This window comes from Argopecten irradians, chromosome 4 (assembly GCF_041381155.1).
Source record: "Argopecten irradians isolate NY chromosome 4, Ai_NY, whole genome shotgun sequence".
Classification (NCBI taxonomy): Eukaryota; Metazoa; Mollusca; class Bivalvia; order Pectinida; family Pectinidae; genus Argopecten; species Argopecten irradians.
In genome coordinates, this window is record NC_091137.1 from 21,311,466 (window position 1) to 21,455,644 (window position 144,179).

A 144,179-nucleotide genomic window follows, 5' to 3' on the forward strand; every position below is an offset into this window, starting at 1 on the left:
CTGATAAAAGCCATGCAACACAACAGAAATAGGCGTCTTGTGTCATCAACAACATCTGGCGTGAATCAGACGTAAATATGTCACATAATCTCAAATTGTTTGTGAAGGGATGCAGTATTTCAATAAACTGGATATGCCTGCATTAACTAAGGCTTAGACTTCTTGTCCACTTGATAACCAATTAGAGCGATATGTTGGTTGCGGGGATTGCTGAAATATTCCAGTTAAGAATCATGCCATTTGACCAAAAACCTGCTGTAGGTTGATTGAGCTCCTTTACAGTCTTCAAGATGACCTGTTCTACTTTGATGACTACGTTTTATAACAGAAGGTAGGTCATATTTATTGCTCTATAACTCTCGGAAACAGTGTCTAAATTCCTTTATGCTTAGACCGCAACGTAGTGTAGACTGATGATGTGGGTAACCAACGATAATTGAGGATGTATTTTAAAAATTGTCGGTTACCCACGTTTGCGAGGGTGGCCTACAGTGACTTCCTTTAAACATTATAAAAAGCAACGCCTAATTTCACTTATTCTATTCTATTGATGAACATCAAATGACCTAGTAACTATATGTCTCATCTGTTTTCACACCGGTCTGGAGTCTTCAGTTTGTTATGACATAGTCCAGGGTTTGGTTATAACGAAAGTGATAATCGAAGATGAAAAGAACCAGACCTAGGTCGCTCTTCAGTCTTGCATTGCTACGTGGTGGGTTGTACTGTGTGGTGTCTTGGCAGTTCACTTCTTTGAGGAAGTACTAAGATAAGATAGATAAGATAAGTTTATTTCCGGTTCAGGACTTATATGTAAAGTCCTCTATACCAGACTCAGACAAAATATAAAGTTTACAGCTAATATGCTTTATCCGGTTTTAATAATAAATTAATGATGTACAAAGGCTTTGTATTTGTATAAGAGTTCTTGTTCTTTCCAATGTTTATCTAACGCATTTTTGAAGGAGTTTATATTTGGCGCCATCACTACATTCTCTGGTAGATCGTTCCATATCTTAGTAGCTCTTAGTGAAAAAAAGTTTCTCCTAATCTCATAGTTAGATCTTGTATGGAATAGCTTCCTCCTATGCCCCCTGCTGCTCTCGCGGTCCGTTGCATCTTTCCATAAAGATAAAATGTTCGGAGTCATATACTCCATCTAAAATTTTGAAGAGTTCTACCATGTCTCCTCGTATTTTTCTATATGCCAATGTTGGTAATTTCAGTTTCTACAGTCTTTGACTGTATGCTAGATGTGACATTCATGCTAGACATTTTGTCGCTCTTCTTTGGACACTTTCTATCATTTCTATATATATGCTTCTGTAGGTAAGGCGCCCATACGGGGCAAGCATAGTCCAAATGAGACCGAACTGAGCATTTACATATCGGAATAAATGATTTGATGTCTAAAAACTGAAAAGTTCTTCCCAAAAGTCCAAACATGGAATTGGCTATTTTACTTTCTCTGATATATGGCTGTCGAAGCTTAACGTGGAATCTACAACTACTCCTATATCTTTTTCTTGGTCTATATGTTGCAGTGTTTTTCCATTGAGCTGGTATAGTATAATTTCCTCACATTGGTTTCTTGTTCTCTGTTTGTGTATCCTAATGTGTTTACATTTATCTGGGTGCATTTTTAGAAGCCACATTTCACTCCATTTCGACATTGTATCTAAATCACTTAACTAGAAAATAGACAAGAGATTTTACTACGATAATTGTTAGTTTGACTCTCCTGAAACATACATGATACACTTACCAAACCCAATATATCTCACACTGTCGACCATTGACAAGAGTAACGTTATTTAATGATTTTATATACTTGTACATGTACTTTTCTTTATTATATGGCACATGTACGCTTATCTTTATTCATTTAATATAATGTAAAGAATACCAAATAACTAATGAAACACTGGTGACTCATCACATATATTGATATTCCGTTTATTTACGTAATTGTTTGTTTATGTAATCCTCCTATCTCCGTATAAAAAAATATCGATAAGAAGATGCAGAAGCTGCCCTGGTAGGGCGTTAAAATTGTACTTGATGTCACTATTGAATGATCGTAAAAGGCGACTAAATTAATGATATTATCTTTTCTCCACTTCCAATCGACCTTTCTTCTTCCTAACGTCTCCCTTGACACCGCCTCACTTTAGGCCTTCTGTTGAGCTCTCCCCCTTTGAGGTAGGATGTGGATTCTGTTACTTGACCGAGACACACAAAAATCTATAAAATTGGTAGTTTCTAATCCTGCTTAGTGCTCAGCATTAAGGTAGTTGGACTATTGATTCGCCCGTTGTCAGTATAATGTGACTGGATGGGTGTGTTGATTGGTGTCTTCGGCGACATGCCTCAGTGATATAGCACTCTAGAAAGGTTCCACTGTGCAAGAAGACATAGCATGAATATACCACAAAAATACTCAATACGCACTTCATACACACTAAACGCCACATAAATGGGAGGCCGTCCTTACATGAACTGACCGTAACTAGGATTTAGATATATGGCGGCGGAAGAGTACAGGTGAGGCTAGCCGCATAGATATATTTTTGATTTCAGAGAACCTGGGCAACATTGTCTCCTGTGACATTCGTCCTGCTCAAATTAAGTATACTGACCATTTAGCGGTATCTCTTAAAATACAACATAATGCAAACGCCCAGGGCATGGGGATATGGAAATTAAATAACAGTTTATTACAGGAAGCTGGTTATAAAACAATGGTAAGAAAAGTGATAAAAGATTTAAAAGAAGAGCAGACCGTGCTAAAAATATGGGGGAGGCTCAGTTTTGGGATTACTGTAAAGTAAATATCAAACATAAGACAATAGATTACTGTAGGAATAGAAGTAAAAGTGATTCAGTAAAGATACGGCACATGGAGAAACAGTTAGCTGATCTAGAAATACAAAACGATCAGAGTCCAAATGAAATTGCTGAAAGAAAGAATATCGGAATTAGGGAGAAACTTAGAATCTCTTTATGAGGAAAAAGCCAGAGGAGCACAGGTAAGATCAAGGGTAGCATGGGTGGAAAATGGGGAGAAAAATACGAAATATTTTTTAGGGATGGAAAGACAAAGGCAAACGAAAAATAAAATAACAAGTATCAGGCAGGATGATGATATTGTAAGTGACCCCGAGAAAATATTAAAAGAAATCGAATTGTTTTATTCAAATCTCTATAGCAGTTCATGTATTGATAAAAGGGAGATAACTACGTACATTGATAGCTGTGATGTTAATATACGTTATCGGAACACGAAAAGTTATCATGTGAAGGTGAGTTGAAAATAGAGGAATGTACAGCCGCAGTGAAGAACTTTTGAAGTTGAACAAAAGTTCTGGTAGTGATGGTCTTACTGGTGAATTGTCTTTCCTTTTCTGTCAGCTGCCGGTGAAACCGACGGGGACTGTTATTAGTTATCTGTGACGTGTAGTGTGAGGACCTAATGAAAACACTGTTCTAGTTATCAAGCTATTATGTATAAAATTGATTTTATGAAATACTCATGTAAACTGAACAACGTTAATGGTTATGAGTAGTGTTTTATTTACATTTTTATTTACTGACATATAGTTAACAATAAGTATCCAAAAATAACAGACCACAATGACCATTTGTAATGTGATTATAGACCTATATGTAAAATTGAACAAATATTTTTTACTAATGTGTAATACATTTACAGATTATTTTATCTATTTTAATATACCATTGATAAAGCCTACATATATAAAGATACACTTACATTTAATGATTTAAGATGTGAGAATGGAAAATAATGTTGGCATATCTGTACAGGTTAATTAAAAATAAGTAGGCATTCGTGCGTTCTGATCATGAACTGTTATTGTTTTCTTCCGTCTTGAATGAAAACTTATTTGAGTGGTCTGTGAAACCATGATTCTCTTAAACACTTATCTATGATATAAGAATAGAGCTATGAGAATGAAGAATATGCAGATCTCTCAAAACGTTGGCACACACTATCGTTTTAGCGAATCATTCTTTATAACTTTTATTCATTTAAAACGTTTCAGGCATCTGTGTTTAGCTATATGCTTAATTGCAATGGATATCCATCCATTTGAATACTTTAAAAACGTTATCATATTTAACATAAGAAACGGAAGAAAATATTCTACATGAACTTCATTTAACTATTACGAAAATCCTTTGATTGCCATCTGAAGATGTTTGGTAAAGGTAATTACTTTTAATTTTTATATGTTGTATCTACCGGTTGTAGGAAATATGTCATTCTTTTAAATGTAAAATTTAATGCACATCAAGCATATATATTGATTATTATAGAGATTATTGATATATAGCTTTACAAATTTTAGCTGTTGTACTTAGAGACTATTGTTTTATACGTATTTATTATCCTTTAATTGACACTCATGTGATGTTATATATTAGGCCATGGGCTAGGAGGGTCCCACATGCACCCCCCCCCCCCCCCCCCCCCCAGGACCAGATATACAAATATTGGTTGGAGACCATGGTGTTTTATTGTATAGGACCAGATATACAGATATTGGTTGGAGGCCATGGTGTTATATTGTATAGGACCAGACATACAGTTATGGGTTGGAGACCATGGTATTTTATTGAAGGTACCACGAAATAATAAATCACTTTGTTACAAGCAGCCTGAAAGTTCTTTTCTTAAGTGATGCGTGGTAAATATTACATATTTATAGCACAATGTCATATCATTTGCTTCAAATATTCAATTTTGTAGGCAAACGAAGTACGTTATGCAATATATTGTGGTTTGCATCATGAGTGCACAACATTTTGTGTTACATATTGATGATATCTATTAGAAAATCAAATTAATGTTTTCGATATCATATCTATAGCACCGAATACTTAATTTTGTCTAAAGTTTTATGTGTAATAAAATCATGATATACACCAATTAATATCACTATTTTTAAATTTAAGCTTTCTTGATCTTATGGATTAAATTTGTTTAAAATTATGATGTGATACTTACAAAGATCAAATAAATAGTCAAAAACCGATTAACACACTACAACATGTATTTATTGTGTTTTGTAATCTTTTACATGTATTTTGTATTTTTAATAAAACCAATGATAGTATGATAGCATCACCCAGTACCAATGGCTTTTATCTCATTTAATATTTAAAATTTTATCAATTTTATAAACAGATCTTGTAATCAATAAACAAGATTGGTAAGTTTAATTCATTTTATTTCACATTCCTCTGTCCATCATCGGAGCAAATATATTAGAATATTATTGTATATGTTCACACTTTTGTCAAAAGTATTCCTTTAAAAGATGTTTTTATATTAATAATGTTGTTGAGAAGTTGTTTGATATATTATATCGAATTATCAATAGTAGTTTGATGTGATTATTATACTTAATACTAAAATAGTTTATTAGAATATATAATTAAACATGAGTAATTATAAAACTTAATTATGATAGTGTTTTTTTCACACTAGACAATGTTGCAAAATATATCATAGTATGTTTATTGTTTTTTACATTAAATAGTTCAAATGTGTGTTCAACTTGACTTGTAGTAATCTGTAGTTTTACTTTCTTGTGTACACTGTATATTCATATGATACAGTCATTTGATTACTCTGTCTTAATTACGAAAACCAGATATATATTTACATAAATCAGAATTGACCTTGATAATATTCTTATTTTGCTATTTCATAGTGAACATGTTTAAGGGTTATACGATTTTGTTATCATATAAACTGTTTGTATTGTCATATGAAAAGTCATTACTTGACCATTATGTGATACTTTCAGAACAGAAAAACCAATAGCTTTGTCTTGAATGTTCTACCAACAATTCATAAGCTTCTCATCCCACCACACTATTCAATCCCATTAGTATGGATTCAGCTCCAGCTCGTCTCAATGTGTTTATTGGTACTGTAGTAGTATATCCTTATAGCAATCAAACTTTGTGTTGTTCAATTGTCTTTCTAGTCTTTCCTTTTCTGTCAGCTGCCGGTGAAACCGACGGGGACTGTTATTAGTTATCTGTGACGTGTAGTGTGAGGACCTAATGAAAACACTGTTCTAGTTATCAAGCTATTATGTATAAAATTGATTTTATGAAATACTCATGTAAACTGAACAACGTTAATGGTTATGAGTAGTGTTTTATTTACATTTTTATTTACTGACATATAGTTAACAATAAGTATCCAAAAATAACAGACCACAATGACCATTTGGAATGTGATTATAGGCCTATATGTAAAATTGAACAAAAATTTTTTAATAATGTGTAATACATTTACAGAATATTTTGTCTATTTTAATATACCATTGATAAAGCCTACATATATAAAGATACACTTACATTTAATGATTTAAGATGTGAGAATGGAAAATAATGTTGGCATATCTGTACAAGTTAATTAAAAATAAGTAGGCATTCGTGCGTTTGACTGATCATGAACTGTTATTGTTTTCTTCCGTCTTGAATGAAAACTTATTTGAGTGATCTGTGAAACAATGATTCTCTTAAACACTTATCTATGATATAAGAATAGAGCTATGAGAATGAAGAATATGCAGATCTCTCAAAACGTTGGCACACACTATCGTTTTAGCGAATCATTCCTTATAACTTTTATTCATTTAAAACGTTTCAAGCATCTGTGTTTAGCTATATGCTTAATTGCAATGGATATCCATCCATTTGATTTGAATACTTTAAAACGTTATCATATTTAACATAAGAAACGGAAGAAAATATTCTACATGAACTTCAATTAACTATTTCCAAAATCCTTTGATTGTCATCTGAAGATGTTTGGTAAAGGTAATTACTTTTAATTTTTATATGTTGTATCTACCGGTTGTAGGAAATATGTCATTCTTTTAAATGTAAAATTTAATGCACATCAAGCTTATATATTGATTATTATAGAGATTATTGATATATAGCTTTACAAATTTTAGCTGTTGTACTTAGAGACTATTGTTTTATACGTATTTATTATCCTTTAATTGACACTCATGTGATGTTATATATTAGGCCATGGGCTAGGAGGGTCCCACATGCACCCCCCCCCCCCCCAAACCTCCGAACCAATATTTTTCTGAACCCTTATGACCCACTGATCACAAATCCAAATGTTAACATTGCATAAGTTGGGATGAACTTCCGGTTATGACGTCATCAAGATGGCCGCCATCTCGAATTTCACTAAAAATTGAAAAATAGTCATAACATTAACATTTTTCAACAGAAGTAGACAAATGAGGTATCAAAATGACCACAATAGAACAACAAGTACATATCAGGACCACAAAATCCAATATATGTAGTGATTTCTACGCAGGAAATGAAAAAAATCGGATTTAAAGCTCAAAAATGGTGATTTTTCAGCAAATTTTTCATAATTTGTTTGACGCAGCAAAAATGTTTCCCAACAGCAATCTATTATTTCTAATAAGTTTTTGACCACTTGTCAATTGTTAACATGTTAACATTGGTTTTGGTTGTTTTTGTTGCTTAAAATGATTGACAAGTGGTTAAAAAACTTATTAGAAATAATAGATTGCTGTTGGGAAACATTTTTGCTGCGTCAAACAAAATATGAAAAATTTGCTGAAAAATCACCATTTTTGAGCTTTAAATCCGATTTTTTCATTTCCTGCGTAGAAATCACTACATATATTGGATTTTTTGGTCCTGATATGTATTTGGTGTTCTATTGTGGTCATTTTGGTACCTCATTTGTCTACTTCGGTTGAAAAATGTTAATGTAATGACTATTTTTCAATTTTTAGTGAAATTCGAGATGGCGGCCATCTTGATGACGTCATAACCGGAAGTTCATCCCAACTTATGCAATGTTAACATTTGGATTTGTGATCAGTGGGTCATAAGGGTTCAGAAAAATATTGGTTCGGAGGTTTGGGGGGGGGGTGCATGTGGGACCCTCATGTGATGTTATATATGGTGTAGAATCAAATTTTTGATACTCAGATAAATATTTATATATGTTACCCCTTTAAAAGACCTGCCACACGTGTAAATACAATAGTTATTACTGTTATATATTGTTTGTGTTCAACCATTGTTTACGGGAGTGTTTCTCATAACTGCAAATATTAGATACATTTATATCTCGTTACACACAACTGCGCAAATGTTTAAACTTGATATCTTTGGGGCAGAAATACCAACTAAATACGATTAGAACTCATTTCAAACAAAAGTTGTCAGTCATATTCATAACAAAGGTATACTGATAAAAGCCATGCAACACAACAGAAATAGGCGTCTTGTGTCATCATCAACATCTGACGTGAATCAGACGTAAATATGTCACATAATCTCAAATTGTTTGTGAAGGGATGCAGTATTTCAATAAACTGGATATGCCTGCATTAACTAAGGCTTAGACTTCTTGTCCACTTGATAACCAATTAGAGCGATATGTTGGTTGCGGGGATTGCTGAAATATTCCAGTTAAGAATCATGCCATTTGACCAAAAACCTGCTGTAGGTTGATTGAGCTCCTTTACAGTCTTCAAGATGACCTGTTCTACTTTGATGACTACGTTTTATAACAGAAGGTAGGTCATATTTATTGCTCTATAACTCTCGGAAACAGTGTCTAAATTCCTTTACGCTTAGACCACAACGTAGTGTAGACTGATGATGTGGGTAACCAACGATAATTGAGGATGTATTATTTTAAAAATTGTCGGTTACCCACGTTTGCGAGGGTGGCCTACAGTGACTTCCTTTAAACATTATAAAAAGCAACGCCTAATTTCACTTATTCTATTATATTGATGAACATCAAATGACCTAGTAACTATATGTCTCATCTGTTTTCACACCGGTCTGGAGTCTTCAGTTTGTTATGACATAGTCCAGGGTTTGGTTATAACGAAAGTGATAATCGAAGATGAAAAGAACCAGACCTAGGTCGCTCTTCAGTCTTGCATTGCTACGTGGTGGGTTGTACTGTGTGGTGTCTTGGCAGTTCACTTCTTTGAGGAAGTACTAAGATAAGATAGATAAGATAAGTTTATTTCCGGTTCAGGACTTATATGTAAAGTCCTCTATACCAGACTCAGACAAAATATAAAGTTTACAGCTAATATGTTTTATCCGATATTAATAATAAATTAATGATGTACAAAGGCTTTGTATTTGTATAAGAGTTCTTGTTCTTTCCAATGTTTATCTAACGCATTTTTGAAGGAGTTTATATTTGGCGCCATCACTACATTCTCTGGTAGATCGTTCCATATCTTAGTAGCTCTTAGTGAAAAAAAGTTTCTCCTAATCTCATAGTTAGATCTTGTATGGAATAGCTTCCTCCTATGCCCCCTGCTGCTCTCGTGGTCCGTTGCATCTTTCCATAAAGATAAAATGTTCGGAGTCATATACTCCATCTAAAATTTTGAAGAGTTCTACCATGTCTCCTCGTATTTTTCTATATGCCAATGTTGGTAATTTCAGTTTCTACAGTCTTTGACTGTATGCTAGATGTGACATTCCTGCTAGACATTTTGTCGCTCTTCTTTGGACGCTTTCTATCATTTCTATATGCTTCTGTAGGTAAGGCGCCCATACGGGGCAAGCATAGTCCAAATGAGACCGAACTAAGCATTTACATATCGGAATAAATGATTTGATGTCTAAAAACTGAAAAGTTCTTCCCAAAAGTCCAAACATGGAATTGGCTATTTTACTTTCTCTGATATATGGCTGTTGAAGCTTAACGTGGAATCTACAACTACTCCTATATCTTTTTCTTGGTCTATATGTTGCAGTGTTTTTCCATTGAGCTGGTATAGTATAATTTCCTCACATTGGTTTCTTGTTCTCTGTTTGTGTATCCGTATGTGTTTACATTTATCTGGGTGCATTTTTAGAAGCCACATTTCACTCCATTTCGACATTGTATCTAAATCACTTAAATAGAAAATAGACAAGAGATTTTACTACGATAATTGTTAGTTTGACTCTCCTGAAACATACATGATACACTTACCAAACCCAATATATCTCACACTGTCGACCATTAACAAGAGTAACGTTATTTAATGATTTTATATACTTGTACATGTACTTTTCTTTATTATATGGCACATGTACGCTTATCTTTATTCATTTAATATAATGTAAAGAATACCAAATAACTAATGAAACACTGGTGACTCATCACATATATTGATATCACGTTTATTTACGTAATTGTTTGTTTATGTAATCCTCCTATCTCCGTTTAAAAAAATATCGATAAGAAGATGCAGAAGCTGCCCTGGTAGGGCGTTAAAATTGTACTTGATGTCACTATTTGAATGATCGTAAAAGGCGACTAAATTAATGATATTATCTTTTCTCCACTTTCAATCGACCTTTTCTTCTTCCTAACGTCTCCCTTGACACCGCCTCACTTTAGGCCTTCTGTTGAGCTCTCCCCCTTTGAGGTAGGATGTGGATTCTGTTACTTGACCGAGACACACAAAAATCTATAAAATTGGTAGTTTCTAATCCTGCTTAGTGCTCAGCATTAAGGTAGTTGGACTATTGATTCGCCCGTTGTCAGTATAATGTGACTGGATGGGTGTGTTGATTGGTGTCTTCGGCGACATGCCTCAGTGATATAGCACTCTAGAAAGGTTCCACTGTGCAAGAAGACATAGCATGAATATACCACAAAAATACTCAACACGCACTTCATACACACTAAACGCCACATAAATGGGAGGCCGTCCTTACATGAACTGACCGTAACTAGGATTTAGATATATGGCGGCGGAAGAGTACAGGTGAGGCTAGCCGCATAGATATATTTTTGATTTCAGAGAACCTGGGCAACATTGTCTCCTGTGACATTCGTCCTGCTCAAATTAAGTATACTGACCATTTAGCGGTATCTCTTAAAATACAACATAATGCAAACGCCCAGGGCATGGCGATATGGAAATTAAATAACAGTTTATTACAGGAAGCTGGTTATAAAACAATGGTAAGAAAAGTGATAAAAGATTTAAAAGAAGAGCAGACCGTGCTAAAAATGGGGGAGGCTCAGTTTTGGGATTACTGTAAAGTAAATATCAAACATAAGACAATAGATTACTGTAGGAATAGAAGTAAAAGTGATTCAGTAAAGATACGGCACATGGAGAAACAGTTAGCTGATCTAGAAATACAAAACGATCAGAGTCCAAATGAAATGCTGAAAGAAAGAATATCGGAATTAGGGAGAAACTTAGAATCTCTTTATGAAGAAAAAGCCAGAGGAGCACAGGTAAGATCAAGGGTAGCAATGGGTGGAAAATGGGGAGAAAAATACGAAATATTTTTTAGGGATGGAAAGACAAAGGCAAACGAAAAATAAAATAACAAGTATCAGGCAGGATGATGATATTGTAAGTGACCCCGAGAAAATATTAAAAGAAATCGAATTGTTTTATTCAAATCTCTATAGCAGTTCATGTATTGATAAAAGGGAGATAACTACGTACATTGATAGCTGTGATGTTAATTATACGTTATCGGAACACGAAAAGTTATCATGTGAAGGTGAGTTGAAAATAGAGGAATGTACAGCCGCAGTGAAGAACTTTTGAAGTTGAACAAAAGTCCTGGTAGTGATGGTCTTACTGGTGAATTTTATAAAACTTTTTGGAATGACATCGCAAATATCGTTTTGGAGTCTCTAAATGACGGATTCAGGAAAGCAGAGTTAAGTAATACGCAGAAACTTGGAGTTGTACCTCTCATTTATAAGAAGAATGATCCAAAATTGCTACAAAATTGGAGACCAATTACTCTGTTAAATCTAGATCATAAAATAGTGACTTATGTATTGGCAACAAGACTTAAACCACTGATGCAACGCCTGGTAAGTACAGATCAAAACGGATATATTAAAAACAAATTTATTGGTTATAACATAAGACAAATTCAGGACATTATAGATTATTCCGAGAAGTTTAATATTGATTCGTGTTTGCTCTTTTTAGATTTCACTAATGCGTTTGATACGATAGAGTGGGATTTTATGTTTGGATGTTTAGATAAGTTTGGTTTGGGCCAATCTTTTATTAAATGGGTTTAGGTGTTATATACCAATATCAAAGGCTGCGTTAAAAATAATAACTGGTTAACCAGAAGTTACTTGGTGTCAATAGGTATCCGGCAAGGTTGCCCCCTCTCATGTTTGACCTTCGTCCTAGCAACGGAAATACTGGCTCAGAAAATGAAAACTGATGCAAACATTAGTGGTATCAAAATACGAAGTAGGAAAATAATAATCTCTCAACTAGCCGACGACACTACGTTATTTCTGAAGTATAGAGACATCAATAGAGCATTAGATATTGTTGAACAATTTGGGAAAGTATCAGGTTTAAAGTTAAACAAATCTAAAACTGAGGGGTTATACTTGGGTTGTAACAAAAATAAAAATAATACCTTTATGGGTATAAACTGGGTTAAGCAAATCAAGTTTTGGGTATATACTTTGGTACAAACTTAAAGGTATGTTCAAATCTCAGTGGCGTAGGAAGATGAAACGTCATGGGGGGGGGGGCAAAGGTCCTCAATATTTTGTAACCCCCCTTACGAGAGGAGATTAATTCAACTCCCAACCATATAATATATGCTTTATGTACATTTTTCATATATCACTAAATTTAATCCTTGTACACATTTATAGACAGTGGGGGTCGCTAAAAGGAAATTAACGCTGAATACGCAAATTGGCCAAATTAGCGTGTGAGCGTCGAAGGCGCAAGATTTTGGTGTTTTATTAGGGGTCTGAGGGTGACCCCCGGGATGAGTTTTATGTATTTTGATGATTTTGCGATCGCCCGAAAGCGCGAGAAATTTGGTGTTTGGGCAGGAGGACCCTTTTTTTTCTTTCAAATAAGCATTTTTAGAAAATTTCAGTCGGCGAAAATGGGGGGGGGGGGCAAAAAGACATGTTTGCCCCCCCCCCCCCCCCCCCCGTCCTGGGGAACGGGGGGGGGGGGGCAACTGTACAACTTTTATTAGAAAAAAAGAAATCTTTTCGTACTGTAGAGGTATGTGGGAAGGTATTTTTCAACTAGAAAATACTGGTTCGATTTATCATGGATTATTTGAATTTATCAATAATAACATAATAGAGAATGATGAAAAATATACAAGTGGAAACTATTTAATAATATCCTTCCAAATGGAATTTTGCTTAAAAGATGGAATATTATTGAGGATGATACATGTTTGACATGTAAAATTAAGGATGATTATAAACACTATTTTATTGAATGTCGATGTGTAGATGCTTTGTGGAATTTAATCCATATATTTTTTAGAAAACTATCTCTACAATGTACAATTGTATGTTCAAGGTTTTAAGATTGCTGAATCAGAATTTAATGCGAATATATTTCCCGCTATTCTACGTTACATTAACTAAATAACAACAAACTATATGTTTTAGCTGCCTCGGCAGATATACTGTCCCGCTATTCTACGAAACGCGGGAAATTTAAAATATCTTTTGTCCTTAATTGGCTATACAATATATAAACATCATATTTCTAACGGAAGAGTTGACAATTGTTCTATTGTTTCCTTATTCAAACTATATCTCATTAGAAAGTTACTGTTACAACGATAGAGATATGAAATTATTAAAGAATATGTCAATGTACTTAAATGAAGAACAAAATAATTAAAAAGATGATTAAAAGAATAAATGAATAAAACATTGTGCAATGATGATAAACTTTGGGGCTCGGAGCGCTTCGCGCTTAAAATGTAATTATAACAGCTTAATATATAGAATTTAAATGTAAAAGATGGTGGTCGAGATAAGATCGTAGTTGTTCATAAGAGATAGTTGTAAAGGAGAGAAGGTGGTTGAGGTGAAACGGTAGATGAGACGAGATAGTGGTAAACGTGAGATATCGGTTAAGACGAGATGAGGGTAGATGTGAGAGGCTGTTGAGAAGAGATGGTGGCAGAAGTGAGATGGCGTTAGAAGTGAGATAGCGGTAGAGACAAGATGATGGTAGAAGTGATATGGCAGTAGAAGTGAGATAGAGGTTGAGACGAGATGGTGGGGTGATATATGGCGGCTGAGACGGCATGACTAAAATGAAATGGTGAGATGATGGTATGTATAAGAATTGTATTGAAAATGAATGTGTAAAATCCAAGAGTCAAAACGAAAAATATAATACTTGTTTTATATACGCCTGAGACTATATGAATGAGATTAGATACAGGTGTAATGAGCCAATATCTGAGCACAAAAAAAAACAAAACAAAAAAAGGATTTGGATATAAGAAACCAAACCAAACCAATGATGCAGAAGCCCTGACTATAACATTAGGCCATAGGCTAGGAGGGTCCCACATGCACCCCCCCCCAAACCTCCGAACCAATATTTTTCTGAACCCTTATGACCCACTGATCACAAATCAAAATGTTAACATTGCATAAGTTGGGATGAACTTCCGGTTATGACGTCATCAAGATGGCCGCCATCTCGAATTTCACTAAAACTTGAAAAATAATCATAATATTAACATTTTTCAACCGAAGTAGACAAATGAGGTATCAAAATGACCACAATAGAACAACAAATACATATCAGAACCAAAAAATCCAATATACATATGTAGTGATTTCTACGCAGGAAATGAAAAAATCGGATTTAAAGCTCAAAAATGGTGATTTTTCAGCAAATTTTTCATATTTTGTTTGACGCAGCAAAAATGTTTCCCAACAGCAATCTATTATTTCTAATAAGTTTTTTGACCACTTATAAATCAGTTTAAACAACAACAACAACAAAAACCAATGTTAACATTGTATAGGTTCCGGTTATGACGTCATCAAGATGGCCACCTTCTCGAATTTTACTAAAAAATGAAGAATAGTCATAACACTGATATTTTTCAACTAAAGTAGACAAATGAGGTATCAAAATGACCACAATAGAACGACAAATACATATCAGGACCAAATAATCCAATATGTGTAGTGATTTGTACGGAAGAAATGAAAAAATAAGCTTTTAAGCTCAAAAATGGTGATTTTTTAGCAAATTTTTCATACGCAGCAAAAATGTTTCCCAACAACAAATTATTACTCGTAATCAGTTATTTAAACTCCTATCAATCAGTAAAAACAAAAACAACAACAAAAATATATAGAAATGCAAAAAAAAAAAAAAAATTATTGTTATACCCTCAATTTTGTAGATTAGCAGCGTCTCAAAAATAACACAACACCTACTGATAGCGTAACAAATGTGACCTAAGCTAAGCCTGTGTTTCCGTTAATATCATTAAGGTTTCCAAAGCGTTTGTGTCTTTGAAAATGAGCACATTCATTGTTTATTTCCTATGCAAAGCATAAGCAAAATGTAAGATGGTTACTACAATGTCACTAATATGTCTTTCACTGGTTCTCAATGATAACCATTATCATTGTGCGTGCTTTCTCACCTCACTGCACTATCCACTGAAGAGACTCGGCAGAATCAGAGTACTCGAGATATCAGTATCCAATTCGTCGAAAGCCAGAGCGTCGTCTTCGATATCGATGAGCACATGTGACACTGCATTACCAGTGTTGTTCTAGCCTGTCATCTTTTATGACCCATCCATGGCCAGAGTTCATATCAGGAACAACAGGTTCAGGGATGTGGGATCTCTTTCAGATTCTAACATATCGTACGTATATGCTGTTTCAGACTTCTCCGGCATAATGGAAATTACACCAGATGCACATTCTTCCAATGGTGGAATTGGTTCTCCATAGCACATAACTCCATAATTCGTATGAAGTACTATTCATCAATCTTGTGGACCCTCGTGCAACCATAAATGGCACAGGTGATATCATCGAGGTCATTAATGAGGGCATAAATGTTAAATGTTTTTCATTGGTCTGGCTTTTCCCATTCCCTTGAAGGAGCTGGTTGTGTCACATCTGGTGTATGCGCAAAGAGACCATTGAAGACTCTCCAGTAAAAAGTTCTCTAAAGTGCTTTCCAGACTTGGCAAAGAGTGAAACTTCACTGCAGCCCTCATTTATGACCTCAAAGAATCCACCTGTGCCACCTATGGTCACTGAGGTTCACAAGAATGAGGAATTGTGCTTCATACGAATTAAGGAGAACCAAACCAACCCTCCGCAGAATGTTGATCTGGTGTCTTTTCCATCATGCCGGGGAAGTCTGGAACATCATATACGATATGTAAATCTAGGTGAAACTAGGTTGGAAACAGGAAGAGCTCCCACATCCCTGAAGCCGATGTTTCTGATGTTAACTCTGACCATGGACAGTTGACAAGTTAGAACCACGATGTTAACCCGGTAATGTAATGTCACATCAGGTCACCGAGGTCGAAGACGGCACTCTGGCGAGAAAGCATGCACAACGAAAATGATTAGCATTAAGAACTAGTGAAAGCAATATGTGACACTGTAGTAACCATTTTATATTTCCTTGCGTTATACACAGGAAATAAACAATGGATGCGCTCATTCTAAAAGACACAACATGTTTCGAAAAGTGTCATGGTATTTACGGAACTTTAATTTGATACCCTATAGCTATTAGTTAAAGCGTTTTGCTGTAATAATTCAGTTTGAGAGGCTACTACTAGTCTACAAAATTTCGAACATGAAAATGGATTATTTTGAAGTCCCACTTAGATATTCAGCCAACTTTAAATTCCAATTTGTTAAGATATAAATCGTCAATAGCCAATGTTATATTCAGAAAATTCCAAGACACCAGGAAACTGTAGTGTTAGCGGTTTGGAAAAAAATAACAATCATACGCCGCATCCAGTGATGCTTTGTAAACCAAATGATGGTATAACAATTATCTTTTGCATTTCTATATATTTTTGTTGTTGTTGTTTTAACCTATTGATAAGAGGTCAAATAACTGATTGTGAATAATAATTTGTTGTTGGGAAACAATTTTGCTGCGTCAAGCCAAATATGAAAAAATGCTGAAAAATTAACATTTTTGAGCTTAAAATATTATTTTTTCATTTCCTGCGTTCAAATCACTACATGTATTGGATTATTTGGTCCTGATATGTATTTGTTGTTCTATTGTGGTCATTTTGATACCTCATTTGTCTACTTCAGTTGAAAAATGTCAATGTTATGACTATTTTTCATTTTTCAGTAAAATTCGAGATGGTGGCCATCTTGATGACGTCATAACCGGAACTTATACGATGTTAACATTGGTTTTTGTTGTTGTTGTTGTTTAAACTGATTGATAAGTGGTCAAAAAACTTATTAGAAATAATAGATTGCTGTTGGGAAATATTTTTGCTGCGTCAAACAAAATATGAAAAAATTGCTGAAAAATCACCATTTTTGAGCTTTAAATCCGATTTTTTCATTTCCTGCGTAGAAATCACTACATATATTGGATTTTTTGGTTCTGATATGTATTTGTTGTTCTATTGTGGATTTTGATACCTCATTTGTCTACTTCGGTTGAAAAATGTTAATATTATGATTATTTTTCAAGTTTTAGTGAAATTCGAGATGGAGGCCATCTTGATGATGTCATAACCGGAGGTTCATCCCAACTTATGCAATGTTAACATTTTGATTTGTGATCAGTGGGTCATAAGGGTTCAGAAAAATATTGGTTCGGAGGTTTGGGGGGGTGCATGTGTGACCCTCCTAGCCCATGGCCTACATGGACTTGTTGGCAAACATCGATTTATGGTGGCCCAGTCAATACACCCGTTACGGCCTGCATAGCTGGGTATCTAGGCAGAAGTAGTAACTTACTGTACTATACGATAACGTGCAGCCATCATTGCCGAAGGTAAGTACCCAAGTCGAATATGATTGTCAACTCGTTTTACACAGCAAACATTATTTTTATGCTATGACGTAGTCCTCCAAAACAGACCTATTTCGGTTGTGAATCCTTCTAGTTTGATTATAATTTATTTATAGAGAGCAGTCAGGGTATCTAATCAGCAGACGCTATGGCGACATACATCAACTGTATTGACACAACTGATCTCCACCTCTACCATAAAAAAACGTTCGATAAGATATTAAATATAGATGACTGACCATCATAATACAACAATATAACTTAAATACGCAACCAAAGTATCATATTGAATATATATGACATTTCGATTTCGGAAAAATAATATTAATGCACACATTTTTTTTTTTTTTTTTTTTTTTGTAATGTCATTTAAAAGCTAGATTCTGTCTAGGTAAAATGTGGAAGTTATAACGATAATGTAGACGGAAAATATGTATTAAGAAAAATATTTATCATTTAAAAGGAGATTGTTTTACCGATTATCTATAACCACTGTATCGCATATTGATAAGTTAAACACAAAGTACTGATTAGTTTTCTCCTGATTGTCAGATTGAATTATTTTTGCAAGAGAAATGCCAATACTTCAACGTGTATTTTAATTGGTCTGTCTGATTAAGTATTGGTAATTATTGATTTGACATCCATAACTTTTCAGCATTTTTAGCCATTACCGTTGTAAAATTTCGATCTTTTTTGAACGTCTCGATTTAAGACGGATTTAAGTGGTATTCCGTCATATAACATATAAATCTTTGCATAGACTCTTTCGGGTAGGTATATATTGTGACGTTATTAATTTGTAAACTGATGACGTCACAATCAATACTTATAAGCAAGGGCAATGTTATGGAAATACTAGTCCGCTAAACCTGCCTATATTATTAGGTTTTTTTTTTTTTTTTTTTTTTTGGCCTAATATATAGTCAGCTCGCGGTACCTCTTAAAAATGTGAAATCGTAGGCCAGATTTGGCCTACGCTACGTCAGCGGCATATTTCTAATATATCGTCCATGCAATGCCGGGAAAACGTACACATACCTTTATATTGGGATCTTATGTACTCCTTTGCCCCCATGTTACATCCCATTTATGAAATTAAACAACTGTGTACAATGAAATACTTCCGAGACCCTTCTATTTCACACATTTGTAATGGCCGCCGTATACACATTTAGTAGAGCAAACGGCAGCCAATCAACTTCGCTTCCGGTTTTATTTTTAAAAAATCACGTGTAGTTGAAAGATAAACAAAATGCTAGCCAGTTAGAGTTTTTAAAGTAAAATCATGGTCGACATACACGACATGTTGTCAAATATACAAATTGAACACGACTATTGCTGGTACCGCATAACTTTCGCGATATTCACGTTGCATATACATGTAGCATATACACGGTAGAATTTTGTTTATCTTTCAACTACACGTGGATATTTAAAAATAAAACCGGAAGCGAAGTTGATTGGCTGCCGTTTGCTCTACTAAATGTGTATACGGCGGCCATTACAAATGTGTGAAATAGAAGGGTCTCGGAAGTATTTCATTGTACACAGTTGTTTAATTTCATAAATGGGATGTAACATGGGGGCAAAGGAGTACATAAGATCCCAATATAAAGGTATGTGTACGTTTTCCCGGCATTGCATGGACGATATATTAGAAATATGCCGCTGACGTAGCGTAGGCCAAATCTGGCCTACGATTTCACATTTTTAAGAGGTACCGCGAGCTGACAATATATTAGGCAAAAAACAAAAAAAAAATTTAAAAAGCCTAATAATATAGGCAGGTTTAGCGGACTATGGAAATACTGAATATGTAAAGTGATACTGCTACTAGTCCTACATATTTTTCATTTTGATGGGGTACACATTGAGCTACAGATTAAATCCATACATACAGGAAATTAGGATGAATTTCAATTTTTTTCATTTCATGTTGCATATGCAAATAATTTTAAGTAAGAACAAAATGATATGTAACATGAGTAATAGTATGTCCTTTATTGTACTATATCGTATATTTTGTCTATAAAATGTTTGTAAACACCGATGTGGCAGTTATGTCAAAGGTGAATAAAAAATCAGTATTGTCAATTGTTTCATGCCTTAATGAGCACAGCTGTCCAATATAAAACATTTCAACCACGCACAACTCACTGTTGTATACACTGTATCAATGTATGGAAATGATCAGTTTCACTATGAACGTGGAAAATGCAGTCAGATATCCTCGCTGTCGTTATGCCTGTCCACTGAAATCTAGGTTAAACACGTTTGAGTGGATATTGTGTACCCCATACCCGGACCCGAACTGGAAACCCCATATACACAGTGCCTGTATACTAAAAGCTACAATATTAATGTGGTAACGGTAAAGTAAAACATTAGAGTCTCGACTTAAGTTAGATTCTTCAATTAATGATACTTGTATTTCAAATAAAGGTACTTCTAAGAACCTTAACCATGAAACATAATTTATACAGAGTATGGGTACAGAATTTCAGTGCAGTATCGGGTAAGGGCGAGTACACTAAAAAGGTACCCATCATCAATTACAATATGGCGGATTATACGAACAAGAGTCGAGTGCTAGATAAAAAAAAGTGTGATTCCTCGCTTAGTTGTTGGATTGGATTAATGAAAGCGTTATCGGAGATAGCCTATTTGTATTTGCAATTGGAAAATATCAACAGAAAGTGAAATGAATGTATACAAAATTTGTTACAAGGGAATATGAGTGCCTTTGACCTAGATTTCAGTGGACAGGCATAACGACAGCGAGGATATCTGACTGCATTTTCCACGTTCATAGTAAAATAAAGGTATGTTAATATATTATTTCGTGTCTGAAGTTGTGTTTTTCCGTATCGAAAATTTATTTAAGAATATATTAGTATTAAAATATATACATATTTATCCATGTTTGACGGAATACCGGCGACTTTTGTAGAGGCAGGTGTACCTCTTCCAAGCGAGCCGTTGGTTCCCTTGTCCTTTTATATAGTATATAGGCCTAGTACACATGTATACACAACAGACTTTCTCACAACCTACGTTACAAGTCCCTGTGGTTGTAACGTATAACGTTCGTCACCCATTACATTGTGTACTTGACTCATTTATTATAGGGTGTAAATACCTCTTGTTAAAACCAAGCTAGGACCAGTATTTACTCAAGTTTAGGGGAGCAAATGAGGAAACCACGAGGTACACTGCACCGGTAGCACTTACTACTTTAAACATTAAGTGTAAGCTGTTTAGATATTATGATATTCTCTTTGGCTCATTTGCTGGGGATGTTTTCTACCTATGTATTCAATATTCAATCGAATCCATTGCATGTTTACTGTACTACACACTCACTTATAAATGAAAGCGGACCATAATAGCCAGTGCTATTTTGTGGATAGATATCCAAGGGCACGTCATTAGCCATGGCATCTACACTCACTTATATATTTTCATATTCTGATTTTGTTATTGTTGTAGAGTCTAGTTGTTAGTTTTATCAAATGATAGTGTAAAGAAATGAAAATTTTCCAATGTATGGAAGAATTATGTATGTAATTTAAACCAATGAGTTTGAAAAGGGTAAACGATGACATGATATAGCTCATTGCCTCCAAAGATGAAGATTGCTAAATCATAAATAGTAAACATTATTTCATATCCGATAATTATGTTACATGTTCAAAATTATATAACTTCTAATAAATATAAGCAATTAATTCATATTTTGAAATATGAATACGTGCAATCTAAAAATTTGTGGTATGGAATTAAAAATGAATATTTGATTCTGCGAGACTGCATTGAATTCATAATGACGTCACCACCTTAAGCCATTTTCACGTTAGGGGGACGTAATTTAAACGTAATTTAGTCTGAGTATTGATATATACATTCCCTTACCACTTCTATTATATAAACTAAACCATATTATAGCGTCACTAATGTTGACATGGTAACGTCAACTCATCACCGTCAAAATGGCTGTTCCATCTTGTGGAGTATACCGTCATTGATAAACAGTTTCCCTGGCCTAACTTAGAAATCTACAAGATAATCTACAAATCTTTGGCATCTTATATAGACCATAGAATCCATAGGAAGATAGTTAAATGCTTAAATGATCCCAAATTTCCCAGTTCTCAGTAAGTAATTTTTTCTCTGAGTATTAACAGAAAAACAGAACGCAATTACCAACGCATGAACACTTAAACTAATTCATAAATTTGATATTAAAAAATACGAATAAGTCTTCGATAAGTCTGCACTAAAGTGGCACTCAAACGTCAAAAATAGCGTTGACCACAAAACATGCCTTTTATGAAATCATTGTTAGGGTTTCCTAGATGTTTTTGTTGGGCTGTTTTTCTAGTATAAAAGTATAAAAAATGTAGGTGTATTGCAGTCGAAATCTTAAATTTAATACAGTATTCAACTTTGAAATTTAAACCTAATTTATTGGAACCCTTTACTAACCATTTGTAACACAGATGAGTATGGAACATAATTGCATACAGTGTGTTTTGAGGTATACTAGTCCGATGTTACTAGGGTCGTTTACGGACAGGGTCATTTACTGGACTTGAAGATATTGACAATGGCTGGGCAGTGGTTTAGTATATCAATGTTTCAAGCAGATTTTTTTAAAATTATGTAAGCTTTTGTTTTATGAGCTTATTTCACGCAACACCTACATTGAAATAGGATGTTAGAATTGTGCCTGCTGCCCCTTTGCATGATCGTAAAATGATTTGGTGGTTACCTAGATGAAAATGCTTCAATTTTTAAACATTTCATAGTTTTAGGGTGACGTTTTGAGCTTTTTTATGAATATTATGATGAAATTGGGAGGATGATGGCATCTTAGGGTCACATGAGCTGGGATGAATTAGGTCATATTCAATGAAAGGTATCTTCTGTCAACTATGTATCTTCTGGGTTTTATATATATAATGCAAGTGTTCAAGCTATTTAAGTTTGTTTTATGAGAGAATCTTAAGCAACATCTATGTTGCAAGCATGTTGTTAGAATTGTGCCTGCTACTTCATTGCATGATCGTAAAAGGCGACTAAATATGGAACCTTTTTATGGTGGCTTTAGCAAACAATATCATGTATTTAACATCTAATGTTCACCTTAAGATAGTTTTATCTTATTATTATTAAATTGTTTGTAGTGAAAGTTATGTTTTCCTGAGAAAGAAACTTTCTCTGTTATATTTGAGACAGAAATCCAACAAACTTAAATAGCTTAAACATTTGCCTTCAACATGGAAAATCCAGAAGCTACCTAGTTGCCAGACAAAACAATTCATTGAATTTGGCCTGATTTCTGCATGTAATCCAGCAAACGTGACCCTATGATGTAATCACACGAAGTAGATCGTGACAAAATACCAATCAAGTACTCAACATTACTCTAAAGCTTTGAAATGGTTGAAATATTTAAAACAGTTTCATCTCAATAACCACGAAATTAAGATTCTAAATATTTAGTCGCCTTTTACGATCATGCAGTGGGGCAGCAGGCACAATTCTAACATCCTACCACAGTCAATGCGTTGATTGAAATAAACTCATGAAACAAGTCTAAATTATTTAAAATCCTTCTTTAAACATGGGAAAACAGCATATGCTAAGTTGACAGTTGTTACCATTCATTGAATATGACCTACTTTATTCCCGTGACCTAGCCAATGTGACCCAAGGATGTAATCATCTTAAGAGGCCATGTCAGAATCCACATGCAGTACAAATTATTAAATTCAAGCTATCAAATCTTTGCAAAATCCTAGTTCTCAGCAAAAATATTTACGTTTTTAATGCTTAATAGAATAAATACTTAACTAGGTCAATGTGACCTACTTTTTGAATTCTCCATCAGTTTTCTTAATTGAACTTCACAAATCAAATATTTACATAACATAACTGCAAAAAACTTTTATCTTTATTCTAATATTTAATTAATTAGGACTTAAACAATGAAAATATGAATTTTCACCCTTTGCCCTCTGAAATCACCATGAACCCAGAAAATAACGGACATTCTGAATAGTATACAATATACTATATATTATATATATGGTACAAAGTTTCTTTTAATTATACTGTATAATATAAAACATGCCCCAATGATTGTAAATAAAATGTCATCTATGATGTAATATCCACACTTCTTCTCTCTTCATCTATCTATATCTTTCTTCCCTCTTATCTGTTACACTTTAAGAAGATTTATTTATATAATATTTGTCTTATGATGTATATATTACATGTGTTGTAAATTATACTGGAGAGAACGTTTGTAAGTAAGAATTAACTTGTGCCCAATCCTGTTGCTGGATCACATGATACTGGATACTTAGATAAATATATATGTATACTTCTTCTTCTTTTTAAAGATCCCGTAATAGCTTAGATATCAAACCACTATTTTTATTACATTGAAGTTCCTGTGGTGGCTGGGGAGCACAATGAAAACGTAAGTATACATTTAATCAGCGCATCTCCCAACGCCTCATTGGAGGTCATTCTTATTGTTTGGGGAGGCCATATTATTTCATTGATAATTACATTTTAATGTTTTTCCACATAATTCGTATTTAAATCGTGTTTACTACTTATGGATCACTAAAATATCTGCCCTCATTGGAAATATGTATCCAACATGTTGTTATCAGGAGAAACGTGTGTCAAAATTAAGGGTTTTATATGTGAATGAATTGATCGTGTTAGGTAAGACGGTAACTCACATTGTTTACACGGTCATATATTGAATTTAAACCAACAAAGTTTAGTTGTGCAACGTTTGATAAGCACACAGCCCACATACATTTTTAATGATTTATATCTTATATTTTTTTCAGCTTAACGAGAGGTAATATCAAACGGACCTTGGGTCTCTTGGTGTGTCTAGTGTTGATTTACACGTTGAGGACAGTATGGACTGGTCATAGCAAATATAGAAGATTAAAGTCACAAACCAGCGGATTCAATAGTCCTTTACTGGGTAGCCTAACATCCAACACTTCTAAGACCAAAATCACCTCACAAAACCAAGGGAGATCAGTGCATGTTCACTATTACGGAAGACCAGAATCAGTATCATTACAAGCTTTTGCAAGATGCGACCATAAGTGTCACATGACTGATGGAAATACTATAGACGAAAATGCTGATGCTGTTATCATGCATGGTCCGTATATGACAAAGGACTGGAAGGTCCCTCCTAAACCGCCTGGACAAATCTGGGTGTATCAGGCCATGGAACCCCCGATCGGTGTAGAGGGGTCACTTCAGAAATGGCGAGGCATGTTCAATTGGACGATGACACATCGAAGAGATTCGGATATCTACTCTCCTTATGGATCATTCATGAAAATACCGAAAGGCCACGATGTAAAAATATCACCAACAAATTGGGAGTCAAAAGATAGACAAGCTGCCTGGTTTGTGTCTCACTGTGCTACCCCGGGGAAAAGGGAGTTGTATGAAAAGGAATTACGTAAATATGTGGATGTACACATTTATGGAGGTTGCGGTTCATATAGATGTCCTCGATCGAAAGAAAACTCATGTCTAAAAGAGCTCGCGGACCATTATAAATATTACCTAGCGTTTGAAAATTCATTTTGTGATGACTACGTAACTGAAAAGCCATTTAAAATGTTTTGGAATGAACTTCACACGATACCAGTTCTACGCGGATTGTCAGACAAATACAAGCTATTCTTCCCTCCGGGTTCTTACCTTAACACATACGACTTTCCAACTATACAGAAACTAGGCGAAGAAATGATTTCAATCTCAAAGAACAGAACAAGATTTGCATCATTTTTTAACTGGAGAAAATATTATATGACTGAAGAGATTGATTTATACTACTGTGACTTGTGTAAGAGACTTCATTACCCTGACAAAAACAGACGTGTATACCATAATCTCGAGGAATGGGTCATAGGTCACCCAGATAAAAGGGCGTGTCAAACCCCAGGGGATATATTATAGCATTAAAGGATATCATGCTATCATATCATATATTATTATATAACTGTGCTTTAAACCGTCTCTAGAGGACACTACTCTAAAGTTGGAATCGGAAGTTGATGTGAATGTAATTTAGTAAACTGCTTCCTACTACAAGATGAAAAAGGAATAGGTATAATGTTGCTAAGGTGGACAACTGCCTTTCAAATACTGGATTTATTACATTGTAAACGTTTTGATTTCAATATTTTTGCATATGATTTTTTAAAATCACAACCTCGTTACATAACAGATACTCTGAATTCCTAATAACTAACGATTTTAGAAAAAAAGATATTTGAAAAAACAAATCATTATCTAATGTATAAAGCGGAAATCATAAATTGACTGAAATAGTACACAAATATCCAAAAAATGTTACATTCTAATCCTCTCCTCGAATTCCTAAAAGGTTAAATTTGAACTTAATGATTAAAATCAGAAAACTAGGAATCAACGCTGCATCTTTAACAAACTGAACGTCAGTCACTATAGTGACGTGAAGCTATTTTCTTGCCAGGTGTATAAACAGATAATCGATTCAGCAAGTAGAGTGCTTGACGTTTCCATAAAGGTTGTTATCTTTATTGGCCACCAAGCGTAAACTGCGATAGTGAATGCGTCAATAAGTCATCAACTAGGAACGAATTGACGAAATGTTGATCTTTATTACATGTATAAGCCTGCTGCTGAGTTAAAATATCGAAGATAATGTCAGCTGAGAGAGTTAGATGACAAAACGACTTCGATTGCAATTTCATGTTTTAATAGGATCGAAGAATAGTTTGTTTGTTTGTTTCAGTTTTACGGCCCATCGGCAACTAAGGTCATTCAGGGCCAAAATACAAGACATGCGAAGTATGGTAGTCAGATAATTAGTATTTTCTCTGTTGTTCAATTAGAAATAAGATAACGTTCATTTTATTAAAGTCAAAAGTTTCCATAAAAAATCGGGACCAAGATTTTTTTTTTGTTACTCATGTAACTACTACTTATGTAGTATGATTGTGTATTGAAGTTCCAAACCATATTCTCATTTTGAAACAATGATTTTTTACCTTTGATTTTCATTTGTATTTACACATTTGAGACACCAGTATACACGGGTCGCCATCATCATCTTCCGCTGTAGAACATTTAGAATAACTTCTACTATATATATATTTTGAATTACTATGTACAGAACTTCATTTACTGTATAAATAGAAAGTGAATGAGTGAATGAGAAATAAGAGGAAGGAAAAATACGATTTGTATGTACGAGTTGTCTCCCATATATAATTCTCTTTGTAGAAGGAATTATCTCCCATCATTTGTTATTCGCGAATCGAATCTCTTTTATTTACAGTGACATCAAAACTATGTCTTTAAATTAACATTTTAACAAAAATTAAAGCATTTTCATTTTAGTAACCACAAAATTGATATCCCAAATTTAGTCGCCTTTTACGATCATGCAGCGGGGCAGCAGGCACATTTATAATATCCTACTTTCAGTGAAGATGTTGCATGAAATAAGCTCATAAAACAAGCTGATATAATTTTAAAACCTTGTTAATTTAAAAATCATCTTAAGCAGGTCATGTCAAGATCCAAATGCAGTACTAAACATTAAATTCAAGATATAAAATCGTTGAAAAATTTTAGTTTTCAGCAAAAATATTAAAGTTTTTAATGCTAAAATGAAACAAATACTTAACTAGGTCACTGTGACCTACTTTTTATTTTTTCCGTCAGTTTTCTGGGCTGAATTTCACGAACCCAATATTTACATGCAAAAACTCTATTATAATATTTAGGACTTGAAAATGAGCCATGAAAATGTGAATTTTCATCCTTTGACCCCTAAAATTACCATGAGCATAGAAAAAAAATCGGATATTCTGAATAGCATACAATATGCAGTTGACCTTAATGTATCTTCATGCAAAATATTTTACTTATCACCGAGTGGTCGTAAAAGAGCCTAAAGTGATACCCCTCATTTTGAAAAAAATGGATCATTACGACTTTTCAAAAACAAATGGGGAACTTTTGAACAATTATCATTACACAACAACATAGACACATAATTTACTCACATTGGAAGGTGCATCATACACTACACTTTAATTTCACTTCGGTAAATAACATGAATGACTTCCTGTGAAGAGACATTACTTGGCCGCCTTTCACTATATATGTCTGCGAAATGAAGTATGAGTTTTGTGCTGAAAAAGACATGGCAACAACCAAACGTATGACAAACAAAAATTTGCATGCACCCACACATGCTCCCCAACATTGAAATTGGTCCAGTATAATGTAGAACAAACCCCTCGGTATAGTGACATGGTTACCATTTTGACAAACGAAAACTACGGTGGCTGATTTACACCATTTCGTCTTTTCGACTCGGGGCGAAAAGACGAGATTTAAGAAACTTTCAATTTCGTCTTTAAAAGACGAAAATTAACCAACCTTAAATTTCGTCTTTTCGGGGCGAAACATAATACATGCTGAGTATCTTACAATACAATGTTAATTTTTCCATCAGTCTCCTCGCGTCAAAATATCATGTTCAGTATATACTGTACATATATCTTCATGATTTCAGAAACTATACTATATCTGTAATATAATCACTGCAACGTTCACGTAGAATCACTCGATGGCCTATCTTGTCTATCCCCAACGACTCGAAATCGTCATCCTTTAAGTTAATGACTACCTTTGGTGTGATCTAAAGTTAAGAATGCAATTATAATGTAAATTGGTTGGACCTTAAGTAATATCAACAGGATTTTCCAGATGACACGATGAAACAATCGAGCCAAATTTCAGGGATTTTTTTTCCAATATACTAGGAACTGGTAGCCAGTCTAGGAGGGAAGCTAATTCAATGCAGGCATTCAACACACCTAAATCTCTCATTACATGCCCCTACCGAGGGAAAACCCAAATCACATAATACTTTAAATTATTAAGTATGAGTATACAATTTTAATTATCGGATATTGAGTTACTTCGCTGAAAGCCTGTTTTCCTTCAAACGTCAACATTAGCCACAGATTGTGTCACCTACCAATGATTCTACCAAGAAAAGTGTCGTAAAATATCGATTTGGTTTCAAAGGTCATTTAATCAGTACACGTGTACATCGTCAAATTCGGATACATATCGGCTTGGAATGTTAATTGTCTCAAAAGCTAGCCAATACGGCTAATATGGACCACGCGTAGGAATGACAAAACAGTTACTTTAGTAAAGCAGTTGTCAAACGAGTAAAATGACAAAACATGTTGGCAAGAGCTTTTTACCAAAGCAGTTGCCATGACAATCACCACAACTACAGTTTAGTAAAGCAGTTGTCATGTCAGCTGATATGGGCCATCGTAGACGGCTGATTGGGACAAAATACCAATATTGGGTGAACACTTGAAACTCGTGCCTTTAGGTGTGGTGTTAGCCTGGATATAAGAGTTGTAGTTGCTGAGATGGTGTTGCAAGGTTACAACTCTTAAAGCCTGTTTCTTAGCTTTATTGTAAATCTGACCCGCATCCATAGCCAATGTGACCAGATGGTGGTAGTATAATAGGGGTACAAAGTAAGGACAACAATAGGACAAACAACAGACAACCGAATGGAAAAACTGGATCACAAAATGTGGGAACTAGTTTGTGATGCAGATATTACTTAGAAATAATTAGGGTCTAAGAAGTTATATCAACAGGATTTTCCAGATGACACGGGATCCAATCAAACGTAATGCGGGACACAGTAGACAAATATTTAGCTATACAGCACAATGGAGCGCAATTGTCCAATGTTATATATACTCTGTTTTTCTTCTATTCGATCCGGTTCGATATATAGGATATCAACTCGGTGTTTCCTTTCTTAGAACAATCGAGTTTATATTCCTTCTGTAACATAATTACCCAAACATTGTCCTATGGCCTTCTTGTAATGAACAAAATTCTTTTCACACTACATATTGTAATTAAATGATTTTCAATTTAAAGATGCTCCACCGCCGACAAATAGTATTTTTTTCAATATCAAAAACAGGAGCAGACGATTTAGTATTTTTCTTCAGTTACAAAAAATGCTTACATTACACCATTACCACCATTGAAAAGTTTGAGCTTCTAATTTTACATCAAGTTGAAAATATAAAAAAATAATTAATTGCATCCCGAAAAAAATCCGTGGCACTATATTCTATATGGAATGAAGTACTGATTGTGCACGCATCAAAGGCGAAATGAATTGTTTTATATTATTTTTTGTGTTAATTAGGCATATATATACACGATTAAACACCAGTTATTGTTCAAATGATGAATATCATTTATGCTCTGGCGGCGGTGGCGCATCTTTAAGGTACAAGTGACTTAGTGCAAAATGTAATCAAAAGGTAGATTTAGACCTAGGCAAATTTAAATCATATTTGCTGGTAAAATGAAAGTGAGGCGGTGCCAAGGGAGAGGTTAAAAAGAATAAAAAGTTAGAAGAAGAGAAAAGAAAATATCCTAAATTTAGTCGCCTTCAACAATCATGCAATAGAGAAAGAATGTACAATTTTAACGCCTTTCCTGCAGGACCGATCCTTCAAGAGAAGATGGAACAATCAAAGATCGATGAGATTATACATTTACCACACAAATATAAAAAGACGAAGGTAAAGTTAGGTAGCCCTCTTTCAACGGCGCTACACAAATCGACTTTCAAACCACTAAGCATCTTTGAAAATGAGAATACGAAATTAATTGCTGAAAAAAAATCTTAGAAGTCAAAACGTTCAACTGAAAACGTAAGATTTTGTAGTTAAGCCAACTGAAGTCTAATGTTTATGTGTATATGTCGTAACACATCAAAATTTTGGTAAAATCTGTGTATTTTTCGTACTCCATCAAAATTTCATCCTCGATATTCCAGGGTTTCCGATCACTTACGATATCTACACCCCTGGACTATGTCATAGTAAAACTGGATGCAACAGAATAGAATAGGTAATTTAATTAGTCTTTTGATGTACATCAAAAGAGCCGTATAACGGTACACTGTGGTTGACTGTGTGGCTTTGATGCGTCGCTCTCTCTGTAGTCTTCAACACAGGGACCTGGCACGAAAATTTTTAACAATAGTATACATATATATATTATAGATACTATAATATATATATGTATACTATTGATTTAAAATTTTCGTGCCAGGTCCCTGTGGTCTTCAAAGGAAATCTTTGCAGGCCTGTGATTGGTCAAATGTTTTCCGCTGAGCTGCCTTCAATTTCATTATGAGATAGTGCAGGGGTGTAGAGATCGTAAGTGATCGGAACCCCAGGAGTATCGAGGATGTCAAAATTTAGGTAAAATCTTCATTGTAACTGCGGTACTCCATAAAAATCTAGGTAAAATCTTTACCTGCCGTTCTCCATCATAATCTTGGTAAAGGTTTTGTATCGCTCGTACTCCATCAAAATCTTGGTAAAGGTTTTGTATCGCTCGTACTCGATCAAAATCTTGGTAAAGGTTTTGTAACGCTCGTACTCCATCATAATCTTGGTAAAGGTTTTGTATCGCGTACTCCATCATCTTGGTAAGTTTGTACGCTCGTACTCCATCAAAATCTTGAAAGGTTTTCTACTCACATACAACCAGGTGCAATTCTAACGCCCTACCTGCAGGACGATTGTCTTTTACTGTAGAAATTATTTATTGTTTCATATGTGTCATACCAAATTTAGGTAAAATCTATGTACCTATCGTACTCCATCAAAAGTTAGGTTAAAATATGTATTTTTCGTACTCCATCAAAACCTTCGTAAAAATCTATGTACCTGTCATACTCCATCAAAATCTTGGTAAAATCTATGTATCTGTCATACTCCAACAAAATCTTGGTAAAATCTATGTATCTGTCATACTCCATCAAAACCTAGGTGAAAATTATGTATCTGTCATACTCCATCAAAACCTAGGTGAAAATTATGTATCTGTCATACTCCATCAAAACCTAGGTGAAAATTATGTATCTGTCATACTCCATCAAAACCTAGGTGAAAATTATGTATCTGTCATACTTCATCAAAATCTAGGTGAAAATTATGTACAATATGTATCTGTCATACTCCATCAAAATCTAGGTGAAAATTATGTACAATATGTATCTGTCATACTCCATCAAAATCTAGGTGAAAATTATCTGTCATACAAAATTATGTATCTGTCATACTCCATCAAAATCTTGGTAAAATTATGTATCTGTCATACTCCATCAAAAATCTTAAAATTTGTATCTGTCATACTCCATCAAAACTGGTAAAATTATGTATCTGTCATACTCCATCAAAACCTAGGTGAAAATTATGTATCTGTCATACTCCATCAAAACCTAGGTGAAAATTATGTATCTGTCATACTCCATCAAAACCTAGGTGAAAATTATGTATCTGTCATACTCCATCAAAACCTAGGTGAAAATTATGTATCTGTCATACTCCATCAAAACCTAGGTGAAAATTATGTATCTGTCATACTCCATCAAAACCTAGGTGAAAATTATGTATCTGTCATACTCCATCAAAACCTAGGGTGAAAATAGTAAAATTATGTATCTGTCATACTCCATCAAAACTAGGTGAAAATTATGTATCTGTCATACTCCATCAAAACCTAGGTGAAAATATGTATTTGTCATACTCCATCAAAATCTAGGTGAAAATTATGTATCTGTCATACTCCATCAAAACCTAAGTGAAAATTATGTATCTGTCATACTCCATCAAAACCTAAGTGAAAATTATGTATCTGTCATACTCCATCAAAACCTAGGTGAAAATTATGTATCTGTCATACTCCATCAAAATCTAGGTGAAAATTATGTATCTGTCATACTCCATCAAAACCTAGGTGAAAATTATGTATCTGTCATACTCCATCAAAACCTAGGTGAAAATTATGTATCTGTCATACTCCATCAAAACCTAGGTGAAAATTATGTATCTGTCATACTCCATCAAAACCTAGGTGAAAATTATGTATCTGTCATACTCCATCAAAACCTAGGTGAAAATTATGTATCTGTCATACTCCATCAAAACCTAGGTGAAAATTATGTATCTGTCATACTCCATCAAAATCTAGGTGAAAATTATGTATCTGTCATACTCCATCAAAATCTTGGTAAAATCTATGTATCTGTCATACTCCATCAAAACCTAAGTGAAAATTATGATTATGAAATTATGTATCTTACTCCATCAAACCTAGGTGAAAATTATGTATCTGTCATACTCCATCAAAACTAGGTAAAATTATGTATCTGTCATACTCCATCAAAACCTAGGTGAAAATTATGTATCAACAGTGAAAATTATGACTGTCATACTCCATCAAAACCTAGGTGAAAATTATGTATCTGTCATACTCCATCAAAACTAGTGAAAATTATGTATGTCTACTCCATCAAACTAGGTGAAAATTATGTATCGTCATACTCCATCAAAACCTAGGTGAAAATTATGTATCTGTCATACTCCATCAAAACCTAAGTGAAAATTATGTATCTGTCATACTCCATCAAAACCTAGGTGAAAATTATGTATTTGTCATACTCCATCAAAATCTATGTACATTTATATGTCGTACTCCAGGGATTCGTCAAAGTCTTAGAAAAATCTTTGTATCTGCCGTACACTCCATCAAAAGTTAGGTAAAATCTATGTATTTTTTATACTTCATCAAAGTACAGGTACAATCTATGTATCTGTCATAGTCCATCAAAATCTATGTATCTGTCATAGTCCATCAAATCTGGGTGAAAATCTATGTATCTGTCATACTCCATCAAAATCTGGGTGAAAATTATGTATCTGTCATACTCCATCAAAATCTTGGTAAAATCTATGTATCTGTCATAGTCCATCAAAATCTATGTATCTATCATACTCCATCAAAACCTATGTGAAAATTATGTATCTGTCATACTCCATCAAAATCTATGTATCTGTCATAGGTAAAATGTATGTATCTCTCATACTCCATCGAAATCTTGGTAAAATCTATGTACATTTATATGTCGTACTCCAGGGATCCGTCAAAATCTTAGAAAAAGTTAGGTAAATCTATGTATCTGTCATAGTCCATCAAAATCTGTGTATCTGTCATAGTCCATCAAAATCTATGTATCTGTCACAGTCCATCAAAATCTATGTATCTGTCATAGTCCATCAAAATCTATGTAAACTCTATGTACATTGTATCTGTGTACGTAGCACTCCATCAAAATCTAGGTAAAATGTGTATCTGTCACACTCCATCAAATGTCAATTGTTATACAATGTATAATTCTCTCGAATAATAACAAAAATCTGAAACTTCAAGTATCAACATTTAATAAAGTTAAAATCTTATAAATTACAAAGAACATTTGAAGAATAATTATCATAATGACTAACATATTGTCGTTATTGAATATGAAGATTCCCGCGAAGATTCCTTCGTCATTTTGTTCATAACAATCCTGAATGTTACTGGAGTATTCTGATTATCCTGAAACATTCCAGTTGGTCCAGTGTATTGGTAAAAGCTTCGCGATGACAATGTCCTTTAGAATCGTTTCTGGTTTTTGTTTATTATAAGAGACAGAGTGTAGATGAGTATTTAGTTTACTAACCATTGTACTATTGTACAGTACATGACATATGGCAGAGCTGTATAATAGTAGGAGCTAAATTTGACTCAATGACTAATTTCAAGGATAAAGAAATAAATACTATCAAAAAATGGTATAGCAAAGATAATTTCTTATAATTAATATTACCGATGAATAATAAATAACACGACTAATTGTATGGCAAAGCTAATCCCTGAAATGTACGTCATCCTGTTTGTTGTTTTCCTGTTAAAGTCCGAATCTGCTACATTTGATGTGATTTTACATTAAATATTTAAATCAGTATCAACTGCTTTGCAGCCCTTTACTCTCCAGGTATTTGGGGTATCCTTTACAAGCTGCCTGCATCATTGTAAGGAAAGCTGGAACTCCAGTCTGTAGCAGAGAAAAGGAAGAAAGAGTCACCAATGACAATTTGGAATTACATCATTGGATCTAAACAGCAATATAATATTAGTCATAAGGTCAGCATGTCTGTGTCCAGACGTATGGTCCATTATGTTAGAAGCCCAGATCTTTTGTATCTGTCACATGACAGAGAACATTAGTTTTTGTGACAGTTTTTAAATATCCACTTAAAAACAATAAAAACAAGCAAACATAAATTGATGGTCTAAGATAGGGTTACATCACCAAACAGCAATATTTCCTGTGGAAAATAAATTAACAGTGAAGATTCATTTCACTGTTTTGCTGTCTGGCGCTCTGAAAGTCAACTAATCACTGTAATTAGGACTAAAGAGAGTAACATAAGACAACCTGCGCTGGAAATTAACATCTGATTTATTCTAATTAAATTATTCAGAAGGTGATGATAAGTGTGGTATTGACAGTAAGCTAATAACTTTTGCAATTCAACAAAATTTTTGATCTCGTTTTACATTCACATTTCAAGACATTTCGGAAAAAAAAGAAACAAAAATGATTCAGATACAATTTTTTCCACACACTTATTGGACCATTGCTAAATCAAGACCTATAATCAGACTTAATCATAACTAAATCAGGACAACAGACTTATTGCAATATTATTAAATCAAGACCAAAGCCTTATTTGACCATTATTAAATCAAGACAACAGACTTATTGGTCCATTATAAGATGAAGACCACAGACTTATTTGACCATTATTGAATCGTTATTTAATCTAGACCATAGCCTTATTGGACCATTATTGAATTATTTGCGAGTTTTACGACCCATGGACAACTAAGGTCATTTAGGACCAAGTTAGGTCCAGACTTATTGGACCATTATCAAATCTGAGTCACAGACTTATTGGACCATTATCAAATCTGGATCACAGATTAATTGGACCATTACTAAATCAGGACCATAGACTTATTGGACCATTATCAAATCTGGATCACAGATTTATTGGACCATTACTAAATCAGGACCATAGATTTATTGGACCATTACTAAATCAGGACCATAGACTTATTGGACCATTATCAAATCTGGATCACAGATTTATTGGACCATTACTAAATCAGGACCATAGATTTATTGGACCATTACTAAATCAGGACCATAGATTTATTGGACCATTACTAAATCTGGACCATAGATTTATTGGACCATTATTAAATCTGGATCATGAACTTATTGGACCATTATTATTTTACCATTTTAATATAAGGACCATATGATTTATTGGACCATTACTAAATCAGGATCATAGATTTATTGGACCATTACTAAATCAAGACCATAGACCATTATTTATTGGACCATTACTAAATCAGGACCATAGATTTATTGGACCATTACTAAATCAGGACCATAGATTTATTGGACCATTACTAAATCAGGACCATAGATTTATTGGACCATTACTAAATCAAGACCATAGATTTATTGGACCATTACTAAATCAGGACCATAGATTTATTGGACCATTACTAAATCAGGACCATAGATTTATTGGACTATTACTAAATCAGGACCATAGATATATTGGACCATTACTAAATATTGACAACAGGCTTATTGGATCGATTATTAAATGAGAACCACTAACTTATTCAGCCATTCATATTTCAAGACCACAGACTTAATGGTTCCTCATGGTTATCTGGACTCTGACTTATCAATCATGCCAGGCATTATGACCGATATTGAACCACTATAACAATGTGTGATTAGTCTGTTACTATTTCAGAGTCAGAACAGATTACATCATTTTAGGGCCTTCACGTGGTCATACTTGGAGAGGGTGTTTTAGTTTTAACCTACTGTTCAATACAAACTGTCAAAATCACCAAGACAATAAATATCACAAAAATAAAACCAAATAGGGTCAATGTTTTCATCATCACATTGAAGGTTAACTTTTGATTTTCACATACACTACTGTAACCTATATATATAAGGTGATTGCTAGTAAGCTTTAAATGAAGCCATATAGAATTATATACATGTATCAATATTGCAAGGAAAATTTACAATTCATATCTTGTCCTATCTTAACTGACATCATGTATAAAAATGAATCTCCTGCATAAGTGTACAAAATCTACAAGCATCTTGTATAAAATTGTCTGAAATTAAAGTGTATCAATTGTACCGCCATCTTACCTTAGCTCCCCAGTTGATCAGCCAAGTTGGAATCATTCCTTTAGGATTATCATAATACTTCATAAATGCTGGAAAGACCACAGATGTATAGGAATTAGTAAGAATTTTAAATAAATTGATAATATTTTCAATTTTAAATTTGTAATGAAATGAAATATAATATTAAAGTAAATATCAATCAAAAAGTTTGTAATTTTTAGTAAAACAAAGTGATAAAAAATTATGTTCCATGACACAGAGATGAAAATGGAAAATCTTAAAAAAGACTGAAATTTACTTTATTTTGTGAAAACTATATGGAATTACATGTACAAGGTAGGCTGTTTTCTGAAAGTCTAAAAGGCTGAAATTAGCCAATCGGCTGAAGATTTTCATCCTTGAGTCAGTTATTTTTGTTGGGCTGTTACAAAACCAAATATCCAAATTAAATTCATTAATTGGCAGCTCCAAGTTTTATTATGGCTAAAATTATGTTTTGTATCTATAATTAGGAGAGCTCACCTTTAGATCCCCCTTGACCATCTGTTGAGAGTACACAGCTCTGAAGATAATCATCAACTCGAATCACGCCACGCTTCTCCGGAACACTCAGACACTCGACACTCTTAGCCATAACAGCCCATACCTTGTTACCATCTATTGTCTGCATTTCCTTAAGTTCACGTAAATATATATACTGGCTCTTTGTTAAGGTTATACACTACCATAAAAACAGGTGTAATTTGCAAACATTTCTGTGCTAAAATTAAATTTGAAGTTGAGGGTGCACAAATTACATTGATATTGAAGACTTCAAAATGTTATGGAAAAAAGTCCATTCCCAAGGTCTATCGATCTTTGAATGTTGAAGTACCACTCTGTATATATATGGTAGGCATTTTATATGGTAAAAGGTATTAATTATGGTACAGACAATGCCTCACCTATTACCTAATCTAGGGTTAATTTGGGGGATATGTTATCACCACAATGCTTTGTTTCTATTTGTCCTGAAAATTCATAAGTGACTGACTGAGAACATGGCTTCTACTGACAGCAAGAGATGTGTGTGCAGATATATATATATATATGTTTCATATCAACATTGATTATATCAAGGATTTATAAGTGAAGACGGTGACAAATCCTTCTCACTTATAAATCTTTGATTATATATACCATCGTGTACCTCTTGTGGTATAGTTAGTGTTTACAGCTATGGTCAACCTTTATAAGGCTTCTGAAAAACAAGTTTCTTGATACACTTTATGTTAAATGAAGTGAATTTTAAAATACCAATAGAAAAATTATGCAATATTTAAGATTTACTAGATATAGTCTACAATAAATATATGATACTCAAATTTATAAGGATACATCTCTATTTGACATAGGAAATGGAAAATTCACATTCCAATAAATCAGCTTTCGTCCAGCATCTTCTTTTTCAAACAATTCTGAAAAAAGTAATAAGAATTAGCAATTTAGGCATTTCATAACTATTTTTTAATCAATCTCAATTAAAACTAGACTTATGGAGACTAACTAAAACTACTAAGCAACTGTATTTTTCTTCTATGTTGTTGGTTTTTTTTACAGCAAAATTGCCCTTTTAACAACAAAAACTTTGTAAGTTACGCATATATATATGAAAGACTGAATAATCACTGTCACTAATATGACTGAAGGCAAGGCCTTATAGGGCGCAGCCAGGTGTTTTAATATGAATCATGCACAGCACAGGACAAGCTAAGCTCTACTTGTTTATTCATTTTCTATTTCATATAGAAGACATAATTTAGAAATAAAAGGACACACTTTAAACTATAGAAGTATATAATGTAATGTAAACTCAAAGATATGAACTCAAAGATTTGGATTTATCTGTGTCCGCAGAGTGCCGCGTATGCGATTCCTATGATTTCGCGCCATTTGTTGACGTAATGTGACGTCATGATTCCTTGTGCTCATCTTCGCCTTGGTGGATATTTTGACTGCATTCTATAGCTTTTAATTTTCAAAGTGTTATCATTATTATTTAAAAAAATAATAAAAAATGTTTAATTATCCCTGTTATGCATTTGCATTTGTTAATAAATTGTGTATATATTTACTGGGGAGAGCAGTACTGTAGCAACGCACAACCTCCCCATATATATGTATGAAAAAATGGCTTCCGCAAACTGAAGCTTTACTCTGTCTAAATATCTAATTAATTATTCCTTGTAGACTTTCGAAAACACATATATATCCCATCGATGCCTATACTCTAAATCTATGTAAATTTGAGTTGACGAGATAGACTTACCACAGACAAATGTATCCAACTGGACATGGACACCTTTATTTTAAATCCATATATACTTAACACAGACATACTTGTAGGTAATATCCCATCGATGTCTATACTCTAAATCTATATTTATATACTTACCACAGACATAGGTATCCCATCGATGTCTATACTCTAAATCTATATTTATATACTTACCACAGACATAGGTATCCCATTGACGTCTATACTCTAAATCTATACTTATATACTTACCACAGACATAGGTATCCCATTGACGTCTATACTCTAAATCCATATATACTTGAGCACAAAGTTCTGGAGATACCCCAGCTAGGGTCCCATACACTTTGTATTTGTAGAGTCCTGATGTCTGCAAGCACAGAAAATGTAGTGTAATCATTATACCTATAGGATACAATATTGTAATAGGAGAGAAAAGTAATATTTTCATCCTTGTCATTGTTTGGACTCAAACTCTCAGTCCTTTGATCACAAGCTAATCTAAGGCCCAATAACTTTCCTGTGCAAAACAATATGGTTTTTTAAAAATATTAATAACATCGGAAATAATATATTGATGGCCTAAAATGAGGTTACAACACGAAACATATGCAAGATTCCCTGCGTAATGTTTGATTACAATGGTGAGTCATTTCACTGCTTTGCCATCTGGAGCAGTGATAGTCAACTACCGTACTGCAGTGATTTTTTTGGGGTGCATTTTGGGCCAAAATTTGGTCCAAAATTTGGCCCCTTCCCCTACAGAAATTTAGCTGTATTTTCCCAATTGTATGTAAATATTTTCCCAAATAAAGAAAGACCTCTGCTTAATATATGCATATATATATACGTGTATATGCAGCTCAAGGAAGGAAAATGTAGTATTTTCCTAAATTAAAAGGTACAGGCCCCTGAAATGAGCATATACAAAAAATCACTGCACTGAACATGTATTTAGGATGACGGCGGGAAACATAAGACGAAATGCATTATGAAAATTACCATTTTATTTATTTTGATCAAATTGTTGAGAAGGTGATGATACGTGTACTATTAACGGTAAATTAATAACTTTTGTGACTCAACAAAATTGAATTATCAATCTTTTTAACATTCCCATTTTAGAAATTCAAAGCGGTTTCGGAAAGGTAGTACGCCTTTAAAGTTAAAGTGTACACGGAACGGAAAATTATATTTTAATATGTAATTCTGTTTGATCTCCTGACAAGAATGTTGAAAACCGCATCAAAATCGGCCGTTTCAGTACCGAGATACCGCCATTCGAAGTGCCCGATTTTTACCTGTATATCGACTGCTAATCAGAGAATCGGCCGCTCACGCTGATTTGGGGAATAACCGGATGTGACGTCACGAGGACAACGGCAGTGAGCTGTTTGGTAGTGAGGTTATAGCGCAAAGGTGGACATATGTATTCCTGAAAAGGGGTTAGGTGAATTTTACAAATATATATAGTTGTGATGACGATTTGGTTATATATTTAGAAATATGGCAACTGAAATAAGGCTAAAATACATATGTATCAGCAGTCTGAATGCGTCACCTTATGTACCTTGTGTAAACTTTTATATATGCACGGCTCAGTACCTTTTTACTAGAGATCTATTCTCTGTTTTAACAAATTACTAAATTATCAAACTTTGGGAATATTAAATTTTCACTATGTAATCTAAAAAGAGACAAATTCGGAAAATGATGGTCATATAATTATCCATTTGAATATGTTTCTGTATAAATAAAAATTCACTAGGCCTATGGATTTCAAGCACCAGCATAACGGAAAGAAAATGTATTAAATCAAATGTATTTCATAATTCAATACATGTAGATATCATAGACATAAATTATGAGAGTTTGAATTGATAATACATAATTCACTTATACATGTATACGTAGCTGTAACGTGTTTCTCTTCCTTTTTAAGCTATGTTAACGTGTGTTATAATTATTTATACAATCTTCAACAGTACATTATTGGTCATATCGTTTATCATTATTGGTATCATATAATGATCGATATTGACCAAATTTACAAAGAATTGGATATCCGAATCTAGTAACTATCAGAAATATAAAAATTAATTACAATTGCATCTTTCTTTCTCGACATGCCATTTGTAAATAATTTGGCTGTTTCTGATATAAAAATACATATACATACATGTAACCAGAAACATATGTACATGTAAAAAATTAATGTATACATGCATGTTTCTGAAGTATATACATGTAGTGCTTGATACACTGGTTTTATGTATACCTATGCATGTATGAACTATGAACTGTATATTTTACTGAAATCGGGGATTTACAAGTGTATACAAATATGACATTATACAACAATCACATGATGGGTCATCGCTAACTTACCTGTGGACTGATATTTGGACATGTGACGTGTGCTTATCATAAACAACAAAGCGTGACAGATCACTAAACACCTTTCTTACGTAATCTGGTTAGCCCCCTAATTAGCCAGGGTTACCCACGCGTTTTAGTTACTGCAGTATACAGATATTTCGAAATTCTTTATTTCCGTAAGTATACAACTTATTGGAATATTAACATAAAATATACATATATACAATCAACAAGGGTAAACATTAAATTATCATAGACAAATTGAAATGCACATATGTGATTAAGTGATTCTGCTGTTGTTTGCCTCAATTATGTACTTGCCTAATAAATTAAGATCTTTTATGTTATGTATTTAGCAATTCAATAACTTTGTAAACAGATGGCTTTACCCAAAAATAGTTTTTAATGTATTTTCTCCGAATATCTGAAAATTTTGGACAAATAAATAAAAAATGATATTCATCTTCTATTTCGAAGAGTTCACAGTTTCTACATAATCTATTATTCCTTTCAACATTTCTATATCTACCTGTCTCGATTGCAAGATTATGAGCTGAAAGACGGAGTTTGGATACAGAAATTCTACGTTGTTTTGAAAGAGACTTCGTTAAATGAAATTGTAATGTTACGTCATCTACTAGATATCTAAAGAGATCACATTTACTGGAAGTGCTTATTATTGCCAACAACAGTTGTTTTGTCTAATGATCAATTCGTTGTTTAATTAACGGAAGTAAAATGATATCAGCAGGAGACTGCCTTAACCATATATAACCTAACCCAAGTTCAGATAGTTTCTGTTTAATAAACACTAAACAAGAGGCCCAGAGGGCCTGTATCGCTCACCTGGTTTGTAATGCCAAGTAATGTTCTGCATACAGGTTCATTGTTTCTTTTCTGAATGAATTTTAATATTAACCTCTAAATCCCATATTGGGCCCAACCCCTCCTGCCCCCAGGGGGTCAGAGCCAAAATTTATACAAGTTCTGTTCCCCTTCCCCCAAGGATGTTTATGGCCAAATTTGGTCATAATCCAAGTAAAACTCTAGGACAAGTAGTGATTTATAGGATTTATCTCTATTTCCCCTATTGGGCCCCACCCGTCCTGCCCCCAGGTGACCAGAGCCAAAATTTATACAAGTTCTGTTCCCCTTCCAAAAGGATGTTTGTGGCCAAATTTGGTTACATTCCATGCAGAACTCTATGACTAGTAGCGATTTAAAGGATTTACCTCTATTTCCTCTATAGGGCCCCACCTCTCCTGCCCCCCGGGTGTCAGAGCCAAAATTTATACAAGTTCTGTTCCCCTTCCCCCAAGGATGTTTGTGGCCAAATTTGGTTACAATCCATGCAGAACTCTATGACTAGTAGCGATTTAAAGGATTCACTTCTATTTCCCCTATTGGGCCCCGCCCCTCCTGCCCCGGGGGATCAGAGCCAAAATTTATACAAGTTCTGTTCCCCTTCCCCCAAGGATGTTTGTAGCCAAATTTGGTTACAATCCATGTAGAACTCTAGGACAAGTAGCGATTTAAAGGATTTACCTCTATTTCCCCTATTGGGCCCCGCCCCTCCTGCCCCCCGGGGACCAGAGTTAAAATTTATACAAGTTCTGTTCCCCCTCGCCCAAGGATGTTTGTGGCCAAATTTGGTTACAATTCATGTAGAACTCTATGACTAGTAGCGATTTAAAGGATTTACCTCTATTTCCCCTATTGGGCCCCACCCCTCCTGCCCCCGTGGGGTCAGAGCCAAAATTTATACAAGTTTTATTCCCCTTCCCCAAAGGATGTTTGTGGCCAAATTTGGTTACATTCCATTCAGAACTCTATGACTAGTAGCGATTTAAAGGATTTACCTCTATTACCCCTATTGGGCCCCGCCCCTCCTGCCCCCGGGGACCAGAGCCAAAATTTATACAAGTTCTGTTCCCCTTCCCCCAAGGATGTTTGTGGCCAAATTTGGTTACATTCCATTCAGAACTCTATGACTAGTAGCGATTTAAAGGATTTACCTCTATTTCCCCTATTGGGCCCAGCGCCTCCTGCCCCCGTGGGGTCAGAGCCAAAATTTATACAAGTTCTGTTCCCCCTCCCCCAAGGATGTTTGTGGCCAAATTTGGTTACAAATCATGAAGAACTCTATGACTAGTAGCGATTTAAAGGATTTACCTCTATTTCCCCTATTGGGCCCCGCCCCTCCTGCCCCCGGGGGGTCAGAGCCAAAATTTATAAAAGTTCTGTTCCCCTTCCCAAAAGGATGTTTGTGGCCAAATATGGTTACATTCCATTCAGAACTCTATGACTAGTAGCTATTTAAAGGATTTACCTCTATTACCCCTATTGGGCCCCGCCCCTCCTGCCCCTTGGGGATCAGAGCCAAAATTTATACAAGTTCTGTTCCCCTTCCCCCAAGGATGTTTGTGGCCAAATTTGGTTACAATTCATGTAGAACTCTATGACTAGTAGCGATTTAAAGGATTTACCTCTATTTCCCCTATTGGGCCCCACCCCTCCTGCCCCCGTGGGGTCAGAGCCAAAATTTATACAAGTTTTGTTCCCCTTCCCCCAAGGATGTTTGTGGCTAATTTTGGTTACAATCCATGCAGAACTCTAGGACAAGTAGCGATTTAAAGGATTTACCTCTATTTCCCCTATTGGGCCCCGCCCCTCCTGCCCCCGAGGGGTCAGAGCCAAATTTTATACAAGTTCTTTTCCCCCTCCCCCAAGGATGTTTGTGGTCAAATTTGGTTACAATCCATGCAGAACTCTAGGACAAGTAGCGATTTATAGGATTTACCTCTATTTCCCCTATTGGGCCCCGCCCCTCCTGCCCCCGGGGGATCAGAGCCAAAATTTATACAAGTTCTGTTCCCCTTCCCCCAAGGATGTTTGTGGCCAAATTTGGTTACATTCCATTCAGAACTCTATGACTAGTAGCGATTTAAAGGATTTACCTCTATTTCCTCTATTGGGCCCAGCGCCTCCTGCCCCCGTGGGGTCAGAGCCAAAATTTATACAAGTTCTGTTCCTACTCCCCCAAGGATGTTTGTGGCCAAATTTGGTTACAAATCATGAAGAACTCTATGACTAGTAGCGATTTAAAGGATTTACCTCTATTTCCCCTATTGGGCCCCGCCCCTCCTGCCCCCGGGGGGTCAGAGCCAAAATTTATAAAAGTTCTGTTCCCCTTCCCAAAAGGATGTTTGTGGCCAAATATGGTTACATTCCATTCAGAACTCTATGACTAGTAGCGATTTAAAGGATTTACCTCTATTTCCCGTATTGGGCCCCGCCCCTCCTGCCCCCGGGGGATCAGAGCCAAAATTTATACAAGTTCTGTTCCCCTTCCCCCAAGGATGTTTGTGGCCAAATTTGGTTACAATTCATGTAGAACTCTATGACTAGTAGCGATTTAAAGGATTTACCTCTATTACCCCTATTGGGCCCCACCCCTCCTGCCCCCGTGGGGTCAGAGCCAAAATTTATACAAGTTTTGTTCCCCTTCCCCCAAGGATGTTTGTGGCTAATTTTGGTTACAATCCATGCAGAACTCTAGGACAAGTAGCGATTTAAAGGATTTACCTCTATTTCCCCTATTGGGCCCCGCCCCTCCTGCCCCCGAGGGGTCAGAGCCAAATTTTATACAAGTTCTGTTCCCCCTCCCCCAAGGATGTTTGTGGTCAAATTTGGTTACAATCCATGCAGAACTCTAGGACAAGTAGCGATTTATAGGATTTACCTCTATTTCCCCTATTGGGCCCCGCCCCTCCTGCCCCCGGGGGGTCAGAGCCAAAATTTATACAAGTTCTGTTCCCCTTCCCCCAAGGATGTTTGTGGCCGAATTTGGTTACAATCCATGCAGAACTCTATGACTAGTAGCGATTGAAAGGAAATGTTGACGGACAGACGGACGCCGACGGACGCCGACGGACGACGGACGCCGCGCCATGACATAAGCTCACCGGCCCTTCGGGCCAGGTGAGCTAAAAATTATGTTTTGGATGTACTTTTTCAGTTTCCTTAAAAAAGAACTGATATATTTCCTTCAAAATACAGTTATTACTATTCAATAGTTTAAACCAATACTTGAAGGCTTTGAAGATTTGTTGATTTACCAAGGGAAAACGACCACGTTCATAATAAACCATTGCATTACAAGTTGATTTTTTTACACATAAAATATTTTTACAAAATTCTATATGAACCTTTTCAACTTCATCAGCTTTAAATCCCGCCCATGTTTCACAAGCATAATGAAGGATGCTAACAATATATGTATCAAATAAATGTAATAAAGTTTTAATATTGAAATTTTCTTGATTGCACTTTGCCCGCAGGGCAAAAACGGCCTTGCGAGCTTGACTAGCTACGTGTTTAATAGTGGTTTTGAACTTGTTATTAAATCGTAGTCAAACGCCTAAATAACAAAATTCATCAACAACTGAAATACCGTTTCCTTCATATGTCCATGATTCCGATTCCTTGATATTCCCACCATTTCGAAAAACTACAATTTTGGTCTTTTCAGTGTTAACAGTTAGCTTCCATCTTTTAGTGTAATCACATAAACAATTAAGCAAACTTTGTAAACCTTCGACAGATTCAGAGAAAAGAACCAAATCATCGGCATATAAAAGTAAAAATAGACTGAGATCACCGAATTCGTATGTACTTGCACCATTTTCAATAAAACTATTTTCAAAATCATTTATAAACATGGACAAGGACATAGTCATTCAGATCCCCCACCAATGGAGATATCAAAGCTGCAGGAAGTTGAGCTAAAGAATGATGGAGTATAATTCAAGTAGAGCGGGGCTGCAATTGTTAAATCAGGTATACAGCCTTGACATTTATATTAGACTATATACACAAAGATGGGTGGAGTTTTGCAAAGTAACATTTACCATTTACCATGATATTTTCAGCAATGTTTCCATGGTAACGGAAAAAGTGCAAAAAATGAAAACCTAAAAATAGCAAAAGGTACTACTAGACCATAAAAAGAATGTGTCTATGAAGTTTCGTGGAAATATCTCTGCTGGTTTTAGAGTTATGCTCCGGAAATGAACCTGCTACAAAAATATGATATTTTCAGCAATGTTTCTATGGTTACAGAAAAAAGCACAAAAAGTGAAAACCTAAAAATAGCAAAAGGCACTACTAGACCATAAGAACAATGTGTCTATGAAATTTCAAGGAAATATCTCTGCTGGTTTTAGAGTTGTGCTCCGGAAACAATTCATACACAAAAATCTGCCATTTTCAGCAATGTTTCCATGGTTACAGAAAAAAGTACAAAAAGTGGAAACCTTAAAATAGCATAAGGCACTACTAGACCATAAGACTAATGTACCTATGGAGTTCCGTGCATATATCTCAACCGGTTTTCCAGTTATGCTGCGGCAACGAACCTGGTACAAAAATATGATATTTTCAGCAATGTTTCCATGGTTACGGAAAAAGTGCAAAAAATGAAAACCTAAAAATAGCAAAAGGCACTACTAGACCATAAGAACAATGTGTCTATGAAGTTTCATGGAAATATCTCTGCTGGTTTTAGAGTTGTGCTCCGGAAACGATTCTTGCACAAAAATCTGCCATTTTCAGCAATGTTTCCATGGTTACAGAAAAAAGTACAAAAAAGTGAAAACCTTTAAATAGCAAAAGGCACTACTAGACCATAAGACCAATGTGTCTATGAAGTTTCGTGGAAATATCTCTTCTGGTTTTAGAGTTATGCTCCGGAAACGAACCTGGTACAAAAATATGATATTTTCAGCAATGTTTCCATGGTTACGGTAAAAATGCAAAAAATTAAAACCTAAAAATAGCAAAAGGCACTACTAGACCATAAGACCAATGTGTGTATGAAGTTTTGTGGAAATATCTCTACTGGTTTTAGAGTTATGCTCCGGAAACAATTCGTATGGACGGACGGACGGACGGAACCCATTTGTATATTTATATATAAAAAGAGTAGAGGGGATAAGATTTCCCCTTGCATCAATCCAATATGACTAGTAAAACAAGAGGCCCAGAGGGCCTGTATTGTTCACCTGTTTTTTTGTTAGTAATTATCACAAGACTCTGACAATTAGAAAAATAAGCAAAATTGACTCCCAAAGTTTAATTTTGAATCACAATCATACAATGATGCTATTGATACCATACAAATATGCTATCCAATACATAGGTTCAGAGACAAAGTAATTTATATGAAAATAGTAGCCTAATTGACCTTTTTGACCTCGCATCTATATAGCTATTGCCGTTTAAGGCCCCAGGGGTCAGCCCTATCATTTGTACAATTTCAAATCCCAACCCTATAAGGATGCTAACATTGCATTATAAGTGCTCTTCCATTCTTAGTTGCAGAGAAGAAGTCGTTTATATGGAAATAGCTAAATTGACCCCTTTTGACATCACCCTTCAGGCCCCCGGGGTTCAGCCCCATCATTTGCAAAATTTTGAATCCAAACCCTATAAGGATGTAACCATTGCATTATGAGCGCAATCCCATGTTAAGTTGCAGAGAAAAAGTCATTTATATGGAAATTGAGCACTTTTGACCCCGCCCCTCAGGCCCCGGGGGTCAGCCCTATCATTTGCTCAATTTGGAATCCCCACACTATAAGGATGCTACCATTGCATTATGGGTGCTATACCACGCTTAGTTGCAGAGAAGAAGTCGTTTATATGGAAATAGCCAAATTGACCCCTTTTGACCCCGCCCCTCAGGCCCCCGGGGAGTCAGCCCCATCATTTGCACAATTTGGAATCCCCACCCTGTAAGGATGCTACCATTGCATAATGGGTGCTATACCATGCTTAGTTGCAGAGAAGAAGTCGTTTATATGGAAATAGCCAAATTGACCCCTTTTGACCCCGCCCCTCAGGCCCCCCGGGGTCAGCCCCATCATTTGTACAATTTTGAATCCCCACCCTATAACGATACTACAATTGCATTATGAGTGCTATCTCATGCTTAGTTTCAGAGAAGAAGTCGTTTATATGGAAATAGCCAAACTGACCTCATTTGACCCTGCCCCTCAGGCCCCCGGGGAGTCAGCCCCATCGTTTGTACAATTTTGAATCCCCACCCTATAAGGATGCTACCATTGCATTATGGGTGCTATCCTATGCTTGGTTTCAGAGAAGAAGTCGTTTATTTGGAAATAGCCAAATTGACCCCTTTTGGCCCCGCCCCTCAGGCCCCTGGGGGGTCAGCCCCATCATTTGTACAATTTTCAGTTAGTAGCCCATAAGGATGCTACCAGTCAAATTTTGTTGAAATCCGACCAGCGGTTATGGAGAAGAAGTCGATTGTTGACAGACGACGGACGCGGGACGCCGGACGCCGGACGCCGGACGCCGGACGCTGCGGTATCCCATAAGCTCACCTCGGTCCTTTGGACCAGGTGAGCTAAAAATCAGAACATTTCCCATTCACAAAAACACATTATTTTACAAATGAATACAGACCCTTAATAACTTTCAAGAATTTCCCTCTGATGCCCAGTTTGATTAACTTATACCATAAACTTACTCTATCAACAAAGTCGAATGCTTTCCGAAAATCAACAAAACAGCAATATAATCTTTTTTTGGTTGATAAAGATTTGGAAATTATAGATTGTAAAGCAAAAATTGCATCAACTGTACTTAAACCCGATCGGAAACCAAACTGCGCATCCGTAAGAATTTCTGGATCAGAACAAACATTTGCAAGTCGTTACAGTATACAGATAAAGAGATTAACGCAGCACGACACTGGCTAATTCTGCTTTTGATACTTGATATCTGCTATTTGGAGTATAGACGTACACATCTTCAGTCTCATTTTTTATCGTCTGACCCGTGTATGATTTATTTTTCAAGTAAAGACACCAATGAATGAGCTTGAGCGAAATATCAACAAGTCGTCGGATGTACTGTATTATATGAAAGCTGAATGTGTTTCGTCAAAAAACAAATGGGTCTAAAAATATCACTCCTGCTAAATAATAAATATTTGTAATATGCCAGTTTTCAAAACTTGGTATATTGAATTCAATCCACCAAATCACAGTAGAATTAAATGACAAACATATATACTGGTAATTAGCAATGGTATTAAATGTGCATTAAGTCACACGATCGATTTCAGACATAACGCAGTTAGTAGATGCATTTCTGTTTGAAATAATATCTTATCACAGGAGTTTGACGTTCTGCCAATAATATAAAGTAAAAATATATAAAAAATATAGTATATAGGGGTATTTTTTATATATATTTTTACTATATATTATTGAAAAAACGTCAAACTCCTGTGATCTTATTCGTATTGGTAGGGTTTATGAAAAAAGCCAGATATTTGAAAAGTGGGTTTGACCAGTAGACATTAGACGACCCAAATCGGGTTTTGAATAACATAATCAAAAACATATACGTCCGTGTTATAATATTCATGTATACATATGTATGTGGTTCCAAACACAGTGGATATACAACGAACATGGATTATTATGAAAATTTTATTGTGTATAATTATGCAGTAATCGCGCAGAGGTTTTTTTATCTATTCTAAGACAGGTACATCAATATAAATATGGTATAAATCCCTATTTCCAAGCGCATCCCAAACTCATATCTGTGATTCTGGATACTATTAAATAGGTATCGGACGTGTGCACAGGTATTTGTGACTTCAAAATCGATATTTACAAACAGATAGTTTATATTAGATGGCAGACACCGAAAATCGCCACTCTAACTTATGCGAGTAGAGTTGATCCCATTGTCCTTGTGACGTCACAGGTCAGGGGTTCCGAATCGGGGTCAATGGCTTGGGGCTTCAGGTGTGTTCTAGAGAAAAGTCGCATTATCTCTAATACCGTACTCGCTATGAAACTCGTACTTTCTCCATTCTAAATTTTGTCCAATGATGCATTTATCAAGCTTTATATACCAAACCATTCCGTGTACACTTTAAGGTGTACAGTCAAGCAGATGCAGTCGAAGCAGCTTAGTCTCCTTAGATCTACATTGTACCACTCAACAGAAGGAAATTTCCCACTAGATAATCTAGTCTAGGTCAACAAGACAATCAATACACACTCACTCCATTAACATTACTCCCTCCTTCAAGAACATAAATTTCTTTTAACTTTCCCATATTAGAAGTGCACTCTATCCAGAGATGAGACATCTTTGATATAACATTGTAACTTTGTAAACAAAGCAAATTATCTAATATTTTATTATTATCATATTAAGCAAATGAGCTCTGTTGTCTGGCTACATATAACGTATTCGACCCAACAAATGCCCCTTCCCCTTTTTAGGCTTCATTTCATTGTGTTTGTTTCCTTACTGATTTATTTTACAAATTGATTTACGACTTACTTTGTATGATAATTTTGTAAATGGCTAGTCAAGATTTTTTTCAAATAAGCGCCCCTAAAAGTTATTTACTTCAAATTGTAAGCGCTCTGTGCGCTTATTGAGTCAAATACGGTAGATTTGGTACAGTACATGTTAGACTATTCGGGTCACACTTAATAACGACAACAAACGACAACAAACGACAACACGTTAAATATAAGGAAAAGTTAGTGACAACACAAGATATGTCATTCAGTACATTAAAATGAATATTTCTACCAAGTTTTATGAAGATTGGAGCAAAAATGAAGGAATTAGAGCGATTTTGATATTCTGAAATCGGCCGCTGGTCAACGATAAATCGAGTGACAAGAGGTTTGCCGTGACGGTATACCGACAACACGTTGAAACATCGAAAATGTTTTAAAAACCTAACGACAACAGAAGATATTTTATTTGTCATACTATATTGCATCTATGTACAAAATTTCATTAAGATTGGAAAAAAATGAAGACTTTATACCTGTTTTAATGTTACGAGATCGGCGACTGGTCAGGTTTACTACCGACAACAGATCGACGACTCACACACGCCTGTACACGCGTGTGTACGAGTGCATAGGGTCTCGATACTGTTTGTCTAAGCCATTATTGTGTAAACATCATTATAGTCGGTGTAGAACTCTAGGCCATACTCAATACACGAACACTTTTGAAGATAATTGTAAAAAAATTTCTTACATGTGGTTGAATCCAGATTTTTTTCTTAACATTCCACAAATAGATGCTTTTATTAATAATTTCATGATTTGTTTACTTGTCAGCCTGTGTTTCAGCAGATTTGAGTACCCAAAATGGAACACCTCCTAAATAATTAAAGTTTGATTAATAAATGTCCAGGCATGAAAAAAAATGTTTGAATTCATTTAAAGAAAGTTCAAACATATTTTAGTTTATTCAGGGCACATGTCTTTCAAAAATATTCCATTCAGCATTTATTTTCTCATTTTAAAATATATGGTGTTTTTAGGGGTGTCGCACGACGTTGTTTCCCGGAGTTTTTCAAAATTTCATTATTTTTAAACACAGATAATAAGCAACTGGAAAGAAAATTGTCACAAAATAGTCAGCACCTTAGTTTTTGTTCAGGACTGTTATTGTTAGTTTAGATTGCAAACTGAAAATTCTGTATCACATATTTTAAAAGTGTTTCATGCTTTTATTAATAATTTCATGATTTGTCTACTTGTCAGCCCTGTGTTTCAGCAGATTTGAGTACCCAAAATGGAACACCTCCTAAATAATTAAAGTTTGATTAATAAATGTCCAGGCATGAAAAAAAATGTTTGAATTCATTTAAAGAAAGTTCAAACATATTTTAGTTTATTCAGGGCACATGTCTTTCAAAAATATTCCATTCAGCATTTATTTTCTCATCTTAAAATATATGGTGTTTTTAGGGATGTCGCACGACGTTGTTTTCCCGGAGTTTTTCAAAATTTCATTATTTTTAAACACAGATAATAAGCAACTGGAAAGAAAATTGTCACAAAATAGTCAGCACTTTAGTTTTTGTTCAGGACTGTTATTGTTAGTTTAGATTGCAAACTGAAAATTCTGTATCACATATTTTAAAAGTGTTTCATTTTGGGTAGCGTTCCAAATTGGGTAGCGTCACGTTAGTTTTTTCGTGTGTGTGTATTTTTAGCTGCGTAAATATTTTTATATTAATTCACTTTTTTTATTAACGCGGTAACTTTATTTAATACGTTTTATTTGAAAGATTAAGTTTAAATATCTTGAATCCCGTCTTGCGGGCACACAAGATTTCGCTTGCGTATCGTAAGTTTTAATTTCGGGAAGCTTACAAATATTACGTTTATTTAACACTTTTTATTACTGAACTTACACATTTTATTTATTGAATGATTTTTACTGACACATACATACGTGTAATTCATTTGAAAAGTATTAGAAGGTCAACGAATTTTAACTGTTACAACATCTTGAATCCCGTCTTGCGGGCACACAAGATATTTCGCAAACATATCGTAAAATGTCCAACTGATAATTTCGCAAACTTATCGTTTAAAGTCTAACTGTTTAAGAGAAACACAATCCTTAAATATCTTGAACCCCGTCCTGCAGGCACACAAGATTTCGCTAAGACATTTTTTCTGTTTAGACGGACCGTGCGATTCTGTTCATTTCCACGTACACGTTTTCGTGTATCCGTTTTTTTTCGCGATGGCTGATGTTTTTGTAATAGTTAGCATTCCATTAGTGGAAGTTATAAGTTCCTTTTTCTGCTTCACAAGTTTCAAAAACTTGTGCACGTTCCGTTGTCGTTGTCTTTGTCTTTGGCAGTGTTCTCCAAAATACTGAACTTATTATCAAATGTTGCGCATGCGGAGCTAATTCGTACTCTCCTATTCCGTGACGCGATCTGCGCACGTGGTTGTACTTCGTGTTTTGTATGTGCTCTAATCGTTTTTCGAAATTTTCCAGTCACCAACAAGCTTTATGATGTCATTCATTGATTCGCAATTGTTGTTTTTCCAGCCTTTGGGTATATGGGGGCATCGTACTCGGGCCCCAACCACCCTGCGCCGGATAGTTAGTAAAGTTTTTTCAGACCAATATGTACCCATACGTTCACCATACATATTGTCGATTTTGCTTGATACTGAATCAAATTCTTTGATAGTATCCAAATTGATCAGTCCATCCTCGCCAAAGATAGACGACATTATCGGCGCTTTTTCTTTGTCGTTCATTCATGCTCCCGAAAATATACGCAAATATTTTATACAAAAATGTACAATAAAAAAAACCATATAATAATGTATTTCTTAAGATAACATATGGGAAGTATACCGTCACGGCAAACCTCTTGTCACTCGATTTATCGTTGACCAGCGGCGATTTCATAATATTAAAATCGCTCTAATTCCTTCATTTTTGCACCAATCTTCATAAAACTTGGTAGAAATATTCATTTTAATGTACTGAATAACATATCTTGTGTTGTCACTAACTTTTCATTGTATTTAACGTGTTGTCGTTTGTTGTCGTTTGTTGTCGTTATTAAGTGTGACCGGACTATTCCATCAATGAGTCTAAGACTTACTCATTCTATTATATGTACATGTAGCTAGATAACAAGGCTCATTCCATGAATAACGATGGTATTTCAACATGCTAGGCCAATCGACTGTTCATAGTATTTATCTCCATTTGCTTATATCAATAGACATCAGTTGAACTTTGACCTACCTCGTTGTACTGTCGATAAATCTTTGCCACACAACCATCTTGTACTGATTCAGTAAAAAATTCGTAACCGTCTTCATTGATGTTCGGGTTCTGGAGCTCGTTACAAGCCTCTTCAAAGTCGGAATCTTGAAACATGTTGCTGTTGTACAAAGTATATTGCACTTAGTCCCGTTGTCAAGTCAATACAAAATGTCCTGGTAAAGTTCTAACGTGCTTCAACGAGTTATCATGCTTGGCTTTGTTTACTTCCGGATCTAAGGGTCATGCGCAGCAAAGTGATTAGACCTTCCGGCGGTGGAGGTGATTTCGTGTACGCCGTCCCCGATACCGTACCCGATCCCCGTACCAGGAATTATGTTTATTACATATTACTCGACAACAAAACAAGCTACAATAATAATTGTGGTACGGTTAGATTTGGAATCCAATTTTACATCACTGTGTCAAATATCAACGCACAATTTTCTTCATTTTTCTCATAATTGAAAATATTCGTTTTTCAAGAGGTGATTTCTTGTACGCCGCAATCAACCGTGAAATTTCATTAATTTTGATGCATACTAGCTATTTAAAGGCTTTTCATAATATTTGTTGTATTCTTGTAATCAATTATGCATATATGATTGATATTGCAAAGAAATTTTAAAGATTTCAGTTGATACATATGAAAAATTTTGCTTTTATCATGTATCACGGGTACCAAATACCAAATTTCCACTCACTTTAACCTGTAACTATGGCTATGTACATGTAGGTCATGCTTATATGCATGCATGTAATTCTGTTTTTATATTACGATTTTGTATACCAAATTGTTGTGGTAACAGCTATAACAGGTAAACTCCGCCCTCAGTTGATTATCGCTGTTGCTAAACTCCGCCCACAGTTTGACTGACGCTGTTCCGAGTCGATAAACGCGCATACGACTGGTTGAAACTATCCACGTGATTTGTGGTTTTAATGATCCGAAAGGCAATTCCGGACGCTTGGACGCATTTCACTGTAGATTATTGTAAAAAATCAGGGTTGACATTATAACATAACATAAAAGACATATGCATTTGATACCTGACTATATAATAGGCAAATAAATAAATAAATAATATTGTCAGGTTTAGCGGACTAGGTTTAGAGCAACTTGAATAAGCCCATTCATACAGTAATTAGTGACGTCACAATGGCCAGTTAAGCTCCGCCCACTGGTGGTCTAACTTTGGTGGTTTGTCTTTTTATTACTGTACAGTGTAAATTTTTACTTAATGATTCCTTCCTTATTTGCAGACCGATCCTTAAATGTCATACACAAAAAAGGAGATGGGATTATTCCCTTTCCAATGATGTCTTCCAATTTTCGCTGACATTTCTGTGTAGGTAGTAATCAACTTACCTGTATTTTCCCACTATACATTGTATGTCTCTACTAAACCCAAGCCAATTTAGGCAAATTTTGTTCTGACCAGTGTGACGTCAGCCTGAATGACCTTATGTATGCTAATATCAATTGCAGCTAGAAACCATACAGTATCCTGTAATTATACACAATCCATGCATCACATCAATTGATTTGATATTTTTTTGTAAATGAAATTAAGTTTTAGCGAAGTCAAGATTATGCCATAATGTATAACTATGCATCTTTAATTTACTGTTAAAGGGGCAATTCATTCTACGAGAACATTAAAATTTGTATATATATCGGAAAACCCCCAGTTCTAATGGAAATTAGATCAGTCGGTTTTACTGTGATATGTCAGAAAATCCCATGGTGGTGAAATGCGTGTGAAATGTTCAAACACACTCGCTGTCCGCCATTACACATTGTGGTCGAATATCTTGTATGCCGAACCCAGTCCCTTGCTCGTAGAGTAATGCTACTTTTGTCTAGAACAGCTCAAATCGCTCTGACAGAAGTGTGTTTACCTTATTAGGTGAATTGTCTTGCCTGAAAAATCATTATATCACCTCCACAGTGGTTATGTAGTTAATTTGTTTAACGTGCGTGACTTTGGCTCGGATATTGGTACAGCGTACATATTGTACCTGCTTAATCGTATTGATCAACGATTTGTAATTACAACGGTATAAATTAAAATACTAAACAATGACGTGGAATTTGTCAATATCTTATGTTATATGTTTCATAAGGAATGTAGAACAATACATTTATGCCATATTTTGCTTCTTGGTTATGTAAAAGAATTAGCGTGAGTGAATTGTCCCTTTAAAGCGACTGAAGAATCGGACGAGGATGATTTCCACGACTCATTCGGTGGAGCCGGGGACCGCCATGATGATGAACAAGTGACCCAGGACAAGGTTATATCTGCCGCCGACCACTTGGAAGCTACTGTTCATGAAAAATGCGACGACGATGTTGAGGCCCTTGAGGCTAAGTTAGAAACTTAGAAAAGAACGTCGGAAGATTGAATTGCACCGGGCTATAGGAGAGGAGACCCAGACTATCCAGACAATGCTCATCAAGCCTAAAGTCCACAACAAGCGCTGGCACCTACCTCCAGTGTTGCACCTACCAGCTCGTCATCCTCATCACCTGCAGGTGAGCTTGCCAACTTGTTAAAAAAATTGTGCAAACACCAGATAAGTCCCCCAAGGCGTTGCAGATTGTTGGTTTTTTATGGTCAGATGCGTTGGTACAAAACAACACCGCGTCACGCAAATCACTTGATAAGATTACAATTGAGGAATGGGGCTTTGCAAATGTGGAAATTATGCAAGAACTGATAAAAAAGATGCCTTGGCTAAAGTGGACATGTACTTAAAATACACGTCAGACATTTTCCGCCTCGCATCAAGATACGTGTGGTATTCCAATAGCACCACTCTCCAACTGTTTATGTCCAGAAGAGCGGGCGTGTCTGTTACCAGATGATTTTGAGTACAGGGATTTTTTATTGGACGGAATCCAACACGGCTTCAAATTAAGTACTGTATATGGACCACATTTCCCGGTCGATCGAGACAATTATTCTGCTCACATGTTTAGCGAAAAGAAATTGAGGTTGGTAACTATGCCGTTACAAAACCTCCACCGACAATTGTAAACTCCATCGGTGCCATACCTAAAGCTAATGGAGACATAAGAATTATCCCCGACACCAGTCAGCCGGAAGGATGTTCCCTCAACTCGTATACGTCTGACACTAGCTTAGAATATATGGACCTGCGACATACTATACAGTTGATTAGGCCAATTTCCTGGCTAAAGTGGATTTAAAAAGTGCTTATAGGTCTGTTAGGTGTCACCATTCCGAACATCATTTGACTGGCCTTAAATGGACATTTTCAGGGGATAATGAGCCCACCTTTATGTATGATGCAAAACTCCCGTTTGGTCATGCACGTAGTCTCAAAATTTTCCAAAACCTCGCTGCAGCCGTTTGTTATATTATGAAGATTAGGTACAATATCACTTGTATTGCCTATTTAGATGATTTTCTTGTAATTGAAAAAAAAGTTTTGACGCTTGTAAAAGGGGTCTTGCATTTTTATTGAGTACCCTCCGTATCCCCTCCCACACTCCCAGTAGCATTACTGAGGACATTCGGTATTTTTACCTCGCTTGCCAATGTGTTAAAACACTTGTTCTTTTTATTATTCTAGTCAAATTGTACTAAACCGTACATTATATTCTATTACCTGTATTCCTCTATGATTTTGTGTTGGGGTCTGTATTTGTACTTAAATTTTTTTTTTTTTTTTTTTTTTTTTGGGGGGGGGGGGGGTTCTGAGTTTATTGTTGTGGGTTCGGCCCTTACCTCAAGGTCAATATATTTGCTAATTTTGAACTATTGTCTTGCTGTTATTTTCGACTACTGTTCTGGGACGAGGTAAAGTTCTAATTTATAGGGATGTTCAAGGTAGCGCGTTAGGACTACATGTAGAATATGTCTGTACCCAATTGCGTTCATACCACCTTTAACGCATTCAAAACACTGTTTAATCCATATATTTACATAATTTGTCTACTTTTGCTTGTTCACCGTCAAATTTAAAACGGTGTTTGCTGTCATGGTGGGTAACTACATTGAACGGTAGTCAGGCAATCTCTCTCAGGGTGCATCGCGTTCCCGTCCCCATATTTTATGTAAATGTGGGGACCGCAATGAACTCTGGGAGATATTGGTAGCAGGATAACCGAATGTATATGTAGTTCCGAATCTTGAACGTCATATTTGCTTACTAAGATATAACAATGGTAACATTCAGATGTTTTAAAAACAAGTTTTTTTTTCCAATTTAGAAATATGATTACAAATTAATTAAGTCCATTTTCAGGTAACTATGGCGGAACTAAGTATTGCTGTCAGGGTAGTGATCCACAACAGAAAAAAATAAGATAAGTCAGTGAATGGTGGGAGATAACATAGTTTAAAATCAACCCGAGCTGAATGTATGTCATGAATGTGTCGGTCTGAAAATGAGATATATACATGTACATGTACACATTCTTGACATACATTCAGCAGCTTGGGTTGATTTTAAACTACGTTTTCCGAACATTCTTGCCCCCCTCCCCCACCTAGCTGATGGTCCCGACCACTGTTTACTACAATAACAATGTTTGAACACTAATTCTGTTTTGATATGAAATACATATTTAAGTTAAATATATAAATCTAATGACAACTCTTATTGTTATTTGCTCGTCTATTCGAAGAATAGGGGGAGCTAATGTTGTCACCCCGGCGTCGGCGTCGGCGTCGGCGTCAGCGTTGGCGTCCCATTTCACGTTAAAGTTTTTGAGCAAGTTTCTGTTTTGTCTATTGTTTAAGCTTAAGTCATCATAAATGTTTATGATTTTATTTTCCTAATGTGTATGGATGCTGAACGTGATAATACAACCAATTTCGGGCCCTTTAGGGGGTTTTTGAGTCTGTAAATTTGTCATATTTCCATGTTAAAGTTTTTGAGCAAGTTTCTATTTTGTCTATTGTTTATGATTTTATTTTCCTAGTGTGTATGGATGCTGAACGTGATAATACAACCAATTTGGGGCCCTTTAGGGGGTTTTTGAATCTGTTAATTTGTCATATTTCCATGTTAAAGATGCCATTATTTTTCACATAGACTCATAACATTGTGTTTACCATAAAAAAAATTATACTGCAAAAGAAGAACTTTCAACTTCTGTTGGAGGCAAAATAATATAGACTGAGGGCACTGCTTGAAATTTTTAAATAGTAAATACTTGAACATCAACTTCTTCTGAATAGGCGAGCTTTGCTGTTCTCCAACAGCTCTTGTTTTTGTTTACGCCTAAGTATTAGTCTTTAGACCCCGATTAGACCGAATATGTCTTTTAGTTTAACATAAATCAAAGAAAGTCTGTGTAAAGGTAAATGTAAACTAAGCAAGTAGTTTATAATTTAGATTTTCCATATGACCCAACATCTAAGTGTGAAGTAGAAGTACAGTATAGATGTAGTTCGGTCCCTGCTAATTTGGTCACAATGATCGGCCAATACCCTCCGGGTATAGGGGGTAATCGGGTGTACACCGCTGGTTTTGGCCTGACATCGGACAACATCGGTCAAAAATTTACAACACATCATTTACATTATCAAAGTACTCAAAGTACTGCAAATACAACGCAGCAGAAACAGAAAAATAGACTGAAATCAAATGAATTTCCAAAATCAAAATATATAAACCATATTATAAAGACTTTAATATCAATTATTTAAAGATGCTCCACCGCCGACAGAGCATAAATGATATTCATTATTTAAACAATAATTGGAGTTTAATCGTGTATATAATAGTCTAATTAACACAAAAACAATATAAAATAATTTATTTTGCCTTTGGTGCATGCGCATCAAGGACGTACATTTATAAATCCTTGATGCGCATTCAGTAGTTCATTCCATATAGGATTTAGTGTCAGGGATTTTTTCGGGGTGCAATTAATTATTTTTCATATTTTTAACTTGAGTAAAATTAGAAGCTCAAACTTTTCAATGGTGGTAATGGTGTAAAGTAAGTAACTTTTGTATCTGAAGAAAAATACTAAATCGTCTGCTCCTGTTTTTAAAAGTGGAAATATACCATTTGTGAGCGGTGGAGCATCTTTAAAGAATATTCCACTGATCATAGAAAATACTTATGTTTTGTATGACGTTTTTCTTAATTAAAGTTCCTAAGATTTTAAAATTACAAAAGAAGACAAAAGTCTTCATTAAAAATGAGTTTTTATCCTACTCTTGTTTCTTATGTTGCACATACACATATTTTGGTAAAACTATGCACACATGAGTGCAGCCTTTACCTAAGATATGATTTTAACAATCATTTAAAAACATTATTTAAGGTACACAGAAAGAACATCTGATTAGTTTACTTTTTAACTCTCATGTCTATAAGCCTTAGAAAGTAAATCCGATTTGACTTATCATTAACAGAGACTATAGTAAGTTGGACAGAGAAGTCACCAGCAGGCAACAGTCAGGGAGGACTTGTGCTGTGTATTATATAACACTCTGTGTATTCTACAGGGGCGTAGGAAGCGGGGGGGGGGGGGGGGGGCAGGGGGGGGGCCCGGGCACCCCCCCCCCCCCCCCCCGTTCCCCAGGACGGGGGGGGGCAAACATGTCTTTTTGCCCCCCCCCCCCATTTTCGCCGACTGAAATTTTCTAAAAAAGCTTATTTGAAAGAAAAAAAGGGTCCTCCTGCACATTTTTCGTACTTCATTCTAGAAAATTTTCCGCTGCGCGGCGCATTTCCTAAAAGGTTCAAGCACATAATGTCAAACCTTAAATTGTAAAAATTCAATACACACAAACTAAACTAAAAATGTCCATCAAGGGATTCTATGTACTATTTTAAAAAATGTCTCTTAAAAGATCAATTTGTTTATATGTCTTAGCGAGACAATTAATTCATTTTTTTTTTCTGTTACACAACAATGTGCCGATGGTGTGAAGCCGGTATATTCAGATCGAGTAGGGTTCCATAATGTTATGACGACACAATTATCATTTCTAAATGCAGGTAGCTTTAAATCGAAAAATTACCATGTTAAGAACGCTTTAAAATCATTAAACTTTATCGTAAAACTCATCTCAGCCATTCTAAATCATGATTTTTTCCCCGGGGGAGACCCCCCGGACCCCCTAACACCAAATTCTCGCGCCTTTGGGCGCTTGCAAATTCATCAAAATGCATCGTAAAACTCATCTAAGCCATACTAAATTGTAATTTTTTCTCGGGGGAGACCCCCGGACCCCCCAAACACCAAATTTCTCGCGCTTTCGGGCGATCGCAAAATCATCAAAATACATAAAACTCATCCCGGGGGTCACCCTCAGACCCCTAATAAAACACCAAAATCTTGCGCCTTCGACGCTCACATGCTAATTTGGCCAATTTGCGTATTCATTAATTTCCTTTTAGCAACCCCACTGTCTATAAATGTATACAAGAATTAAATTTAGTGATATATGAGAAATGTACATAAAGCATATATTATATGGTTGGGAGTTGAATTAATCTCCTCCTGTAGGTGTGGCGGGGGGGTTACAAAATATTGAGGACCTTTGCCCCCCCCCCCCCCCCATGACGTTTCATCTTCCTACGCCACTGTTCTATACACACTCTATGTATTATACCAATCAGAAGGCAGTCTTCCCATGACAACTGATTGGTCCAAAGGATTATTAATGGAAGTTTATGAATAAAATGGTTCAAGAGGTCACCAGTAGATATCATTATAGGGCAAGTCCTACTAATCAACAGTAAACTGGATAGCAATAATACAAACGCTACACGCGTTGTATTAAAAAAAGAGGCCGTGCGATAATCGTCTGTTCCCAAGGAGATTTTTGGACGCCGGCGAGGTAGTGAATACCGACCGAGCATCTAATGCTAATCGGCCGGTTGTTCGGGCGATAACCAGTTTATTTACGGGACATCGTGCGAACACACCCGAGTATACCTCACGTTGGGTGATGTGATTGCCGATCGATTCCCAGTCGGATATCGGACGGTTTGAAGGGCCGATTGTAAAAATACGGGACATCGGAGAAATTTTAGCTTCGAGTTAAAAATCCTCGGGCACTTCGATTCCCCGATGCTGCCTGAGAGTTCCAACCACCAATCGCGACCGGCCATATGTCTGGAGTACCCCCGTCCGGCCGGGAACCAGGCCAAATTGTTTTATGCATAATCGAAAGGGGCTGTGACCAAGCATTACTGAACTGAAAAGTCCATGTTTTGCATTCTTTGCCATTATTTACAAGCAATACAACAATCTACGACTCAACAGTAATACCTAAGGTTAGGCCTGGTGCATAATGTTCAAGTATACGTAAGAAGTGATATACTGAATACAAAATAGAGTAAATCTTTCCGCTTCAACAGTAGCTACAATGTACCTACTGATGCATGGTCTGAATACCTAAGGTTAGGCCTGGTGCATAATGTTCAAGTATACGTAAGAAGTGATATATGTATACTACATACAAAATCTTTCCGCTACACCTACTGATGCATGGTCTGAAATGTCACTTGAGCGACTAGAAGACATCTTGTAATACACAACCGGAAAACATTTGCATGTTACATGTACATTGAGAGATCAAGAGGTTATTCCGGTAAGTTGTTCATGGTGTTTTTCAATGCGATCATAAACACAGATATTGAGGGGGAAATTAAAAACCAGCAATTTTTGCATGTAGAGTGATATCCATTCTACCGACGAGATGTGTTGATTGAAGCCAAAGGATGCACGATTCGTTCAAGCTAAGCCACATAATTCAAGCGAGTCGGAGCAACGGGTGATTTGTTTACATTTTCGTTGTCAAAATATGGAGCATGCGGTGCTATTACGTAGTTTACACTTGGTGTAAAGATGCATAATTGGTGTTAGATGTTTGCAGATTAATTTGTAAAGAAATTTAAGGTGTAATTCAGTGGTGATTTGATGAAATAGTGAATATATTGGGGACGGTGGTATGGGTGAGGAGGCCGAAAGCCGGCGACGGCGGCCTGGGTGAGCACGGCCATGAATTTCATAATGAAGAAACGAGTGTTAGGCCAATTTTGCTGCTTTATAGTAATTTGTTAGCGTTATAAATCATAAACTAGTGTCATGTAATCTTATTAAGAAATTACAATTACTTGATATTCCAACTACACATGGAATCCTGTGAGCGATACGTGTATGTTTTATGTTTATATCTTTCTTTCATTCAAGTAATTAATTACTATACTATGTAAATCTATGGTAATGAACGCTTTTTGTAAGCGTTCACAGAAACATATATACATGTTTCTGTATATATGTTTCTGTGAACACTTACTAAAAGCGTGAACTCTCTGTACTCATGTATAATCATGAGTGGTCAAGGAAGTAATCAAGCGTAACGACCTACAACTAACCTGTGTATAGCCAGCAGACCGCCTTTTACTAAAACACGGAACCATACTAAAATACCTTAAAAACTTTAGTAGTAACCCAGCAGACGCCATATTGGATTTACTGTCGATCGGTAAGATGAGTACGCTAACGCTCACGAGCGCTAGACATTGTCAGTCGTGTAATTCTACAGTGTAGACGTGTTTTGTACATGTAGAATTTTAATGCTTTTGAAATCAATAATTAATCTGCCTGATTATTAATTTCTCTGAACACAGCGTAAGCCTAGCCTGTTTTTCTAAGTTCAAATGTTATATTGTACAACGTTAAGTTCTCGTATAATAGTTAACCGTTTTGCTAATTGCTAAAGTAAAGCTGATGCAGATATCAAACATGTTTCCCGTTTACACATTTGTTTAAGACCTCTGGCCTGTGTTTATTATCGGAATAAGTAGTCGATCTTTGAACTTTTTATTATATATGGTTTTTAGCTCACCTGGCCCGAAGGGCCGGTGAGCTATTGCCATGGCGCGGCGGCCGTCGTCCGTCGTCCGTCGTCCGTCCGTCCGTCGTCCGTCCGTCAACATTTCCTTTAAATCGCTACTTGTCCTAGAGTTCTGGATGGATTGTAACCAAATTTGGTCAGAAACTTCCTTAGGGGAAGGGGATCAGATTTTGCATAAATGGTGACCCTGACCCCCCTGGGGCAGGAGGGGCGGGGCCCAATAGGGGTAATAGAGGTAAATCCTATAAAATGCTACTTGTCCTAGAGTTCTGCATGGATTGCAACCAAATTTGGCCAGAAACTTCCTTCGGGGAAGGGGATCAGATTTTGCATAAATGGTGACCCTGACCCCCCTGGGGCAGGAGGGGCGTGGCCCAATAGGGGTAATAGAGGTAAATCCTATAAATCGCTACTAGTCCTAGAGTTCTGCATGGATTGTAACCAAATTTGGCCAGAAACTTCCTTAGGGGAAGGGGATCAGATTTTGCATAAATGGTGACCCTGACCCCCCTGGGGCAGGAGGGGCGGGGCCCAATAGGGGAAATAGAGGTAAATCCTATAAATCGCTACTTGTCCTAGAGTTCTGCATGGATTGCAACCAAATTTGGCCAGAAACTTCCTTAGGGGAAGGGGATCAGATTTTGCATAAATGGTGACCCTGACCCCCCTGGGGCAGGAGGGGCGGGGCCCAATAGGGGTAATAGAGGTAAATCCTATAAATCGCTACTTGTCCTAGAGTTCTGCATGGATTGCAACCAAATTTGGCCAGAAACATCCTTAGGGGAAGGGGATCAGATTTTGCATAAATGGTGACCCTGACCCCCCTGGGGCAGGAGGGGCGGGGCCCAATAGGGGTAATAGAGGTAAATCCTATAAATCGCTACTTGTCCTAGAGTTCTGCATGGATTGCAACCAAATTTGGCCAGAAACATCCTTAGGGGAAGGGGATCAGATTTTGCATAAATGGTGACCCTGACCCCCCTGGGGCAGGAAGGGCGGGGCCCAATAGGGGTAATAGAGGTAAATCCTATAAATCGCTACTTGTCCTAGAGTTCTGCATGGATTGCAACCAAATTTGGCCAGAAACTTCCTTAGGGGAAGGGGATCAGATTTTGCATAAATGGTGACCCTGACCCCCGTGGGGCAGGAGGGGCGGGGCCCAATAGGGATAATAGAGGTAAATCCTATAAATCGCTACTTATCCTAGCGTTCTGGATGGATTGTAACCAAATTTGGCCAGAAACATCCTTTGGGGAAGGGGAACAGAACTTGTATAAATTTTGGCTCTGACCCCCGGGGGTAGGAGGGGCGGGCCCAATAGGGGAAATAGAGGTAAATCCTATAAATCGCTACTTGTCCTAGAGTTCTGCATTGATTGTAACCAAATTTGGCCACAAACATCCTTTAGGGAAGGGAAACAAAACTTGTATAAATTTTGGCTCTGACCCCCCTGGGGGCAGGAGGGGCGGGGCCCAATAGGGGAAATAGAGGTAAATCCTAAAAATCGCTACTTGTCTTAGAGTTCTGCATGGATTGTAACCAAATTTGGCCAGAAACATCCTTGAGGTTAACAGAATTCGTATACATTTTGGCTTTGACCCCCTGGAGCAGAAAGAGTGGGGCCCAATAGGGGAATTAGAGGTAAATATTCAAATTCCTTTAGAAAAGAAACAATGAACTTATATTCAGAACATTACATAGCATTACAAACCAGGTGAGCGATACAGGCCCTCTGGGCCTCTTGTTTATATGCTTTACGATCCCCACGGCTCGCCCAAATTACGGTTTAAAATTTAAGCCCAATGATGTAATCTCTCACACATATATTGCAGTTTTCGGCTTATCTCCTTCACATAAAGACGATAAGAAAAAATGATAAGAAGTCCTAAAATAAATATACGCATTGTAATCACCGTGTCACGTTAATCTTGGTAGGGTAGAGCCAGTACGTATGTATGGAGTAGAAATTTAGAAATTTAGAAGTTGTATGGGTCTTAATTGGGAGAAAACGCCTGAGATGTTGTTTTCTGGTCAGTAATCTCCTGAAAATCATAAGGATGGATGTATTAAGCTGTGAAAATCATTCAATGACCCAGACAAAACTGTATGATGCCTTATATTTCAAACATAAGAAGCAACACGCATATTTTTCGCTATCAAAGTTCTTGTTTTATGCTTTATACAAATGTATATGAAATCGCATCTGCAGAAATTACTTTACAATTACTATAAATACTGTAAAATGTTTAACTAAGGACCACAATTTAGAATCTTGGTCTGACCGTGTGTATTCAGTTCACAGCACTGTAGAAATTAATGCGTGATTTTGGCGGTACACAAATTGGAGAGTTGGTGTAGAATATGCCAGAGAAAAACACACCTATCGAGGGCAGAACAAGACAAAACACACCTGTTGTGTAAAATGCAACGGTATTTCAGTTTTCTACAAGGTCAATTGTGGATTGATTCAAAGAGAAATATTGTTTGCAATACTATTTACATTGTTTGTCAATTACTTAGAAATTAATATATTAATAATAATTGCCCTTCATTAGAGATACATGTATCTTTTCTCGAAGTATGCAGATGGTATGGTGTTGCGAGCCAGCTCATCAGAAGATCTCCCAAGTCATGTTGAATTCCCTCAGGATTATACTACAAAATGAAGGCTTACTGTTATTGTAAAGAAAACCAAAATAATTGTTTTTGAAAGTGGTTGAACTATTAGAAATAATGAAAAATGGTATTACAATAGTGAGCTAATTGAGATAATAAATATATTCAATATTTGCGGGTTGATGTTGAACTAAAACGGAAAATTCTTTAAGACCCAAAAGCAAATCTCAAAACAAGGTAAAAAACTGTTCGCTGTTTCTAACTTTATGTAAAAACGTTGTTTTTGATATTGAAACCAGTTTGGCAGTTTTTTTATTCTTACGTTAGAAAGGTTTTGAATTATGGTTGTGAGATATGGGGGTTTCATAAACCACCTGACATCAAAAAGGTACGCATAAGCTTCTTAAAAGAGTACTTGGTGTGAAGAAAAACACTTCTTATAACTAATGCTATGGTATATATTGAACTTGGAAGATATTCTTTATCTACTATCAGGAAAATAAGAATATTTAATTACTGGATGAAACTAAAAAAATTATAACAATTGCATTTTAAAGGAATGTCCTAAAATGGAAGAAACTATCAATAACTGGATTTACAGTTGAAACTTGAATTAAATGATTGTTGGTTGGACTATATTATGTATGATATGGAAACGTTTCTTAAATTAGATTCTGAGCTACTTAAACTTAAATTAGAAGACCATTTCAGACAGGAATGCATTATATTGATAAATGACGCGTCTAAAGGTATCCATATAAACACCTTATTACTACCTATTTTTGTCAACCTTGTTTAAGTAAAGCTTTAGACATCAAAGTTCAAAGATATATATCATAATTTCGGTTATCTGTCCATGATTTGAAAATATAGAGAGGAAGATACAGAAATACCCCTAAAATCAGAGATTATGTTCATTTTGCAATGATGATATTGAAGATGAACTTCATTTCATAATTAAATGTAATATGAACGGTTTATAAAACCTTTGTTTGTCAGATACCCTAGCATTTACAAGGTAATTCAATTATTCAATACACAAAATTTGATAGAATTTAATAATCTAGGTAAATATATCTTTTTAGCTTTGGAAAGAAGAAAAATGCTGTCAAATTAAGACCAATCTTTGTAAACCCCCCCCCCCCCCCCCCCCCCCCCCCCCCCCCCCCCCCCCCCCCCCCCCCCCCCCCCCCAATCTTTGTAACCCCCCCCCCCCCCCCCCTCTCTCTCTCTTAATGCTACAATAGCAAATATAATACTAATAGTCATTTTATATTAAAAATGTATGTACACGCATTATATCTGAAATGTATTATATATGAAATTTGTATGAATGGACGTGAAAGTGTATGTCGTTCTGCAACGTAAACATTGATTTATGTCTTATTATGCACATGTTTATATATTGCGATAAGTTATGTTTTGAATTTGAAACTATCGAGGGCCGAATGCCAAAGATATGGTGTTTTCTGTGGCCTATTCCACACCAACTCGTGGTTTATTCATCTTTAAAAAATCCCATCCCCTTTTGAACCCCATCCAGCATTGCAACAATTCAACTACCAACTGTTGGATAGTTGAGTGTAACTGAATTTGTTACACAGGTTATGGTCTAATGAACACATATAGGTAAGGTACACGAGCATTCCATTTACCATAACGTAGTTGCATGGCCATCAAATCAGATTGGATTAGTAATGTACAGTAATAGTGATAACTAATCATAAGTCACACACAACGATCCCAAAAAATTTCCCCGAATTTAGTTCTTTTGTGTATATTAAATGAAGATTTTAAATTGATATATCCTATTTTCAGTGATTAAATGATATTTATGATGAGGGAATTATAAATTCCAAAAGAGCAAAAGTATTCTTGGAATCCATTTTATCATAGGGAACATAACACACCTTTAAAGGAGAGTTGAAAATAATTGCGATGTAATTCTACACCATGACAATCCACTTATTTAGACGTGGGGTGTCATCCTGACAAAGGAAATTGCTTAAGGATTCTAAAACCAGTATTATTCTAAATGGAAATCGAAGGTGATTTCATATTGAAATCCTTGATACTCTAAACAAAAAAAACATTTTCAACACAAAGGCATATATGCCTTGTGTTTATACAAGCACGTATGGCTGACCTACTAATTTAAATGCGGTTGACCTCTCATTTAAATGCTGCCCGTCATTTGCATATGTGTACGTGTCTGCGCAACTTCCGGTTGAAAGAAGGTCACACTAAAGAAAGGATTTTGCCGATATTATTACGTGTTAATATGAATCAATGTTCAGCAATAATAGCAATTGATAGTAACAAAACATTTGTACTTAGTGTCCATTGTGCACGAAGGGTCATTTAGAACACATGTACGGAGCCAAGGGATATTTATTAATTAATTAATCGATTTTTTTTTCTTTTTGCAAAAGTTGTTTTGGGGATTTTGTTTTCTGATACAATATCTATACATGTACATGTTCAAGTATTATATATTCTTCATGCATGTCTATCTCAGTGAAATGAACCTTTGATATTCATTGTCTTTTAATGTTCTCAATGCTTAAATATTTTGCATATTATTTGACTATCCATCAACGGTAATACTAGCCATCATTGGATAGTGAAACTATAAATCTGGTGTATACGATGGATAACGTCACAGGATTTTTCAAATTTTAGTTCGGGTAAGAGCTGTTCGTATCCTAGGTCGGTAACAGGCGCAATGTAACGTTACGTCTTAAGAAAATGAAATATTTAACTAATATTTTGTTTGATTTCTTTGTAGAGTTCTTCATCGTCTTTCAAGTTACTTTGACCTGATGTAGAAAAGAACAACATGGCTTTCAGTGCGACTAAATCCGTTAAGTTGACGCCATTGCTGTGTATGACTTTACTCCTTTGTTTCCAAAGCGGAAGTGCAAAGACAATATTTGTCTTGGGCGGAAATGGACTTTTAGGTGCCGCTTCCATGGAGCGCCTTATTGAAAAGGGAGATAGTCTTATGGTTGTCAATAGAGGCAATTGGTATTGGGACACATCCGACTTAATTCTTCCTTTCGTGACATCGATCCGCTGTAACCGCCACAGGTCCTTAAGCGAGTGTCCAGATATGAACTTTTTACTTTCTGGAGATGGGAAAGACGTCATGTTTGACGCTGTTATAGATTTCAGTTCTTTTGAAGGGAAACACGTTGCGGACGTTTTGGAAGTTCTCCACGATCGAATCGACCGATACATTTTCATCAGCTCTGACTCCACGTATGAAGTTTGCATGAAGAATCATAGTAAACCGACGGTTGAGTCTGATGCTGTGCGACCAATACCTGAAGCGGAGAGGATCATATACAGTCAAAAGGATGTATATGGGCACAGAAAATTGGAAGGCGAAGAAGTGTTAGAGGCACAAAAAGATGGGGGAGTGCCATTTGTTGCTCTACGTCTACCAGATGTCATTGGACCACGTGACAATACTTACCGATGGTGGATGTATCAGCTTTGGATCAAACTTTCCGACTACCTTGACCGACCACTTTCTGTACCAGAAGAGTTGAATAGTCGACCATTAAGCTTTGTTTACTCCTATGATGTAGCAGATATACTTATTTATCTTCTCGACGCAGAACTGGATGTTTATAATCAGGCATATAATTTAGCAATGGAAGAAAATCCTACCCTGACTGAACTATTGAAAGAAATGGCGACATTTTTAGACCGCCCAGACATTCAGATAGTAATGAACAAAAATTCGATGACGTACCTTTGGCCGTCAGAACCTTCCCAGCAACAGTATGACGTATCTGAGTTGTCTGCTAGTGACGAAGGCTGGTCGTCTGCACTCTACCTATTCCCATCTGTGTCTTTGGGTGCTATTGAAACTTCCAAAGCCAAACGAGTACTCGGTTGGACTCCGACGTCACTTACAGAGGCTGTGCGGAAATCGATTATGTTTTTTGAAGAGGCAATGCTTTCGAGTGACTTTGAAGGGGAAAGAAAAGAAATAAAACGATCTCTTCTGTTGCATTTCAGTAAAGATCACGTACGGTCTCTGAGAGGCATAGATATAATGTACCCGAAGCACCAGAATATACACCAGGAACTCTGAATCCAGCCTGAGAAGAAAAATGTTTATTATAACACCACCATACATCTTTATGTTGTATTAATTAAATACTCTTTTATAATAAAAGACAAAACTATTGTTCTTATGTTTTAAACACAAATTCTAAAATGATGTTGATTTAACGCCTGTTTTGATTGGATTTTTTTCATAATTCAAACTCATGACGTTGTCGTGGCGATGTTGGCATCGGTAGACACGGCTTCACAAGGTTTTGTTTTATTCTTATGTGAAGTACAGAATACAGTCACTAAGCCACTAAGATGACTTTTCATACACAAGAGATGGCGAGAATAGAGTACACTGGTCAATAATAAATGATAATAATGGTAGTAATGGATTTTATCTTCATTCAATTGCACATTGAGTGAAAGATTTTTCTCATATGTGGTCGAACATATAAAATATACAGTAGTTACAGCATAGTAAATAAACATACAGTAATTATTATACACTAACACAGCATACAATAAACCTAATGTTGTAAGATAACATGAAATACTAAATTAAGGCTTTAAAATTCAACACATAATAGGATACATTTATTGAAATTTAAGGTATTATCCATATATAAATTCAATTATTACAGTTATGATTTTTACGTTCTGCATTTAATTTTGAACGTAATCAGGGATTTTTTTTCGGTGACTCTTACAAGAAGGCTATTTCAATGTGCTGGACCATTGAATTTAAAAGAGATTTTGAACTCGCAAAATTGCTTTGGCAAAACAAATTTTCCTGTTGTGGAAGATCTTGCTTGAACAAATCAAGAAAAGGACAAATTATTTTATATGTAGATTACAATGACTGAAAGGGATGTACACTACTTATTAGGGTGTTACAGTCTAGGTAGACAGAACACAAAGTATTCATAATTTTAGACATCAAAATACAGTCATTGTATTCAACTTTGTTGATGGAAGGCAACCATTTCAATTTGACAAATAACACTATAATCTAAATTGATTTTCTGGATTTAAATTGATTTTCTGGATTTATCTAAGTTTTTTCAACAAATTTCTGTGAACAGTGTCTCCAAATGTAGGAACAATAATTAATATATGGCAAAATAATACAATTATGGTAAGTGGCTCTAGCCGAAATTGGTATTTATTTTTGTTTATTCTGCACGGCTGATACAGGTTATTTTCTTTCTCAGAACATCTTGTATATTTCAAGATAGATTTTCATCGCTAATCACACCTATAAGCTTTTCTTTCTTCACATTTTGTAACTGAAAATTGCCATCTGACATTGCCTCTGTTTACTATCAATTACATGGTTAACAACAAAAACACATCTGTCGTTTTACAGGAAGAGACGAATTCGTCGTTTGCACTTTTCAATCACACCAGCTTTTAACGTTATCAAAGTAATTTTGTAGACATATTTTAGTGATATGAAATTGACTGCCTACTTTATATAACAGTATCGTCTTCATAATATAAAATTGACATCGTTTAGAGTGAAAGGAGATATCTTTAATATAATAAAACATTATGGGCATAAAATGGAACATTGGGAACTCCAGTTTGGATTTCTAGGAGATTACTAAGAACATTACTAAAAGATACCTTATGAAATCGATGTATTAAGTAGAAAGAATAGAAGTGGATAACATGTTCAGAACACTCATGTAGTTAATATAGTTATATTTTCTAAACTAATAGCTTGTGAATGAGTTCAGAGATAGTTTTGTGATTTACCTTTATTTCTTCAAAGGGCGCGTTATTCTCAAGAATAGTTTAATTTATGCACATAGGTTTCCTAACGCTCACTTTAAAATATTGATGGATTAAGACACACAAAAGGTTTAGTTTAAACATTTTATTGAAACAAAAGGATTGGGCACAAGTTATTTCAACTTATATCAAGCCCTCTCCAATAATATTACATATATACATAATCAAGATTTGAAGATGGCAGACTTAAAATATTTTTCAGAAACGAAATCTCATACATACTCAAAATTAATATAAACATAGAATTAACGTAGTAGTTTTAAACATACAAAGTACATTTCCATTTTTCTTACAAACTCCATGGCGGATAGAGGGGGGGGGGGGGGGGCTGGAGAAAGAGATAGAGTGAGGATTATTAAAATATCTTTTTGTATCAAGAATGTATTTTTGAGTTTCATTAATAGTAAATTCATTTTCGTTATATGTTAAGTTTTAGAATCACCGAACAACAAGGTTTTAAGGCTGAGTGGTATATAATCGTTTAAATTTCTGTAAAGCTCTATACGTTGCCGAGCATATAAGTTGCAATTAAAAAAATAATGATATGCGTCTTCACATTCAAATCCACATGCACAGCTTTGGTCGTCAGAAAGATTTACTCTGAACAGGTCATATTTTAGGATACTTGATTTATTTCTTAGTCTGCAGTGCAAGATATTAGTTTTCCGGTCACCAAGGAGAAATAGATAGGATTGACATGAATTATGTTTTTTTACAGAGGGTATCTCTAAAAGTGCTAAACCTGTTTGTATGTCTAATATTAGTATCTAAACTGTTCCAGGGCCTTATAATTGATGGAAAGAAAGACAAATTAGTTGTTTCCAGACGGTTTTTGGGTAAGGTGTAATTTTCGGAGTCTCTTAGTCTGAATCTAGTGTTTTCAGAATTTAAAGGAGGGAGTAGAGTAGAAAGATAAGAGGGTGTTAGTCGATTATGTACTTTGAAAAATAAGTTAATTTTACGTCTAAATCTGCGGTCAGATAAGGTTTCCCACCCCGTTTCGGAATAAAGAGATTGCCTAATAGTATATGAAGGTAGTCCTGTCACTATCCTAGCAGCTTCTAACGCAAAAAGGTCCCAACTCATACGTAGTCCTTTCTATTTGTTTTGTGTATTTTTTCTTTGAATAATTGATTTACTAAACTTTTTACATCAATATATTCAGGTTAACTTTTGTAAGACAGCCTCATAATTCAGATACAGGTAAAATGTGAACGAACAGAGGTATGTATTATTAGAATTAAAAGGTTCAATTCACTATACTTACATATTTATATTTCCATAATTAAGTTAAATGGATTGATGGATTGGTTTCTCGGACAAAGTACTAAACCTTATCAAAATAGATCATTTTATGGCTAAATATCCCCAGAATGCATTTATGTCTGTGAGCAAATGTGAAATATTTCATCTATTATCGTACTAAAATGAATTTTGAGTTGTCCCTTTAGTTAAATATTATGAAATGCATAATAAACTTGTGTCCATGAATAAGTACAATATGAGACATTATTATCAAGATCTGAACAACGACTGGAAGATAAATAAGTAAATGAAAAAGAAATTGTCGAAAACTTTAATAGTGTAAGTAAATTGTAATTAAATTCAAAATTCCATTTGTATTTTCAATTTATGGCAAGCATCTATTGATTTTAAAGCGTCATTTGTTGATATTTAAGTTCCTGAAAAGTAAAAACTTTTTTACATTGCATGTAAGTTTCTTTCACCTATCATATAATTAAATCAAACATTAATTTTGTGACATCACAATTGAACTGGTAAGTCGGACTTTCTCTTGTGGGGCAACCGAAACCCCATATTTAACTATATCACCCTCTACCTGCTCAGCAACTTCAAACTGGATGGCAGCATAACGACATATTTGATATCAACGTGCCCTTTTTAGGACAATTTTTTACCCATAAGGGCACCTATTGGCAATTTTAGCGAATCATGCCAACCGGAAGTGCCAAAGACAATGGCGGAGCGATCTAAGTTACGACAAAGAAATCAGCTTCCAGGAGCGGATCCAAGACGAAAGTCCATCAGTATGTCACTCCATTAAATAGCGGTGAAGATGCAGAAAATACATTGACGTGCAACACTTGCATGATCGACTTCCAACTATCAGAAGCGAGGCTACTGAAATGCAGAAGATGCAAACTCGAAAATTTCCATCAAATGTCTTCATAAAAAGAAAGTAGAATACGATATGTTAAAGAAATCGGACTCGTTGTGGGTTTTTTCGGACTGCAGAGAGACTGTGGAAAGAATAGTGAATGCTGATATAGAGAAGAAATGCGATGTTAAGAGTTCATGTCTGTCTACGAAGATAGAATAGCCGATCTCGAGGCAAGAATGACGACAAAATGCAATGAAAGTCGGATGAAACAACTTTAAGACGAGAGAGATAAAGCAAGGAAAGAAGAGCCGAGGACGTATAGTCAAGTTGTCAGCAAACCGAAGGAGGTCTTGACTGAAATCAACAAGAGAAAGTCACGGGAGAATAATATCATTATATTCAACATCAAAGAGGTAGAATCAGAGAATGTGGAAACAAGGAAACATGAGGATGAATCATTTGTGAATCGCCTCTGTAGTATCATGAAAACAATGAAAGATAACGCGAGAAAAAAAACACGAGACTTGGCAAAAGAGAACAAAGGGACAGCGGAATAGGAAATAAGAGGCCAGTTTAAGTAATCTTTAAGGTTTATCAAGCAAAGAATTTGTTCATGAGCACTTAAAAAATCTCGCCGAGGTAACTGACAAGAGTATTAAGAATATTAGTGTCACTCATGACATGACACAGGAAGAAAGAAAGTTATCAAAGGAAAAAGTTACGGAGGCAAAATCGCGCAGTGAAAAGTCAGGGGAATGGAAATACGTTGTTCGCGGCCCACCATGGGATATGCGGACAATAAAGATGAAGAAAGTGCGGAAAGATTAGACTCGCTGTACACAAATATACGCAATCATCTAAATATTCTTTTTACAAATGCAGATACTTTGATCCAACATAAATTACATTAGTTAAGGAAATTAATAATTCGAGAAAACCCAGATATAATAACTATTTCTGAAGTTTAACCAAAGAATTGTTAAATAGAAATTGAACTTTCTGAATATAATATAGAGGAGGGATATGAAATGCTATCACTAAATATGACAAATAAATCGCCCGAAAGAGGAATGGTCATGTATATAAAATAGTCTTAAATATTCCAAGATCACCAGCATTGAATTTGATGAACATATTTTGTGCGAAGTGGATATCAATGCAAAGGATAAGGTACTAGTTGGTTCCTTGTACAGAAGTCCAAATGCGACTGATGAAATTTTCAAAAACATGTGCGCATACCAGTTAGCGTTATAGATTTGATTTTAACCGATAAGGAAAATTGTATAGAAGGATTCAACTCGATCCTCCTTAAGGGAAAAGTGATCACTCAGTCATCGGAGTACGTTGTAATTTAATCGTGGAAATAGAAAATAATATGAAAATGCGATATTTATATGAAAAGGCAAATTTTCAAGAACTGTCTCGAAAACTTAACATAGACTGGCAAAATAGTTTTATGGAATGTAAAGATGATGTGGAACAGCTGTGGTCAAAATTTAAAGAGATACTTGAAAACTCAATCAGGCACACAGTTCCACTGCAATAAATAAAACCATCGCGCAAATTATGTAACCACACAAGTTGTCTAGATAAAAGACATTGTCTAAAATAAAAAATAAGGCCACATTATGGAACAGATATATGTCCACTCGGGATCAAGAAGTCTACGCAGAATATTGTAAAGTAAGGAATCAAGTAAGGTCACTCACAAGGAAGGCTGTAAAATTACGCGGGAAACAAATAGCACAACAAGTAAAAGACAATCCCTAAAAACTTCTGGAGATACGCGAAATCTAAGATAACAACTAAATCCAATATTTCAAATCTGTACAAAACTAATAGCAAAGAGGATATCACTACAACAGATGGTGAAAAAGCAAATGTACTAGATATTTTTCCAGACAGTGTTTACTCAAGATAATGATAAATCACTGCCTGATATTGAAAAGATTGATGTGAAGCCGTTCACTCGCCAGAAATCGTGCAGAAGAAGCTAACGAAGTTGAAAATTTCAAAATTATCTGGACTGGATATGATCCATCCTAGAGTTCTTAAAGAGACATGCGATATTATATGCCATCCTCTATCATTAATATTTCAAACATCAATCGACACTGGAAAATTACCTGCGGACTGGAAATGTGCTAATATAACGGAAATATTTCAGAAAGGAGATCGGAAGGAGGCTTCAAACTATAGACCAGTAAGCCTGACCAGTGTTGTTTGTAAAATATTAGAATCAATAATAAGAGATAAAATAATGAGTCACATGAAAAGAAATAAGTTATTTAGTAACGCCCAGTTTGGTTTCATAGACAGTAGATCCACGGTTCTTCAACTTATCAATGTCATGGATAGATGGACAGATATTTTAGATAAAGGAGCATGCGTGAATATTATATACTGGGACTTTATAAAGGCTTTCGATAAAGTACCTCAAGACCGACAAGTGCATAAACTAGCAAAATATGGCATCGGTTGTCAGTTTTCCACCTGGATCCAAGCCTTTCTGTTTGGAAGAAAACAAAGAGTTGTAGTGAATGGTAAAACGTCGAAGTGGAATCCAGTTTATAAGCGGGATACCACAAGGATCTGTGTTTGGACCACTTCTCTTTGTTCTCTATATAAATGATATGTCCGATGTAACAAGTACCGGGACAGACACCTATCTGTATGCGGATGATACGAAAGCTTTTAGATCAATAAAAATGAAAAGGATTGTAAGATATTACAACATGAATTATATTCATTAAGCCAATGGTCAAATATTTGGAAACTTTGCTTCCACCTAGACAATTGTAAGATGATGCGATTTGGATATTCAAATACAACTAAATATGGATACAGACTGAAGAAAAAAGCCCAATTTTAAAAATTTGTTGACTCGAAGAAGGATATTGGTGTCACCATAGATGATAAACTTACCTTTGACAAACATATATGTGAAAAGGTCAACAAAGCAAATTCAATCATGGGAATATTGCGGAGGACAATGGATATATATGGACCAGCACAGTTTTAAACTTTTATACACGGCATTAGTTAGGCCTCATATTTGAATATGCTGTTCAAGTCTGGTGTCCGTATTTAGAAATAGAAAACGTTCAACGTCGAGCAACAAAGCAAGTACTAGGCCTCTCAACTTCTTAAATTGTTCATAAACAGAACGTTTGCGTAAACTCCAACTTCCAACGTTAGCATACAGGCGGTCACATGGGGATATGATTGAAATGTACAAAATACTTTCTGGAAAATACGATTAAGAAGTCGCAGATCTGCTTTCAATCAACCAGGGATCAAGTACTCGCGGACATGATTTTAAAGTATACAAAGAACATTCAAGGCTGTGCGTGAGAAAACACTCGTTTACCCAGAGAGTCGTGAATACTTGGAACGGTCTTCAATCAAATGTTGTTCACTCTAGGACAATTAAGAAATTTGAATACGAACTCGATTCACATTGGGAAAATCAGCCACAAAAATATTTATACATTGAAAAAACAAATCCGTAAATTTCTAAGAGCTGATTATTGTAGGATTATAAAAAATCCTGTACTTATTTACATGCATGTTGTCAGAATAAATCTATGTATCTATGTATAATTAATGAGGTCTTTTGATGTTCATTTAAATAAAAGCGATTTTCTTGCCAGCATTGGTTAGTTGGTTTATTGACTGACCTAATCAATACAAGGTGAGTGATGATTATCTCCCCTCTTATATCATTTGCTACCATGGTCTACTGCACACAATTCAGATACATCTAATAATTTTTTGTTGAGTGGTCATAAAACGGTATTATGTGGATTCAACTATGCTAGCTATAGTGGAGCAGATAAGTGCAGAAATATGGCGAAATTGTGCACATTATGAAAAAAGTATGAAACTTGGCACAAATGAAGTTTAGGCCAAAAGAAAACTTTTAGGCCTCTGGGCCATTGCGAATTAGCCTTATGACGTCACTGGCGGCCATTTTCCAAGATGGCAGCCAAATTTTTCAAAAACCTCAATTTAGATCAATAATAAGCAATGTTTTTGATTTTTTTCCCTTTATTCATTCCTAAATGATGTATGAATGAAAAATAAAACATTTGCGACATTAATTTTTAAAATTGATAGAAGTTAAAGAAATTCTTAATCAATCTGACGTCACTGGGGGCAATTTTCCAAGATGGCCGCCAAGTTTTTTCAAAAACCTCATTATAGATCAATGGCAAGCGATTTTTATTCATTTTTTTCATTTTATACATCCCTAATTGAAGTATGAATGAAACAAGAAATATCTGCGACACTAATTAAAAAAAGTAATAGGATTTTGATAAAATGTTATATCTATTTGACGTCATTAGGTGTCATTTTCCAAGATGGCCGCCAATTTCTTTTCCTAAAACCTCATTTTAGATCAAATGTAAGCAATTTTTCTGATATTTTCATTTTATTAATTCCAAGTTCATGTATGAATGAAAAATAAAACATTTGCGACACTAATTTATTTTAAATAATATATTTAAAGAAATTTTATATCACTATGACGTCAATAGGTGTCATTTTCCAAGATGGCCGCCAAAACTTCAAACACCTCATTATAGATCAATGGTAAGCAATTCTTCTGATATTTTCATTTCATAAATTCCTATTTCATGTATTAATTGAAAATAAAACATTTACGACACTATTTTTTTAAAATTAGTATAACTTTTAAATTTTAAATTTTATATCAATTTGACGTTAATAGGTGTCATTTTCCAAGATGGCCGCCATTTTTTTCTAAAACTTCATTTAAGCTCAGTAGTAAGCAATATTTTTGATATTTTTTTTACTTTATTCATTCCTAATTGATGTATCATTGAAAAATAAAATGATTGCGATACTAATAAAAAAAATAGTAGAACTTAAAGAATTTTAAAAAAATTTAGTCGTCATTGGGCGTCCTTTTCCAAGATGGTCGCTGATGACATTTGCTGAAAACAATTGATGTTTGCAATATCAGCACATGTACTAGGGGATGCTATATGACGTCATTGCTGCCTTTTTCTAAGATGGCTGCCCAAAGTGCTGACCGTTTTCCTTTTTTCTTCTATCGAACTTATTTCTTTCTCAAATGATGTTTAAACATTAAATAAGTAATTGAATACATTTCAAATAATTATTTTGACAAAAGTACTTCACGGAAATTTAATATGAAGGCGTTGACTGCTCTTTTACAATATGCCGCTAAAATTGCAAAATAAATGATTGATTTTTTGGCCAATTTGTTTTGTCAAATTATCGAGCATTTACCGTCTAAACCATTTGTCGCATTAAAGGGCAAATTGGCCATATATTTTCTATTCAGTCGTATTTCATGTATGCCAATAAGACTAGGTCTTAATAGCATACAAGTCTTTGTAATCCTTTCACCAAACTGCAAATTGCATTTTTGCAAAGACTAGTTTTCTCCCTCTTCACATCAACATAATATTACAATGTAGATGAAAAAGTTTTGTCTAGGCAATACAATAGAAGTCATGTGACTTTAATCACTCAAAAGGGTGGGGAAATAATTAACTCCAGAACAATTTAAGAAATGTTGTGGAACCCAAAGAAATCAAACTGTGATATATACTAATCGATCCGATTAAAATACAGATCCTTTATCATCACAACGTTTTGTAAGAGGATTTGACAACATCCAATTAGGGGTCACGTCCAGGTGACCTTTGGAAATGGCCAATACATCACTGCCGCCAGAATCTTGACTGGAGACGACATTGTTTGAAAAAGCTGTCATAATATTTTTTTCTTGTATGTACGAGTAGTCATCTCGCCCAAAGAGCTCAACAAACATTAAAGCCAACTGTCCGTTGTATGTATAATGGGACGAAATAGCGGAAATGCATTTGATTTAAAGTACATGTAGTATAAGGTCATTTGAACATGACCCCTTAAGGGATGTTGTCAACGGAGTTGTTAGAAGGATCTGTATTTTAATCAAATTGTATACTAATGGAATGCAAACGCAAATTTTTCTGTTACCTAAAACAAATTCTAAAACAAGTTGACCTCAAGTATAATTATTTTCATTGATTTTTTCTTCCAATAAAGAGCAGTGACTATGTACTTTGAATGTGTTTTAATTCTTTATTTATAATTCGACATTAGACCTAAAAATACATGGCAATGAAAGTAATATGATCTGTTTAAAGCACATACATGTACATAAATGTACACTATGAAACTCTGGTACAGTATTAGGTTGACAGTTTAAAGATGAAAACATGCATTATTTTCAAAATGATCATAACCATCTATTTTTATCATGCTAAGCTTTATACTAATGCTATCAAGTTGGTTGATAAAATCACATTAAAATGTAGTACCTAGTTATCTACGTGTTTCATCAATTTTGGCATCAAATTATGAGAATTAAAGAGTTCTAAATATATATATTGTAGTTTTCTTTGAAAATTAAATATAATTATCATAACATTTTAATTCTATATTTCAGCATTACGTCTGAAATTTAAAACTGACAAATAGGTCAAAGTCATCCATATTAAGAATCCTGGTAGCCCATTATATCAGCATGTTACAGGCCCAATAACATTTCTCTAGGCTTTCCAGAACTTGACAAGAAGTGGTTTAAAGATTTAAGGTTATGCCAAAGCATATGTGACCTTAAACAAAGGTCAAGGTCATTCATATTAACATATTAATTTGTAGTAGACCCCTTTATTTATTTATTTATCAGATCTCTAGATATTCCAGAACTTGACAAGATGTCATTTGAAAGTTGTAGGTGTTTTGGGCCCAGTGACATTGAATGAAGGTTAAAGTTAACAAACTTAGTAGTCCTTTATATTATTATTATTGGTCTTCATGCAATAACAGGTATATTGGCGTTCCAAAACTTGACAAGAAAATTTTTAATTATTTTTTCGAAGAATTCCACTTTAGAACTCTGACCATTATTTCCAACCGGAAGTTGCCCTTTTAAAGAATACCATTACATTAGTTGTTGCTTGCATCTTTTTATTCAAGATAACAGATCCAAACAATAGGCCCAGAGTGCCTGTATCGCTCACCTGGTTCGTAATGCCAAATTATGTTCTGAATACAGGTTCATTATTACAATCCATGTAGAACTCTATGACTAGTAGCGATTTAAAGATTTACCTCTTTTTCCCCTATTGGGCCCGCCCCTCCTACCCCCCCCCCCCCCCCCCCCCGGGGGGGGGGGGGGGGGGGCAGAGCCAAAATTTATACAAACTCTGTTCCCCATCCCCCAAGGATGTTTCTGGCCAAATTTGATACATTCCATGCATAATTCTATGACTAGTAGCGATTTAAATGATTTACCCGGCCCCGCCCCTCCTGCCCCTGGGGGGGTCATAGCCAAAATTTATACAAACTCTTTTTCCCTTCCCCCAAGGATGTTTCTGGTCAAATTTGCTTCCATCCAGAACTCTATGACTAGTAGTGATTTTAAGGAAATGTTGACGGACAGACGGACTAAAAAGAAAGAAATTCGTTAAGCCGTAAACGAAATGTTGACAAATGTAAGTTAAAAACAGGAAGCTTGTTCAGAGCGGCCATATTGGATTTTTAACCAAGATAAAATGGCTGCTATCACGCCTTCAACTCATACCATACACAATGGTGACATGGTCATTTACATATATTTTACCATTTCGGAGATCGTTTAATTTTATACTACGTTAAATGCAGAAGAATAAAAAAACAATTTCACCCGAAGCCCTAACAATTGTTTTTATTTTTTTGGTAACGACGATAGGAGCCAATCTGCAAAACGTGTTTGAGAAGTTTCAAAAATTGAGGAAAACGACCAAGAATTAATCTGTACATGTAACATTAGAATGTGGCAGCCATGGTGTTTATTGACCTCTTATTAACGTCTTTAAATTATATTTATATTGATAAAAACATATATGATATAATTTATTTTTAACATTTTAGTAAGAAAAAAACCTGCAAATTCTCTTAAAATCAATCAAGGGGTTTAAATCAATGTTGGCGGCCATCTTGGAAAATGGCTTCCATTGACGTCTCCAGAAATTGTCGCTAAATACTACCTTTTCAATAATTAATTTAATCATATAAACATTGTTTGAGAAGGATCAACGGTGAAACGGAGAAAACAAGACTTACAATTACATTCTGAAATGGGCTAAATCCCCTAAAAATCAATATATTACGGGGTTTTAATCTATGTTGGCGGCCATCTTGAGAAATGGCCGCCGTTGACGTCATTAGAAAATGTCGCTTAATACTACATTTAAAAAATAATAAAGTCAAAAATTCATTCAGTCATTTAAACATTGGTGGAGAAGGTTTAGGGGCGAAAAATTTCAGAAAAAAAGGTTACAATACATTTGAAATGGGGTTTAACAATTAATCTGAAATGGATTTTTAAGTGTTTTGGCGGATATCTTGAAAAAGTGACGGCGTATTAATGTCTGTAAATTCTTTTTATTTAGATACTTGAGTGTTATTAATTCATTTTTAACATTTTAGTATCATTAACGAAGGAGCAAGTTTAAAAAATGAATAAATCCTCTAAAAATCAATCTATTATGGGGTTTTAAATCAATGTTGGCGGTCATCTTGGAAAATGGCCGCCATTGACATCATCATAAAATGTCGATAAATAATTTCTTAAAAAATAATAAAGTCAATAATTCATTCAATCATTTCAACATTGTTTGAGAAGGATTAAGGGCAAAATAAATAATAAAAAAACTACAATTAATCTGAAATGGAGTTTTAAAGTGTTTTTGGCGGCCATATTGGAAAATGGCCGCCAATGACGTCATATGGCTAATTCGCGATGGCCCAGAGGCCAAAAAAATTTTCTTTTGGCCTAAACTTCATTTGTGCCAAGTTTCATGCTTTTATCATAATGTGCACGAAATATGCACTTATCTGCCCTACTACTAGAGATTTATTGGACACAAAGAAAGTGCGGCTTTGCTACCACAGTTAAAGCTTCCGATAATTTCTTTACCTTTTTCAATTGCGTATTTTTCTTCCAAATGATGAGCAGAGCTTGATAATAGTTCAATTGTTTCATATTGTACATATCCCCAAAATATGTTGATGCATGATTTCCCCAAAATTATTATCTCTTCACTGTATAGAAATTACGATGGGTAATGACCAACTGATACATTAACATTGAGACAAGAATCCTAATTAGCACAAGCATAATAGGTACAGGTAAATCAAACAGAGAACAATGTGAGACTGGGGTATAGGGATAGAAATGTAATTAATTTTCAATTATCATTCTATTATATTTATTTAATATTTTACAGTCAAATTGTCTTTTTTTTTCGACGTTAAGAAACTTGCAGTAAACCAGCTATTGCATGATTTCTCGTCCTTCGGGATATATTGAAAGCCATTCAATGAACTTTTCTTACTGACTCTATGTACATTTGACTACCGTACAATGACCCTACCTATGTCAATAGTAATCACGCTACCTTCACATGTGCCATGTAAAAATAAGCACCAATACCGGACGGTCCGTAGTTAATAAGACGGCGATTAGAAATATAAAATTATAAAATTATATAAATAAAAGGATGTGCGAAGGTTTTGATTTTGTTATGCTGTGTAAGAAAAGCAAACACAAATAAAAATATTCTCAGATTACAACAAATCTTTAATATGTTTGATTTATTGGAAAACACGGCAATATTTAGTCATAAAAACCATATACATAAACCGATACAAACATAAATTGTCGTCCATGGTTAATGTTGATATAAAATGTTTAGCATTTTATTTCAATTGTATCAAATTAATGTATATACAATGTTCATACCGAATCATTGGCCCTACCAAAAGCTACCAAAATATTAAGTAACAAGTGTATAGCAAGTGTTCTCATGAAGGGGATGCTTTTAACATTAGAATCAAAATTAACAGGATTGTTAACTTGCGCTATATGCGTAATTTCTGTACCCATGCATGTATGTTAAAACTAAATATTTAGTGTACATGCGTGAAAATATAAGAAAACATATTTTTGTGAGGAAATGAAAACAATTGTTTGGAAATGAAAATGTGTGTAAGCTAGATGAAAATGATGATTGAATATGAAGATCATAGCTTGTGCGGTGTTAATAAATTAATGAAGCTATAAATCGAGTACTGCGTGAATGAATGTGGTTTGAAGATGTGATAATGACTTGAGGATGTATGGAATGGTGTTGATGGAGATAGGTATTAAAAAATAATGATAACATATATAAATCCGCAAATTTCAATACATCAAAAATACACTGTCAAAAAACAAAAGAAAAAATTGTGAGGATATATTATTTCTGCATGTATATAAGAAAATCTATTAATTCCTACTGATTATAACATAGTACACGTCATTTATGTAAATCAGTTGAGTATATTGTCAAACACATACATAAGGCGAAATGATACGAAAAAATACACACCTTTAGCTTCAAAGAATTCAATAAAATAAATTTAGAATAAAAATGAATAAAGGTAGTTTCTAATTCATCATAGTTAATCAAATACCAGTCTCGGCATTTAACAACCATTCCACTTAACACACCATTTCTCCTAACACGAGGGTGTCATATTTCTGTTATTGAGTCCCTAGATATGGAGAATGTAACAAAGATAGTAGTGTCGTATGAACTCCGACATATCTAGACCTTTCAGCCATGTACTGACTCGTATATTCATTCTAAATATTCATCGAAAACATTTAATACTACGCTAAAATTATTTTCTGTACATTGTTGTCGATATTCCATGACCTGGCAGTACAGTTAGATTGCTATTTAATGCTAGCAAACTATTTCATTTGTGTTATATACATTCTGAAGACATAAATAAATATATGTATACAATGTATATAAGCGTACTGTAAAATAATAAACATTACTCAGAATGCTGAAATTAAAGCCTGCTTGCGTGGATTTCAAAACGAAGATTGTGAACACTGGTTTTTTCACATTGTCCTTTACACGTCATCCCATGACGGCTCCTTTTTAATTCTAATTTGGTACTTGATAATGATTTACCACTGACAATAAAAACATATTTACATGGCTCTGAAAGACGTGAAATTAAATTGATATTGATAAAACTTTATCTGATAAAGTTCAGTGCTTTGTCATGGGTACCAATTGATTTCGTTGAATATCTTGCAAAATTATCCTAATCTATATGTAATGATAAATACTAGTATACTTTTTTACGGCATGTTTATCGATATTTAGCTTGGTGTACTTACAACATCATCATCATTTGATACAATAGTAATCGACATTAATTCACATATATTAGTGTAATGTACTGTAAACATTAAAAGGAGAGGGCATGTATAGGCATGTTGTAAGTTGCCCAATTGTCCCCATTTTCTTTTACACACAACAATAACATTTTCTGAAATGAAATATATATCTAGTTTACAGGGAAACACATTTACTAGTCCGCTAAACCTGCCTGTATTATTTGTTTGTTTTAGATATAGTTTAGGCAAAACAAAGCCTAATAAAATAGACGGGTTTAGCGGACTTACCAGCATGGGAATTGTTAACGTGACGCTACCCAAATTGGTACACTTTTTGAAAATATTTGTTAAAATTTTCTAACTTGTGCTTGAACCCAGGTTTTTTCATTTAACATTACACAAATAGACGCCTTTAGTTTAAATCTAATGATTACTTGTCAGCAGTGCATATATTTGTAAATAGAGAACTTAGCATGTTTATTTAAATCGTAAACTGAGAATTCTGCTTCAAATCTATTTAAAGTGTATGGATTTGGGTAGCGTACCAGTTTGGATAGTGCCACGTTATATATCGTTTGATTTAACACCGATTCTCCGTCCTCTATATGGTGATTCATACAAAATGGCAGTTGAAAGTCACATTGTTGGTAGGTTTTTTTTTCTCTCAATATTTTTTAGAATTATTGACGATGCAACCTGTTATGAAAACATAACAATTATACATAGCTTTATCTACTACTTACAAATAAAGGAAAAGAATAAGCTGATCATTTGAATATTATATGGAGGATATGCCGGATGGTTGTGAATGTTTTCATTGCCTACCGTAGCATCCCATTGGTCAATAAAGTAAACTTTATTTTGTAAATCTTGAAACTCCTCGTGTAATATTTGTATATAAAGTAATCCCATGTAATCAATAGGCTCCAGAAAGGTAAAGTAGGTATAGGCATGGGGACCTTTGATAAATATTCGGGAGTCAGGGGAACGTTTCAAAAGTCGAATTATGGCCAATTTAGCACTTCTGACATGTTCCCTGTATTTATATGGAGTTGTTCTGGCCAAATGGCTAAACCAATGCAACATAAGTATAACTGGTTTATCCCCGGGCATAGAATCTATTCTGAATGCAACAGATCGCATGTTGTTTTTATTTTGTTCATAACTAAAGAATGGAATTCCATGTGGTGTCCAATATAACGCCAATGATTCTGAAGCATTTTCAGCTTCAGAAAACTTATGCCAAGCTTTGTCCTTTATTTCCTTACGGCCGACTAATATCCGCAAGTCTAGCAGATCTGCTATCTTTGTGAACCAATTTCGTATAGTAGAATCGCCCGTCATAAGTAATGGGCGGTCTCTTAGACACCGGGCGTAAGCTGTTCTGTTCCAAGGCATTGATGCTTTACAGACAAGCGAACGATATTCACCGTTAAAGTAGTAGCCTGTTGGATGGCGTGGTTTCCACGTGACGTCGCTGTTGAGACCAAAGCATGGCCTCTCTGTGTCCAATACAGTACCAGGATCTGAGAATATAAAGACAGTGTAATCTTTAAACTGTAGCTTAATTAGCATCTCCGCGTGACACATATTTTAATATCTAAAATATTTGTAATACTGATAAATTAGCTTTTTTCAAAAACAAATAGTTCTAAATGAGTAATAATCAAATATATACGTAATTTCCCACAAAAAGTAATGATTGTTATCAAATTATTAAACTCAAATTCCTTTATTTTCAAATTTTGAAAAGACATAAGTTTTAGCCTTAGTTGGTTTCAGCATAAAAACAAGCCCCATTTAGGTCAGGGGATCAAAACTAGTCGCATTTAGGTCAGGGGATCAAAACTAGCCCTATTTATGTTAGGGTATAAAAAAATTGCAACATTTATGTTAGGGAATAAAAACTAGCCCCATTCATGTTAGGGGATAAAAAAATAGACTCATTTATGTTAGGGATAAAAAACAGCCAAATTTATGTTATGGAATAAAACCTAGCCCCATTTATGTAAGGGAATAAAAACTAGCCCCATTTATTTTAGGGAATAAAAACTAGCCCCATTTAGGTAAGGGAATAAAAACAAGTCCCATTTAGGTTAGGGAATAAAAAAAACTAGCCCCATTTAGCGTCGGAGATAAAATAAGCCTCATTTAGGTTAGGGGATAAATTAGCCTTGTTTAGGTAAGGCGATAAAATTAGCCTCATTTAGATTATGAGATAAAAATTAACCCCATATAAGTTAGGAGATAAAATTAGCATCATTTAGGTTAGGAGATAAAGGTTAACCTCATTTAGGTTAAGGGATAAAAACGAGCCCCATTTAGGTTAGGAAATAAAATTAGCATCATGTATGTAAGGAAATAAAATTAGCCGCATTTAGGTTAGGAAATTAAAAATTAGCCTCATAAAGTTAGGAGATAAAATTATCCTCATTTAGTTCATAAGATAAAATAGCCTCATTTAATAAGGAGATAAAAATTAGCCCCATTTAGGTTGAGAGATAAAAACTAGCCCCATGTGTTAGGAGATAAAGATTAGCCTCATTTAGGTTAGTGCATAAAGTTAGCCCCATTTAGGTAAGGAGATAAAATCAGCCTGATTTAGGTTAGGGGATGATAATTAGAATTAGCCTCATTTTTTTTAGAAGATAAAAACTAGCCCCATTCAGGTAATGAGATACAATAAGCCCCATTTAGGTTAGGAGATAAAAATAATCCTAATTTAGATTAGGAGATAAAATCAGCCTCATTTACTTTAGCAGATGAAATAAGCCTCTTTGAGTTTAGAAGATCAAAATTAGCCTCAATTAGTTTAGCAGATACAATTAGCATCATGCAAGTTAGGGGATGAAAATTAGCCTCATTTAGTGTAGGAGATAAAATTAGCCTCATTTAGGTAAGGGATAAAAACTAGCCCCATCTAGGTTAGGGGAAAAAATTACCCTATTTTGTATTTGGGAATAAAAATTTGCCCCATTTAGGTAAGGAGATAAAATAAGCCTCATTTAGGTTAGGAGATGAAATTAGCTTCATATAGGTTAGGGGATAAAAGTAAGCCTCATTTAGGTTAGTGGATAAAATCAGCCTTATTTAGGTTAAGAGATAAAGTTAGCCTCATTTAGATTAGAAGATAAAAAAAATAGCCTCATTTAGGTTAGGGAATAAAAACAAGCCTCATTTTGTTTAGAAGATAAAATTAGCCTCATTTAGGTTAGTGGATAAAATTAGCCCCATTTAGTTTAGCAGATAAAATCAACCTCATTTAGTTTAGCAGATAAAATTAGCCTCATTAAGTTGAGCAGATAGAATTAGCCTCATTTAGGTAAGGAGATAAAAATTAGCCTCATTTAGGTTAGGGAATAAAAATTAGCCTCATTTAGGCTAGGGAATAAAAATTAGCCTCATTTAAGTTAGCAGATAAAATTAGCCTCATTTAGGTTAGGGAATAAAATATAGCCTCAATTTGGTCAGGAGATAAAAATTAGCCTTGTTTAGGTAAGGAAATCTAATAAGCCTCATTTAGGTAAGGGGATAAAAATTAGCCTCATTTACTAAACAACATAACCATTGATGTTGTTTTCCGTGTTGTTGTGTTGTGTTGCACACCGCATTTTTAATGTACATAACGTGATACGGCACGTTTTAATTAGATTTGATTACAAACGTTAACCCACGTCAATAAGACACATAAAGACAGGTTTTTAAAAAACAATATACTGAGATAAAAAATATAAAATCGACTGAAATATTAGAATGAAAGAAAGCGCGGCGTCTGGTATTTAAATGTGGACACAAAGACCTGTTCTACCTTCAATATTAACTTGACTTTTTATAGATTGTCACGTTACTGACCTCGGCTATACAAAGGAAGTGGTTACCAAATTTATGTTTAGCAATGGGACTCGTTTAAACAAGTGTCACAATACGGCTTTGTCAATGTAGACGATCAGCGGCGTAGCTAGGTTTGGAAGGACCTGCATGCTTGGGGTGCAGGGGGCGATATAACGCCCCCTGCTCAGGGTCCAGGGGCGAAGCCCCCCAGAAGCTGACGGTAAATTCTAATAATGTAATAACTATTTTTTTATAATTCTTTTATTTTTAAATCATATTGGTATTACAATTAATCATCTATATTTAATATAATTTAATTCAATATGTTTTTTATGCGATCACCTTTTCACACATACCTTTGTATATCTACACATACACAATCATACATATATACATCCTTACATACACACACAGACACACACACATATGCACACATATATACACACACACCTACATACATACACACACACTTACATATATACATAAACACACAATTATTCACACCCTTACATACATTATATATACCCAAACATACATGTACAAAGTAAATACATAATTCACATTTTAAAATACAGTTTTACATACATTTATAAGAGGCACCACTCCATAGGCATACACACAAAAACACCCTCACACCGTCATACAGAAAACTTTTAAAGTAAATACTTGTGATTCCTTAAACATACTCTTACACTCAGCCTAGCACACTCACAGTTATAATAATTCTCTTGACAAAACAATGAAAACAAATTTTTAATATTAATAAATTTAGAGGAGAAAGAAAAAAGAAGAGAAAAAAAAGTAAAAGGATGAGGAAAATGAGAAGTAGAGAAAATAGAGAAAAGGTGCACAGGAAAGTTGTTAGAAATGTATTTGTTTGAGATGTGGCTAGTAACATCACAGATGTTTCGGATATTAGGTAATAAGGAAACTGTCAGATAGCTTTGACAATTATATGTCAAGGTGGATAAGATTTATCCACTTACTCCAGGTATTGGCAAATTTTGTTTTTAAACTGTCATTCTGTTCATTTGATATACATTTTAGTGTGTTGTAATACTCTTTTATATTGTTTACCAATGCATGAACATTTAAAGATTTATTAAAACATCTGGTCCTATAAATATATTGTTTAATAATAAGAATTATAACATTATCAACAGCAGTATTTAAACCATTGTTCGTAAGTCCAAAGATAAAAGACGGCTTATTTACTGCAAACGGAATGTAAAGTACGTCTAAAAGAGTCTCAAACTTTTGTAACATATTTTGCACCTCTTGGCACTCCCACATTAAATGTATTATTGTTTCTCTTTCGGAGTTAGAAAGTGTGCATATAGGACTGCGCACAACACCATATTTAAATAAACTAAAACTAGAGTTTGTAATTAGAATATAGTGGGATAGACGATATTGGAGCCATTGAAGTTTCGTATTTTTAGTTATTTTATACGGAATATTGAAAATTTTGCTCCATTCTCCGTCAGGAAATTCAAATTGTTCTTGCCATTTGATTTTACCTGTGGCTACAGTAGTTGTTTTATTAAAAAAACATTATAAAAGAGTTTAGAGTCCTTAAAACTTTGGAGTATAGGTACTATGTTTGGAGGTAAAAATGGACGAATTGGATCGCCTTGACGACAAGAATTTGACTTCAAAAAAGAAGATAAATTCCCACCTTGATTAATTGTAGATGTGACATTATTGTGTAAAGTATTAAACCATCTTAGAATGTCATTGCCAAATCCCCCCAAAAAAATCAAGACTTTTCTAATACAATTCCAAAGGCTTTTTCGAAGTCTACCATCAGGATCATGCTAGGAATATCATTATCTTCTGTAAATTTCATAGTATCGTAAAGTAAACGTGTGTTCTCGCCAATATACCTCCCTGATAAAAAAAACCTGTCTGATCATGATTTATTAGTTTATTTAAAACACTTTTCATTCTGTACGCTATCACACCAGAAGCAATTTTAAAAGTTATGTTTAGTAATGAGATTGGACGCCAATTTCCTTAAAAAATGTCGAGGCTTATCACCTTTTGGTATACAAGTAATTACACCCTGACGCTGGGTAACTGATAATTCTTCTTTTAAGAAACCAAAACTCAAAGAACGTACTACATTTTCATAGATTGTCTCGTTACTGACCTCGGCTATACAAAGGAAGTGGTTACCATATTTATGTTTAGCAATGGAACTCGTTTAAACAAGTGTCACAATACGGCTTTGTCAATATAGACAAATCGGTTGCTCTTGCTCGTGGTACCAAAAAGGTTTATTATACCCGCTGTACTTGCTAAACAATTATGAAGTAGGCTGCAATATTGGAACACAACTCACTTTGACAGTCGTTTCATTTAACGTGACATATTTACGTATGTGGTGTGTAATCGCTATGTAATGTTACCAAAGAACTTTTCGTATAAACGTTATTTTGACGCGCATCAATATATTAACGGTGAATGAGATCGAGGTTCTGATTCGACAAATTATACATTTCTTATTTCATTATTCATGATTTATAAATTACATGCAGCTCATACCCAAAGACACAAATCTAACGAATATTAAATGTTTGAAATAGCTATTTCTGTTGTACTCCAATTTCCTGCAAAGTCTGAAACTATTGGCTTTCGTTTTATTCAATAACGTCAATTCTACCACAATAGGCGGTGTTGATCAACTCTCATGATATTGGATAAACACTGCAGCTGTTGATTAACAATTTGTTGATACCATTTGTTTATACCACACGTGGTATAAACTCTGTATGCATTCTGATTGGCTGACACGGTGAACTTTGACCGAACTACTTATTTCTCAGTATCACGTCATCATCGTTGAATGACGTCAATCTATGTTGTCATCGCCGCTTGACGTCCAAAACAGCTGTTGGAAAGCGTATGCATCGTGGTCGTTGTGTCAAAATACGTGACGTTTTCATACATGTTAAATTGATCTTATGTCCTAATAATACATCATGACGGACACGAATTTCACTGAGGAGTTTCATATATTTAACGTGTATGAAACCAACTTGATCTTGATGGAAATGGCTTGGTGATTATTTGGCGGGAAATAGACGATGACGTGTCATCCGAATGCTTTTACATTTCTACTTGTAGTCCGAAATTGAGTTTTATTTTCTGGAAGCAACTATGAAGATTCGAATTCAATTAGACGTCAAATGAGTATTATTTGACTCTAAAGATGTTCCCAATTAGAAGAATTTGATATCGACGGATTCTTTATCAAACGATGACTTTTGATTACTGATTAGTATCTTTTTGCTGATGAAAATATTTCTACACCTTATTTGTATATTTCGGTAAATACACGTTACCGTATCCCCGCCGTATTTCTATCGGCTAAAACGAATATGATTGTGGTAGAAACAGGTCACACTACTCGTGGTTGTTGAATATTGAATTTATTCCACACGAGTGAGTTATTTTTTAAAAGTTAAAAAAGACACGAGCTTTCATAAGACACTCGCAAAAGCTCGCGTCTTTTGTAACTTTTAAAAAATAACTCATTCGTGTGGAATGAATTCAATATTCAACAACCACGAATTATGTAACCTCTATTTAAATCATTTGGTTGAAATATGAAACAAAAAGCTTGTAATATGTAAACACAAGATATTTTGTTGTTGTACACTGATGAAGGGTTTATTAGTTCAACGTCCTGATAACAGCCAAGGTCATGTAAGTACGTGTCAGGTTTGTTTGTTGGAAAAAGCCTGCGTACTCGGAGAAAAACCACCGCAAAGCGGTCAGTACCTTGCAACTCTCCCACATGGGATTCGAACCCGCATTTCAGAGATGTAGGGCTTGTGGTAATATGTCGCGACATCTTAACCACTCGGCCATCGCGGCTGATGTTTGAACTTACGCACGTCATTTATAATATCAAGAATAAACCATACGCCAGTGAACAAATAACATCGGTCTCTAATTTTTTAAATTATAATATTATATAACCTATTCTAATCAATAGACCATTAAAACTGATTTTTTGTCCACACTGTCGATGTAAAATTGTACATGTATATAAATACTCAAACATGGATATCGTCAATAGTCATAATACATTATGTTAGGCCTTTTGGTAACACTACGTTGTTTGAAATATGATTTGTTGGTCTAACGAGATGTCAACGTCATTGAAATAGCCATAATAAATTATCATAATATATTTCAACGTTATGAAGTATAAGAGAGTTATTAAATAAAACGGAAAGGCAATAGTTAGAGAACAGCAAAACAGAGTCCAAAAGGACAAAGACTCGATAGAAACATCGAAAGGAAATCTTAAAATCATCCAAAGAGATATCAGAAAAAAGACTGCCATTAGTTCTACAATTATGGAACATGTACGGTAAATAACCAAGTGCGTAATGACAAGAAAAGGACAAACAGAACTGGTAGTCGACAACTTGAAGCCTATGGTGTTGTTTTTGTGCAGGTATTACACAATGTTAGAAGGAATATGACTATGTATCGTATTATTATGCTGCAAGAGACCCTTTTCTCCAATACTTCACAGGGATATCCCGCGGTTTCTAGGAAAAAAAGATACCTCTATCTTACACAGGGGGGTGTAAGACAGCTCACACGCGCTAGACAATAACGTGACGTCATCAATACATGCCGCATAACTGCGTTGCGCATTTTAGATGACGTCATCAATTTTGACGCATAACGACGTTCCTGCGATTATGGCGAGATGAAAAAGCTGGAAACCAAGTGGAATTTCATCATTTTTTTCTACTAAGTATGGGAGAAAAAGAATCAAACATGGGTCTGTGAAGTGGACAGGGATATCTTAACCCACGTGAAAGATTTTGGCCGTCAACCCTCGGTTGATCGGCCAAAATATTTCACGAGGGTTGAGATATCCCTGTCCGCTTCTCAGACCCATGTAAGATTCTATTAATATTGTATAGCCTATATCCTATAGATGCATGTAATAAGAATGAATAAACTTACCCGGAAGTACTTTTACTGTAGATATGTTCTTCTGGAAGTATTTATAGTGCCTGTAATGCCAAATATATATGGAATGTAATATGTACATATACAATCAAATAATTTAAGGAACTTTTCGCGCACGAACCGAATTGATGGCTAGACATTTATGATCATTAGCACACAAAGATCACATCATAAAAAATATGATACATCACAAAAATATATATATATTCAATATCATTACTAGTATATTAATATTTACGTTATGATTTCTATCAAAAAAAATTCACAAAAATGTTTCAAATGAAACTTCCCCTTGCTAGTCTTACTAAATAATTTTATAAATGTAAATTTTAAACAAGTAGATGTCTGGCATTATAAAGATAATCATAACTGTCATCATTTCATACCAAATTTTAAGAATTCTTACAGAAATAAGGATAGCTGGTCCTTATTACATGGGTGTTCATCAATTGTTCGTTCGTACACAATCCAATCTTCACAGCTCATGTTCGTTGGTTTGCCACAGAAGAAAGACATGTCATAATTCTGTGCTGTAAAATCACAATACTCACTTACGCCGGGGATTCTGGGTACTATACTACACAACGTAGACTCTGTAACATTTTCTTTTCCAAAACCTGCTTTTAAGAAAGTTATTAAACCATATTTATGTACGATATTCATGAAAATCCCTATGTGCTCTTTGGTATTTGCTATGGAAAACATCACCTCTGGATTACCAGCCCACATAGCTTTAACAATCCCTGTGTATGAACCGTCACCATGATCGATCACATGACCGGAAACAGATGCTTTGTGGGAAGGTTCTCGAAGCCATAACCTCAGCACGTCCCCTCCTCGTGTTAACGGTTCATTCCTCCCGTTGTACAAGATTATATCCACTATCACGTCCTCTCCTAGTTTAACCACAGATTTCCTTATACGGATAAATGATGTTGAAATATTCACTAGGGACAGAAAATCTGTAAAATCTGTGATTTCCAGGTATGACTTGACTGGACGCAGAGCCCCTAACGCTGGCATGGAAGAAAGTAACTTTGTTTCATATTTAGTCTTTATACTGGGCAGTTCAGCATCACTAAACCTGGAAATATATATATATAAAAAAAATGATGTCTTTAAAGTTTCTTATAGTTTTAAAACACATTTTACTGTAAACCAACTTTCTTTCGCGAACGATTTATTTTCGCGAATTTACCTTGATCGCGTAATACGCGAAAGTATATCTCTGCGAAATAACATCTAAGACCATTTGTGCACAATTAAATTAAAGAAGTATCTCAATTCAATTTTAAATCCGCATGCTTAATCTCGGCGAAAATGTTTTGAAACGGAAATCGCGAAATTTAGTGAACGCGAAAGTTGGTTTACAGTAACTTGAAACAACAGCGTATTTTTGGAAAATGTATTTTTATGTTTAACTTGATATTTTGTTTATTATTAATTTCGGATTTTTTATACTTGAAATGACCTTATTTAGGACATTAAGGCCAATTGACAAACCAAAAACGTAGAAAAATGGCACTTTGCGCTTATCGGTAATCATATTTTAACTTGTCATTTAACATGTTTGTTCTATCGTGCGATGACTTGATTTTCAATTAGGTTCCTGAAATGTTATAAATGTACAATTTATGGAATATTTTTGTATTAATATCTTTTCATATTATAGAGGGTACAACCCGAACATCCACGTAAACCTGGAGGACCATGCACAGCAGTAGAATGGGTTTTTTCTGATAATGAAATGCAAAGGTGATCCCACCTAATATGATATATTGTTTAAATATGGGGTATATATGATACACACTCGATAAGTATTTAGATGCATGCATGCATACATGCAAATTCATGTTTACAAGTCATGCATTTTACTTATATGTTTTGTCAACGTGTGCGTTGATATTTTGTTATGACTACATTATGCATGTAAATTGTGTGCGCGCTGCATATCCTTTGGACGGCCGTAACGTATTTATGCGTAATTATTCATTTGCCCCATTTCATGCACCCTTCTGGAGCCCCACTGAGACCGTTGAAAACTAAATACTAGTTTTTTGAAAAGGAGATGTTCATCCCTATACAGCATGTCAATATCGATTCGGTCATTGCATTAGTGACGTCACAAATCACCTTTGAACATGCCCAAATAAGTCAAAAATTGAGGTCTGAAATCCGGCCGTCGAAAGGATATACAGAAAAACTCAAAATCGGCTAGAAACTTATTTTCATTTCATAAAATGTGTCTACACAATGTTTTATTATGATTTCGACTCGAAAACCGGGAGATTTTCCATATTCCGGACATCACTATATCAAGCATAGTTACAAGTCTGTCATGCGAACATAACCAGTTCTTTTATTATAATTTAGTTGTGAGGGATTACTAAGCACGTGACTGGTATCAAGGCTACTTGGCATTATTATAATTAATCAATGAGATAAAAGATTTATTGCTATGATGATGCACAACATGCATTATATGCTCGCTGTTAATGATACATTAACTGTTCGACATTCATTTTGATATTCCTTGCAATTATTACCTGTATTCTTTTAAGGATTCAATCTTGCTTTGGTCGATTTCATGGGGTGGTGAATTTAGTTCCTCTATGAACTGAAACCCCCGAATAATGCCAAATCAGTAAATCAAGAAATTTGACACCCGCGAAATTTATGCAGCACAATTACCGCTTCATGTTCTCACATGACAGTACTTATTAACACGATCTAGCAGATTTTCTACAATACTGAAAGAATTTAATTTTTAAAAATGTCAATAAATAAAAAATGAAAGTAAAATATTCAATTAAGACAGACTCTAGAGATTTTATTACTTATTTACTGGTTTCTGATGCTCCAAAATGTCAGCAGAGAAAAGGAAGGATGTCCATCATCACAGAAAAGTATATACACTGTAGATGTAAGTGGCCATATCACGTCATGAAATAAGATCCTGCCTGAGCCTGTTCAGAATTATTATGGGGTAAAATGGAGAGAGTCAAATTACCATTTCCCCTATTTTCACAAGATAATATTTAGGGTAATTTCTTCATTGTTTCGATGCTATTTTTCTAAAATGTGAAAAACAATGCATTTGAAATATTAAAAAAAATCTTATTGTTAATAATAGGTCTATAATTCCAATTTCATTCCTGTTTCATTATTCAATACATCTGTAAGAATAATGCAATAATTATACGATTTCTAACAGATATATTTTGCAATATAAACTTGATAATTTGACATTGATATCCCAAAATACAAAGAAATATGGTCATATTTACTGCAATGTAAGTTATCTTTATTAGATCTGCCAGAAAATATAATAGGTCTTGTGGAAGATAAAATAAGTTGAACTGCTGCTCCTTGAACAGTTATAATACTTGTTTTACTGGAGACTATATACGTTTTGGCATTTACTTTGCCTAATAATATAGATTTTAGATTTATATCAAAAACTGATTACTATACATTGTAATGTCAAATATCAAATTCCAATTGTTAGAAACCCTCCCCCCACCCCTCACCCTTGTCTATTGGGTTTTATTTTATTTGTTTATTCCATATTTTACCCTCTCATAAATCATAATGGTCTTCGACCAAACCTTAAATGAATTGAAAATGCTTATCGGTGACAGCCACCAGAGGGCCAGCATTGACACCCCTCCTTTTTGAACTTAAAATAGCAGTCTTTGAATGATATTATAGTGGAGATTTAAATAGTATCTGTCATTTCAAACAGACACGTATTGGTTTCGCACACCAAATGGAAAATACTGATACATTTAAACTATAAGTGAAATTATGGTTTAAACAAGTAACACAAACTCTTTGAGCGTTATCAACAACATCTACCAGTTCTTCTCTTTTGTTATGTCATGAAAAAACTCCAAATTTCTGATATACTATTATTTTATGTGTTTTCTACTTAGTTTTCTATAAACTAGTCACTCGTGTAAAACTGTAAAACGAGGAAAATATTTCTGATATATGACTGTTTTACATAAAAGATACTGATTTCCTGAAGTAAATGTTATCAATTAAACATAATTATTTAAATGATGATAAAATCGATGCCTGGTCAGATAAATATGATATAATTAACCATTAATTAAAGAATACTAATATGCTATGTTGATAAATATTGATTAGTGAAAAGTGAAATCTATTATTGTCGATAACAAACCCGTCCAACCAGTGTAGAATTTTATCTAAAATTAACATTTTGATTACATACCTTGGAAGGAAAAACTGAATCCATATTAAAACTATTACGGTACAACAAATTAAGATCCTCCGAAAACAAACAGACTCGGACACAGACATTTTATACAGCCTAGGCCGTGTGTTAGCCGATCACGTTTCGTTAGGTAAACAAGCCTCCGACAATGTGGAGAGAGGGGCCGGGCCGGTATATTATATATAATTAGTGTTCATGACAAGTTCTATTTATAAGTTTGCATTAATCAATTTCGATGTCAGCAATTTACGTTTTGATTTGTTCGAAATTCTTAAATAAATGGGAAGTAAGTTTTCATACGATAAATTGTAAAACATAAGTTAATGCATTTGATTGAGATAAGTCAAAGTAAATATAATCATAAAACTGACGTCATGTCTGTCGCTAAGCTACCGAGTACTCTTTTTACAATAAGCTTCGAATCGATACGGCACAGCCCACAGCCAAATCCCACACTACACTTCAACATAATATGCGTGTGTTGTGAAAGGACTAGATCATAGGTTTGAACTAGAAATATGTCTGTTAGACATTAAGTGCTCGCTAACTACTTCCTAACCTTTATTTCCAGTATGAAATAATCCTCGGTAACAGGTGTCCCCGTGTACATAGCACTTTCGCTCATTATCTCTGGGACTATTGCAAGGAGATGGTTTACACCCTTGGTGTATTATAATAGATACATTCCTTTACTTCATCAGAACTTTGAATGTGAAATACCTTTGAACTTTGTTAAGTGTGTTCTTTGTTACATAGAAGCGTGTTTATTATTATATAGATATTGATACGATAGACTCAAGACTTGATTCGCTGTTCAAAATAGTCGTCCGCTAGAACACTGTCTAGTCTCTGTGCACATGGTGACTCACCTGTGCCACGCTTGAACGCCTTTCTGGGGTACATTAGATCTAGAGCTCAGACACCCAGACTGATATTTTATATTGTCTTTTTTTTTTTTGTTTCACTCGTATGATAATGCGCTTCACAATGCGTCTATATTTATCGACTATTTGAACCTTTTTAATACATCATCGGTGAGGTGCTTGGATTTCTTGAGCGATACAAGCGTTTGTATGTTTATACGCTTCCAGTTCCATAATCCTTTATCGACTATTTAACCTTAATGCACATTGGTGTACAAAATCGGCGAGGTGCTTGAATATATAGAGAGTTGCAAGCGTTTTTATGATTATACGCTTCCAGTTCCAAACGTATTTTTGTGATAAGTGTTTAATCCAGGTACGTTCTTGATTACTGACAATTGCATATGTAAATCGTTGCAAAAGAGTTAATATTTAATTTATGTTTATGAAATCATAAGCTGTGTATGTAACCATAAGCCAAAGACCAACAGAATATAGTTATTCAATACGTAGATCTCACTTCCGGTATTTCATGCGCACTAGGCATAACGGATGTACACAGACTCTACACACGACAAGGAAAACAATAGGGCGAGCGTACTCTGCTCGCCCTAAAAATAAATGAAAAATCTTCTGCTAGGGGAACATTATAATATAATCTTAGTGTCGTACAAATATACATGATCTCCACATTAACTATGGTACGTATGCTCGATATGTATTTAGCATGATAGCCATCGAAGTAAAACTATTATAGTGTTATACGAATATATTACACTATACGTATTCGCCACAATTACTCTACCCTTTAAAACCAAGCTAGTGAATTAATTATCCTAACTCTATCAATTTTACTTGACATTAGATAGTACGTACCCGGCCTCTGATACTTTTCGGCAAAAGACTACTGACAGTATTGTAGCTATGGATAGCCAAGCTAGTGTTTCCCACAGCCCCGATTAGCATGGCGCCGCGCCGTGCCCTTTTTACCTGACGCCATGCCCCTATGACATAACGCCGTGCCCTGTTTGTCCCCAGTACACTTCTACTAAACTACCAAAATACCAGGTAGTGGCTTGATAATTAAGTAAACAAAAGAAGTGTGACCACTCTCTGACCCCCTGACGAAATAACATCCCAGTGGCCCTAATCTAGCAGCCCTTGGGCTACATTTTCCACATAATTGGCATTTGTGGTGTCTATTGGTTTTCGTGGGTCAGGTCTGTGTTTTTACGTAAGCTGAAGTTCAAGCAGCCGCGATCGGCAGCCTAGAAAAATCTAACAATCAGCTGGACCTTTCAATAAGTTTTATGACTAGGCCCCCAGCTAGCGAGCATTACTTCCAAAACAAATTACTGCTTACAAAACTGTACAAAATTATTTACTCACGTTCATTTTGAATATGTTACAAGAATAGCACTGCCTTCTATATCGGATGGATGTCACAAGATTTGCAATCGTAATGGCCGCCATTTTGGGCGTACGTATTGTAATAGTAGAGGCCGGAGGTATACGAATTGGTTCCCATGTATTGTAGTGGAGCACTGCCTCCGAAATTCACTCGGGCACTTTTTTACTTTTTTGAAGGTTTTAAAAATGAAAAACGGTATTATTTTTTTAAAGAAGAGAATTTCGGTGTGATTTATTTTTAGCTACAATATATGCTTAATCGCCTATGAAAATTATTAATAGCAAATGTAATTATAATAAATCAAAATTAAAAAGAAACTTTTACTCTCTATCATATGTAAATTTGAAAATATTTTTGCATACTACTCTAACATAATATCTGTATTTTTTCTTAATTTCAGTGCTTGTGTAAATTTTAGAAACATCTATTTTTATTAATTGTGACCTGGAACGGATTATTATGAATCCTGTTAATTGGGAGCTTTTGTCATGTGCATTAATTTTTAAACATATTTTTAATATTTAAATAAAGATTATCGGTTAAGATAAAGGTAATTGGATTGGACGATGGCGTACACCCCAAAGGCTCTCATTTTCTGTTGCATTCCACTTTTTTCTTTACCAACATTCTTTTAGGACAAATATAAATGAGGACTTTCTTAGAAGGCATTTGCGTAGCCGTTCAAGTAGTGATCATGTAATCATAGTCATGAATCATATACCGGCAGATTCAAAAAATTTTGTAAAATCATTTTTTTCATGGAGAACCGAAGGGCATGACATATAGTCCAGATCTATTACTCATAGCAATCACCCAGAGAGTTTAAAGCTTTTAAATTACTTATTAAGGATATCGAGATTAAATAAACAACAGGACATTGAATTTTAATGACAATAAATTATCTAATATATTGGGATTTTATCGGTTTTTTTTTCTTGGTTTTTTTTCTTTTTGGAAAAATATAATACTTTGAAGGGATCTGATGGTTACCTTTTAAGGCGATGGACGATAAAACCTAAACTTTAAACGAAAAAAAATATGTTATTATTCCATTGTGCCTGGATACAAGTATGTTCACTGCATGTTGTACCACAAAATGTGGAGGAAATGGAGCTTCTCTTACTAGCACTCTAACACTCATATGTGGATACTATACATGTAAATGGGACTGTAATTTGATACACATCTTATACTTACCCAGCTAGTAAATAAAGACAGGAACAAACCGTGTTCGACATCTTGGATGGTAAATTGTCCTGCGTTAAGCCGGGTGCCTTTTACTTTCTTGTGTCCAAATTTGTCTGATTTCCACTAAGTTCTTTATCTAGATGATCACTCTGACCCACTGACCCACATGTGACTTGATAGTTGTACGCCTTGGGCTATTTTCTACCCGGGGATTTAGTGTCACTTTATTACTAACCTGAAGTCATCGGACTAGAAAACAATCAGCTTCAATAGAAGTTTTAAATTTTATTCCCAAACAAATACTGCGCTTACAACCTGTAGACATATAAGGCCTTTATAACGACACAATTACACATGTAATGGTGTAATGACTACAATGGATACGAAGTTTTTACGTAAAGTTACTACGAATCATAATCAATGATAAGGTAATCCGTGGATCTTCGTATTATTTATAACCACAACAATCTCAAATACATATATTGACCAGATAAGCACAACTCTAATTATGACAATCGAGATTTGAATGCTGTCATCGACATATTAAATTGAAAATATTTCCACATACTACTTAAAAAAAAACCTTATCAAAAGACTTAGCTTAATATATGTAACTTTGAACTTTCATTTTAACTATTTCTCAGAACCATGTCTTGATGATATATTATATCATATCATTACAGTATTTTTAATATTGTAAAATAAAGATATATAATTAAAATAAAGGTAATTGGATTGAAAAAAGGGAATACATTTTGAATTTTCCCATTTTTTTTAATTAATATAAATGAAATTTAGATCTTTATTGTGAATCAATCATAGTCATGATCATAAAAATGACCTGCCAGATTACAATTTTCAAAATCAATTTTTTTCACTCAGAATAATTAAATAGATTGTCCTGATATTACTTAGCAACACACAGAGAGTTTAAAAGCATTTAAATGATATTAAGTTGCAAACCAGAATTTAAAAAAACTAACAAGACAGTTTTAAAGATTTCCCCCTTGTTTGGAAGTCGTCGATATAACCTTTGTGCCCCATCTGATGGTTATTTATTGTGGTCAAGGGTGCCCTTTTTCAAAACCGGTTGGTCAGCCACCATGCCCTTTTTTTCCTGGGGAAACACTACAAGCACACTAACACTCATATGTGGATACTATACATGTAAATGGACTGTAATTTGATACACATTATACTTACCCAGCTAGTAAATAAAGACGGAACAACGTGTTCGACATCTTGGATGTAAATTGTCCTTTCGGTGCCTTTTACTTTCTTGTGTAAATTTGTCTTTCCACTAAGTTTTTATCTAGATGATCACTCATGTGACTTGATAGTTGTACAACCCTACCCGGGGATTTATTTGAATGCTGTCCGACTTTTCAAGACTTGTTCCTTATCAAAGACTTAGCATATATGAACTTTGAACTTCAGTAACTATTTCTCAGAACCATGTCTTGATCTAGTTTAGTCGTGGACAGATCTAGACGGAGCTATAACCATCATGTTGATTCTAGTAATTACAGCTTTACTGGGACTTGCTACGGTGAGTACTGTCAGTGTGTTGCATGTTAATGAGGCTAGTGTACTTTGAATTCGTTTGACCCTATAATTAAGTATTGTTGTCCCTTCGACAGTTATTATATGTAGATGATGACACCTAACCAGACACGTACAAATTAAATAGGAACCAATATGTTAAAATGTTGAAATGTTCAGTGAAGCCAGTTTTTACACATACACCCGAAGCCAATTAATACATAAAACTAAATTTCCACATTCCTTATGAAAAATAAAGCAAAAATAATGACAAATCCCATGCTTTAAAAGAATTTTAATTGAAACCGTTGATATTTCTGATCGTACAACTATACGATTAAGCAGATCTGACCCATATGATTTGCTCAGACTACAAATAAATACTTGTTAGCTACTAATTACTTTTCCATATGATGATGATCTAAAAGAGTAAGATATACATGTATAACCAAAAGGTAGCTGTAACCAAAAGTTACTGTTTACTCAACTGGGGCAGGTTCGAGCTCGGCCTGCAACATGTAGTCCCAACGATGTGAGAGCTAGTTTTCGCATTGCACATTGATATTGATTTTTAACTTGTACACGTTTAAAATAGCTCGGAAGTATCCGAACTGTTCCGATCTAATCTGATCTATACGGCTATTGCCGAAATTGACCACCGTGATATGGCTCTAGAGGTTCCGATCTATACGGGAATCGCCGATGTCGGTCATGTGATGCATCTCGGTTTTCCGATGTTACCCGAAAGTTTGAAACATGGCGTTGGCTGTGGCGGTTCTTTTCAAAACGTGTGATATTTCATGCGACATTTACCACTATGTCAATAGTATATTGGTGCTTTCATGGATCTGAACCATCACATATAAGTATTCATATAAGCATCCATATTCACACATTGTATGTTTATGTGAGCTTGTGATGGTGAAAATTACAAGAAATACAACTGTAAGTTCCTTTGTAAATAAAAATTTCAATGCACTCGTTTAAAAATGCTACACCGCCTACAGAGCATAAATAAGATTTACTGTTTAGACAATGAATGGTGTTTAATTGTGTATATAAAAGTCAAATCAATATTTTTTGCAATCAGTACTTAATTTATTCCATAAAGTGATTTTTTCTGACTTTTGTATTGAAGTAAGAAAAGTTCAAACTTTTCAATTATGGTAAAAGTGTGAGGTAAGAAACTTTTGTTACTGAAGAAAATTCAACAAATCCACCTGCTGCTATTCTATCTAGATATAACTGCCATTCATCGGCGTTGTAACATCTGCAACTAAATTGCCCCCTTCACCCTTTCAATCTGACTGTTTGGCAAACAGTCTATAAACAGATTACCGATTATGGTATTTGAATTTATTGGGTATTTTAAGGGATTTGAATTTAAAACCCTTAAAATACCAAATAAATTCAAATACCTGTAAATTCAAATTTATTAGAAATACCCAATAACGTCAAATACCTGCAGCTTCATTAGCCTTAATCCTGTGTCAACAATGAAATAATGTAAACACTGTCAAGATTTCTTGCATGAGTGTTGTGTCTTCTTAGGAACTCTTGTCCTTTTTATAGTGATATCTCAATGAAGTATGCCGCCAAAGTACACACCATCCGGTACACGGTACATATCATTTCATCATATAGTTAAAGGCTAATGAAGCAGCGTGCTGAAAACTATATTTGCAAGGTTCTACCAAATCTAGATAGCCATGGTAAACTTAGCCCAACCATTCGAAAGTAACATTGCTGAATTACAGAGCAAGAATAGTCAAGTCTTTGATATTTGTGTAATAGATATCGTTCTAGATGGTCACTAAGTAAATGGAACAGCGAACGAAAGGACACGATTTACTATCAATAGTATTGTGTTTAATTAACACAAGTGGCAAAGAGAGAATCCCGACCTCGACCTTACAATTGCCATTTTCTTATCGTAGTTGTATAACATTTCTACATAAATGACGAAACAATACAATTCTAAACTTAGGTTACTGTCCGGCCTTGAAGTCATGTTTCTCTATGTTATGACAATAAGTATTGACAGTAAATGTTGACATCTCTCTTTTGACCGATATCATTTGGTCAGTAGTGATTTTATACAAATAAACATATATATGTACATATCTTCGACCTTGATTTCTTCATTGATGACCTATACAGACAAATCCATCCACCTGAATACCATACATACAATCATGAAATGGTACCATCTGTGTATATTTGCATTTAATCAGTGAATACAATCAACTGATTTGCAGATGAACATGTTTTCAATGATGAAGAGACATTATCATTCTTTTATTATTTCACAGTGACCTATCGTGTTGTTATTTAACAATGATCTCTGTTTTCTTTTAGGAATATGAAGTGAAATATAATGTCAAGCAGGTCGTGTGATCGAAGGTCGCATGGTGAAATTACCAGATACTGACTGTAGGTCGGTAGTTTTCTATGAGGACTCCGGTTAACATTACTCCATAGTCCTGGCACATTCTTTATCAATTGATAGTGTTTTTAATATGATGTCAATAAACTTAACCGAACTAAACCAGCTTATATGATGACAGGCCAATACGACACCACGGACGACAACAGCGCCACCCACGTGGTACGAGACCAGAACGACGAAAAGGACGACAATGCGACCCCACTACACCGGGATACATAGCACACATAAACCCTTCCACCACACTACGCTACACCACGGCCACCACCACACCACGCTACACCACGGCCATCAACATACCACCCAGCCTCCCATGGCCAACTCCAACGAATTCGATACCGCCACCTTCTACTACGACGCCCTATCTGTAAGTTATAATGTAGCAAGGATCACATATTAATGATGTTTACACACGTTAACAGCAAGCATTGTTAATATTAACGCTTACTGTAACATCACTTATATTGAGAATTACGCTCATGTAATAACAACGATGGTTTTTACACTCATACATTGATGTTTACACTTATGAATATAACACACAATATTGATGTTTAAACTCATGTTTTAACATACAATATTGATATTTACACTCATATATATAACACAATATTGATGTTTACACTCATGTTTATAACACACAATATTGATGTTTACACTCATGTTTAAAATACATTATTGATATTTACACATTTTACACTCATATATGTCTTTATAACACACAATATTGATGTTTACACTCATGTTTATAACACACAATATTGATGTTTACACTCATGTTTAAAATACATTATTGATATTTACACTCATGTTTATAACCCACACAATATTGATGTTTACACTCATGTTTATAACACACAATATTGATGTTTACACTCATGTTTATAACACACAGTATTGGTGTTTACACTCATGTTTGTATCACACAGTATTGATGTTTTTCACTCATGTCTATAACACACAATATTGATGTTTACACACATGTTTGTAACACACAATATTGATGTTTACACTCATGTTTATAACACACAATACTTCAAGATTGTAATGTTTCCCTTGATGCTCTCAGCATACAATGGTGATGCACTTGGGAACTTGCTACCTGATGAAACTTTCTTCAACCCAGCAACACTTAGTTCACACGCAGCATGGGCTTAAGACCATAGAGGTAAGCTGAATTATCATTTTCATTGAGGTCAGAAGTTCTACAAAACAATTACTCCAGACAATAGAGCATTCAATAGTAACAGTTATATAAAAAAGATGATTTTATACACAATGTAGCTCAATTTGGTGAAGTTATTATATTTTTCATCAAAATACAGCTATGATTAAATTGAACTTCAAGGATGTAAGGTGTATTCATATTGCAAGCTTACTGTACTAAGTTATACTTAAACAATTGATCAATATATCTGCTTAACTTTTTTTTTTACATTTTCAAAGAAAGTTGCCGAATTAAACAATGAAATTACCGTTTATCGATGAAATAAATTTGATAAGCAATTATTGGTAGATATACTAATCCTCACCTTCGATTTGCAGAAACTTTTGGTCAGCCAGATCTTTACACACAGATTTTGTGAAATGGCCATTTTTTTAGCTTTTCTCAAACTTGTTACCATACAAACATAACGGAGCCTTCGAGCTGCTCAAAAGTTTTCTATATTGTCCCGTTAACCAGACAATATCTACACAGGGGTTTTGAAGGATGACAAATGAAATAATATAGTTGTTTTTATAAAACACATCATATGATTGCAATGTTCAATAAGAAAATTTGTGTAAGGATCATTGGTCAGTAACGGGAGTATACGTTAGCCATTGGCTTACTGATCAAGCTAATTAGGGGCTATTATCTATAGGTGAAAAAACCTTTTGTTGTTCTCTTTTTATTATACTTTTGTATCCAAAATTATACACTATACAAATATTGACTTTTTGTAGGTTAATACGAGGAATTGTTAAACCTGAGAAAGGTGATATTCCTCGAGGCCTTCAGTCAAAGTCACGGAGGCCAAAACACCTTAAACCTGTAAATCACTTCTTGTCAAGTTCTAGAGATCTGATATTGAACCTGTATGCTGAAATAAAGGGCTACGAAGTTTGTTAATATGAATGACCCTGAATATGATTGCTTACTGGTGAAAATCTCGTCAAATTGTCCAATGTCTTTGTTTACAGTACATGCTTATGAGGAGTGTCATCAATGGCCAGAGGACTACCCTGACGCACGAACAGGTTGTGTCCATGAGTGTACACTTGTCACACATGTGTCCAGCTAAAAACAACTTTTTAGTCCACGGTGGATTCCATCACACCACAACTACCAGACCATAAAAACCGACTATATCTGAGGTCATTGACGTCATTTCCGGTAAGATATACGGACACAATTTATGAAATTATTTTGTATTATTTCATCGGGCCATCAACTACTTAGCTAGTGTACCAATGTTAGTGTATAACACTCTAATTAAGATGTGAATACTGTACGGTGCATATTATATTATATACCTATATAGTGGGTCTTACTGGTTAAAGATGCTCCTAAGCTGACAAAGCATAACAATTTCCATCATTTGATTGTTTACTGGTCTCGTGTATATATTCATATATGTCCCATTAACACTTACATATCTCATTTGTTTTGGGTTTGGTGTATGCGCAATCGGTACCTCATTCCGTAGAGAGCAAAGTGTTATGGATATTTTTCGGGATACAATAAATTATTTCAAATATTTTTATTCTGGAATAAAATAAAAAGATTGAACTTTTCAATGATGGCTAAAGTGTAAACTACATAATGTAGGTAACTTTTGTTACTTTAAAAACTGTAGAATTGTCTGCTTCTGTTTGTAAAGGATAAAAATTAATAAATCGTCTGCTTCTGTTTGTAATTGATAGAAATTACTGTTTGTCGGCGATGGAGCATCTTTAATTACATTTAATCTTACTGTACAATGTAATCTATGTTTTAATCACAATTGGGTTGTTTATCAGATGTTGACAATATCAATGAAAATTTATCTGAAAAATGTTTTTCTGTCCAATTCCTCGTTGTCATCGGATCATGTTTAACACGTGATAAGAGCTGCAACTCTTGGAACCATGACTTTGAATTGTTCCTTAACAACACCATGTTGATGAGATGTTTTAGTATGTAGTGGAGTATTAATCATTTAGAAATGGGGGGAAATCTCATTCGGTTCACCTTTAATTCCCTTCTCCGGCTTACAAAAATATTCAAGATAGCAATAATCTCGCATTCAATCAGAACAAGGCATGGAATATTTATTCAGGACACGAGTAAATTGTAAGATTCTGCTGTTAAAGGGGTGAATACTATTACATTTATTGTTTATGTTTATCAACAATGATTGTTAATTTGTTATTTTGTCAATGATTTTTTTTTTCAGTAATGGTTGACAGAAGCCTTCGGAAGTTGAATTTGTTGATATTGTATGAGTCTGTATTATGCATCGTCGGTTACCCACGTTAATCTGCCTATGTTCTATATAAACGGAGCGTAGTGGAGTTTAGACACTGGGTTTCCGAGGGTGGTATTATGTTTATTTTGAGTATATCTGTGTTATCCTGCATTTGTGGTGTTGTGTTATTTGTTGTTAGATCATGCTAAATGCAGTCCTATTAAGACAATCTGTTGTCACCAGTATATCTGAAGTAACACGACAGTGGTGTGGTCGTAAGGAGGCGGTCATTCTACGCTTCGCATTCACACAGTATTAAGACTTTCGAAGCAAAAATATGACAAATTATCAAATTATGCGAAATTGTGTTTTAAATGTTCTGATATAATTCTCTCTGGTCTTTATTTTGTCACATAATCTGTCTGATATCCAACGGGTTGGATATAACAACAGTGAAAGTAACAGGATATCCATTATGACGAACGACAGTGAAAATAAAAGAATATCCGTTATAACGAACGACAGTGAAAGTAACAGGATATCAATTATAACGAACGACAGTGAAAGTGACAGGATATCCATTATAACGAACGACAGTGAAAATAACAGGATATCCATTATAACGAACGACAGTGAAAATAAAAGAATATCCGTTATAACGAACGACAGTGAAAGTAACAGGATATCCATTATAACGAACGACAGTGAAAGTGACAGAATATCCATTATAACGAACGACAGTGAAAGTAACAGGATATCCGTTATGACGAACAATAGTGAAAGTAACAGGATATCCATTATGACGAACGACAGTGAAAGTGACAGGATATCCATTATAATGAAAGACAGTGAAAGTAACAGGATATCCATTATAACGAACGACAGTGAAAGTGACAGGATATTCGTTATGACGAACGACAGTGAAAGTAACAGGATGTCCGTTATGACGAACAATAGTGAAAGTAACAGGATATCCGTTATGACGAACGATAGTGAAAGTAACAGGATATCCATTATGACGAACGACAGTGAAAGTGACAGGATATCCATTATAACGAACGACAGTGAAAGTAACAGGATGTCCGTTATGACGAACAATAGTGAAAGTAACAGGATATCCGTTATGACGAACGATAGTGAAAGTAACAGGATATCCATTATGACGAACGACAGTGAAAGTGACAGGATATCCATTATAACGAACGACAGTGAAAGTAACAGGATGTCCGTTATGACGAACAATAGTGAAAGTAACAGGATATCCGTTATGACGAACGATAGTGAAAGTAACAGGATATCCATTATGACGAACGACAGTGAAAGTGACAGGATATCCATTATAATGAAAGACAGTGAAAGTAACAGGATATCCATTATAACGAACGACAGTGAAAGTGACAGGATATTCGTTATGACGAACGACAGTGAAAGTAACAGGATGTCCGTTATGACGAACAATAGTGAAAGTAACAGGATATCCGTTATGACGAACGATAGTGAAAGTAACAGGATATCCATTATGACGAACGACAGTGAAAGTGACAGGATATCCATTATAACGAACGACAGTGAAAGTAACAGGATGTCCGTTATGACGAACAATAGTGAAAGTAACAGGATATCCGTTAAGACGAACGATAGTGAAAGTAACAGGATATCCATTATGACGAACGACAGTGAAAGTGACAGGATATCCATTACAACGAACGACAGTGAAAGTAACAGGATATCCATTATGACGAACAACAGTGAAAGGAACAGGATATCCATTATAACGAAAGACAGTGAAAATAACAGGATATCCGAAATGACGAATGACAGTGAAAGGAACAGGATATCTGTTATGACGAACGACAGTGAAAGTAACAGGATATCAGTTATAACGAACGACAGTGAAAGTAACAGGATATCCATTATGACGAACGACAGTGAAAGTAACAGGATATCCGTTGTGAAAAACGACAGTGAAAGTAACATGATATCCATTATAACAAACGACAGTGAAAGTAACAGGATATCCATTATAACGAACGAAAGTGAAAGTATCAGAATATCCATTATGACGAACGACAGTGAAAATAACAGGATATCCATTATAACGAACAGCTGTGAAAGTAACAGGATATCCGTATTGTCGAACAACATTGAAAGTAACAGAATAGCCATTATGACGAACGACAGTGAAAGTAACAGGATATCCATTATAATGAACAACAGTGAAAGTGACAAGATATCCATTATGACGAACGACAGTGAAAGAAACAGGATATCCATTATGACGAACAACAGTGAAAGTAACAGGATATCAATTATGACGAACGACAGTAACAGGATATCCGTTATGACGAACAACAGTGAAAGTTACATGATATCCATTTGAACGAACGACAGTGAAAGTGACAGGATATCCATTATAACGAACGACAGTGAAAGTGACAGGATATGCATTATAACGAACGACAGTGAAAGTAACAGGATATCCATTATGACGAACGATAGTGAAAGTAACAGGATATCCATTATGACGAACGACAGTGAAAATAACAGGATCCATTATGACGAACAACAGTGAAAGTAACAGGATATCCGTTATGACGAACGACAGTGAAAGTAACAGGATATCCATTATGACGAACGACAGTGAAAGTAACAGGATATCCGTTATGACGAAGAACAGTGAAAGTAACAGGATATCCATTATGACTAACAGCTGTAAAAGTAACAGGATATCCATTATGACGAACAACAGTGAAAGTAACAGGAAATCCATTATGACGAACAACAGTGAAAGTAACAGGATATCTGTTATGACGAACAACAGTGAAAGTAACAGGATATCCGTTATGACTATCAACAGTGAAAGTAACATGATATCCATTATGACGAACAACAGTGAAAGAAACAGGATATCCATTATGACGAACGACAGTAACAAGTTATCCGTTATGACGAACAACAGTGAAAGTTACATGATATCCATTATAACGAACGACAGTGAAAGTAACAGGATATCCATTATGACGAACGACAGTGAAAGTAACAGGATATCCATTATGACGAACGACAGTAACAGGATATCCGTTATGACGAACAACAGTGAAAGTTACATGATATCCATTATAACGAACGACAGTGAAAGTAACAGGATATCCGTTATGACGAAGAACAGTGAAAGTAACAGGATATCCATTATGACGAAACAGCTGTAAAAGTAACAGGATATCCATTATGACGAACAACAGTGAAAGTAACAGGAAATCCATTATGACGAACAACAGTGAAAGTAACAGGATATCCATTATGACGAACAACAGTGAAAGTAACAGGATATCCGTTATGACGAACAACAGTGAAAGTAACAGGATATCCATTATGACGAACAACAGTGAAAGAAACAGATATCCATTATGACGAACGACAGTAACAGTTATCCGTTATGACGAACAACAGTGAAAGTAACATGATATCCATTATGACGAACGACAGTGAAAGTAACAGGATATCTGTTATGACGAACAACAGTGAAAGTAACAGGATATCCGTTATGACTATCAACAGTGAAAGTAACATGATATCCATTATGACGAACGACAGTGAAAATGACAGGATATCCATTATAACGAACGACAGTGAAAGTGACAGGATATCCATTATAATGAAAGACAGTGAAAGTGACAAGATATCCATTATGACGAACGACAGTGAAAGAAACAGGATATCCATTATGACGAACAACAGTGAAAGTAACAGGATATCAATTATGACGAACGACAGTAACAGGATATCCGTTATGACGAACAACAGTGAAAGTACATGATATCCATTTGACGAACACAGTGAAAACAGGATATCCATTATAACGAACGACAGTGAAAGTGAACAGGATATCCATTATGACGAACGACAGTGAAAGTAACAGGATATCCATTATGACGAACGACAGTGAAAGTAACATGATATCCATTATAACGAACGACAGTGAAAGTAACAGGATATCCATTATGACGAACGACAGTGAAAATAACAGGATATCCGTTATGACGAACGACAGTGAAAGTAACAGGATATCCATTATGACGAACGACAGTGAAAGTAACAGGATATCCATTATGACGAACAACAGTGAAAGTAACAGGATATCCATTATGACGAACGACAGTGAAAGTAACAGGATACCTGTTATGACGAACAACAGTGAAAGTAACAGGATATCCGTTATGACTATCAACAGTGAAAGTAACATGATATCCATTATGACGAACAACAGTGAAAGAAACAGGATATCCATTATGACGAACGACAGTAACAGGTTATCCGTTATGACGAACAACAGTGAAAGTTACATGATATCCATTATAACGAACGACAGTGAAAGTAACAGGATATCCATTATGACGAACGACAGTGAAAATGACAGAATATCCATTATGACGAATGACAGTGAAAGTAACAGGATATCCGTTATAACGAACGACAGTGAAAGTAACAGGATATCCATTATGACGAACGACAGTGAAAAGTAACAGGATATCCATTATGACGAACAACAGTGAAAGTAACAGGATATCCATTATGACGAACAACAGTGAAAGTAACAGGATATCCATTATGACGAACAACAGTGAAAGTAACAGGATATCCATTATGACGAACAACAGTGAAAGTAACAGGATATCCATTATGACGACTGAGCGACAACAGTGAAAGTAACATGATATCCATTATGACGAACAACAGTGAAAGAAACAGGATATCCATTATGACGAACGACAGTAACAGGTTATCCGTTATGACGAACAACAGTGAAAGTTACATGATATCCATTATAACGAACGACAGTGAAAGTAACAGGATATCCATTATGACGAACGACAGTGAAAATGACAGGATATCCATTATGACGAACGACAGTGAAAGTAACAGGATATCCATTATGACGAACGACAGTGAAAATGACATGATATCCATTATAACGAACGACAGTGAAAGTGACAGGATATCCATTATAATGAAAGACAGTGAAAATAACAGGATATCCATTATGACGAACGACAGTGAAAGTAACATGATATCCATTATGACGAACAACAGTGAAAGTAACAGGATATCCGTTATGACGAACGACAGTGAAAGTAACAGGATATCCATTATAACGAACGACAGTGAAAGTAACAGGATATCTGTTATGACATTAAGACTTAATGTCTGTAAACAGGGAATTAATGACGTCGTTAGGAAATGGATGTCTCTATCATTTTCATTATTATATTTTTTCTTTATTTTTTTTATTTATCTAACTATAGATTGCTATAATTATGCGAATCAAAAGTAACAAAAGACGGAAAGGGTTTAAAACGGTATTTCTTTTTATGCTAACAATATTACCTCTTACTACGTAGATTCTTATATGAAATGAACACTTATCTATAAAGGGTATGAAAATTAAAATAAATTGAATTAAAACTAACATTACTAAATACAACAAATGTATGTAAGTCTTATGCAACCCTAACAGATATCGGTACGTAGGAGTCTCCTTCATTCGCTATCACAGGTGTAAAAGTGCAATGTTTTTAAAAGCCTTCAGGCATCTATAAAAACCCTGATTACGTGTCTACAAAATAGTACTTCTCACAGGCTGTCTGTTCACTATGAAGGGCTGTTGTCTCGTTATTGCTGCACTCCAGGTAAACTGTTCTTACACGCTTTAATGTTATATTACAAAGAACAATTCATTTATACAAATTCGTTTTAAACATTCGAATCGGGAATCTTTACAAAACAGACTTGTCATGAAAATCGGTATTGGTATATGTGTTAGAGTGAATTTAGGATACAAATGCTAGGTTCATTCTATGACTAGAATGGATGTCATTTAAGACTTATTGGTGATTGTTATTAATGAAACAGAATTACTAGACAATATCCCTATGGAGATGGATATCATATATTTCCAACGTACATTTTTCTTTGAAGTCGGTATCAATATTAACTGAAGACACTAATGGCAATTCCAGTAATTTGTTATATTTACCCAGTAATTTGTTATATTTACAGTTTGCACTGACATGGACTCAATAACCATGCTTTCTAGTATTATCATTATCAGTGTATAATGTTAGCACACGCGCGGCGATTCTATTGTTACGTGAATAGTCGATGGCGTAGCAACGTGGGGTCATGACCCCACTTTTGGCGGGAACATATGAATGACTCGATTCCAATCAGCTGTTCAATCGAATTCGTTGACGATGACGGGAGGGAAAAATATGGGTATAGTAATAAAATATGCAACTGCTGCGGAAAAAAAATATTTATTCACTTGAAAAACAGTAAATATAAGGAAAAGATGTTTATTTTGTTGAGGTTATGAGGGAATAATGATAATAGAGCCCCTTGTTTCTTACAAGACGGATATCATTATAAATATTTCTGCATGTTTCTGAGGACCCAAGGTGTCATATAGACAATACAAACTTTAATGTTAAATATAAATAAACAGTCTAGCCTCTCCCAAGCGGTATCACGGCTCTTGTCGTTCTTAAGGGGATTTGAATTGTTTTTATTTGTAATTAAATCATGATGTCATAGCAAAGTGACGTCATAGTAAAATTACGTCATAATATGGTACACAACAAAATAGTGAAAGAATCCAGAAAAAAATGTAACAAAAACAAAAACATAAGTACAAATGATAATTAATGTGAAGTTCCTCTGTCACATGCAAATACCTATTGCGGTATGTTCACATTAATTATCATTTGCCCTAAAGTTTTTGTTACAAGTGCATTATTGTTAATTCGCTTCGTTCGTCCAAATTGTAAATAACATTCAATGAAGGATTTACTTCACTGTCTGACTGGTTAAATAGATAACAATTATCGTAGAACATAGTGCACATGGTTTTATTCACAAGTGCAACTAAGTATGTTTTGGAAGAACCTGTATGTCTAAGGCTAACTGGTTAACGTACAGTCCAATGATTTAATGAAGCAATGCAACACAGCAATTTATCATTTTAGCATGTAACATGTATATTTTTCTCGGTTTGAGCAGAGATTTAAATAGTATTTAAATCTCTGGTTTGAGGTATCCCTGTCCCTGCTTCATAAAATATTACATACCTTCCCGGGTAAAATCATTAGAGTATAATTTAATTAGTCAAGAGTTACAAAATTGGACGTTGATATTTTTGAACCATACGCCAAGGGGCTAAAGAATTAGCTTTAGTTAAGGTCTGTATGAGTTTTTATTGATTAAAATGTCTATGAATGATCTATAGACACTAAGGTGTGTTCAAATGACTTCAGTGATCCATCTGGGACACACACACCTTATGTAGGCGGTAAAAAGCCTGGCAAATACTATACCGCAAAGACCTTCCATAATGGTGTTATCTTGTCGCTGGATAAACGTGTTTACAAGTAAGTGACATGGGATCGGTATTGCGTATACAAATAATTGACATCCGATTGGAAAAGTATAATATGACTGAAGACAAGGCCTTAAAGGGCGCAGCCAGATGTTTCAGTAATAAAACCATTAATTATACAATGTTAAAAAGTTCAATTTATGGAAATAACGGAGTCGACCGAATTTTCTGTTTATTTTTTTATTCATATATTCACACTCTGTCCTTGTCCCCAAATCCCCATTTGAGAAGGAAATCCACATTTTATTTCCAAAACAGATATTCCGTTTTTGGTTAGCTGATTATATTGAAAGTGGTCTATCACTTGAACGCTTGCAAATAAAGAGCAAATAGTACTGATCATAAGCTTCTGCCGGATGAAGATTATGTTCGTCGGATCATAAAAGCGTTTGAACCGCTTGATTGTATAATGAGCTGATTTCAAAGCATCGCATCACGCTGATGGCATTTTTTACAGTGGATAAAACAATGGCGGCCGCAAACTGAAGCTGTCAGTGTGTTGGATTGAATTTGAAAAAAATGGTTTTTTTTTTTAATATTTTCGTGTATGTGTTACCTTAGAAATGTTTCGCACTTCGTGCCCTTCAGGGCTGCGCCCTTATAAATTAAGTGATATCGGATTATAATTGTGTAAACAATTAATTGACATCGGATTGTAAGTGTGTATACAATTAATGACATTAGATTGAAATTGTGTATACAATTAATTGACATCGGATTGCTAGCGTGTATACAATTAATTGACATTGGATTTAAATTGTGTATACAATTAATTGACATCGTATTGTAAGTGTGTATACAATTAATTGACATTGGATTGAAAGTGTGTATACAATTAATTGAAATTGGATTGAAATTGTGTATAGAATTAATTGACATTAGATTGAAGTGTGTATACAATTAATTGACATTGAATTGTAAGTGTATACAATTAATTGACACTGGATTAAAATTGTGTATACAATTAATTGACATCGGATTGAAAGTGTGTATACAATTAATTGAAATTGGATTGAAATTGTGTATACAATTAATTGACATCGGATTGTAAGAGTGTATAGAATTAATTGACATCGGATTTTAAGTGTGTGTACAATTAATTGACATCGCATTGGAAGTGTGCATACAATTAATTGACTTAAGATTTTAAAGATTTTATTATAGTCTCCCAGACACATTAAAATGTGTTACATGGATTATACAAATTTAACTGCACGTGACAGGATGGACAATATATATCATTACCAATTACTAAAATATGGACAATTAATTTGGAAATTAACAATACTTTTACCGTACTACTATCATAGCTTTTATTCACATCTACAAAAATACCATCATTTTTCTAATGAATAGAGACACCTTCTTCAATAATTGGATATTACAAAAACCTATAAGGTCATCCGTCTTATGAAGACTGGGATTACTATAATAATACTGTGGGATATATTTAATATGTATATTTTTTATTTCTTCGTGTTTACATACAAAAAGATAGTGAAATTCATCCCCGATATTTTCATTACATAAATGGCATATTCTTTCACGTTTCTCAACATTACACCATCTTCCAGTCTCATTTGGAATTTTTAAATTTGATGTACGAAATTTAGTTATGTATACTCTATTCATTTCCGATAATTTCATAAGGTAATTTTCAAATCCAAATTCTTATTTTATATATTAGATAAGTTTGCCCTCTTGAGGAAGTTTCCACATCTGAGAACCATTTTTGTATAAACTGATCTTGAAGGCACTGTTTCATAAAACTTTTATAAAAACTGTTAATCATTTGTATTTCATTGAAAAAGATATTTGACTGACCAGATTCATCAAAAATATTTTTAATGAAAGATATCCATTTAAATGTGTATATTCCTTCGAAATGTAACTTCGAGATTAGTTTATAAAGTATACTTCTTAATTTATTTTCATTTTGTATAAGTCTATTCCAAAAACACAGCATTCTCAGTTTGATATTTATTTCGAGTGGGAATCTTCCCAGTTCCCCATACACCATAAAATCTGGAGTGCTACTTCTGACTTTAAGTATTCGTTTGCAGAATTTCAGTTGTGTTTGCTCGACTGACTTTAAATTCCCATACCCCCAAACTTCGGAACCGTATAGCAGTATTGGTTCAACTAACGAATTAAATAATTTTAGTTGTAAATCTATTGGAATAGCTTGGTTACGCACCTTTTTATATATACCGAATATTGATTTTTGGGCTTGGTCAACCAATATGTTAATAGCGTTGGAAAAATTACCATTATATTTAAAAGTAATGCCTAAATATGTAAAAGTATCTGTTGCTTCCAAGACATGACCGTTAAGCACGAAATTATACACCTGTTTAGTTTTCCTCTTGCTGAAAACTAACACTTTAGTTTTGTTAATATTTACCTGAAGTTTCCATGTATCGCAATACTGTTGAAAAATATCCAGTGCGTTTTGCATACCTTCTGCTGTTTCGGAAAGTATCACAGTATCATCTGCATAAAGTAATATGAATATTTTCAAAAATATGCTTAATTTATCAGACATTTTCTGTTCGATTGTCTCAAAGGAGCTAACTCCTGCAACCTCCGTAATCGTTTAGGAATATTGAGAAAAGAAATGGGGATAGATTTTCACCCTGGCGGACACCAACTAGGCACGGGAAACAATCAGATATTTGACCATTGTATTGTACACAAGATTTTATATTATCATACATATTATAAATTACTTTAAAACATTTCCCCTTTATTTTGCTTTTCCTAATCTTTTTCCATAAACCTACACGCCACACAGTATCAAATGCTTTTCGAAAATCAACAAAAGTGCAATACAGCTTTTTATTATTAGCGAGATATAGAGATATCAGAGATTGCAAAATAAAAACATTATCCATCGTGGAGTGATTCTTTCTAAATCCTGCCTGATTTTTTGAAATGAGGTTTCTTTGAATAGAGTATTTATTCAACCTTGTGTTTATGATAGAATTAACAATTTCCCAAGACAACTTATAAGGGTTATTGCTCTATAATTATCCGGATCTTCCTCACTTCCTTTATTTTATTACATGGGTTTTATGATACCAATAGTCCAACTCTCAGGTAATAATCCTGTACCCAAAATGACATTAAAAAGTTTACAATATATAGTTATTAGTTCAGGCGGTGAGTTTTTTTTTTAAATATTCAATTAATATCATGTCAATACCAGGGGCCTTATTGTTTTTTAACTGTTTAATAGCATTAAGTAATTCAAGTTCAGTTATTTCACTATTCAATATATCATCATCATCATCATCATCATCATCATCATCACCATCATCATCACCCTCCTCCTCCTCACCATCATCATCGTCGTCACAATCATCATCATCATCACTACTTACTTCATCATCATCATCATCATCGTCGCTATCATCATCATCACTACCATCATAATCATCATCATCATCATCATAACTTCCACTTCCATCATCATCACCATCATCATCATCACCATCACCATCATCATCATAATCATCATCATCATCACCACTTCTATCATCATCACCATTATCATCATCATCATCACCATTATCATCATCACCATCATCCTCATCATCATCATCATCACGATTAATCTTTTTGAAATATCTATAGAAAATATCTAAGGGAATACAGGGGGATTTCTTTGTCGACTGACTAAATTTATTCAAAGTTTTCCAAAAAGCCTTAGGATTACATCTTGATAGTGTTCTCAGTTCTTTCGCACATTTCTCTTGATATTTTTTAAAATTAATATGAATTGTCTTTCGATATTCTCCTCCCTTTTTATTTAATTGTGTTTTGTTTTCTCTCGACTTATTAATTTTATACATATTTTTAATATGATTAAATGCGTTACGGGCTACTTTACATTCTTTGTTAAACCATGGCTTACTTTGTTTTCTACAAGCTTTACTTTTGTAAGCCTGGTTTACACCAAATACATTTGACGCTGTAGACGTCAGAACTTTACTCAAGTCCTCAACAATATTGTTAATATCTGTATGATTTACATCAGTAAGTGTCACTATTTCATTAGTTTTGCATTAATATCTTGTAATTCAATATTCGAATGTAAATTAAGAGCAGATACAAAATCGTCTGTTTTCATAGAATTCCATTTAACACTAGGACATTTACTTACTTGGTTTTTAGATTGCGAACAAATTTCATAGTTAATATTTACTTATAAGTGAAGTTGTTTATGAACATCGGAGAACATCGGATTAAATTCACAGACTTCAAAGTTAGATACAAACTTAAAACTTGCAGCTGACAAAAGAACTCAATAAGTCGTGTCCCATACCTCTTTGGATTACTGTTATCCATGCTATATCTAGTTAAAGGAACATTTTGATCAAGAAGCTGTTGAATTGAATACATGTTATTGATATCATTATTATTATCAGAAATATTCAGTATACCAAAAAAAATTTCATCCGGTACAATATAATCAGACAATGTCGCTGATCTCGCATTAAAATCACCAGTTAATATTATGTTATGATTATATATAGAAAGTGCTATCAATTCATCTTCTAAATCGGTAAAGGCATTTCCTGACGAATATTTGGAATATTCTGGAGGAATGTACATACATCCAAATAAAACATTGTTATGTATTAATGATTTGCTTTTAGTTATTTCAAACCACTGTACAAACTCCGATTCGGTATTATGAAAATGCAAAACATCAGCCAATATCTGCTTACATATAACAATAATTCCACCGGACTTTTTTTACACTTCATCCTATTTGTCAAATGATAATTATAACCATTGGGTACTATAATTTCATCAAGGTTATCGGTTTTCGTCTCCACACACATAAACATGTCATATTCTGTAATCAAAGACAGAAAATCAGGGTTATCATTTTATTTTAACCCGCAGACGTTCAAAAAACCAACATGAAACTGATCAGTTTGTGTATTGACAAATTCTTTTAACACCAATTCTGTTTCTCGTCCATCGTTTGTATTTTCTGCCTGTGTCTTTGGAATACCGTTGAAAATTAAATTGTATTTCATGTTGTGTGTTTGTTGTTTTCACAGAGACTTGTAACATGTGTACTATATACTATATAAAAGGACAAGGGAACCAACGGCTCGCTTGGAAGAGGTACACCTGCCTCTACAAAAGTCGCCCGTATTCCGTCAAGCATTGATAAATATGTACATATTTAATACCAATATATTCTTAAATAAATTTTTCGACATGGAAAACACAACTTCAAACACGAAATAATATATTAACATACCTTTATTTCACTTTGAACGTGGAAAATGCAGTCAGATATCACCGATGTCGTTTTGCCTGTCAAGTAAAATCTAGGTCAAAAGCACTCATATTCCCTTGTAACAGATTTTGTATGCATTCATTTCACTTTCTGGTGATATTTTTCCATTGCAAATACAAATAGGCTATCTCTGATAACTTTTTCATTAATCCAATCCAACAGCTAAGCGAGGAATCACACTTTTTTTATCCAGCACTCGACTCTTGTTCGTATAATCCGTCATATTGTAATTGGTGATGGGTACCTTTTTGGTGTACTCGCCCTTACCCGATACTACACTGAAATTCTGTACTCAGACTCTGTATAAATTAAGTTTCATGGTTTAGGTTCTTAGAAGAACCTTTATTTGAGATACATATATCATTAATTGAAGAATCTAACTTAAATGGAGACTCTAATGTTGTACTTGACCGTTACCACATTGATATTGTAGCGTTTAGTGTACAGACACCGGGTATATGGTGTTTCCAGTCCGGGTCCGGGTATGGGGTACATAATATCCACACAAACGTGTTTAACCTAGATTTCAGTGGACAGGCAAAACGACATCGGTGATATCTGACTGCATTTTCCACGTTCATAGTGAAATAAAGGTATGTTAATATATTATTTCGTGTTTGAAGTTGTGTTTTCCATGTCGAAAATTTATTTAAGAATATATTGGTATTAAATATGTATATATTTATCAATGTTTGACGGAATACGGGCGACTTTTGTAGAGGCAGGTGTACCTCTTCCAAGCGAGCCGTTGGTTCCCTTGTCCTTTTATATAGTATATAGTACACATGTATACACAGCAGACTTTCTCACAACCTACGTTACAAGTCCCTGTGGTTATATCCGGTCGTGTATACACGTGTTGATTTATAACTCAAAACTGGGTCAAAGCGTACGCACTGGTATTTACAAAGAGACAACATTACAAGAAGGAAACCTCTCGTTTCTATGACATATATGATTTAAGGAAATCTTTCCGTTTTCATCACAGTGGTAACTGGAATCGGGTAGGTTGTCCGGCCATATATGGTGGGTACATGATGTGCCCGGGCTGCGACACAGGCGCTTGTTGAATTTGAGGTGATATAGGAAAGTCAGAATTTGACGGGCTGGCGCCAAATACGTAGAGCAGAGTGTGCATGGGATATCATTTGGGATAATAGTGGTGACATTTGATTTGACACTTGATTGACCGGTGTCGTGGTTACTGAGGAGGCTACTGATGTGGACGGTGCAGAGGCGCGTGGAGACGCCATATTGTCATGCGGAATGTGTGTAGACGTTACCTGTATTTTACTAGGTGGTGTAACTCCTGACCCGTCTTTCCGTTTCCTCCGTTTAGTCCGTCCGCCGTGACCCATACTTAATAAACATATTCACATCACACAAGGCTTTCTTCATTGCTCGAATAACACGTTTTTTAAGCATTTTCCTCGAAGTATAGCACCTGATAATTTAACACGTCCATCTTGCCACGCGCATGCGCAGATCTTTGACATCGGATCGCAAGTGTGCATACAATTAATTGACATCGGATTGTAAATGTGTATAGAATTATCTGACATTGGATTGAAATTGTGTATTGATATCGCATTTTAATATTAGTGCTGAATGAAAACTTGATGCTAATTCCAGCTCCTTGTCGCCTTCCCACTGACAGTATCTATCACTGTAGACACGCGATATGCCACCTTCTACGAAGACACTAATTACGTAAGTATATTGGAATTAATGGCCGATGTCATTTTAGATGATTACCAAATAATAAGTTACAGACAACGTCACTATTCACGGGAATCCTGCTCAATGATGTTTGATTTAAGAGTCATTTTTATTTCTTTAATTTTCTAAAATGAGCATATGAATAAACATGAAATATAAGTGACCATTTTGAGTGACAGGTGATTCGGTCTAGTTTGATTTGAAAGAATAGGAACGAGGCGGGAATTTTATCAAACAACGACGCTTCTTCTTGTGGAGTACATTGGATTGACTTTCTATTTCTTGGTCGTACGTCTTCATTCACAAATAGAATATCACATGGGTCTGTCAAGTGGACAGGGATATCTCAACCCGAGTGAAAGATTTTAGCTGGTCAACCCGAGGGTTGCCGAGGGTTGGCGGCCAACATCCTTCACGAGGGTTGAGATATCCCTGTCCACTTGATAGACCCATGTTTGATTCTTTTTCTCCCATACTTTCACGAAATATTATGGAAATGCAGTTTTTATAAACATTTCCAAAGCGCCGCCGTCATAGCGTCAATTTATGGCGTCGCCAACAAAAGGCACCGCATGTATTGATGACGCCACGTCATTGTCTAGCGCGTGTGAACTGTCTTTTCCCTTCCCCGGTAATAGACTGGTTCCCGCCTCAGTTACCTCCCTTGCGTACGCTTCACTGATGACCGGTAGCGGGTAGCCATCTTGAGTGGGAATTCCAACTCCAGAGTAGTGCGCATCATTTCTGCGCATGATATGTCATCATGGAGACGGCTACTTCCGTTAAGAGAAAATAACGTCATTAACGTCGTTCCTATGAACACTCTAAACTCTGTTAGCACGAAATGATTTCAAAACTTAAGATCTTATTTAATTTTGTTTATATATCGTTCAAATAAATTATTTATTCTTTACGTTAAGATCCGTCGCTTCGTGCGTAAAGGGGTTTCCCACGTCTAAAAAAAGTGGTACCAGCGAACCGGATATGTAGATTGACCAATCAAAAAAAATCATCATGGTTACCCGCTACCGGTCCCTAGTGAGCGGAGCGCAGCCTGGCGGAGAGTAGAGAACTAAGGGAAGGGAACCAGTCTACCCCGGTAAAAGACAGAGTTATCTTTTCCCTACCAACCGCGGGATAACCCTGTCAAGTATGGGGAAAATCTGTATCTTTGTGTGCAATTTGAACCATGTTTAGGGAGGATTTGGTTCTGCTTATTTAGTCTTTTGTAATTATCAAAAACTGGTTTTATTATAGAGTGTGGTGAAAACGAATCACGATTTTTGACAAACTAGTATATATATTTATAACAGAAATACCTGGTCATGGTGTACAATAACGTCTGCTACCTGTGGCATGTAACCGGAGCCGATGCCGTGAATATGGGATTCTGGAATAAGCAGTTAGCCATGGAGGTAAGTATTCAAACATGATAAATATTCAGATATAGATACAACTACATAATTGTTCATGGAGATAAATATTGAGACGCCAATGGACACCATACATAATGATTTAGCTCACCAACATACATCTGTTCTTTTATCTGAAATACTTTATCTGTAAATCTACTGAAAACGTTCTACTGATAGCTAAGATCACGTAATGAGACCACTTCTGTACGCCATGCACTGTGTGTGGTGAGTTATATGGATGTATTTTTGGTAGACTGTGGTATACACCAAATACATCACGTGCTTTCGCGCGTGGGTATATGATCGCCATTATTTCTGATGTCACTAATTTATATTATGTCAACGTCATGTACAGTACAATCTGATTAAAATGCACATCCATATCATTACTTGGTTTCAGAGATGATCTGATAGCTCCCTTAGGGGTCACGTTCTGGTTAGTTTTCAAGGTGTGAAAGGTCACCAGCACGTGACCCCTAATCGGATGTTGTCATATCCTTCATGTAACGGAGTAAATTAAGGAAACGAATTTTAATCAGATTGTTTACAATAAAAACTAACACTAACTATCCTGAACAAACATTCAGGTCCCAAATAGTAACTTTGGACCGATCCATGCCCTTCTGTTACAATGAAAGTCCGAGAAATAACGTTGTGCAGCAACTTTAAAATCACAACATATTTTAAAACAAGTAAATGTATGTAACTAAAATAAATTATTTTTTCCTTAAATGAATACAAATGTATTTAATCTTCTCTGTACATTTATGTAAACAAATTGTGTTTAGGAGGTGTTATATTTTTGGGGTACTCGGACTTGCAGAAACAAATGCCGGTGATCGGACATGCTTCAAAGTGAAAACTGAAAGCATCTACACGTATTTGTGAGATATAAGGAGAAATAGGGATTCAAACAATTGATACATTATTTTACAATTATTATTCGAAAAAATGTTTCAATTTAGGAAGCGACACCTAATATTTTCGGTTTCAGAAAAGACTCGTTCAAGCTGTTGAATATGGTTATATATCTAGCAGACCAGTGTCACTGCCAGACATCACACAAATCTCTGTCGTCATTCACACTGCTTGTCAACACTTCCTGTCCTATCAGGTCTACGTCTAGGTCATCTTGGATACCAACACAGGAAATGACGTCATGTACACATAAAGACGATTTCAAAATTTATATTGATTCTGTTGTTATGTTCCAGATTTATTGTTGAAAAGAATTCAAGAAAACTTCTGCACTACAATAAATAACCACTAACACAAAGTCTAGAATAAAGTCGAAAGGGTTTCGATAAGTTCTTGATCCATCGCTATCGAAACGTTCGTTTCGGGGAACTTTCATCGGAAAAGGAAAACAATATCACACACCACAAGGAACAGACATTTAATAAAGCTTTTAAAATGTATAACGATATCACATCTTGCTTTTTAAATTAATTTGCTGGACGATTTTTGATTTTCAATTTCCATCCATTCCCTGAGAGGCTGAAAATAGCGAAGGATTGAATCTGCTCTGATGTCCCTTCTCCCTGTCATTTGTTCCAGGGCCTCGGGCCATGGCTTGCTTCCGCCGAGCTTCAGCATGTCACTGGTTAGAATAAAAAACAATTACATGGTATTCTTATTCTTGACTTCATAACGTTATTCTCCTAGATATAATTTTATCATCTTTCAGTTGTTATATTTCAGCATCATAATTAAGAACACTCAGAAAAGCTAAAGAAATATTTAAAAATTGACATTCATTCCCTTGTTGTCTGCCTAAAAAACCTATAGAATAGCGTTATTTAGGATTAACAATGGAAAACACTCGATGACAATAGCGTTGGTAAGCTATTTTTAATCAATTGTTTTTATTATACCTTCATTTTTTTCAGTACGATGTGACAGCAAACCACCGACACAGTATATACCTCTTAAGTAAACTACTGACTTTAACCAGGAATCTAGTTTGACGTGCATCCATCTAGGCCCGGTTGTTCAAAGGATGGTTAGCTTAATCACTTGATTAATGAAATTTTCATTTCTGATTTGCTACAAGACCTCTGATTATATCCTCACTAAAATGAACAGTTGCAAAGTTTTGTAAATATAGTATCTTAAGAAATGATTTATCTTAATTTGAAAATTGTCGTTAAACAGTGATTAAGCTAACCACTGTTTGAACAACCTGACTCAGGTCTTTATAAGCAATGATTAGAGTAGATTTCACAAATGAAAAAAAATAGTAAGTATTAATTATTTGCACATTAGAGTTGTCCATCCTTGCGGGTAGGTATTGATTGTGACGTCATGTGTTTGCGAGCCTAACGTCACACTTTTCAGAGAAAACGACGTAATTTGTGGTCACAAAGTAATGACGTCTCTTGCCTGCAAGGGAAATACATTGAATGATATTCCGTCTTTGCATATTACAGAGTTTGCTCCCTTGCAGATAGGTATTGATTGTAACGTCATTATTTTGTGAGCTCAATTCACGTCGTTTTCGTATGACGTTACGCTCGCAAACAAATGATGTCACATTCAATACCTACTCGCAAGGGCAGATAACTCTGTAATATGCAAATACAGAATAGCATATCGGATTATAAATTCGAGAATCGTCTGCTAGATAACTGTACATACTGGAGAATTGTGCCGGCGTCCGTACTTCTATAGAAGTCACATTGATGTAACGGTTTGTCTCCATGGCCAGCGGCATTACACATCGCTTCGTAAAACTGAAACTGTACCACAAAACTGACGAAGTAGCTGTAAAGATAAGAGTGTTATTTCAATAAATTCTGAACAAAAGTTCTAAAAAATTCCCATTAACAAAAACCAGTACATTTTTTCAGACATTTTGAGTAATACACAAATCAAATGAAATTTTATCGGATTGTAGAAATAAACATACATGTACATGAAAAATACAAGAATTTATAAACTGGCAGTAAGTCATTACTTAAACAAAGGTTTACATACTTTCACTTGTCCCATAGCGAAAGTTATATACTCATACGGAACTCACGAATAAACGGGGTCATACTTTACCAGGACGGAAGTTATATTTCAATCTATATGATTACCGTATATATGGGACGCTGCCGGCTACATGGTATTTAGCACCTGCATCGAAATAGTCTTCGCCCTCTCTGAATGATGGGGGCGACACCCTCTGATACTTCATTCTGTGATAAAATAAGAGTCTAGAATATAGGTTTAAAACATAACCTTAGTTTAAATAGGTAGAAATTTCAAAATTTGGTTAATTAACGCATAAAACAATCGTCCTTGGCATTATAAGTTTGGTTTTACAATGCAACCTTCTTCAGATTCCCACGAATCGTTTTCGGTTGTGAATTACATGTCTTGGTAACGCCTTGTGTGACCTAACTACGCCCTCTAAGTTATGCCTTATTTAGCCCCGCCTACTTACCTCATCATCCACCAATGTAACTACGCCCTCTGTGTTATGCCTTATTTAGCCCCGCCTACTTACCTCATCATCCACCAATATAACTACGCCCTCTTAGATATGCCTCCTTTAGCCCCCCTACTTACCTCATCATCCACCAATATAACTACGCCCTCTTATATATGCCTCATTTAGCCCCGCCTACTTACCTCATCATCCACCAATATAACTACGCCCTCTTAGATATGCCTCATTTAGCCCCGCCTACTTACCTCATCATCCACCAATATAACTACGCCCTCTAAGTTATGCCTCATTTAGCCCCGCCTACTTACCTCATCATTCACCAATATAAATAACTAAGCCCTCTAAGATATGCCTCATTTAGTCCCGCCTTCTTACCTCATTTAATTTCATTTCAACATATTTTATTTAATTAAAAGATTTAATTCTGGATCGGACAGCAGGCAAAGTCTATATATGCCCTCTCCACATGATTGCATGCATGTATTATATAAACAATTTAGAAACATAATTTATCTTTAAAAGCATATTTGCACTGGATTGGATAAATAACAAATATTTATGTAATTAATCATTTTTAGAATTAGCACAAATAATACATATTACTGAAAACACTTATAAATAGTTATTTGCATATATAATAATAAGAAATTACCTATAGCGATGAACAAAATGCATATCTTCCTGTTGTTTTAAACTTTAATTGATAACGGTATTAATTGATTAATATTTGCTTTTTAAAATGGTTCTGATTTTAACTTTAATAGATTCTGATTATGATTATAACTTATAACTTAAAACTTAATCCCTCAATGTCACTCTCACTCCGGACATTCATTGTAACTGGGCAGCACTAAAATGTCCATAATGTTTTACCACTAAGTACTTACCCAGTCACAAATATTCGGAGTATGAGCAACATTGAGAGAGTAAACAATTATATACAGTGTACATTAGTCCGCTAAACCTGCCTATATTATTAGGCTTTTTTTGCCTAATATATATATACATGTATTAGGCAAAAACAAATTAAAAAAGCCTAATAATATAGGCAGGTTTAGCGGACTAAGTGTTCATCATCCACCAATATAATTACGCCCACTATGATATGTCACCTTTAGCCCCCCTACTTACCTCATCATCCACCAATATAACTACGCCCACTAAGATATGCCTTATTTAGCCCCGCCTACTTACCTCATCATCCACCAATCTAAAATCGCCCTTTTAGATATGCCTCCTTTAGCCCCCCTACTTACCTCATCATCCACAATTATAACTACGCCCACTAAGATATGCCTCCTTTAGCCCGCCTACTTAACTCATCATCCACCAATCTAAAATCGCCCTTTTAAATATATGCCTCATTTAGCCCCGCCTACTTACCTCATCATCCACCAATATAACTACGCCCACTAAGATATGCTACCTTTAGCCCCCCTACTTACCTCATCATCCATCAATCTAACTTAGTCCTCTAAGGTATGCCTCCTTTAGTCTCGCCTACCTACCTCATCCTCCACCACTCAGAGTTGTAGTTTTTAGGGTCTATTTCTCCCCTGAAGATTGCCCATCTATACTTGTCTATCAGTAGTCCGAACGGTAGAAAGGCAATCTTTATCAGGGCTTTTTTCATCAGGTAGTTTATATCCGCCTCTGAAACAGCAGCAGATATGTAAGGTACGAAATAGTTTTCCAACTCTAGATACTTACAAAGGAACATTTTTCTGAATCTCACAAAGCTTAATATAATAATTATATACAGTCAAATAATAACGTTTCCTTATTTTACAATAGCGAAGCAAGCTATATCCACTTCTATTGATCATCCAAGCTTGCCCAAACAGACGGTCAAGACTTTTCCACATGTGAAAAACCCTGAGAAAACCTACACGATTTGGCAGCAAATTCCATAACTATTTCTGTTTAATTTTGCGTAAAATAAACGTATTACAACACTATGTATTTTAAACAGTAAATGTTAAAAAGCAACGTCATTAAAAAATAATATCCGAAGCCTAACCTTATGACTAGCTTGAATAAGTTATTGAAGTATCTTACTGTATGTATCTACGTCCGGGCCTGGACAGGCTACTCCTATCAGCTCACACAGATGTTTTGGTGTGCGTACGGCGTTAGCAATGGTATCACCGATTGCCTCGTGGAAGCCTCCGTTGGCGCCCCGCCGGAAGACAACAGGCTGGTCCTCGTAGGCCATGTAATACTGCACGTGACCCATCTCGTGATGAATTGTCTCGAAATAATCCATGGTTACGTTAGTACACATCTTAATCCTGTTTAATGAAAATGAGGAAACAACGATTCGAATTGATGTATCTACAAGACACAGCTATTAGTATTCAGTTCCCTTTAGGACAAGGGGTCATAAAAGCAATTGACTTATAAAAGTTGACATTTTTACATAAAAGATGAATGCCGGAGGGCAACCGTATTTTTTTAAAGCTGGATATAGAATGGATACTTTTCAGAGGAAGAAAAGTGTTTATAATCAGAATATATAGATCGTACCGGAAGTCGTCGGTTTCAAAAAAGTCCCAAGCGGAGGCGTGACATACGAGGCTACGGTCGAGCGGTTTTTCAATAATAGAATTTTTCCAGAATTTTGCAGTCATGCTTGGTAGTCCTAGGGACTCGTAGAATTCTTCTGCCTTCTCAAACATCCTCTTTGCTGTGTATCCCTGTTCTACCAGCACGTGGTCGTAATCTTCATTTTGTACATCATAGGGTTTCACAATATCGAATATTTCTGCCCACTCCTGAGCCCACATGTTACCTGAAAGACAAGAAACCTAAATCATATTTAATAAATGATAACAAATAATAACTGTGAAATACATTACTTACTATCATCGTTTAAGGTTTGAACATCTGTTTAAACGTACTGTTGAACTTAAACAGGACATAATCATCTTAATGCAGTTTCATTTCACCCAAACATTAAATATACGTACACTCCGTGGCCAATGTTTTAACAAAAGCATTATCTATTTCTGTTTTCCTGTTAGTTGTGATAACTTCTGTGACTTTCCGAAATGTGACAGAACTGGTGCTAAATTAGTAGGATCCACGAAATTACCACGATAGCCCCTTAGATGATCTATACTCTGGTTAAGTTCAACAGTGGGTTTTAATATTGAAGTATTTAGATTAATAACAATCTGCACGCTAAAACGCTGGGAGAAGGAGGCCGTGTGCCTCATTAGAGTAATCGTTCTTTGCTTATCGACAACAACTGTCGAGAGGTATATCAACATGACCCTACCAGGACGAGATCCTAATTATCAAATTGTCAATAGCCATGGTCATCCCAACAAACCTATTTACCTAGTAAATGAGCGGGTATGGATCCATCTTCTGGAAAAGTAATGTTGTAGAAACCTGACAGTTTGTTACGGACATATGTGTGTAGTTCTGTGTACAGAGGTTTCAGCTGTTCCCATAAGTCATCACACATATCCTCGACCCCGTCAATGTCATCAAAATCTATCGTCAGCCACACCTCCGCCAGCGATTTGTAACCTGACATCAATTGTAAATTTCAAATACATTATTAATTATTAATGTTTCTGAATAAACATAACAGAATTCGTTTTAGTGTCCAATGATTTCTTTTGCAAATCCAATGTAAACCTCATCAATATCTTTCCACAAAGGATTTTTTAATCTTTGCTATTTAAAATCGTTGCTAACTACTTAGTTTACTATCTAAACCACAATTAAAACGTTTGTTTTTTCTTTTTCAAAAGTAACTTTTGCACAGGCATTTACAGCCATTTGTGAATTATTATCTGCAACTTTTGCATTCATCATCTGCAATACAATTTTGTGATTGAAATATTTTTACATAACAATACAATCATCAAATAGACCACCACAAGTCGATGGATGTAGTATCGCGTGTCAACTTCAAACAACATTTCATTAAATGTTTAAAGTATATTCAAACGATCAGCGCCATCATAATTTCATTTCAACACATTTTATTGACAGATGTTGTAGTCAAAAGGATCGAATAACAGGCAAAGCCTATCTAAATTCTTTCCTTGGGTGGATAATAAGTTAAAATATTTGAAATGAATATAATTATATAACAACAAAACATAGAAAAGGTAACTATTAGGTTATATATACAAATTACATAAATACATACATTCACACGCACACCATTACAAACACATACATTATAAACTTAATACAGATATAGCAATTTTTAAACTAAGGTATAAGAAATAAATACATATGAAATAAGACATTTTAATAAGACTGACAAACAGTTAGGTGGTTTGCGCCTGCATAATACCGTTATCCTTCGCTCCGATGTTCTGTAGCTCCACCAGTCTTGTAAACTTAGTTTTCATCACCTTTCCTGTGACATCACGCCACTTTTCCCAGGCCTCTCGAAGCTCCGTATCGTTACGACTGTTGGCCATGATATGAGTAAGTTCTGGTTCGATCTGTAAGTTCTTCCCACCAATTTCTACCACAGCGTTTCCGTATATTCCCGTCAGATCGGCCTTTAAATTCTCCATCTCCCTACAATAAGAACTGACATATTATCAGCTTGTCTATTAATGGACATTCCTTCGTATGGCGAAGGAAATGTTATCTATTAACATATGTTTACAGTCGCTATATTTAATATCACACAAGATAATCTGGCTTGAAATCTCCTGAGCCATCGCAGGAAAAAATCTGGTATTTTCCTTAATGAAAAGTACACTATTATGTATGTGTATGTGTAAGGGTTGAGCATAGTCTGAATGTCTTTTAAAGGCCCACTACCTTTCCGAAACAAAACAGGCAATAATAACATAAGAAAAAAATTCTCTTGTTTTTTATGTTAACAGTTTTATTTCGACTTTTGGCGTCTGCGAGAGAGTGAGTTTTAAATAGCCATATAGATACAGGTACCTGTGTTTCGTCGCTTCCAACAAGTTTCTGTTGGTCTTCTCTGTGTAAGCCTTACCTGACATCGTCCGGATTTTGAGGTGAAAATATCTGGCTCAGGAGCTTCAATTGTCTGCTGACGTCATCAGAGAAGTCTGAGTTGATACAGCTTTTCGCTTTCTGTGCCAGTCTTCGTTCATAAGCTGTGTACTGCTCGTTGCCAGCTGTCATCTGCGGTATAAAACATCAGTGGACAGATATATAACTGAGGCGAGTCGTGGTATTAGCTTCGATAACTTTACCGATAGTTTATGTAGGACATGACTATCGGCCTTCCACACGGAATTTTTGAATATGCGAAATATGTAATGAATGCCCGTTTTTATATGCAGTGTATAACGAACCTTGTGTTTTGTCTCATCATTGATGTTAGACTCGTAGTTCCAGTTGTCCACCACATTTCTGTTCATCTGAATTCGTTGTTCCTCATTGCTTTTCTTCAACCACCAGCGCGTAACTTCTTCATTGCTCGCACTGCAGGATTCCTCTGATGTGAAAGATGTGAAAATATACATAAGGTAATGATAGAAAGGTGAAAACACACAAGATGTAATAATAGAGACGTGAAAATACCAAAATGTAAATAGACAGGTGAAAATATACAAGACTTAATAATAGACAGGTGAAAATATATGCTGTAATTGATAAATAAACATATAGGAAGAAATCAAATATTAGATCTCATATTAAGTCGCTTTTAAGATCACACAATGGGACTAGCAGATACTATACTGATGCCCTGCCTGCAGGAATTTGATCAAACAATGAAAACAAAGCAACGAAGATATGAAGATCAGATATAAGGACGACACAATAAAAGGTATAATCATCTTATTTTACAGGATGAAGAGTAATTCTTCCGAAATCTACTCAAGTTATACACATACCTTTGTCTTTAAAGTTTGTTTTGTGTTTATATCCATTGCCTAATCCAGATTCTAAGTCTACTTTTAATTTATTGAGCAATTGTCGTAGTCGTTCCAACTTTGTGTCGGCTTCTGCAACCTTCCGGTTCCATCCCTCCGCCAGAATAAATAGTCCCAAGAAAATAGCAAACACTCTCATCATGACATTTCCGAGACGTTCTGTAAATTCAGTTGGGATGGGAGAGCTGTTAGAAATACAATATAATGATCAGACTCGTTGCCTTAACTACACTTGCACTCTACAATGTCAAGCATCAATTTTAATGAAATTACTCTACGGAATATTCACTTGAAAGGAAAACGCATAAAAAGTAACAAATGCATGGTCGCCAACACAGCAAACAGAACCATTCTTGATAAGATATACACTAACTGACGTCTACTTATCTACCATATCTATCACTATAGACTTCACATGGGCGGCGAAACACAGGGACGAGTTACTCGGACGTGGCACATTACAAGCATTAACTGAAGAGAAAAAAATCCAGATCTTATAGTCAAATTGTAAAGTTCCTACATCTAATATGTACATTGGAATGAACATAATGATTCTACAGTCTCCTTTATTGTTTTCAAGTAAATAATTAACTTTGTGGTAATATTATATGTAAGAGCAAGAAACCCGTCCGAAAGACTCATTTTGCTGTTTTACCAACAAAATCGTTAAACATATTGTGACTCTACGAAAGCATTGAAACTATTCCTGTTTCAGAAGATAGCATGTGTCACACAGTCTAGCATGACTGTTTACTGACTGTTTAACTATTCGTGACCTTATAGATGTTTGTTACAGTGGCTTTATTCTTCTATAGGGTTGGTGACAAACTTAAGGGACTGCATCATAATAGTTTTTTATCGTATCAGTATTAAACCTCTATCTATCTATTATCTATCTATCTATCTATCTATCTATCTATCTTATCTATGTATCTATCTATCTATATAGTTTCAGATTATTTAATACACATTTAGTGTTCCATACTACAAAGGTCTTTAAAAGGTCAGAATCCATGGAGATAAATTAGAATAAAAAGATATTGTTACATTTACTTTACTAAAAATAAATTACATATCCTCCCGTTGTGTACCCTGACTTCTTTCTTCTTGTCTTCCACGTGTTCGGACTTAGTGATATTACGTTTTTGTGATCTTCTGGCCCCGATTTATTGAAACAAATTAAAGTAAAAAAAAATGACTTAAGACAACAATTTTCACTTCAGTTTCATAAGGAGAAAAACTTAACTTTTCACTACAGTTTGCAGTTTTGTTTCGATAAATAGGAATCTGACCTCTATCACAGATGATTAAGAAAACATTCAGAATATTATTGATATTAGTTTTAATAATTTATTACACTAAATAGTTCTGGTCATAAGAAATCACCAATGGAACATTACTGTTTAGGTATAAACCCTTATGATAACATGTAATTTAATACCGTTGATAAGTTTAAGTATAATCATGCCTACACTGAAGTACATTTATTGCAAATTTTTTTCATTTCCTGGTGCGAAACGTTCAATTATTATATAAAGACAAATATACATAGATCTGTATCTATATCTTTAAAAGGGACAGCATAAAGCAAGGGGTAAATGACCAGAATTGTAAAACATGTAACAGAAATCAAATGTTTTGGATTTTTAATGCAAAACGTCTCTACTCTGTCTCATGCCAGTTTGGATTCGATCTCCAGCTGTACAAGCGGCACAACTCGTCCAGGGCCCAGTCATCCAGAAAGAGGAAAATCGTCGATTATCTGTTTACCTTTGTTGAAATAGTTATCGGCATAGGTACGCATTATGCTAAATGTAATAATATGATACAGGTATACATGAAGAGGAATATTTCATAATATTCCTTCATGTAAGTTTGAAAGGTAAATAATTGATAAGTTTATTCACTTTTTAAAACGGGTGATTTCATTTTCTCCGTGATACCATTTTGAAAATAGCTTTCCGCGAGTTTCAGAGAATCTTTTCTGTGATACCTTTTTATTTCATACTGTTTTTCTCGATCCTATATCAGTCTTGTAGACGGCTAATGGAGGTCATACATCTGTATTTATGGGTTTAAGATTGATTAATTGATTATGTCTTTTCACCCATAATTTCGCCCCCAATGTGTCGAATAGTAAACTTAAAAGAAACATCAGTGCTTAATGAATTCAATGGTATTAATTAAGTCTTGAGAACATACAATCTATTTCTCAATTTAAAAAAACTTATTTCACAAGGTCAGAAGATTAAAACTGCTGAAGTTTCCAAATACCGTTTTATAAATATTAAACTCATTCCCTACTCTGTCAACTAGGGAATGATTTGAGTAATTTGACCTGTATAAAGATCACCTTGCTGAATCTGTTGTATGCTCCTAGTCAAAGGCTTAGGTTTTAGTAAGTTAAACTATGACCTGTATAAAGATCACCTTGCTGAATCTGTTGTATGCTCCTAGTCAAAGGTTTAGGTTTTAGTAAGTTAAACTATGACCTGTATAAAGATCACCTTGCTGAATCTGTTGTATGCTCCTAGTCAAAGTTTTAGGTTTTAGTAAGTTAAACTATGACCTGTATAAAGATCACCTTGCTGAATCTGTTGTATGCTCCTAGTCAAAGGCTTAGGTTTTAGTAAGTTAAACTATGACCTGTATAAAGATCACCTTGCTGAATCTGTTGTATGCTCCTAGTCAAAGTTTTAGGTTTTAGTAAGTTAAACTATGACCTGTATAAAGATCACCTTGCTGAATCTGTTGTATGCTCCTAGTCAAAGTTTTAGGTTTTAGTAAGTTAAACTATGACCTGTATAAAGATCACCTTGCTGAATCTGCTGTATGCTCCTAGTCAAAGGTTTAGGTTTTAGTAAGTTTAACTATGACCTGTATAAAGATCACCTTGCTGAATCTGCTGTATGCTCCTAGTCAAAGGTTTAGGTTTTAGTAAGTTTAACTATGACCTGTATAAAGATCACCTTGCTGAATCTGCTGTATGCTCCTAGTCAAAGTTTTGAAGAAAAAAATCCCACCACATCTCTTATTTAATTGAATCAATTTTGTTAATTGCCGTACCACGCTGCTAAATACTGTAATTAGTATCGTGTATGAAAATCACAACCATTTCTCACAGAATATCTTATTGAACGGATGCAAACTATGTACTAATAATGAAAATATGAACATTCAATCGGCTGTCTCGACATTTATTTCAAGCTCGAAAAGATTCATGCAATTATAAACTATCACACTTGGATACAATCGTAAGAAACTTATCTGGAGATCTTCAACTGGTACTTTTAATATTTTTTGCCGTTTTCAATATTTTCATATTTCTATAAAAAAAACTGAATTTTCTAATGCATAGTGTTATAAATGTGATTATTTCAGCTTAGTTAATCTTTCATATTTTTCATTCATTAATAAAGTAAAACTTAAAACAAATTACAGTTTAGGAAATAGTAAACACTTAAAATGTAATTATTATATATAAATTAGATAAATACACCAAAATCGTTACTGTACAATCAATTTTCAACGCAAACCATTTTGAGTAATTGAGTGTGATTCCTTACAAGTGGATGGTTTACTTAAGGTGAAATGGACAGCCATTAGATATCTGTGTGTGGCTAATATCTGTGTGTGGAAGGGGGCTCAAATACACCAATTATTTGCAAATTAGATTTACCATTGTAATTTTTTGTAACTTGTACCATTGTTGTTCGGTAGGGAGAGGATCGATTTAGGCAATGCCTGCCATCTGATCCCATTGGCTTCTCTGCTGTCAATAAAATGTGTTTGAAATTAAAAATCAACATGTGAGGTCAATAAATGTCGCCAATGCATACAACGTGTTGGGTGTGTGGATAGGATAGGTTGTAATAATGGTACTCTTGCCCTTTTTATAGTGGTGTGTGGATAGGGTAGGCTGTAGTAATGGAACTCTTGCCCTTTTTATAGGGGTGTGTGGATAGGGTAGGCTGTAGTAATGGAACTCTTGCCCTTTTTATAGGGGTGTGTGGATAGGGTAGGCTGTAGTAATGGAACTCTTGTCCTTTTTATAGTGGTGTGTGGATAGGGTAGGCTGTAGTAATGGTACTCTTGCCCTTTTTATAGTGTTGTGTTGAAAGGGTAGGCTGTAGTAATGGAACTCTTGCCCTTTTTATAGGGGTGTGTTGAAAGGGTAGGCTGTAGTAATGGAACTCTTGTCCTTTGTATAGTGGTGTGTGTGGTGTGTTGAAAGGGTAGGCTGTAGTAATGGAACTCTTGCCCTTTTTATAGGGGTGTGTTGATAGGGTAGGCTGTAGTAATGGTACTCTTGTCCTTTTTATAGTGGTGTGTTGAAAGGGTAGGCTGTAGTAATGGAACTCTTGCCCTTTTTATAGGGGTGTGTGGATAGGGTAGGCTGTAGTAATGGAACTCTTGCCCTTTTTATAGTGGTGTGTGGATAGGGTAGGCTGTAGTAATGGAACTCTTGCCCTTTTTATAGGGGTGTGTGTGGTGAGGATAGGCTGTAGTTATGGAACTCTTGCCCTTTTTATAGGGGTGTTTGTGGATAGGGTAGGCTGTAGTAATGGAACTCTTGTCCTTTTTATAGGGGTGTGTGGATAGGGTAGGCTGTAGTAATGGAACTCTTGACCTTTTTATAGTGGTGTGTGGATAGGGTAGGCTGTAGTAATGGAACTCTTGACCTTTTTATAGTGGTGTGTGGATAGGGTAGGCTGTAGTAATGGAACTCTTGACCTTTTTATAGTGGTGCATGGATAGGGTAGGCTGTAGTAATGGAACTCTTGCCCTTTTTATAGGGGTGTGTGGATAGGGTAGGCTGTAGTAATGGAACTCTTGCCCTTTTTATAGAGGTGTGTGGATAGGGTAGGCTGTAGTAATGGAACTCTTGCCCTTTTTATAGAGGTGTGTGGATAGGGTAGGCTGTAGTAATGGAACTCTTGCCCTTTTTATAGTGGTGTGTGGATAGGGTAGGCTGTAGTAATGGAACTCTTGCCCTTTTTATAGTGGTGTGTGGATAGGGTAGGCTGTAGTAATGGAACTCTTGCCCTTTTTATAGGGGTGTGTGGATAGGGTAGGCTGTAGTAATGGAACTCTTGACCTTTTTATAGGGGTGTTTGTGGATAGGGTAGGCTGTAGTAATGGAACTCTTGACCTTTTTATAGTGGTGTGTGGATAGGGTAGGCTGTAGTAATGGAACTCTTGACCTTTTTATAGTGGTGTGTGGATAGGGTAGGCTGTAGTAATGGAACTCTTGACTTTTTTTATAGTGGTGCATGGATAGGGTAGGCTGTAGTAATGGAACTCTTGCCCTTTTTATAGAGGTGTGTGGATAGGGTAGGCTGTAGTAATGGAACTCTTGCCCTTTTTATAGAGGTGTGTGGATAGGGTAGGCTTGTAGTAATGGAACTCTTGCTCATTTTATAGGGGGTGTGTGTGGTGAGGATAGGCTGTAGTTATGGAACTCTTGTCCTTTTTTATGTTTGTGGATAGGGTAGGCTGTAGTAATGGAACTCTTGCCTTTTTTATAGGGGTGTTTGTGGATAGGGTAGGCTGTAGTAATGGAACTCTTGCCCTTTTTATAGAGGTGTGTGGATAGGGTAGGCTGTAGTAATGGAACTCTTGTTCTTTTTATAGTGCTATCACACTGAAGTATACCGTCGATGACACTGAGCGGTTTAAGGAACAGTATGATTGGGATTCAGATGACCTTTAAACCAAGACTTGTTTTTTCACAGATGCAGTGGTTTATGGCTTTGAATGTTATCCTACTCATGACAAAAAATATGTTTGGTTTTATGGATGAATGTTGCCAATTATATAATCTATAGTTCGGGGTTGATATAATAGTAGATGATTCTTCGCGCAGGTATGGCGCTTTTAGCTACACGATTTGGACTCTTCTTTAAAACTTACTTCCTTTATCCTATTTTCCCATTTAACGTGGAACTGTCACAGTTCTAATTGTCTGTAATGTGGTCCTGTTGGAGTCTAGATTGTAATTAATATAATGAGACTAAATGGCGGACAGGTTAAATTGTATAGTGTCTTCAATGGAATACGATGATGTTAGTTAATTCTCTATAGATATCCTACAGTTTAGGATAGGATTATCTTCTGCAGTGTATCTTATAGAGGTTGACCTCCCCATAAAGGCACCCATTGTTTTTTTTATTTCTAACTTCGAGCTACCAACAAAGGGGTGTGTCCAATTGTTGTGTCATCCCGTGTTTCTCAGTCTGTAAATATCCGTAGGTTTGCCTTACCTGACCTCCAATGTTACTGTGAGGATATTAGGGGTGACAAGAAGGTGACATAATGGGTGACACTTTTCCTTAGGGTTATCAGGCTAGTTTGGCGTAGTTTTTGCTCACCTTTCCTAAAATGGTTAAACAACTTTCAAATAGCATTCCTTCTTTTAATATGTAATGGTAAATAGCTTCAACTTTCATTTAAAACTAAACGGTTTTCTCTCTATAACAGAGGTATACCAAGAAATTATGATTTTTTTTACCTTTTAATTCATTTGAGCAAAATGCTCGAGGTATAAACCAAGAAATCTTGCTGTATATGAAATAATTTATTCTTTAGCAGAACAAAACAGTGTATCGTTTCCAACCAATGTTTCTACTCTACATATCATTTAAAGGCTGAGAATGAAATAGCATACAACTAGCCTAATTTCGCGTCAGGTAAAATCTATCTTGTCTTGTAGAACAATATGGCCTTTTCCTGTACACTACTTGAATTATTTGTCGGTGTCCTATATTAATATAATGGCATTGTATACGTGGACAAAAGACACTACATACACATTGGGAATAATTATGTTAAATGCAAGTGAGAACCGCTTTCATTATCCAGTTGTGACAAATATTTGTTCTGCTCAACTCGTAATCTACAGTACGCGTTCAATAGTCCTGTGGCTAGTGCTGATATGAATGCTTGATTTGCAAACATTTCTGAGGGCTTATGTTTATTAGTTTTATTAAAAAAAACTCAGATTTTTAGATTGTGTGTAAAACTGTATATTTTAATATACGTTATCAACACATGTTCATTTGAGCCGAGTCTAACAGTCCTATTTCTCGATAGTCATGCTTTCTGTGATAGAGCGGGCTAGGGTTGGTGAATGAGAGGAGTTTGACCAACACGTTAGATATTAAAATCAATAATTATTTGCCATATTTTGACATTAAAACTGTTGATTCCATTGTCATTTGATCCAATGCATGTGTAGTGAACTTTAGTAGTTTAGAAGGCTGTGTATAGATCGCAATGACAGAACATTTTCCCACAGGGACCTTTGGTATTTACTGAGGACAAATCAGGTTAGGTTAATTTGTTTTAAAACCCTACGTATGTAGAGAATATTTCTATAGCAGTGTGGCCTATATCTGTTTGATATTATATGTTGGTCAAAAAGGGAAAATGCTTTATCATAACCCGAAGATACAAATACTTTGGAAGAAGTTTGTTTTACGTGTTTTATCATTAGAGCCGTAAGAAAGGAAGGACCAAAGCTAGAAAAACAAACATTATGGACTCAAATCCACCTTGGGGAGGGAACGTGTGTATTGTTCATAAAACGGGGGTTGGGGATAATCGCAATGAGAAGTATGGGGAGGTGAACACAACTCACGTCCCAAATTTACCTGTTTTACAGTGTCGTACAATGGGTATCAGACAACATAATTCACACGACTTCAGACAACATATGTTCAGCGATAAAGCTGTATTACAAAGTATATTGTGTGTATAAACCATAGTACAACCTCAGGCTGTTATAGATTATGAAGTCCATGCTATGTACGACATTACTTACTCTTCCTTAGTTAGTCCAGCACCAAACTTCACAAAGTCTGCTCCTCCCTCCTGGTGAAGACACACAACATGTCGGCAGTGTTTACGTGTAGGCTAAGTACATGGGTATACTTGTATTGTACATATATATAGAAACTTTAAAGTTCGTTGTTCACGGTTGGTGTAGCGAGGCGGTCACGCATGAACAGTAACTGCATTAGTAGATCATGATAAACATTGAACAGCGAATGTTGGCTGGTGTAACAGACTGTCTTACAACTGTTTAACTACCATTCAAACTGTTCTCCTTGGTGCACATCATTGCTAATCAATTAACATCAATGAAATATATTAAAATACCACAACACAATATAGAAGGAAGAAAGTTAGCATACTGAAATATCCTTAAACAGTGTTAAAATGTGGGTAAAATTCAAATGTGTTCCCATCGATCGTCTATCTATGCTTTCTAAAATAATACTTTTAATGGTTCTTTTCTATATCAGATTAAGAGACCTAGTTCTCAACTTCCCATTGCGTTTCATTTTACATTTTGAGTTTAGAGTTTGTTTTCTTTCCTTAGGAATATTTGTATTGCATCAGTCACAATATACACGTTATAAAGAAGTAATATTGGGGTATAAATAAAATGGTACACGTTTCTTGTGCATGAATTTTTCAGTTTGGCATCCTGTCTGTAACTTGGAGCATATAATTGAAGGAAGCGTATCTCTCACATGTTCTTTGTATTTTTGATTTCATTGTTGAAAATGCTTTGTACTACATCTATGTTTGTAAGGCGTAATGTTTGTTTTCCAGTTTTGTCCATATAATAGTCTTTTAACAATGACATGACATTCTCATGGAGATCAATCATGAACTTCATTTCTTTCACATTAAGTACTTGAACCTTTATTAAGAAAGGCGGTTCATATTTCGACTTCTCAGCTTACATTTTTACGTTTGTACTCGCTACCATTTA

General features: G+C 35.1%; 9 protein-coding genes and 1 pseudogene across 17 annotated transcripts; 6 read left to right on the top strand and 4 right to left on the bottom strand.

Moving 5' to 3' along the window:
• Positions 1-17,672: 17,672 nt before the first annotated feature.
• On the top strand, positions 17,673-27,167 carry LOC138320930 (alpha-(1,3)-fucosyltransferase C-like). Of its 2 annotated transcripts, none has more exons than XM_069264242.1 (3): positions 17,673-17,885; positions 24,317-24,396; positions 24,782-27,167. In XM_069264242.1, exons 2-3 carry the CDS (start codon positions 24,389-24,391, stop codon positions 25,920-25,922), a joined length of 1,149 nt encoding a protein of 382 aa, XP_069120343.1. In that variant the 5' UTR covers positions 17,673-17,885; positions 24,317-24,388; the 3' UTR covers positions 25,923-27,167. The 2 variants fall into 2 exon arrangements, with proteins under 2 accessions (XP_069120343.1, XP_069120342.1); XM_069264241.1 differs by having other exon boundaries at positions 24,365-24,396.
• Positions 27,168-34,301: 7,134 nt separating this feature from the next.
• On the bottom strand, positions 34,302-54,746 carry LOC138320931 (phosphatidylcholine transfer protein-like). Its single transcript, XM_069264243.1, has 6 exons — positions 54,482-54,746; positions 39,707-39,824; positions 38,536-38,615; positions 37,681-37,855; positions 37,180-37,247; positions 34,302-34,974 (listed from the first exon to the last, which is right to left on the bottom strand). Exons 1-6 carry the CDS (start codon positions 54,614-54,616, stop codon positions 34,885-34,887), a joined length of 666 nt encoding a protein of 221 aa, XP_069120344.1. The 5' UTR covers positions 54,617-54,746; the 3' UTR covers positions 34,302-34,884.
• On the bottom strand, positions 41,233-45,785 carry LOC138322003 (uncharacterized; annotated as a pseudogene).
• An 8,159-nt stretch (positions 54,747-62,905) lies between the features above and the next one.
• LOC138320932 (uncharacterized) lies at positions 62,906-71,201 on the top strand. 3 transcript variants are annotated; one of them, XM_069264244.1, is made up of 2 exons: positions 62,906-63,093; positions 69,767-71,201. In XM_069264244.1, the coding sequence occupies exon 2, from the start codon at positions 69,818-69,820 to the stop codon at positions 71,081-71,083; it is 1,266 nt and encodes a 421-aa protein (XP_069120345.1). In that variant the 5' UTR covers positions 62,906-63,093; positions 69,767-69,817; the 3' UTR covers positions 71,084-71,201. The 3 variants fall into 3 exon arrangements, with proteins under 3 accessions (XP_069120345.1, XP_069120347.1, XP_069120346.1); XM_069264246.1 differs by lacking the exon at positions 62,906-63,093 and adding an exon at positions 63,256-63,276; XM_069264245.1 differs by lacking the exon at positions 62,906-63,093 and adding an exon at positions 63,857-63,990.
• A 13,407-nt stretch (positions 71,202-84,608) lies between these two features.
• LOC138320933 (NXPE family member 3-like) lies at positions 84,609-100,298 on the bottom strand. 2 transcript variants are annotated; one of them, XM_069264249.1, is made up of 4 exons: positions 100,173-100,298; positions 95,467-96,144; positions 95,055-95,104; positions 84,609-87,754 (listed from the first exon to the last, which is right to left on the bottom strand). In XM_069264249.1, exons 2-4 carry the CDS (start codon positions 96,081-96,083, stop codon positions 86,964-86,966), a joined length of 1,458 nt encoding a protein of 485 aa, XP_069120350.1. In that variant the 5' UTR covers positions 96,084-96,144; positions 100,173-100,298; the 3' UTR covers positions 84,609-86,963. The 2 variants fall into 2 exon arrangements, with proteins under 2 accessions (XP_069120350.1, XP_069120348.1); XM_069264247.1 differs by lacking the exon at positions 100,173-100,298 and adding an exon at positions 99,301-99,474.
• Positions 90,193-110,355, top strand: LOC138320934 (uncharacterized). 4 transcript variants are annotated; one of them, XR_011208263.1, is made up of 5 exons: positions 90,193-90,294; positions 106,875-107,120; positions 107,823-107,921; positions 108,938-109,130; positions 110,173-110,355. XR_011208263.1 is itself a non-coding variant. In XM_069264250.1 (5 exons), the coding sequence occupies exons 1-4, from the start codon at positions 100,489-100,491 to the stop codon at positions 109,091-109,093; spliced, it is 555 nt and encodes a 184-aa protein (XP_069120351.1). In that variant the 5' UTR covers positions 100,436-100,488; the 3' UTR covers positions 109,094-109,130; positions 110,173-110,355. The 4 variants fall into 4 exon arrangements, 2 of the variants coding, with proteins under 2 accessions (XP_069120351.1, XP_069120352.1); XR_011208264.1 differs by having other exon boundaries at positions 90,264-90,279; XM_069264250.1 differs by lacking the exon at positions 90,193-90,294 and adding an exon at positions 100,436-100,542.
• Positions 110,356-110,659: 304 nt separating this feature from the next.
• LOC138322175 (streptococcal hemagglutinin-like) lies at positions 110,660-112,564 on the top strand. The gene has a single exon (XM_069266226.1). The coding sequence runs from the start codon at positions 110,660-110,662 to the stop codon at positions 112,562-112,564; it is 1,905 nt and encodes a 634-aa protein (XP_069122327.1).
• A 1,513-nt stretch (positions 112,565-114,077) lies between these two features.
• On the top strand, positions 114,078-114,707 carry LOC138322176 (serine-rich adhesin for platelets-like). The gene has a single exon (XM_069266227.1). The coding sequence runs from the start codon at positions 114,078-114,080 to the stop codon at positions 114,705-114,707; it is 630 nt and encodes a 209-aa protein (XP_069122328.1).
• A 1,029-nt stretch (positions 114,708-115,736) lies between these two features.
• Positions 115,737-127,259, top strand: LOC138320936 (uncharacterized). The gene is made up of 4 exons (XM_069264254.1): positions 115,737-115,871; positions 124,569-124,646; positions 125,969-126,070; positions 127,065-127,259. The coding sequence occupies exons 1-4, from the start codon at positions 115,836-115,838 to the stop codon at positions 127,194-127,196; spliced, it is 348 nt and encodes a 115-aa protein (XP_069120355.1). The 5' UTR covers positions 115,737-115,835; the 3' UTR covers positions 127,197-127,259.
• Positions 127,260-127,452: 193 nt separating this feature from the next.
• Positions 127,453-143,361, bottom strand: LOC138320935 (angiotensin-converting enzyme-like). 2 transcript variants are annotated; one of them, XM_069264252.1, is made up of 12 exons: positions 143,220-143,361; positions 135,359-135,582; positions 134,816-134,958; positions 134,491-134,642; positions 133,825-134,057; positions 132,849-133,043; positions 132,033-132,297; positions 131,565-131,797; positions 131,015-131,159; positions 129,151-129,252; positions 128,708-128,833; positions 127,453-127,670 (listed from the first exon to the last, which is right to left on the bottom strand). In XM_069264252.1, exons 2-12 carry the CDS (start codon positions 135,537-135,539, stop codon positions 127,511-127,513), a joined length of 1,935 nt encoding a protein of 644 aa, XP_069120353.1. In that variant the 5' UTR covers positions 135,540-135,582; positions 143,220-143,361; the 3' UTR covers positions 127,453-127,510. The 2 variants fall into 2 exon arrangements, with proteins under 2 accessions (XP_069120353.1, XP_069120354.1); XM_069264253.1 differs by having other exon boundaries at positions 135,359-135,556; positions 143,220-143,353.
• Positions 143,362-144,179: the final 818 nt, after the last annotated feature.

Bases quoted from the DNA above. Each gene is read 5' to 3' on its own strand.
- LOC138320935 (XM_069264252.1), bottom strand. From the start codon at position 135,539: ATGATGAGAGTGTTTGCTATTTTCTTGGGACTATTTATTCTGGCGGAG. The intron at 134,058-134,490 runs GTAAGGCTTACA...TTCTTATTGTAG, and splicing joins CAAAATCCGGACGATGTCAG to GGAGATGGAGAATTTAAAGG. The intron at 131,798-132,032 runs GTACGATCTATA...TTCATTAAACAG, and splicing joins TTTGAAACCGACGACTTCCG to GATTAAGATGTGTACTAACG.
- LOC138320932 (XM_069264244.1), top strand. From the start codon at position 69,818: ATGGCTTTCAGTGCGACTAAATCCGTTAAGTTGACGCCATTGCTGTGT.
- LOC138322175 (XM_069266226.1), top strand. From the start codon at position 110,660: ATGACGAACGACAGTGAAAATAAAAGAATATCCGTTATAACGAACGAC.
- LOC138320934 (XM_069264250.1), top strand. From the start codon at position 100,489: ATGATTATACGCTTCCAGTTCCAAACGTATTTTTGTGATAAGTGTTTA. The intron at 100,543-106,874 runs GTACGTTCTTGA...ATATGATGACAG, and splicing joins GTGATAAGTGTTTAATCCAG to GCCAATACGACACCACGGAC. The intron at 107,121-107,822 runs GTAAGTTATAAT...TGATGCTCTCAG, and splicing joins TCTACTACGACGCCCTATCT to CATACAATGGTGATGCACTT.
- LOC138320936 (XM_069264254.1), top strand. From the start codon at position 115,836: ATGAAGGGCTGTTGTCTCGTTATTGCTGCACTCCAG. The intron at 124,647-125,968 runs GTAAGTATATTG...TATTTATAACAG, and splicing joins TCTACGAAGACACTAATTAC to AAATACCTGGTCATGGTGTA. The intron at 126,071-127,064 runs GTAAGTATTCAA...TTTCGGTTTCAG, and splicing joins ATAAGCAGTTAGCCATGGAG to AAAAGACTCGTTCAAGCTGT.
- LOC138320931 (XM_069264243.1), bottom strand. From the start codon at position 54,616: ATGTTTCAAGATTCCGACTTTGAAGAGGCTTGTAACGAGCTCCAGAAC. The intron at 39,825-54,481 runs GTAGGTCAAAGT...CTGTGCTTGCAG, and splicing joins TTTATCGACAGTACAACGAG to ACATCAGGACTCTACAAATA. The intron at 37,856-38,535 runs GTATCCTTATAA...ACAAAGAGCCAG, and splicing joins TTCCTATGTCAAATAGAGAT to TATATATATTTACGTGAACT.
- LOC138320933 (XM_069264247.1), bottom strand. From the start codon at position 99,389: ATGTCTGTGTCCGAGTCTGTTTGTTTTCGGAGGATCTTAATTTGTTGT. The intron at 96,145-99,300 runs GTATGTAATCAA...ATATATTTCCAG, and splicing joins ATTCAGTTTTTCCTTCCAAG to GTTTAGTGATGCTGAACTGC. The intron at 87,755-95,054 runs GTAAGTTTATTC...TTATATTCTCAG, and splicing joins TACAGTAAAAGTACTTCCGG to ATCCTGGTACTGTATTGGAC.
- LOC138322176 (XM_069266227.1), top strand. From the start codon at position 114,078: ATGACGAACGACAGTGAAAGTAACAGGATATCCATTATGACGAACGAC.